Source organism: Tachypleus tridentatus, chromosome 7 (genome assembly GCF_004210375.1).
Source record: "Tachypleus tridentatus isolate NWPU-2018 chromosome 7, ASM421037v1, whole genome shotgun sequence".
Taxonomy (NCBI): domain Eukaryota; kingdom Metazoa; phylum Arthropoda; class Merostomata; order Xiphosura; family Limulidae; genus Tachypleus; species Tachypleus tridentatus.
In genome coordinates, this window is record NC_134831.1 from 77,707,622 (window position 1) to 77,833,382 (window position 125,761).

The window sequence follows — 125,761 nt, forward strand, 5'->3', positions numbered from 1 at the left end:
TATAACACATAGTATAGTACAGAGCATTTGTTTGAAATGATACTACACAAGAGAAAATAGTTTGATAACACATGGTATAGTATAGAGCATTTGTTTGAAATGGTAATACACAAGAGAAATAGTTTGATAACACATGGTATAGTATAGAGCATTTGTTTGAAATGATACTACACAAGAGGTAAGGGTTTGATAACTCATGATATAGTACAGAGCAGTTGTTTAAAATGATACTACACAAGAGGTAAGGGTTTGATAACTCATGATATAGTACAGAGCATTTATTTAAAATGATACTACACAAGAAGTAAGGGTTTGATAACACATGATATAGTACAGAGCATTTGTTTAAAATGATACTACACAAGAGGTAAGGGTTTGATAACTCATGATATAGTACAGAGCATTTGTTTAAAATGATACTACACAAGAGGTAAGGGTTTGATAACTTATGATATAGTACAGAGCATTTGTTTAAAATGATACTACACAAGAGGTAAGGGTTTGATAACACATGATATAGTACAGAAGAAAGGGATAATATTAACTTCCCATAAAAGCAAAATAACCTAAAACTAGTAGAAAAACTCAACAAAAACGACTTGCTACCCAAGTTAAGCTTAACTATTTGGGTTTCATGTTGTTAGCTTCATAAAAGTAAAAGTAACTAAATCGATTTTCCAGCTGTGATAAAAGTTTCCGATCCAACACAATACAGTAATACACGATGTAAAACGATAAGATTAAACCCAATATGAAACCATTATAGCGTAGTGATAATAAATAGAATAGTTTTCAGTAAAGGAATTTCTGGAGTAACTAAATATGTTGATAAGTAAAAAGTGTCTATTAACCAGAGTTTCTTCAGTGATAATACTTATTGTAAACCTACAATTAAGGATAAGAGTGACCAGTGAATAAGTACCTGATGAAACTTCAGTTGTCTTCTCTCATTTGTAAACATATACTTGTATAAAATATGCAAACACAAAACGTATCTACTGACATTTTAAAAATAATATAGTGTAGTGAAGAATTATGTTCTGTTCAAACTTATACACAATACGTTTTCTAATGAAAAACAGTTACAACAATTAAGAATTTTCCAATTTTTTTATGTATTGTTTTTGTTAATAATATTTTCCAAACCGTAAAGTTTCCAAGCACATTTCAGCAAAGTGGAGATAAGTATTTTCCCTTATGCGTCTCAGTCCAGTCAAAGAACCATCAATTTAATGTTGTAAGTAAACAGCTGGGCAACATTTTGCTTGACTAATGTGCACCGTTCAAAATGACAGCAAAAAATGACTTGTCCATCATGTCAAAATTATTTTCTAGATTAGTAAAAAAATAGTTCTTCTTTGTTTGTTATTAGCACAAAGGGCTATCTGTTCTCTGCCCATCACAGATATCGAAACCCGTTTGCAGCAGTATAAGTCCACAGACATGCTGCTGTGCCACTGGCTGGCAGACTAATAATAAACAAAGCGGATCCCACACACACACACCAGCTTTTAGAGAAAATATCCATAAAATAATACTACATAAGGTTTTCAAGGTTATTAAGGGTATTTCTAATATTAGCCCAACTAACACTGCCATGTTTAGCATTGAAAACAATTGGAAAAGGGTTCATAATTTCACATTTTAGGAGCATAGAAGTATTTTGTAGTTTAGACAGTATTATTTTCCAAAAGGGTGGTGGCTTTTTAGAACGAACTGCCTTCATGAAAAGATTGAATGAATACATAAGTATTAATGGGTGTTATAGTTGGAGCTGGAAAGGAAATCTCTGATGAGCTATTGAGCCCCTTATTTCTCTCTTTAGAATTTTATGAATTTTTATAAATTTAAAAAAATCGTGTATTGTAAATTACATGAAAGATGAATTATACTTGAAATTATTAATCAATGCATTTAATCTTTGATCATCGTATTGTTCAAATAGATTTTGTAAGGGTCGAGTATGGCTCAATAGTTAGCGTATTAGACTAAGGATCTGTGGATCCAATGTTCTTGTCCTGTCACAGACAAAAAGCAGAAATCAGAAAGAGTACTTTTGGGATCGTGTAACAGTAAAATTCAAATTGCACTAATCCATCAAACAAAAGTTACCTTAAAGTTGATTGTGAGGGGTTAGTGATTATTTTACTTTCCTCTAACCTATAAACCGAAATTGAGGACTGCTATTTATAAAAGTACTCCTTGGGAATCTATGCGCAAATATACAAAAACAGATAGACAATAAACAAATATTCTTATTTATATTTAAATTTCAGTGATGTCGAGAAACCCACTTGTTGAGAAATTTATATGCAAAAACGGCTCGTTTGGGTTGAGAAAATATTTTACATAGAAGAGCGAACAACGTTTCGACCTTCTTCGGTCATCGTCAGGTTCACAAAGAAAGAGGTAACTGACCGGAAGCTGACCACATGTTTGAAAGGGGTTGTGTAACTGTGTGTCGGAATGTAGAGGGCGGTGTTAGATGTTTGAATATATAATTTTATTTATTTTATCATATTAATATAGCCTTACTTATACAACAACTTAAACCCAAAATAAACCAATATAAAGGAAAGCCTTTATACCTATATTATTATAATAAAATGAACCTGACGATGACCTAAGAAGGTCGAAACGTTGTTCGCTCTTCTATGTAAAATATTTTCTCAACCCAAACGAGCCGTTTTTGCATATAAATATATTTAAATTTGTTGATCATTACATTACATAATATATTTGAAATTATCACTTTATATATATAACAAGAATTGCTCTTTTCATTTGTCTTTTCAGGATATTATTACTTATAACGTAAGATATAAACTGGCCTTATTAAATTATTTAATGAAGTTTTCTAAATATTACCATCTATTAGTAATAATGTAACATCTTCAAATGACATGTTTTTTTAATTTGTTCATTTTACTTACGGACCGACGTGGCCAGGTAGTTAGGGTGCTCGACTCATAAACTAAGGGTCGCGGGTTTGAATCCCATCACACCAAACATGCTCGCCCTTTCAGCTGTGGAGGCGTTATAATGAAACCGTCAATCCCATTGTATATTGGCAAAAGAGTAGCCTAAGAGTTGGCGGTAGGTGATGATGACTAGCTGCCTTTTCTCTAGTTTTACACTGCTAAATTACAGACGGCTAGCTCAGATGGTCCTCGTGTAGCTTTGCGCGATATTCAGAACGAACCAAAAACCATTAAATCGTTTGCGATCCTTAACTCGCTTCTTACATTGCTTTTATGAGATATAATGTCATTTCACCTCGATCTCTAAGTATCATATCAAGATTAGCATGTTAAAACACTGAACTTTAAATTAACAAGCCAACTTCTACATTGCTCATACATTTATCATCTAGAGAATAGAATTTCACTGAGAAGCTGCCATCTTGTATGTTAGTTTCATATTTAATACTGTTTGTTGTCATTTCTGAAATAAGGGGCGTTATAATGCAACGGTTATTCCCACTATTCGTTAGTAAAAGAATAGCCCAAGAGTTGGCGGTGGGTGGTGATGCCTTCCCTCTAGTCTCACACTGCTAATTTAGGGACAGCTAGCGCAGATAACTCTTGCAGCTTTGTGCCAAATTCAAAAACTTTGTTTGTTTGTTTGTGAATTTCGCACAAAGCTACTCAAGGGCTATCTGTGCTAGCCGTCCCTAATTTAGCAGTGTAAGACTAGAGAAAAGGCAGCTAGTCATCACCACCCACCGCCAACTTTTGAGCTACTCTTTTACCAACGAATAGTGGGAGTAACCGTCACATTATAACGCCCCCACGGCTGAAAGGGCGAGCATATTTGGCGCGACTGGGATGCGAACCCGCGACCCTCAGATTACGAGTCGCACGCCTTAACACGCTTGGCCATGCCGGGCCTATTCAAAAACAAACAAACAGAACAGATCGTCATCAGGAAACAAATTATTTTACTTTGACGACGCTGTCTGTAAGTTAATGTTTTACTGTTTGTTTTGTTTTCATTTGCATTACAAACCTGTATTTGCTTTGCACTAAAAAAATAAAATCAATTACTTTGTGTACAAGGTAGATTTGTTTTTTTCTGAAAAACATATCCAATCTATTTGATGGAGCAGTCTTACTATTGTTTTTATGTCTTTCAAATTTAATTTTTTTCGGTGTGCTCCGAGATAACACTGATGGTTTCTATGGGCATCAAAGTACATTTCATGTCCTTTGAACTACATACGTACACGTATAAAAGATTATGTTCTTGACAGTGTCTTTATCTTTACTTTCAGTGAAAATATTTTGTTTTTATTCTTATCTACTGGTCTTTGAGGCTTCGACGTGAGCTCGTGTAGAGCATTCTAATCCAATGTAATGGATTTGACCTGTTGTAGGGCATCTTTTAGATGTAAATCAATACTTGCCTCAGGCGAAAACATCTCTAGAAGTCCCTTGATATTATTTAATAATATTGTTCTCTGCTTTGTCCCACATTCGGTGGACTTATTATTGTTAATCCAGAAACGCAATTTTTTGTTTTTTGTAACCACTTAAACTTCGAAATTTGAATCTGTTGATATACGTTTGAAACAAGCATCAAAGCATTTACTATGTTTGTAAAAAAATTTAAAAAAACTTTCATAAGCGTTCTTGATAAAAAGTTATAGAGGAATATTATATGTTTCTAAAAGAAAAAATCCATCATAACTGGTAGTTGAGAAAGAATTAGTTTGATTTTTCTTATCGTTTCCCATTTGAGTATTATTGGAAAGAGTATTTTATTTCAAATTATTTTCAGTATTTGAAAAAGAAAGTAATTTTAAATTGACAAAGTTGAGAAACTCTGCTTAAAGTTGTCTTTCTGTACTACTTTATACAAATTGAACGTAAAAAAATTCAATAAATTTGATTTATTAGGTAGAATGAAAGACGCCCTTTTAATACGTAAGAAATAGAAACTTTCTGAGTGTAAAGTTATCGAAAATGTTACATGAGAGACGAACAAAATGTATATTTTGAGAAATGGAGTTTTGATAAATTCTTCCATGAAGTGATTGGTCTGCTGTGTAGAATAAACAGATTTGAAAAGAAAAAAATGCAAAACTTCGTAAACAGTTTATTAATAATTAAAAGCAACGCTATCTAAGCAATCCGAATTAAATAGGAAGAACTGTATTTAGCTACAAAGAGAATTAAAGTTAACCCTAATTTAGTGTTAACCTCGTTGTAAAACATCATCATGTGGAGTTAAACATGCAAAAATAAATAAATAACCGTTAGGTTTTAGAAAATGCAACAAAACGTATAATTACGTTTCACAGACTACACATTACAACAAATTCACCTGTTAATGTACAAGTCTATGTGCTGCCATACTTCCATATTTAAGCTTTCTTAAGATATTTGTGTTCTAGTCTAATTCATTTGCAAAAATAGCTGATAAATATAATAACCAGAATGTTGGTAAACAGTTTGGAATTAGAAAGCTGGTTGGAGAATAACAGGAAAATTCAATGAAATTCTTTGTTGTTAGGCTTACCGATGGGTCTGGAGTACTAGAATCATAGAAATTACCTCGTCTGGAAAAATGAATTAGCTATGTTAATAATATTTCACGATAGTACAGAGATACAAAAATAGTCGACTCTATCCTTACTATTTTCAGGATATGCTGTAAGTAATCATAATAATAATAATATGGCAGATTTATATAAACAACTATATGCTATTGAATTGCTAGTATAAAGTGTATTTTGTATATTTTTTATTGAAATTATAACTGTTTTTACTTATTCTAAGACTACGTGGAATGGACAGAACAATGTTTTATGCAGGTCAAAATGGAGAGTAGTATCTACTTCAATTTAATAAAACCAACAAATTATTTTTGCTCGGATTAGGTTTGGTTTGTTTTGAATCTCAGGCAAAATTACACGAGGGCTATCTGTGTTAGCCGTCCCTAATTTAGCAGTGTAAGACTACAGGGACGGCAGCTAGTCATCACCATCCATCGCCACCTCTTGGGCTACTCTTTTACCAACGAATAGTGAGATTGACCGTAATATTATAACACCCCCACGGCTGAAAGGGAGAGCATGTTTGGTGCTACGGGGATTTGAACCCGCGAGCCTCGGATTACGAGTCGAATGCCTAACCAAATGGCCATGCCGGGCCTCGCTCGGCTTATTTTGTAACTTATCAGTGCTTCTATGATTCTGAGATATAAATCACTTTTGTCAAGTTACGATACGTGTGCTTTTTACAGAAAAAAAAAAGATATTAGAAATATAATTAATTTCTCTTGAACACCCAAACTTGTCATGGATAATTAAAAAATTTGAACATTCAAAGATATTTCCAACTTTAAAAAAATTGACATTTTAAAAGGCTTTGCCCGTTTACTTTAGTAATTGAGTTCGGAAAAGAGAACTAACCATGTTAAATTTCTTAGTTGTGAACATACACATACTCACACAAAAGAAAAAAATTAATTCATTTTGGATGTTATAGCGAAAGAGGGCGCTTCCAAACGGACGTCAATTATTCCGTCATATAAAGCGTATGATGGTGTTGTGGAATGTTAAATAAGTCCGCATTTTGTTTAAGGGCAGAAAATACGGGTGTACACTTCCTAATGAAAACGAAATTATTCCTGCAGGGTTCTGTATACTAACAAATGAGGCGCTCCCCCTTGCGGCAAGTATGTAAATAGGAATGTACCATACTAATTAAGTTCATTAAAGTAACCTGCCTCCGAGAATTAGTTACTCGAGTATGTGATTTTTGTTAGCATGCAGATAGGCAATGTATATAAATTATTGGGTTATAAAAGAGTATAGAAGAATTTCTCATTTTAAAAAATAAAACTTTAACTGTGTTATTCTTCCAAATGAAAATTAGTTCCTATATGCTAGACTTTTGTTTGATAATCGATTTATTTACTGAGTAAATACTTTTTAAAGTAATTTAAAAAACAAAGTTATTAGGTTTATCATTGTTGTTTTGAATTTCGCGCAAAGCTACACGAGGGCTATCTTCGCTAGCCGTCCCTAACTTAGCAGTGTAAGATTAGAGGGAAGACAGCTAGTCATCAGCGCCAACTCTTGGGCTACTCTTTTATCAACGAATAGTGGGATTAATCGTCACATTATAAAGCCTCCACGGCCGAAATAACGAGCATGTTTGGTGCGACGGAGATTCGAACCCGCTACCGTCGGATTACGAGTCGAGTGCCTTATCCACCTCACCATGTCATGTTAGTGGAAAAGGAATGATTTAAAGGTGCAAAACATTAATTATTTGTGTTTTTTCCTTACTTTTCAGTCTACAAGGTATATTGACAATGCACACATGAAATGTGTCTGCGTGTGTAAATGTTGATATTTTTTTTATTATTTTGTTTTAGTACCTTTACCTTGCAGCTATTGTTTGATATCACCCACAGTTCCATTCTCAACGATATAACAAAAACTATAACACGATTATTAACACGCCTCTCAGGATGTAAGGGATGTCTTTACATTACATGTTATCTGTTGAACGTTGAAAGCTACTTGAATTCAAAAACTCCCTAAAACGAGTGGTTTTTGACGTATCTTTCGAAACAAATTCAATACAAGTTTTCATTTATTAATCGATAATTTTTAAGTGAAATACAGCATCCTCATGTTTCCTTATTAGCTAAGACTAAACTGGGAGTAAACTCAGTATATATCAACAAAGTCACGTTTTCAACATCATTACTTAAGATACTGACAACCTTTTATTATTCTGCTATCACCTAGTTTCAGCTTTCATTTGAAATAGAAACGACTTAAACTGCGATCTGATAGAAAAAGGTCGAATTATAACGAGAGTCAGCAATGGGATGAGCAGACAGTAACATTTTGAAAGCAGGTACGGGCTTAATATTGTACTAGGTTTATTGCACAATATTTACCAAGGTATTATTTGAAGATTTCCATGTTTATTGTGCTTGACCGTTAAGCTCTTCCAATACATAATTGCTGAAAAGTTTATACCAGTATAGTAAACAGTTTTCTTTGTATTTGGTAATGCATGCTGAGAACGTTCTGATCCAAGCAAAGAAATTGTATTTGTCTTCAACGAACTATTCTTTGAACGCCCGTATTTCACTTATGCGTTGTCTACATTTTAGAGAAATCGAAAAATATTAATAAAAGTGCTTGTTGGATAATTAGAATGGCGATTTTAGATGTAATTAAGAAAAATAAACATGTTTTAGAATAACATTTTGATTTAATTACAGAGTAAGATTTCAAACTTATCCGTAAATATCTATTTCTTTATTAGAAACACACATATATAAACTACTAAGCAACTATAAAATACATTGTAAAACTATTTCGTATTCATTGTATTTCAACAACGTGCCCTCTTTTTATAGCTAGTTACAAGTGATTTAGACTTCCTAAACAATAAAACTACTTTTACAGTTAACCAAATTAAGTATAGAAAATAAATAAAATGGTTTGTTCAGTACACATAACTTCAGTAAGGCAGTAAGGAATGAAAATGTATTTGTGTTAACTTCAAAATTTAAATACAAAAATTTTTGTTGAAACTGAATTTGTTACTTGAACTGCATCTTATAAAACCTAGGAGGAGATAAGATGTTCAGGTAATAAAGACGTCATCAATTTTTAATTACTGACCAGAGGAGCATTCTCGGTCACAAAGGCTCTGTCCAGCTTTCACCACTTAAAGAGATTAACTTCACTTTTCAGCATCGTACTTGCAGTTCAAAATGTGATGTATTTGCAGTAACATTACGTCTCGAAACTTGGAGCCTGTGATATACAGCTCGATACATTAATCACTAGGTTAAACTAGGAAAAATGAGGTTTTCGAAACATCTATGGGTCAATTAAAATTAATGTAATACGACGTTGTTGGTTTTATATTTTTGTATAAGGCATCATCATAATCCTTTTCTAGACCCAAGAAGTCTATAGAACAGCTATAAAGGTGCTCCACTGTGTTCGTTCTTCTTTGTTTTCCTCAACCCTTATTCTGTCCAAATCTTTATTTCTCATCTTCGAGTATTTTTGGGCTTTCTCTAATCCAGCCCACTGTTTGTCCTAGCAGTCCGTTCTCCTTCATCCTCAAAACATGCCCATTACATTTACATTTGTACAACTTGAGCTTTCCATGATTGATGTTGTCAACTTCTCTCTCCTAACGTCTCCTTATTTATACGATAAAACCATCTGATCTTGGTTTATCTTTCTTGAACAGTTTAGACTCAATTTTCTTTACACCTCTCTATGTCTCACAGCCATTTAACAAAACCCAAATAACTAAACTATTAAACAATTTAAGCTTCATCTTAACAGCAAATCTGTATTATTCCATATTCCATTCAATTTTCTGGAAACAGTTCCTGTGTTTATCAGTCTTCCTTAAATGTATCTCCAGCAACACTAACTGTGCTAGTACCTCATTCATGCTAGCTATTCTTAGTGTGTTTTAACGAAACAAACATGGATCGTTAGTAAGGGGAGATTGAATCTTCATGTCTAAATCCAGTTTAAACGTTGAACCATTCTGTATTATCTTCACCAACTCTCACACAACTTTCATATCCCTCATTCTGCATATTTATCATATTAATTAATTATGTTTTTTTTTGGGGGGAATCAATAGTATATTCCATACTGATTGTCTATATACAAAGTTGAAGCCTTTCTAAAATAAATAAAGTTAACACTAGGGGTTTTGTCTATTTTCTCATTGTTCAATGACGTTCTTCAGAACAAAGATGTGGTCCATTCTTCCTTTACTAACTGTCTCTTGCTCTCTCAAGAACGCTTCTGTTTATTTCTCATCCTTTTTATTACAAGCATACTCAAAACCTTTCCTGGAACAGATAACACTTTAACTCCCATCCAGTTACTAAACAAAGACAAATCTCGTTCTTTAGGTACTTTGACAACGATTCATTTCTCGCAGTCAGTAGGGTGGCTCTTCAATTCCCATCTTGGAAATTGAATCTTGCTAATCAGATCTCTTCTCCTGATGTTGTCAACACTTCTGTAGTTATCACATCATTTCTTGGACTTTTATTATTCTTAAGTCTATTAACTGCCCAAACGATTTTTTCTCTATCTGTAGGTAGCTCTACAAGTAATTCTTCTCGATGAAAATCGTTTAAATATATTGGATAGTTTCCGTTTAGCATGCCTCTTAATAACAAGTCTGGATGCTTGTAACATTAAAAACCAGGTTTCGATGCCCGCAGTAAGATAGCCCATTGTCTATATTTGTGGTTTGAAACTCAAACCATTCAAAATATCTTTAAAATTCTTTAGTTTGTTTTAGTCCTGTTTAATTTTACTTCCATGATTAAAACCTACCTTATTACCTCCTAGAGAGTGATCAACGAGTTAGTCAAACTTTGACCATTCTCTCGTATCCTCTCTTGGCTGTTTCTTCTTCCTCTTCTGAGTTCTGATGACAATATTTAGATTTCTCTTTTTTAACTATTTTATGGATTTTTCCGTGCAAGTCGTTAAATAATTTTCTATCTATATTAGAGTGGTCTCCAATATATGGGTATAAAACTGACAACTATAAAATTTCAGTCTAACTTTGTGAGTTTGTTTCTTTATGAAATAAAACATCTTAATTTTGTTTTACCAATTGGAGATTTAATGGAAATTTCTCAGTCATCCTGAATGATTAAAAACGAATAAAAGTAGACTGTTGCAAGAATAAAATATCTACATTCCAAATTATCATTGTAAATAATAAATAAAATTAATGTTTATGAAATACATGTTTCTATATGGAATTAGGTATAATTAAAAAAGGATGAACAAAGGAAGTTTGTCAGTTGGGGTTTATTTCCTCATAAGTGTGGATTTCCTGCACTCTGGAAACGTTTTTGTATACTTGGATTGGTAACTGTTTTTAGTCTTTCTGTTTCTCTAGGATTGGGTCATGGTTTTGTATCTATGGTACTCTATATTCAACAACATAATTCACTACTTTTATTATTTTAGCTAATTTCATTTATTTGTAGACAGCGGTATGTCTCCGGATTTACAGCGCTAAAATCAGGGGTTCGATTCCCCTCGGTGGACTGAGCAGATAGCACTTTTTGGCTTTGCTGTAAGAAAAACACACACACTTTAATTTTATTATGAGTCAATCCTAATCAAATTACAGCACAGTAAAATACATATAAGTTTTTTTAACTGAGAATGATGTTATAGATTTCAAGTGTGTGATCGTAATCAATTTTGTATCAGTAACAATTTTTTTATATCTGTTGTTTAACTAAGGTTAAATATATGTGAATTACGTTAGGTTTTTACAGCACATACCATAATTAATATAATATATAGGATTACAGAAATGAATACGCGTAATAATAACAGTAAAATAAACTTATTTAACAATATCAGTCATTAGCTAAAAGCTGTAAGACACTTTGGCTTTCACAAATTGTTTACAGAGGAGTAACCCTAAGGATTGACCAATCAAGCTAAAATTTTGCATACAGAATGTTTTGATGACACAAATGTGTTTGTTGAGGGGGAAGACAATGAAATTTTAAAACAATTGTTATAAAGGGTCCACCCTAATCTATATCTGCATAGTAGTCCATCTTGGTTTGCTTTTTTCTCGTCTGCCGATCTGGATATTTCATCAGAGATATCCCAACATTTCTTTGATAGCAGTTTCATGTTTCCTAAAATTCTGTTCACATTTCTTTAACATTCTTTCATCACTTATATGTGAAAAACAGTTTGTAAATCAAGTTGGAAGCAGCTGTTACTTCTGGAATTTTAGCCTGATCGAATCAAAAGGCATAACCACTTTTTATTTTTCACATTTTGATTTTTATCTTTACAACAAGGCCCGGCATGGCCAGGTAAGCTAAGGCGTTCGACTCGTAATATGAGGATCGCATGTTCGAATCCCGGTCACACCAAAAATGCTCGCTATTTCAGCCGTGAGGGCGTTATAATGTGTCCGTCAATCCCACTATTCATTGGTAAAAAAGTAGTCCAAGAATTGGCGGTGGGTGGTGATGACTAGCTGCCTTCTCTCTAGTCTTACACTGCTAAATTAGGGACGGCTAGAGCAGCTTTTCGAGAAATTCAAAAAACAAACAAACTATACGACAACGAAATAGTGATAAATATTTCCTATGTTTACACCTCTAAATGACCTAACACCAAGTGGGAAAAAATATTGACTTACAACTAAATTATCATGACTTCTCCAGATTCCTTTACGAGTTTTCGATGTGATGTCAGCAGTAACCAAACTATTACTTTCAGATCATTTTACAAATCCGAAGTCAATATCATTCTATCCGTCCATTCCGAACCCACCACGTGCAACCCCAGGATTAACACTCATCATACACAATTCTGTTTCCCGTTAATATTTCAATATCTTATTTGGGAATTACATTATATACACCTTTCAGTCTAAAGTAAAATTGCTCTTTTACCACTTATCACGAGTCTTCTGTTCGATCATAACAAACTATAAGCCTAAGTTTATCATATTTCAATACAAAACGTGTAGTTAGTAGTCTCTTCAATGGTGGGTCCTCTCGATGCTCCCCTGAAATAGAACAAAGCCAAATTTTGTTAATAAAATTATAGTAAATTGTTTGTTTTATATACGAAGCAGGTTTTAACATTAATCGATGTGTTCTGTTCACGATTTAACTGCAGGCACTTATATTGATTTATAAGAAAAACCGTTGGAAGCATCAAACTGTTTATACTAGCTTTTAGTTTTAAAACAGTTTAATGTATTGTCTTATTTCTTTCTTTAAGACAACGTGACACGGATAACTTCAGTTTACTAAAGTATAACACTCAAAACTGAGAAGCAGTGGAATGTTACTAAAGCCCAAACATTGTAAAGGTTTGTACGATTTTAGAGTACTTATAAAGAACAAAGCATTAACTCCATACCACAGACAGCTGCCATAATCTAGAAGATTCAATCCATAACAATTGTGCAGCTGTTTTGTTCACCACTTGTGAAAAATAAGCTTAATACAAGTTTACTTCACACCTTAATACAAGTTTACTTCACACCTTAATACAAGTTTACTTCCCACTTAATACAAGTTTACTTCACACCTTAATACAAGTTTACTTCACACCTTAATACAAGCATTCTCTACACCTTAATACAAGTTTACTTCACACCTTAATACAAGTTTACTTCACACTTAATACAAGTTTACTTCACACTTAATACAAGTTTACTTCACACCTTAATACAAGTTTACTTCCCACTTAATACAAGTTTACTTCACACCTTAATACAAGTTTACTTCACACCTTAATACAAGCATTCTCTACACCTTAATACAAGTTTACTTCACACCTTAATACAAGTTTACTTCACACTTAATACAAGTTTACTTCACACCTTAATACAAGTTTACTTCACACCTTAATACAAGCATTCTCTACACCTTAATACAAGTTTACTTCACACTTAATACAAGTTTACTTCACACCTTAACACAAGTTTACTTCACACTTAATACAAGTTTACTTCACACTTAATACAAGTTTACTTCACACCTTAATACAAGTTTACTTCACACCTTAATACAAGTTTACTTCCCACTTAATACAAGTTTACTTCACACCTTAATACAAGTTTACTTCACACCTTAATACAAGCATTCTCTACACCTTAATACAAGTTTACTTCACACCTTAATACAAGTTTACTTCCCACTTAATACAAGTTTACTTCACACCTTAATACAAGTTTACTTCACACCTTAATACAAGTTTACTTCCCACTTAATACAAGTTTACTTCACACTTAATACAAGTTTACTTCACACTTAATACAAGTTTACTTCACACTTAATACAAGTTTACTTCACACCTTAATACAAGTTTACTTCACACCTTAATACAAGTTTACTTCCCACTTAATACAAGTTTACTTCACACCTTAATACAAGTTTACTTCACACCTTAATACAAGCATTCTCTACACCTTAATACAAGTTTACTTCACACCTTAATACAAGTTTATTTCACACTTAATACAAGTTTACTTCACACTTAATACAAGTTTATTTCACACCTTAATACAAGTTTACTTCCCCACTTAATACAAGTTTATTTCACACCTTAATACAAGTTTTACTTCACACCTTAATACAAGCATTCTCTACACCTTAATACAAGTTTACTTCACACCTTAATACAAGTTTACTTCACACCTTAATACAAGCCTTCTATACACCTTAATACAAGTTTACTTCCCACCTTGATACAAGCCTTCTCTACACCTTAATACAAGTTTACTTCACACTTAATACAAGCCTTCTCTACACCTTAATACAAGTTTACTTCACACCTTAATACAAGCCTTCTCTACACCTTAATACAAGTTTACTTCACACTTAATACAAGCATTCTCTACACCTTAATACAAGTTTACTTCACACTTAATACAAGCCTTCTCTACATCTTAATACAAGTTTACTTCACACCTTAATACAAGTTTACTTCCCACTTAATACAAGTTTACTTCACACCTTAATACAAGTTTACTTCACACCTTAATACAAGTTTACTTCACACCTTAATACAAGTTTACTTCACACCTTAATACAAGTTTACTTCACACTTAATACAAGCCTTCTATACACCTTAATACAAGTTTACTTCCCACCTTGATACAAGCCTTCTCTACACCTTAATACAAGTTTACTTCACACTTAATACAAGCCTTCTCTACACCTTAATACAAGTTTACTTCACACCTTAATACAAGCCTTCTCTACACCTTAATACAAGTTTACTTCACACTTAATACAAGTATTCTCTACACCTTAATACAAGTTTACTTCACACTTAATACAAGCCTTCTCTACATCTTAATACAAGTTTACTTCACACCTTAATACAAGTTTACTTCACACCTTAATACAAGTTTACTTCACACTTAATACAAGCCTTCTCTACACCTTAATACAAGTTTATTTCCCACCTTGATACAAGCCTTCTACACCTTAATACAAGTTTATTTCACACTTAATACAAGCCTTCTCTACACCTTAATACAAGTTTATTTTCACACCTTAATACAAGCCTTCTCTACACCTTAATACAAGTTTACTTCACTTAATACAAGCATTCTCTACACCTTAATACAAGTTTACTTCACACTTAATACAAGCCTTCTCTACATCTTAATACAAGTTTACTTCACACCTTAATACAAGCCTTCTCTACACCTTAATACAAGTTTACTTCACACCTTAATACAATCCTTCTCTACACCTTATTACAAGTTTACTTCACACTTAATACAAGTTTTCTCTACACCTTAATACAAGTTTATTTCACACCTTAATATTAAGTTTACTTCACACCTTAATACAAGCCTTCTCTACACCTTAATACAAGTTTACTTCACACCTTAATACAAGCCTTCTCTACACCTTAATACAAGTTTACTTCACACCTTAATACAAGCCTTCTCTACACCTTAATACAAGTTTACTTCACACCTTAATACAAGTTTACTTCACACCTTAATACAAGCCTTCTCTACACCTTAATACAAGTTTACTTCACACCTTAATACAAGCCTTCTCTACACCTTAATACAAGTTTACTTCACACCTTAATACAAGTTTATTTCTACACCTTAATACAAGTTTATTTCACACCTTAATACAAGTTTATTTCACACCTTAATACAAGTTTATTTCTACACCTTAATGTAAGTTTACTTCACACCTTAATACAAGTTTACTTCACACTTAATACAAGCCTTCTCTACACCTTAATACAAGTTTACTTCACACCTTAATACAAGTTTACTTCACACCTTAGTACAAGTTTACTTCACACTTAATACAAGTTTACTTCACACCTTAATACAAGTTTACTTCACACCTTAATACAAGTTTACTTCACACCTTAATACAAGTTTACTTCACACCTTAATACAAGTTTACTTCACACTTAATACAAGTTTACTTCACACCTTAATACAAGTTTACTTCACACCTTAATACAAGTTTACTTCACACCTTAATACAAGTTTACTTCACACTTAATACAAGCCTTCTATACACCTTAATACAAGTTTACTTCCCACCTTGATACAAGCCTTCTCTGCACCTTAATACAAGTTTACTTCACACTTAATACAAGCCTTCTCTACACCTTAATACAAGTTTACTTCACACCTTAATACAAGCCTTCTCTACACCTTAATACAAGTTTACTTCACACTTAATACAAGCATTCTCTACACCTTATTACAAGTTTACTTCACACTTAATACAAGCATTCTCTACACCTTAATACAAGTTTACTTCACACCTTAATACAAGTTTACTTCACACCTTAATACAAGCCTTCTATACACCTTAATACAAGTTTACTTCACACCTTAATACAAGCCTTCTCTACACCTTAATACAAGTTTACTTCACACCTTAATACAAGCCTTCTCTACACCTTAATACAAGTTTACTTCACACTTAATACAAGCCTTCTCTACACCTTAATACAAGTTTACTTCACACCTTAATACAAGCCTTCTCTACACCTTAATACAAGTTTACTTCACACTTAATACAAGCATTCTCTACACCTTAATACAAGTTTACTTCACACTTAATACAAGCCTTCTCTACATCTTAATACAAGTTTACTTCACACCTTAATACAAGTTTACTTCCCACTTAATAATACAAGTTTATTTCACACCTTAATACAAGTTTACTTCACACCTTAATACAAGTTTACTTCACACCTTAATACAAGTTTACTTCACACCTTAATACAAGTTTACTTCACACTTAATACAAGCCTTCTATACACCTTAATACAAGTTTATTTCCCACCTTGATACAAGCCTTCTCTACACCTTAATACAAGCTTACTTCACACTTAATACAAGCCTTCTCTCACCTTAATACAAGTTTACTTCACACCTTAATACAAGCATTCTCTACACCTTAATACAAGTTTACTTCACACTTAATACAAGCCTTCTCTACATCTTAATACAAGTTTACTTCACACCTTAATACAAGTTTACTTCACACCTTAATACAAGTTTACTTCACACTTAATACAAGCCTTCTTCTACACCTTAATACAAGTTTATTTCCCACCTTGATACAAGCCTTCTACACCTTAATACAAAGTTTATTTCACACTTAATACAAGCCTTCTCTACACCTTAATACAAGTTTACTTCACACCTTAATACAAGCCTTCTCTACACCTTAATACAAGTTTACTTCACACTTAATACAAGCATTCTCTACACCTTAATACAAGTTTACTTCACACTTAATACAAGCCTTCTCTACATCTTAATACAAGTTTACTTCACACCTTAATACAAGCCTTCTCTACACCTTAATACAAGTTTACTTCACACCTTAATACAATCCTTCTCTACACCTTATTACAAGTTTACTTCACACTTAATACAAGCATTCTCTACACCTTAATACAAGTTTACTTCACACCTTAATACAAGTTTACTTCACACCTTAATACAAGCCTTCTCTACACCTTAATACAAGTTTACTTCACACCTTAATACAAGCCTTCTCTACACCTTAATACAAGTTTACTTCACACCTTAATACAAGCCTTCTCTACACCTTAATACAAGTTTACTTCACACCTTAATACAAGTTTACTTCACACCTTAATACAAGCCTTCTCTACACCTTAATACAAGTTTACTTTTGCTACCTTAATACAAGCCTTCTCTACACCTTAATACAAGTTTATTTCACACCTTAATACAAGTTTATTTCACACCTTAATACAAGTTTATTTCACACCTTAATACAAGTTTATTTCACACCTTAATACAAGTTTACTTCACACCTTAATACAAGTTTATTTCACACCTTAATACAAGTTTATTTCTTCACTTAATACAAGCCTTCTCTACACCTTAATACAAGTTTACTTCACACATGTCTTAATACAAGTTTACTTCACACCTTAGTACAAGTTTACTTCACACTTAATACAAGTTTATTTCACACCTTAATACAAGTTTATTTCACACCTTAATACAAGTTTACTTCACACCTTAATACAAGTTTACTTCACACTTAATACAAGTTTACTTCACACCTTAATACAAGTTTATTTCACACCTTAATACAAGTTTACTTCACACTTAATACAAGCCTCTTAATACACCTTTAATACAAGTTTATTTCCCACCTTGATACAAGCCTTCTCTGCACCTTAATACAAGTTTACTTCACACTTAATACAAGCCTTCTCTACACCTTAATACAAGTTTACTTCACACCTTAATACAAGCCTTCTCTACACCTTAATACAAGTTTACTTCACACTTAATACAAGCATTCTCTACACCTTATTACAAGTTTACTTCACACTTAATACAAGCATTCTCTACACCTTAATACAAGTTTACTTCACACCTTAATACAAGTTTACTTCACACCTTAATACAAGCCTTCTCTACACCTTAATACAAGTTTACTTCACACCTTAATACAAGCCTTCTACACCTTAATACAAGTTTACTTCACACCTTAATACAAGCCTTCTCTACACCTTAATACAAGTTTATTTCACACCTTAATACAAGTTTACTTCACACCTTAATACAAGCCTTCTACACCTTAATACAAGTTTATTTCACACCTTAATACAAGCCTTCTCTACACCTTAATACAAGTTTACTTCACACCTTAATACAAGTTTACTTCACACTTAATACAAGTTTACTTCACACCTTAATACAAGTTTATTTCACACCTTAATACAAGTTTATTTCACACCTTAATACAAGTTTATTTCACACCTTAATACAAGTTTATTTCCCACTTAATACAAGTTTACTTCACACCTTAATACAAGTTTATTTACACTTTAATACAAGTTTACTTCACACCTTAATACAAGTTTACTTCACACCTTAATACAAGTTTACTTCACACTTAATACAAGCCTTCTCTACACCTTAATACAAGTTTACTTCACACCTTAATACAAGTTTACTTCACACCTTAGTACAAGTTTACTTCACACTTAATACAAGTTTACTTCACACCTTAATACAAGTTTACTTCACACCTTAATACAAGTTTACTTCACACCTTAATACAAGTTTACTTCACACCTTAATACAAGTTTACTTCACACTTAATACAAGTTTACTTCACATCTTAATACAAGTTTACTTCCCACTTAATACAAGTTTACTTCCCACCTTAATACAAGTTTACTTCACACCTTAATACAAGTTTACTTCACACCTTAATACAAGTTTACTTCACACTTAATACAAGCCTTCTCTACACCTTAATACAAGTTTACTTCACACCTTGATACAAGCCTTCTCTACACCTTAATACAAGTTTACTTCACACTTAATACAAGCCTTCTCTACACCTTAATACAAGTTTACTTCACACTTAATACAAGCCTTCTCTAAACCTTAATACAAGTTTACTTCACACCTTAATACAAGCCTTCTCTAAACCTTAATACAAGTTTACTTCACACCTTAATACAAGCCTTCTCTAGACCTTAATACAAGTTTACTTCACACCTTAATACAAGCCTTCTCTAAACCTTAATACAAGTTTACTTCCCATTGTAATACAAGCCTTCTCTACACCTTAATACAAGTTTACTTCACACCTTATTACAAGTTTACTTCACACTTAATACAAACCTTCTCTACACCTTAATACAAGTTTACTTCCCACTTAATACAAGCCTTCTCTACACCTTAATACAAGTTTACTTCCCACTTAATACAAGCCTTCTCTACACCTTAATACAAGTTTACTTCACACCTTAATACAAGTTTACTTCCCACCTTAATACAAGTTTACTTCACACCTTAATACAAGTTTACTTCACACCTTAATACAAGCCTTCTAAACCTTAATACAAGTTTATTTCACACCTTAATACAAGCCTTCTCTAAACCTTAATACAAGTTTACTTCACACCTTAATACAAGCCTTCTCTAAACCTTAATACAAGTTTACTTCCCACCGTAATACAAGCCTTCTCTACATTTTAATACAAGTTTACTTCACACCTTATTACAAGTTTACTTCACACTTAATACAAACCTTCTCTACACCTTAATACAAGTTTACTTCCCACTTAATACAAGCCTTCTCTACACCTTAATACAAGTTTACTTCACACCTTATTACAAGTTTACTTCACACTTAATACAAACCTTCTCTACACCTTAATACAAGTTTACTTCACACCTTAATACAAGTTTACTTCCCACCTTGATACAAGCCTTCTCTACACCTTAATACAAGTTTACTTCCCACCTTGATACAAGCCTTCTCTACACCTTAATACAAGTTTACTTCACACTTAATACAAGCTTTCTCTACACCTTAATACAAGTTTACTTCCCACCGTAATACAAGCCTTCTCTACACCTTAATACAAGTTTACTTCCCACCGTAATACAAGCCTTCTCTACACCTTAATACAAGTTTACTTCACACCTTAATACAAGCCTTCTCTACACCTTAATACAAGTTTACTTCCCACCGTAATACAAGCCTTCTCTACACCTTAATACAAGTTTACTTCACACCTTATTACAAGTTTACTTCACACTTAATACAAACCTTCTCTACACCTTAATACAAGTTTACTTCCCACTTAATACAAGCCTTCTCTACACCTTAATACAAGTTTACTTCACACCTTATTACAAGTTTACTTCACACTTAATACAAACCTTCTCTACACCTTAATACAAGTTTACTTCACACCTTAATACAAGTTTACTTCCCACCTTGATACAAGCCTTCTCTACACCTTAATACAAGTTTACTTCCCACCTTGATACAAGCCTTCTCTACACCTTAATACAAGTTTACTTCACACTTAATACAAGCCTTCTCTAGACCTTAATACAAGTTTACTTCCCACCGTAATACAAGCCTTCTCTAAACCTTAATACAAGTTTACTTCACACTTAATACAAGCCTTCTCTACACCTTAATACAAGTTTACTTCACACCTTAATACAAGTTTTCTTCCCACCTTGATACAAGCCTTCTCTACACCTTAATACAAGTTTACTACACACTTAATACAAGCCTTCTCTACACCTTAATACAAGTTTACTTCACACTTAATACAAGCCTTCTCTACACCTTAATACAAGTTTACTTCCCACCGTAATACAAGCCTTCTCTAAACCTTAATACAAGCTTACTTCACACTTAATACAAGCCTTCTATACACCTTAATACAAGTTTACTTCCCACCGTAATACAAGCCTTCTCTACACCTCAATACAAGTTTACTTCACACTTAATACAAGCTTTCTCTACACCTTAATACAAGTTTACTTCCCACCTTGATACAAGCCTTCTGTAAACCTTAATACAAGTTTATTTTCCACCGTAATACAAGCCTTCTCTACACCTTAATACAAGTTTACTTCCCACCTTGATACAAGCCTTCTCTACACCTTAATACAAGTTTACTTCCCACCTTGATACAAGCCTTCTCTACACCTTAATACAAGTTAATTCACACTTAATACAAGCTCTTTCTACACCTTAATACAAGTTTACTTCCCACCTTGATACAAGCCTTCTCTACACCTTAATACAAGTTTGCTTCACACTTAATACAAGCCTTCTCTACACCTTAATACAAGTTTACTTCACACTTAATACAAGCCTTCTCTAAACCTTAATACAAGTTTACTTCACACTTAATACAAACAAGCCTTTTCTACACCTGAATACAAGGTTACTTCCCACCGTGATACAAGCCTTCTCTACACCTTAATACAAGTTTACTCCCACCTTGATACAAGCCTTCTCTAAACCTTAATACAAGTTTACTTCACACTTAATACAAACAAGCCTTCTCTACACCTGAATACAAGGTTACTTCCCACCGTAATACAAGCCTTCTCTACACCTTAATACAAGTTTACTCCCACCTTGATACAAGCCTTCTCTAAACCTTAATACAAGTTTACTTCCCACCTTGATACAAGCCTTCTCTACACCTTAATACAAGTTTACTTCCCACCTTGATACAAGCCTTCTCTACACCTTAATACAAGTTTACTTCCCACGTAATACAAGCCTTCTCTACACTTTAATATAAGTTTACTTCACACCTTGATAGAAGCCTTCTCTACACTTTAATATAAGTTTACTTCACACCTTGATACAAGTTTTCTCAACACGCATAAACGTTACCACAAATAGGACCGCTCTAAACTTGCGAGGGAAAATACTCTGAATTACTGAGTTTATGTTAGAAGGAAAATTTAGATAGTAAACTTAATTAATGAAAGTTTTATGCAGAAACTCATTAATACGCAAACACGTGCCTATGTATAATGAAGATCTTTATTAAAGATATCATAATATCATACGTCGATGTCCTCATCCTTCAATGCCTTCCTCTACCTGCCATAGTTTCCCTAATTGAGCATCAGTTATTCTTAACTGTAACAGTCTAAGTGCATTTCCTGTTTTAATACAAGACATACGGAGTAACCACTTTGGGTGGGCTGCCGGGAAAATGACAACGTTAATCCTCTCTGTAACTCAAGAGTTCGTACATTAATGAGCTGATTAATTGAAGTGAAAACGAATGTGACGTGTTGACAGCAGCCCACGCCACAGCGACGCTTTCCGTTGACTTCCTTTTAACATACACGAAAAATTATGTTGTTTTTTTTTCTTGTTTCTATTTCTCATCATTTCTTAGACAGCGCTTTCGCTTTGACTATACAGTTCGTTGTAATTAAGTCGCATATCCTTCATCTATCGCATGTTATTCATTGTTGAAAGAAAGAAATTTTAATCTCTTTGTTTTGTTTGCTTATTGGTTCCCATATATTATCAGATTTGTAAATCTCTGCCAGGTTGAAAACTGCTTTATATAAAACAATCTTGCAAGAAATGGAAATATCTGAAAAACAATGCAAAGAGATCTTACGTAAAACTTATGATCTCATGAATGTCTATAGTTTGAGACTTTGAAGCAAACGAGGTAAAAACATTTTTGCACGAAATTTAAAATATTTTGTTAAGTATTTGACTTATATTGTGTTAAATGAAAATATTTTGAAACATTGCAACCGTGTAGTTGTTTCCTGAGCAGAGGTCTACGGATTTACGACGCTAAAATCAGCGGTTCGAATCTCCTCGGTGGACACAGAAGATAGCCTGATGTGGTTTTACTATAAGAAAATAAACACATGGCCCAGCATAGCCAGGTGGTTAGAGTCGCAGGTTCAACTCCCTGTCACACAAAATATGCTCGCCATTTCAGCCTGTGAAGGCGTTTTAATGTAATGGTCAATCCCACTGTTCGTTGGTAAAAGAGTAGCCCAAGAGTTGGCGGTGGGTGGTGATGACTAGCTGCCTTCCCTCTAGACTTACACTTCTAAATTAAGGATGGCTATTTGAGATAGCCCTCGTGTAGCTTTAAGCGAAATTCAAAACAAACTGAACCACACACACACATCCTGAGCAGAGACAAAATAAATTGGTGTCAACGTTTACATTCTTGTAAATTCAAGCACAAAAACAAAACCATATGATTAGGATAGAGCTGTAACATTCATTTTAAGTAAATTTAACACGTGATCGTAGGAAAAGAAATGAAGTGAATTTCCTATCATCGAATAATTATTAATTTTTCAAATTATATTTTTAAGTTTCATATTTTAAAATGCACAAAAAACTCATTCGGTTTTTAGGCTAAAGTTATATAGTAACACAAAAACTTGGTTAATAATTAAAAATAAATGTGTACCGGCATGGAATTAAAACAGCGACACCTAGATACATGCCAAACTGTTTACAGATATCGAACAATGGACTCGATACAAAAAGAGATAATGTTTCTAAAGATCGTGTTGGCAGAAAATAGTCAGTACTTATATCAGTGTTAGCGTTCTATAAACATTAGTAGAAACAAAGATTTCGTTGTTTGAAGAACTGTTTACATAAAAAATACCAGCAGTTGACAACCAACATTGATAGAGATAATAAGAGAAAGCTCGTTGTCTGTTTTTATATTCAAGAGTTTGTGTTCATGGACGCTGGATTCGATAAGAGATATTCTCACATAGGATTATCTAATTTATAAAACTGTTATAGTACACACAAGTAAATGTTGGTATGTAATGAACTCAATATAGAATTAACATTTTCTCTAGTTATTCACGATGTGGTATTTTTCAAACATTACCACCATAAGAGTTTATCAATTTAAACAGACAAAAAAAATATGTAAATTACGTCTACAATGGCATTTCATTTATTGAACTAGTTTTGTTTTGTAGCTAAGCACAAAGCTATACAATGAGCTGTCTGTACTTTGGCCAACAAGGGTTTCGAACGATGAAAGTCTGCAGACATACAGTTGTGTTGCTGAGGGAAGTGAAATACATCACTATTTGTATGTGTTTAAACGTGAAGTGAACTATATACCCTGTACCCAAAACAGGTATACATCTAGTCGCGATTTTTAGAGTACAGATTAGTACAGTGACTTAAGCTTCACTTGGGTGCTAATAACGACTTCCTACAAATAAGAGGAAACACAAAGAAGGATGGATGCTTGAATTACATCCGGAAAATTACAGTGAGTTTTAATTTTGTAATATGAGCGTTTAACGTTGAATGGTTCAGAAAGGCACGCTATTTACAAAAGAAGGGATGCATTGGAACATTCTGGGGGATTAAACTATACTTTTTGCAATGAATTACGAAATAAGCGCATAAATATATACACTAATTATATACACTACGAAAATATTTCTCGGACATGCTTAAATGACCCATATGTTTATAACGAATTTCAAATCACCTGTTTTTTGTTGTTGTTATATTTGGCATGATATACTCAGCTTCATTACAGCACTTTAAACGTTAAAATATTCTCAAACACGATCGATTCTTCCTAACTGTAACAGAGAAACGTCCTTCTGTTTATTTAAGCTTTGAATATTTGTTACACTAAAACATCTTAAGTCTAAACTACAATGCCATTAATCGTTTTAAAAAAAATATATATATCATTCTGCCTTAAAATAATAAAGCGCTTTCGTTACAATCATACATTCACGTATTATGAAAGAGAAAATGTTTCCTTAATCTTTAATACACGTTTCGCTATTTTTCTATCCTCCAATAGATGTCCTACTGTTTTCTAAATTTAATGTAAAAGTTGCTTTCAAGTGCAATACTTTATTTGAGAAAGGGAAACTGGTTGAAGTTAGATATTAATATTTTACTTTTTCACTGACAAGTTGTATTTAAGAGAATTATGTTTTCGGTTTTTACTATTTTTAGAATTACCAATAATATCTTGTGTACAGCAGAAACCTAAAATAAAATTGGTAGAGAAAACTCGATTCTTTGTTGTTGTTGTTGTTTACACACCGACTTTCTCGATCAGTTATTATAACTTGTTAACAACACTTTTAGCACGCTCTAATATTAACCGTATGTACGAGAACAAGTCGTTGTAGTTTTTTTTATTTTCGGTTATTGTAACTTAACATCAGTTTTGTAACCTGTGACGTTAAAAAAAACACAAAACATGCGAGCTGAAACGTGAGATAGAATAAAAAAACATTTATATAAAGTTGTTTGTTATCTTCCTTTCAAGGGTTTCCATTCATCATAGACCCGGCATGACCAGGTGTTTAACCTCTTGACTGCCAAGTATTTCAGCTGCTACAATACAACTCTAATGCTTCTTTATTTTGTAATTTTTTCGTGACGCCATTTTGGATCGAAAGTGAAACAATTTGTAAGTAGGTCAAATGCATGTATGATGCTCATATCTAGCGTTGAAGTTAGGTATTATTAAGAACGAATTAACTCGTCCGTGGCACTGTGATACCGATCGGCTTGGACGAGTTATCTCGTCTACGGCACTGAACAGGTTAAGGCACTAGACTCGTAATCCGAAAGTCACGGGTTCGGATCCCCGTTACACCAAATATACTCGTCCTTTCAACCATGGGGACGTTATAATGTTACAGTCAGTTCTACTATTCGTTGGTAAAAGAGTAGCTCAAGAGTTGGCGATGGGTGATAATGAATAGTTGCCTTCTCGCTAGTCTTACGTTACTAAATTAGGGACGGCTAGCGCAGATAGTCCTCGAGTAGCTTTACGCGAAATTCAAAACAAAACCCTCGTGTAGCTTTGCACGAAATTCAAATCAATCAAACAAACAAACAAACAAACCATCCATCATTCAGGACTGAAAACGTTGAAACAAACTGAAATTGACACCCAGTGAAAAAAAAAAAGTATAGATATTCGTTACCATTGAATTAAATTCGCAACGGTACTTTATAAAATTCAAAATAACTTCACGAAATGTGTTCGAACTTTCACGTCTATAATAAATAACTAAACAGTCGACGCTTTTACACTTCTCATTAATTTTAACAAGGAGGCTATAAATAAGTTATACTTTACAATGTAAGAAGTGATCTTTCATAACGCTGTACTAGACGTTTGGAGAGTTACCAGTAAGACCAAGAAAAAATAATACTATATCTAAGTTTCAACAAACTAAAATCGGTAAAGTGGTTTATTTAAAATGTGGAAATAATCGGTAAAAAAACACGAAAACTATAGTTAAATTCCAAACTTTAACACCTTTAAGATTCCCAACCCCTTTTAATTTCAGTTGGGATTTTTCTTATAAATAAACTTTACAAGAAAATCATGTGATGATCCGACCATTAGAGTATTACTTATTTTGTTACTCAATAATAATTTTTCCTTCCAACAACAACAAATAAAAACACAGTTCAAAGTAGAGTTGTTTTTCTGATAATTTAAAATAGAATTTAATGAAGAATATTTAAGTAGATTTTTATACTAATTAGTTTCATTAATTATCCAAGTAATTCATACAGAAATTATGAATTACAGTTCTCGCGTGTCGATTTTTCCTTCTTTTGTTTTGCGCCTTTTGGAATGATATTCGATAACAAAGCTGGAAAACAGAACAAAGAATAGGTCGTTCAAGGGATGGTTCATGAGTTGTTTGCGTGCGATCTAGGCGGTCTGACCATTTCAAGTTTCTTTCGAAATATAACTAAATAAACAATGACGTGGAAACAAGATGTATCGTCAATACAGAGACTTCAGCTTTTATGATGAAACACTTAGGTGTTCTCTTTCAATTTGTTTCGCTTCCAACTAAAACAAGCGAAAAACACAAGCAAAGCAGCGTTCTAGGTGTGTACCTGGACAGTGAACAAAACACGGTTCTAAAACCTGCAAGTGCGTTAACTAGAGGAAAAGTTACAGATGAAAAGTTGAGAAGCGAAATAACGCTATAATCTATAGTTGCAGATTTATAAAATATGTGTTGGTTTGTAGGAAATACCTTTAAGTCTGTTCCAGAACTAATACACATCTCCAATATTGACTAATTATTGATGCTCTATATAAAACAAAGTAATAGGTTAATTATATAACATTTTTCAATGCTACTCAGTTCTCCCTGTTAAAATAGTAATGCATTTTCAAAAACAAATACTTTGGAAATTGTATCCATCCAGTCAAATTAATAGGTGATACATTTATTTGATAGTTGGGCTGGACATGGCCCAGTGGTTTGTATGTTGGACTGTAGATATGAGACTTCATGCTTTGCGTCCAGTTGTCATATCTTGTGGCCCTCGGTGCATTGTTATAAGGATAACAGTCAAATCCCACTATTCGGTTTGACAAGAGTAGCTCATTCGCTGGCGTTGGATGCTTTGAATGGGCGCCTTCTCTTTACACTATCAGTTCAAATTTCGGAACGTCTAACGCGGACAGCCATTGTGTAGCTTTATGTGAATATTATAAAAACAAACTGTTTGATGGTATCAACTTACAAGTTGCTTTTCAGATCTCTGTATCACAATGATATTAGTTGTGATAACTGGTATGCACGATTCTTAGTTCAATAAGATCCCCTGAAAATATTTATTACATCACAGCTTTTAAGGCATCATTGAAACTTGAGTTCTTTGATTCAAGTGGATATCTCGATCAAAATTACAAATATTTATTTATTTTTTGCCATATATATATATATAACTACCCTATATTATCCAAGCTACTGTGTCGCTACGCTAGTAACAAAACTGTGCCATAAGTCATAATGTTTCATCAGATACAATTATCTAATCTTCTAGCTGGGTGACCACAACACCAAAGTTATACCTCAGGCATCTAAATTTATAAAACGCTAATCATCTTTGAAAGCTATAAATTACATCTTTGCAATTGAAGAAAAATTTAAAGGAACCTCAGATTTTAAAATTACACACGAGTTTCGTTTGTAGATAAAGTTGTTTCCTCCGCAGTGGCTCAATAGTAAGACTGAAGACCTGTAACACTAAAAACCGGATTTCCATATCCGTGTGAACACGACACAAATAGCCACACAATGAGCGAAAATATATCCGGATATGATAATATCATACAGTAACAGTATTGTAAACACGTTAAACATTTTTTATAATGGATCTAGTAAGCTATCTTTTAATTCTGAAGTCAACATTGTTTCTATGAAGCCATTTTTAATGTTATTTCACGTCAGGCATATTGTATCGATAGAACTGAGTGACATTGAAAATACCAAAAGCTAAGAATCAACGTTTTGAGATTTTGTGTCAAAACCAACACAATAGAACTTTCAAAATGTAAAACTTGATTTTTTATAATACCTTAGAAATATATTGCCAGTTAACTGTATTAATAAACCTGGTATTTAATTGTAACTAAGTTAGACAGTTCTTTAAATATTTAAGACGTTTTTACCAAAATGTCGATGCTCAGTAGAGTCTGAGAATATACGGATTAAATGTATGATTGTGATAATCCAGTAAATAAAACATTCACTGTACGTTTCAGACATGAATATTTCACGTACTGGCTTGTAACAACAATAAATTTAATTCGTTTACTCTCATACTGTATTAAACGTGGAAATATTACCACGTAAGACAAAGACTTCCGCTACCTTACGGTTGCTTACGATAGACGGGCTTGGTCTTGATATAACCCTCAGCAATAATCTGTTACATCCATGTTTACAGTGCATCCTCAGCTATACTCACAATGACAAAGATATTAGCTTCGACTGTAATATAACAGTCGCTGATTACGTGATACGTGATGTAATACGTGTTCTTCTTGGTCTGTATTGTTCTAGTGAATAGTCACTGCATTTAACAATTCGTGTTTGGTTCTTTAAAACAATAAACTTCAACACACAAGAAGTAGCAGCAGATATTGTTTTTAACAAAGTTGATACAGAAGTTAGATTAACAAAGTACTTACTTATTCCATCACAGAGTAAAGTATCAATGTTTACAGCTGTAATAATAATGATTCTATCATTAAAATATATACGAGTTGTTGTCTTGTAGTTCATGGTTTCTAAGAAATAAGAACTAACTGTTTTACCTTACATAAAACTACACTCTCATCTAGTCAACAAAAGTAAACTAGATACTATGGCAGGCTGCATATTACCACAAATTTAAATAGTATATATATTAAAATATGTACTGTTGGCATATAATGTGTTTTATTTATGTTTAATAACTTAATCAACAAGAGCAAACATCCATTTGTTGTACGTATGTTTTTGAATTATTAGTGCAAAAACCGCCCCTACCCCCCCCAAAAAAAAAAAACACACAAGAATAAAATTATGAGACTTTGAAGTACTTGTATTTCTAGTATAACTCCCCGTGTTTCCAGTGAGAGTCATGAAGTGGGCCACATTATCTCAGCTACTATTGCTAAAAATGTAATGAAAATGATGATTTACTGGATATTAAAGATAAACAGCCTGATAGTGAATAAAATTCGGTGTACTTACTTATCAGTGAATTGTATGCTTACGGTTTAAATTCACCAAAGTGTTCAGGTTGTGACAGAATGTAGGCCCGCTTCTTCCTAATACTCCACTAACCCTCGCTCCTTTTCTCGAATCATTACTTTGGGTAATATAGTGGACAAGCACGAGGTAGACTGTTTCTTCCCTGTGAGTTTGGTATGACTGAAACGTATATTTTGACTTTAGAATATACATATGTAATAACAATTACAAACAGATTTAATTATCATAGCTATATAAAGATATCAACTACGTTTTTCAACACTCGAAAACGTAAAATAAAATCAACATAAACTCACATATGATTCCAGTAAGAACCTGACGAGCTCTTATCTAGAAAGGATAATACTACATTAGAAACGAGACAAGTTCTTATCTACGAAGGATAACCCGTATTAGAAACGAGGCGAGTTCTTATCTACAAATGGCAATGCCATATTATTTGATCAATAGTGGTTACATTTTCAATCAAATTATACTGACCAAACGGACGTAGTTTACGTTCCTGTATTTCGGTTCATTCAAAGTATTGACGTCAACCGTATCAAACAGCGACTGATATTTTGCACTTATTGTAAAAATACCTGATAATGCTAGAGACTATTGTTCGTAATTCTTGAAGAACAGAGAATTTGTGTAAATCTATGTATCGCACATAATAAAGAATTCCACTTTTATTTTATATGCATGCATATATATGATTATTATAAAGTTAGTTGGTTAAAATTAAAATTCGTGGCTCGAAAACTAATCGTTAGAATACTACAGTCTGTGACAGATAAAGTAATGAGATGAAAAGAAACACAATTCGAGTGCAAAATCGTTATAACTATGGAGCGCTGATCATGAAATTTTTGTTTGTTTTGTTTTGAATTTCGGGCAAGCTACACGAGGGCTATCTGCGTTAGCCATACCTAATTTAGCAGTGTAAGACTAGAAGGAAGGCAACTAGTTATCACCACCCACCGCCAACTCATGGGTTACTCTTTTACCAACGAATAGTGGGATTAACCATCACATTATAACGCTCCCACGGCTTAAAGGGCAAACATGTTGGGTGTGGCAATGATTCGAACCCGCGATCCTCGGATTACGAGTCGAGTGCTTTAACCACCAGGTCATGCCGGGCCTGAAATTTTCGTACTCGATGTGTAAAACTGGCATCAAATATGCTATAATTAATTATGCCATTAAAATAGTATCTAAGACATTATTTCTGGACGCCAGATATGTTATTGTTCAAAGCGTTACTAAACTACCACTAAAGCGCCATTAAAACAATTTTGACGTGAAAACTGTGAAATAAGAATTTGCATCAATGATGTTTTTGGGAAGGTGTAATAAAAAATTAACAAACTGTAGTTGGTACTGATGCAACTCATATTGGTGTCTCACACCAATCCTTGAAGCAGAAGTGATAAAAGCGAAAAACTTCAAGGAGTTAGACACACCAGATTCCTACAGTCAACAGCTAGAATGTCAGTAGTTAGTCACGAAAACAGTACCACTGCATATTAAATATCGCCTTAACCTGCTGCCATCTAACTCCTGTGATCAACAATTGAGAATGTCAGTAGCTAGACACGAAAACAGTACTGCTACACATTAAAGATCACCCTTAACGTGCAGCCAAGTCCACCCGACTCCTACAGTCCATAGTCTAGAAGTTTAACTGTAGGACACGTGTACCGCTACAGGTTTCTAACCATCCTTGAACAGAAAATGCACACGAATGGTTAAAGTTTGTCTTGAATTAGAAATCAGCATCACGTGACTGAGGAGGTTTACTTTTCGCTCTCTGATCAGGTGAACATGAGTGACTGTGTCATTTGAAGAGAGTGGTTAAGTCACATGAGTGACTGTGTCATTTCAAGAGAGTGGTTAAGTCACATGAGTGACTGTGTCATTTGAAGAGAGTGGTTAAGTCACATGAGTGACTGTGTCATTTGAAGATAGTGGTTAAGTCACATGAGTGACTGTGTCATTTGAAGAGAGTGGTTAAGTCACATGAGTGACTGTGTCATTTGAAGAGAGTGGTTAAGTCACATGAGTGACTGTGTCATTTGAAGTGAAGTCTTGAGAAGATGCAGCGTGTTTTGGATTCAGAAACAAATTCTTCATTTGCTCACGTTTCTTTTGAGGAACCAACAAATAAATAATGGGTTTATGACAGTAAACGCCACCGATCCATGTTGGACACATTACCATTCTGTCAGTTCAGGTAAGAAGGAATCCGGAATAGAAATGATGACTCACATTGTAAAAACTGTCAAGAAGTTGGTTTCAGGAACCTAGTAATCATCAGATATCTTCAATATACAAGGATAACATGGACTACAGACCCCATCCCTGCTGGGGTTTGCTAAGGAGCCACCTTAAGTCTTTGGTTTATCGTAATGTGCTTCGCAGAAATTGAAAAACCTCTGAAATATCATACGCCACCAGTGGAGATGAATGGTGGTCATATCGAACACTTGTTTTACTGGGCGAAATTTGTTCTTAGCTTTCCCTGGTTATAGCTACATTTATCACAGAAACATATCTCTCATGGCTTCATTAGTTTACCTACAAAATATGATTATATTTTATGATTGGCATACTAGATAGTGTCGAAAATAAAAGTAGGCCTAACCAACTTCATAACAATTCCTTACTGAATTTAGTGCGCCACTGATTTACATATGTCGCTTAGAAAGGCAAATATCACATGAGAAAAAGACTTCAGTTTAATATTGAAGATCAAGTGTACGAAAGACACTACACGTGTTCTCATTACAACCATTTGCACCGGTGAAGCTGTATCCATTGCGGTATCTTGAACTGTTTGTTCGTACTAAGATTTGTGATCGACGGCGGACTGAGAATACACAGGCAAGTTTGTAGATTTACACTAAAATATCAAATTCAAATCTGACTTTCCTTTGATTTGTTAGAAGAAGTAAATTTTACGAGGTTCTTTTTTTATCATGCAGCAATCTAGTATTACACAAGTAGGTATATAAATATATATACGTTTATTTTACTGCAAAAAAAAGCCACCACGGGAAATCGATCCCCAGACGCCCACATAGTGTACGAGTAAAGTCTGCGTTAACAAACTAAACCAATCACTAAGCATCATAAAATTTAGGGGTAACTAGATTATATTTGATTTTATTTGTTGCTAAGTTTCAAAGTCATATATCTGTGGTCTGCCTTCCGCCGGTAATTAGATTTTATATTTTTACCATTGCTGACAAATAACATGTGAAACATGTGAGCTTCTCATGTTGCAATAATAGCCAACCTCAAAGACAACATCACAGCCAATAACTTAAAGTATTTAAAACATGAAGAATTGATGTTAAACTGGAGTTGCACTCGACAGCATCGTGCTCATTTCCAATGGGCTTAAAGATTTATATAGATACATATAAAGTGACCTAGTCTTTCAAAGGGATAGGCGTAGGGATCAGTTTTAAAAATATTACAACTAGTGCTAGAGATTAAGAATCACACGCAATCAGAAATACAAAGTTATAAAACAACACCGTAATGTAACAGGATCTGATTAGCTGATAGCACTAAATAAAGAACCATATGAACAGCTACAATTTGTTGCTACACAACTGAATAAAAACAGTATTGAAAAATATGTACTATACTACTAGTCGTTTATATATGTATTAATTTGTATAGAATTCACAACTGTTTCTAAAGCAATGAAATGGACGAATAGTTTTTTTATTAATTAATAATTACGAACTTTCTGATTAATTTTTAGGGTGATGAGTTGAATAATGAACAGTTTCTTATCTTAATTACTGGACACATTTATATTTAAAAACGAGCTTGTAACACCAACAACAACTACTGATGTTGATGTTACAAGGTGGTTTTTAAAAACAAGAGAAAGCTTTGAAAATACGTGTATTTAAAAGTTTAAATCAATCCAGTAACGGTTTGGAGAAACGTGAAGTTACTAAAACTCCATATTAACAAATAGCACTAAAATAAGGCAAAAGGCTCTGACCGTTTGAAAGTTTTTGATCGTATCTGTCTGTATTTAGACGAGAGTTTCTCTTTTTGGATCGTGAATTTATCAACCAGCTTACAGGAGAGATGATGGATGATGGTTATATTAATACATCACCTAGTGACACCTTGATCAATATACCTGCCTACTGAACCACGCAGCAAGTTGGACTTGCATGTCTTCATTGACAACTGGTGCCAAAGTTTTGGTTATATATTACTACTGAGGAGAAAGGTTACTTCCTAAATAACTTTTAGAGTAGTTAATATCATAAAAAAACTTCTATTACATTTTTTGCTTCTATTTAACAGTTCAGTCATTGTTTTCATAACTTAACTAAAACCAGCAAAATGAGAAACAAAACGTTGAAAGATTCGATTTTCCAATCACCTTAAAGTTTCTAAGGTTTTACATTGTTGTATTTTACAGAAATTACAGCCACACATAAATCATTATACAATTTTTTGTTTCGTCACCACTTCTTAAACCAGTGATTTTTGCTTGTTTTATTGCTTCCAAGTGTTTAATGTTGTGAAAAAGTTACTAGTAGTTGAAAGATTTAATTATAAGTAAAACTTGAATTCCTTTTCATTGTTCTTTGTAGAATAACTAATGTTTTAATCTTTTCAGGTTAAAGATATAGATACAATCTTCTCATCCGTGCTATGAATGAAAAGCTTGCCACCACATTGAAAGTGTGTATTTAGAAACTCATCGGGCTTGACGTGGCAAAGTAGTTATCATTCTGGGCAGAGAATCAGAAGGTCCATGGTTCGAACCTACGATATGCTGGTGAACCCATCTGTGGACGTGTTATAAAGGTGACAATCACGCCATCTATTTAGGTACGTGTGCCCACGTGGGCGTTAGAGGATCTTGATTGGTAGGCCCCGCTCTATGGTCATTAGCATTTGGGTGTCGTTGACCTCGTTGTTTAGCTCATGTGTCACATGAAGTGCCACTCAGGCTGAAAATATCAATCGCCAGAAACAAAGGATCTGAAGGTACTAATAGCTTGAAAGTAAGTGTTACTCTCTTCCACAAAACGGTAAAAACCTACAACTTAAAATACTGTTCATGTCAATAATATTATTAAAGTAAATTTGAAATAGCTTAAGTTGACAATTTTTCAAGGTGGATACTACAAGAAGGTGTATTTTGTGTTACATGAAACATCTGTCCATTTAATAACAATACACACATTTGTTGAACTTAATTTATTGGCACATTTAAAGCAGACTGAAAATATAAGCATTATAACTGATGTTAAGCTGTAATATTTTGGTTGCTCAGCAAGACAGTAGGTAAGAGCAACAGTACCTCTGACGTTTTTAAATAACTTGGTTATTTGTTTTTATCCAACGAGGCTGGGGTTCTCAAATCCGTTTTTTTTATCCGATATTTAGAACCACCCGTTATCAGAATTTAACAACAGAGGAACTCGAAATGTAATATGTATATGTATCAGTAGAAAAAAACCACGTCCATAAATGAATGATAACTGCCTGAGTTGTCTCGTTTTACCAGTTTCTTCCACAGTGATCAGATTTCTTCTATCTATAGGAGGATCACCCAAAGAATATAGGGAAATGTGCCATATACCACTTTCAGTGTCAACAGTAGGGAGCGCACTCGAGTGTGCTTAGAGCCCAAACTGTAAACAATAAATAACTGAAAGAGTGTGATGCGGTCTAGTGATCCACATCTGATCCCCTGGTATGGAGTCAGATCAGTAGCGAAATATACGAGGCACTGCATTGGATTCCTTTAGAAATACACAACGTCTAGAATGTTCTTGAGTGTGGCTGCTGATCGTATACATCCCAAACACTATATGTTCGTCATAATTAGCAAGGTCTTACCTGAAACGACAACACAACAAGTTACTGCTATTTCGGGCCCGACATGGCCAGGTGGTTAAGGCACTCGACGCGTAATCCGAGGGTCGCGGGTTGAAGAGGATTTCATCAGACTTGAAACCGTTGGTGTGTCTTTGGGACAAATCTGAATATCCCATCGAAAACTCTGAGCTATTTGTAAATCTGCCTGTTTAATGCTTTATCTAAATTTAGTATCATAGTATCCTAGAGATATATAGAGATGGCTTAGGTAATCTAGTTTGCCCCTGAAGAAGAAAGGTCCAACTTTCGAAAGTGTTCGGGTTATAGAGCTCTTATTCATTTCTAGATATGGCTAAGGTACTCGATAGGCATAATATAAATACGCCTACCAAATATTAAAAAACTACAGAGAGTTTTGCTTTGAAAGATGGGTGTCACTGGCGTTCATTTGTTTCGTTACTTGAAAAGCCCAAAACAAGGCAAGAAACCATCTCTAGGATACGAAACCAGAAAGTGACCAACCCACCAAACTGTGTATCCCTCGACTTCCTGTTGTAAATATAAATTAATTCTTCTATTCACAGAAAATGTTTTGTAAGTTTTATATTAATATATGGTTTGATCTCCTTAAATTTATATTACCTTCAAATAAGTGTAATAAATTTGTAGAAAAATAGGCTTAGGCTTCAGTAGAAAGGGATACGTTTCTTTAATTAATAGTTTAGTTTTTAAGCGCAAGCATAATAATAATGAGTATTAAGAAACATCACTGATAGCTGTGTTATTAGATTTTTGCAAGTTAAAAATTACGTAATGCCAATGATAAAGTAACTCCTTGCGTTACAATAGTTTTATGTTTCAATCTGGGTACCTAATAATATCTGGTTCGTCCGTATACAGAAAATACGCTCTTCACTGTTTGGAGCTTTGGGTGTAGTACAGGAGGGATGGTCAAATTCTTTTGTTCGGTCAGATGATAATAGTTCAAAGATGGCGGTGGGTGTTGTTGATTAGCATTGTATCTTGTCTTCCAGTTCAGAGTTAGGGATAGTTAAGCGCAGTTTTTTTTTTGTTTGTATGTGACTTTGCACGAAAATCCTGAAACAAACAAATCGTGTTCTACAGGATGAGAGTAATCAATGGTATTTTGCTCTCTGTATCCATGCAGTAAGTATAAACAGAAGTATAACAGACAGATCTTGGGAAACAAAAATAGCAAACCGATAAAGAAGGTGTTGTTATTTGATAAAACAACGCCTTTGTATTATTTTTTTCTAATAGTATTCTTTCGTTCAATAAAAGTATATTTAACAGTGTATTCTTTATTCCTGTGGTTTTCTTCCCTTCATGGTTCGAATCCCCCGTCGCACCAAAACATGCTCGCCCTTTTAGCTGTGGGGGTATTATTACGTTACGGTCAATCCCACTATTCGTTGGTAAAAGAGTAGCCCAAGAGTTGGCGGTGGGTGATAATGACTAACTGCCTTCCCTCTAGTTTTACACTGCTAAATTAGGGACGTCTAGCGCAGATAGCCCTCGTGTAGCTTTGCGCGAAATTTAAAAACAAACAAACAAACCTTTCATAGTTTTCCGTAAAATATTCTTCCCCTTTGTAAATACAATACTCTTCTGACAACTGTGTTCTCTCCCCGGATATATTTTTTTTCTAAGAATTTCTGGTCAAATTCTTCTTCTTTTCTCACTGAGTTTTTTTTTTTTTCATGACTGCTTTCATTTCACCAGTGGCGCCCCATTCCTACTACGTTTTCTTATTCACAAGTACACCAGTGACTTCAACGACAAATCTTATAACGCTAAAATTCGGGTTTCGATACCGTCGGTTGTCAAAGCACACATAGCAAATTGTGTAGCTTTGCGCTTAACAACAACAAAACAGAAAAACAAATTATTATTTTGGAAACTGTTTCCTAACTCCGACATTATTCATCTTTCTTCGGTATTGAATTTTCTCCAAATAACATTCCTTTTTTCCAAAATAGTTTCCTTTTCCTTAACTGTATTTTTAGACGACATTTCGTCTCGTGAAACTTTGCGAAATTGAAACGCTTACGTACAAGTAATGCTTATTTAATCATCGCTTCCTGAATGATCAGTTTCCTAGCTTACCATCTCACTCAAATTTAAATTACTTATTAAGTGAACTTTTTGATGTTTAATATCACTGGGTGTCGCCAGCAGGACCATAGGATCGTGTTTCTTCATGGCTAATCCAGCTTAATGGATTTGGAACACCGTCGCCGTGGGTTTCAATCAATAACTTTCCAGTTTCTTAGCCACTCAATATTATTAAGCAAGACAACCGAAAGTCTCCCCGCTGATATAGCCCTGTAAGGAACTTTTGTCTATAAATGGTTCTTGTTAACGTCTTAAGAGTATTATGTGAACCGAAACAAAATATCTTTTACATAAAAGAGCTGAGCCCCAGTTGAATTGCTAGCAGTAAAAGTCAGCCTGCTAAGCACAAGAAAAGGTTGAAACGTATATATATTTTAGAACTACAACTCTAATAACCTGGAAATTAAATTAACAGCATTGTTTCTCTATTAAAATTATTAATTTCAACAGAACGCTTACCAACCATTTTATACCATGCCGCCACCTATTAATAAAATACTAAAGGTTGCAAAGAGAGCTTTCCGGGAATCTTAACACACATCAGTTTATCTAATAATCACAGTAGGTTGGGAAGTCGAACTTACTAGAATGTCTAGTACGTGGACTAACGTTTCTTGTTTTCTACTGTTCGTGACCCGGCATGGCCAGGTGGTTAAGGAACTCGACTCGTATTTCGACGGTCGCGGGTTCGAATCCCCGTCGTACCAAACATGCTTGTCCTTTCAATCGTGGAGGCGTTATAATGTGACGGTCAATCCCATTATTCGTTGGTAAAAATGTAGTCCAAGAGTTGACGGTGGGCGGTGATAACTAGCTGCCTTCCCTCTAATCTTAAACTGCTAAATTAAGGATGGCTAGCGCAGATAGCCCTCGTGTAGCTTTGCGCGAAATTCAAAAACAAGCAAATATATTGTACCTGCTCTGAATAGACTATTGTCTCTTTCACCGACACCAGAGATAAACAAACGTTACTTTCGTATACAGTCATCAAAAGTAACTAATAAAAATAAGAGTATCATAAGAGAAATGCTACTGAAATATATTAACGTAATTACATAAAAAAAAAGTAAGTCAGACAAATTAGTGCTTAGTTTTGTGAGAACAAAAACAGATGTAGCGTAATTCTGTTTATTAGAAATACGAATCACGGTCAATGATAATTAGATTTCAAATTAAATACTTTTAATTTCTATCATTGACAACTTTGATGGCCCACGTATTCTGATGGCCAGTTTCGTTATCATTCAACTGATTGTTTGTTTTTGAATTTCGTACAAAGCTACATGAGGGCTATTTGTACGAGCTGTCCCTTATTTAACGGTGTAAGACTAGAGGGAATGCAGCTAGTCATCACCATCCACCGCCAACTCGTGAGTTACACTTTTATCAACGAATAGTGGGATTGATCATCACATTATAACGCCCCCACGGCTGAAAGGGCGAGCATGTTTGGTGTGATGGGGATTCGAACCCGCGATTCTCAGATTACTAATCGAGTGCTTTAACCACCTGGCCATGCTGGTCCTTATTTAGCTAAAAATTCCCAGGTGCGTCAGCGTTAAGTTTACAGATCTGCAACTTAAAAACACAAGGCTTATATTAACCTAGGCGGACATACTGTAGATAGTTAAATACGTAGCTATGCACTAAGAAAATAAACCCAACCATAAGAACAACGTTTAGCCCTCAAACTGAGGTTTTCTTCAATATGTGTGCAGATGTGCAGACAAATACACTTAGGTGTTACTGATATTTGTAAACACCAATATGGCTGTAAGGTAGTTTTTGGAAACAGCATCAGTAGTTTTATTTTAATGAGAACATTAATTTGAAGACCAATTTTTCAGTTGTTATAATGATCACAATGCACAACAAAGGTTTTGCTTCTTGAACACTGTTGGGTGTTCCTTATAGATTTTTGGCTGCTGATCACGAAACTCACATCCAAATTTGCCCATCACGTACCGTTTCATGGAAATCTTCAGTTTTTTCAGGACATTGCTACAATGGAAAAATGACATCAGGGCAACTGTAATCTGTCAATGCTTGCTGACTTCTTTTAAACACTGCAATGTGATGCACCAAACATTGAATACAAACGAAAATCAGGAGCAAAACACTTTTAATTATGTTGAACTTAATAGCGTATTAGAAATATAAACGCTATTAAATACGTTATTCCCGGTAAACAGTTAACTGTCTATTTCTCAAAGTTCCTACGTGATGAAGGAAAACCAAAACTATATTTGTGCATACCCACCAGGTACCTGTCACAATCAGCAAAAACCTTTCAGGAAGCAAAACTTTTCAAAAAACATTGTTGTGCAGAGTAATCATGGTGAGTTTTTATTTATTTGACTTTTAACTTTTTTTAATAACTGACGTCGTCTTATGATTTGGATGAACTTCTGCTTTCTTTGTGACAGTGACGTCGAATAAGTGGAACTCTCGATTGAAGATATCACAAAGTATGGGACGTAATAAAATGTAACCAATACATTTATATTTAGTTGCCTTTTACATGACTGGATAACATTCAAAATAATTATTAAATTGGGGCCGAGCGCTTCTCGTTGGTTAGCGAGTCGATTTGTGAATTCGAGGGTCCATGGTTTGAGTTATCGCTACTGCAAAAGTTTATTCCTCACTTTTGGGGGGCCCCTAGAAATGTAATAAGAGTAACAGTCAATTCCCACTATTCTATGAGAGTAGCTCAAGAATTAGCGGTGGATGTTGTTGACTAACTGCTCTCTTACCAGTCTATCAGTACAAACATAAGGACGACTAGTGTTAATAGCTATCTCTTGCTTTATTCGATTATTCGTAACAAACAAATAAATGCTAGTGAGCTTACGTTGAAATTCTAAATTTTAAGATTATTGAGGATGCGATTATTTTAAACTTTTTATTCATTAACTTTAAGCGAAACAAATCTGAAAATCGTCATTTACTAGATAAAGACTAAAACACAAAAATAACATTAAGGACCTAAAGAAATAAAGAAGACATTATTATGTTTACAATCTAAGAAGAAAAGTGGTGAATTACATCTAGAAAATTGTTTGAAAAACATTCTTGTGAACTGATATAGTCAACGTCAAGAGCGAGCTGATGATGAAAAAGGCAAAACGGTTACGTCAGAGTTCACCAGACTTCAGGAACATTCGTCCCCAATTTTGAGCTACCATTGAGAGGAACGCTACAATAATGATTATATCTGCTTTGGAAATGAATACTAGGAACGACTGTCATTTTTATAAAGCACCTACAGCTGAAAGTTCGGAGTGCATTGCAACGCCAAACGTGGACTTTTAGACTCGCATCCCGGCACATTCACCACTGCCCTGCTCTATAATTGTATAATTGTGATGTTGAATTGCTTGTGCGAAGAAAAGTACACAGTAAGCTAATATAAAAGTGTAATTTGTAAACTCTCCAATAACAATGGATGTATCCAAAATATATTTGTTTGTTTTTTGTTTGGAATTTTACATCAAAGCTTTTTTGTTTTGTTTGTTTTTGAATTTCGCACAAAACTACTCGAGGGCTATCTGTGCTAGCCGTCCCTAATTTAGCAGTGTAAGACTAGAGGGAAGGCAGCTAGTCATCACCACCCACCGCAAACTCTTGGGCTACTCTTTTACCAAACGAATAGTGGGATTGACCGTCACTTATAACGCCCCCACGGCTGAAAGGGCGAGCATGTTTGGCACGACAGGGATGCGAACCCGCGACCCTCAGATTACGAGTCGCACGCCTTAACACGCTTGGTCATGTCGGGCCCACATCAAAACTACTTGAAGGCATATTTTGAAGCAATATGGAAGGAAACAAATTAATACCACATATTGCCAACTCATGTTGTTTTTTTTTAATTTCGCTCAAAGCTACACGAGGGCTATCTGCGCTAGCCGTTCCTGTTTGTTTGTTTTTTGAATTTCGCGCAAAGCTACACGAGACCTATCTGCGCTAGCTGTCCCTAATTTAGCATTGTAAGACTAGATGGATAGCAGCTAGTCATCACCACCCACCGCCAACTCTTGGGCTACTCTTTTACCAACGAATAGTGGGGTTAACCGTCACATTATAACGCTCCCACGGCTTAAAAGGCTAGCATGTTTGGCGTGACGGGAATTCGAACCCGCCACACTCAGATTAAGAATAATGTGCCTTAACCAGCTGGCCATGCTGGACCGCCAACTCATAGGATACTCGTTATCAACGAATAATGGAATTGGCCATAACTTATAACGCCCTCATGTTCGGTGATAGGATTGGAAACATATTCTAACTGGTGAAAGAAATAAAGTAATTCTATATATATTTGATAAACCAGATAACGAATTATATTTATCCAAAGAAATGTCGTCTACATTGATTTTCAAATAATTATGATTTAAATAATTTTAAAATTAAATTAAAACATAAAGTGTAAATAGTTAAGATAATATGCTTATTAAAAAGAGCGAAATCAAAATGCACACAAATTGAAGTTTCGTTCTTTTTTTTTCACTTGCATTTATTGGCCAATTCTGTTCAATTCGCATTTCCTCTCACGTTCATGCCCAGTGAATTGTATACAATGTATTTGACCAATCAATTGACTCTTATTGTCTCTTTCTTGCCGCTGTCCCTGTTTTGTGGCGATGGAATACGAAACTTTGAACGACCTTAATTAAGTTTTCTGGGCGGCTGCTGCTATTGGTTTAGCTGTGTGTTCTTTACGAGACAAGCGTGTTTAAAACTGCTGGAATCACCCAGTTGTAGAATTCTCTCACGTTTTACGATGCTGATCGGGCGAGAAAAAGGTCGTTTTTGGATCACGCGAGGCATTTATCAAAATAAACAAGTGACATTGTGGAAACTAAGACAGTTTGATTGAAAACAAAAAAGACCACTATGACCTATCCTATACATTATTGTATATCACGACATTGATCTTAAAATCAAATACAAAGTTATCATTTTCAAGTATATGGTTTAATAATCTTCGTTTATCCAACAACTTTTCAACATTTTAACGTTGAGTTAAGTGGTTACGAGAAGTTTAATTTCGCGTTTTCTATATTGGGAAAAGATTGCAAAACACAGCCTTGCTAATGAGGAGAAAGATTATTCAGTAATTTCCAAAATATATTTCACTAAAAGAATGAAACGTTTTCAGGATGTTCACCACAAAGTAAGGGGTTTGATTCTCCGCTTTCGACACTCCAGATGGTTTTGCTCTGAAACAAATACTCATAATAACTTACTTCAATCTTACTGCCATAATAGAAATGTCAAGTCTCTCTTGACAAGACAGAGCCAGGACATTTTGTACCCTAGTTAATCTTTATAAACTGAGTTTCGATACCAGTGGCGAGCAGAGCAGATAACCCATTATGTAGCTGCATACTTAACTCCAAACCAACACGCAAGCTTCTTTATCTCCAGTTAATGTTGAAAGACATGTTTGAGTGAGAGATGTGTTTTATATTTGTATGAGACGCTTGTTTTTTATTTTTCCAAAGTTCTCAATGATGTTGTGATTTAACCATCTTAATAGGCAACATATATAGGACAGTACAACAATTATCATTTGCGTATTTTGGTATTGTTTTCCTCATAATGTTTTCGTCGTAAATAGATTGCTGTATTAATATTTTGTTTTTGTGTATTTAGTTGGATCCATTTTTTTTGCAAACGCCTGCCAGTGGTTCAACGCTAAATCTGCAGATTCACTACGCTCAGATTCGGGGTTTGATGCCTCTAATTGATAGAGCACAGATAGTCCAGTGTGTATCTTTGTATTTAACAACAGCCACACCAAAACAAAATCGTTACAAGTATTTGCAAAGATTCCTTTTAGGTGGTCACTGTCTTCAGCTCCTGTTGTTACAAACGACTTCTTTCTTTGTCCACATGTACATTTCCAGTCCTTCATCAGCATTATCATAACTTTACTTGTGCTAGTAATTAGCAATTTCTGGCTTATAAATTAAAAGGTTCATAGCCAGCTTCTCTTTGCCACAATAATGTTCTCTGTACTTTTGTTTTTTGAATGTATTATAAAAATTAAAATTAAATTCCACTATTTGGTCAGAGCATAATAGCCTAAATGTTGGCAATGGACACTGATGACTAGTGCCTTCTTTAAGTTCAAAATTAGGGACGGCTTTGTGCAGATATTTCTTGTAGTGTTTTGCACGAAGGTTCCAGAATACAAACTTTTCAAGCTGTTGATATGAGTAAACCATTTGGTTGGTAAGTTTATTAAGACCACATCCATTCACAGTTGCAGGGCATAGAGTTTATTTATATGTGAGAAAAAAAAGATTGATCATACGATGTATCAGATGTTCAGTTGATCTCTTTGTGCCAAGTCGTGATGTGGTTACTTTGTGGGTTACTGGTTAGGTACAGGAATATGTTCAGGAGGACTTTTGTTTCCAGATGTCGTTATCAGATATCGTTTTTCTTTTTTTGAAAAGTTATTCAAAAACGTTTATCATCGGAGATACCCACCATTAATAGTCAAAGAATAATGCATTTTAGAAGAAATGTTACGCTTTGTCCAAGTTGACAAGGAAACAAGATAGCATGGATAATAAATGTCTAAAAACACGTGACAAAGCCAATGGATCGTATTTCACATCTTGCTGAACTGATGGTGGAAGAGGGAGGCAGTGACTCAAGGTAGAGAAATAGCTAAACATTGTATGGAGACAGTGACACAAGGAAGAGAAATAGCTATACAAGGTACGGAGACAGTGACACAAGGAAGAGAAATAGCTATACAAGGTACGGAGACAGTGACACAAGGAAGAGAAATAGCTATACAAGGTACGGAGACAGTGACACAAGGAAGAGAAATAGCTATACAAGGTACGGAGACAGTGACACAAGGTAGAGAAATAGCTATACAAGGTACGGAGACAGTGACACAAGGAAGAGAAATAGCTACACAAGGTACGGAGACAGTGACACAAGGTAGAGAAATAGCTATACAAGGTACGGAGACAGTGACACAAGGAAGAGAAATAGCTATACAAGGTACGGAGACAGTGACACAAGGTAGAGAAATAGCTATACAAGGTACGGAGACAGTGACACAAGGTAGAGAAATAGCTATACAAGGTACGGAAACAGTGACACAAGGAAGAGAAATAGCTACACAAGGCACTTTTTGATCTTACTGTTTGCAAACATGGAAAGTTTTTGAGCAACTGTATAGGTAAGGTTTGTTGTTGGTATTTTTGGCACCTTTTTATATCACTGTACGCTTGTTTGTTTGTTTTGAATTTCGTGCAAAGCTACGCGAAGGCTATCTGAGCTGGCCGTTCTAATTTAGCAGTGTAAGAATAGAGGGAAGGTAGCTAATCAACACTACCCACCTCCAACTCTTAGGCTATTCTCTTACGAACGAATAGTGGGATTGACCGTTACATTATAACACCTCACTATGTGCGAACAAAGAAAGCTTTTGAGTAACTGTGTGAGTAAGATTTATTGTTCTTTTGGTAAGGGTTCTGTACCTATTTTTAGATGCGACGAATAATATTTATATTAAACTGAGAATTGTTGCCGATCTCGTTCATATACGACTCTGCATTTTCATCCTGATGAAAGGGGTTCTGATAATGCAACAACCTACAGTGCTCTATAGTTGACTTCAGCCATTACCAAAACGTAATGCTGTAGCGAAATGTCTGAGTCAATGACAAATCATACTTCTCTACGAATGAACGACATTCAAACACCTTCAGGCCCTGTATAGCCAGGTAGTTAAAGTACTCGACTCCTAACCTGAGGGTTGTGAGTTCGAGTCCCACTCACATTAAACATGCTCGCCCTTTCAGTCGTGGGGGCGTTATAATGTGTCAGTAAATACCACTGTTCGTTGGTAGAAGGAGTAGCCAAAGAGCGGGCGGTGGGTGGTGATGACTAACTGCCTTCCCTCTAGTCTCTCACTGCTAAGTTAGAGACGGCTAAGGCAGATAGCTTTGCGCGAAATTCATTAGGAAACCAAAACACAAACAAACAAATAAACACCTTGAAGCATCGTGTCGAGTCAATCACACGCTGAGTTCAAGCTAGTGCCGTGACGAAAGAAGTTGTGATCGTCACTTAGTGACAACTCACTAGCTCCTTGCTCAATCCCCTCAACAAGTAAAGATTCTGTTTCACAGCTGGTGGTGGCGACCTCATGGGCTAATCCGACTCGCCCACCGGGTATCACGTTTTCTTCCAAAGGATTTCATTATAAAACATATTATTTATTGTTTTAACTAAGGCCACAACCAAGCGTTTGATGTAGATGGACAGCTACTAATATGTGTTAATAATGTAACTACGACGTGTATATTTCTAGAGCTCTGTAAGCGAGTTATGGGGAAAAAAAAGATTTCAATAACACACACTTAAGCTAAAAATTCACAAACACGCAGGTATTTATTTCATACATGATTTCGTGTATTTTATCTTGTTGTTGTTTTTGACATACTGGTAATACGAACAGAGCGATTTAACTAAGTTATTGTATATTTCTCAGTTAAAACCCTGTATTATGTTTTTCTGTGTAAATTCTGCCTCACTGACGCTATATGGACTTCAACTATAGCTTCTAATATGACTAAAATCGGTCCGCCATGGCCAGGTGGGTTAAGGCGTTCGACTTATAATCTGAGGGTCGCGGATTCGAATCCGCGTCGCACCAAACACGCTCGCCCTTTCAGCAGTGGGGGCTTTATAATGTGACAGTCAATCCCACTATTCTTTAGTAAAAGAGTAGCCCAAGAGTTGGCGGTGGATGGTGATGACTAGCTGCCTTCCCTCTAGTCTTACACTGCTAAAATAGGGACGGCTAGCGCAGATAACCGTTGTGTAGCTTTGTGCGAAATTCAAAACAAACCAAACGACTTATATACATACAGGGTGTCACAAAAAATGTATACACACTTTGAATAATTATAACTCATTCAAACTTTCTTTTTTTACAGGTGCAACTGAAGTAATGGCAGAAGCAAGACTGAGCTTTGAGAAAAGAAAATTTATCTTAAAGTGTTACTGGAAGTGTGAGAACGTAACTGAAGTGCAAAGACGATTTAAAAGGAAGTTTCAAACAGATTCACCAACGCGACTCACCATTACTCACATCAGAGATAAGTTTGAAACATATAGAACTATTCAAGACGTCCATAAAGGGTGTTCTGGAAGACCGCGGTCGTCCACCAGTCCCACACGATAAATAGAGCTGTTGGAAAGTCTCCACCAATCTTCAAAAAAATCTGTTCGGTAAACAGTCCGTGAGACAGGAATCCCAAAATCGAGCGTCCATCGCATGTTGAAGTGCGTTCATTTGAAAAGTTTTATTCCGACATTAGTCCACGCCCTCAATGAAGATAATCCAAACCGGAGAGTTGAATTTTGTGAGTGGTACCTGACAAAACCTGCAGAGGATGCACAGTTTCCAAACAAGATTGTCTGGAGCGATGAGGCCACATTTAAGTTAAATGGCTCAGTTAATCATCACAATTGCGCCTATTGATCATTTCAGAACCCGCATATTACGGTTGAAAACCACGCAAACTTACCAGGAGTTACAGTGTGGTGTGGATTATCAGCGTTGAGCGTAATTGGACCGTTCTTTTTCGAAAACACAGTCACTGGTCTCGTTTATCTGAATTTGCTGCAAGAATCTGTCGTTCCATGCATTCGAAAGCAATTTGGAGATGAGGAATTTTATTTCCAACAAGATGGAGCACCTCCCCACTACCATCATAATGTGAGGGCTACTCTTGACAAAAATTTACTGAACAGATGGATTGGGGAAGAGATAGCACTGAATTTACCACATGTTCACCAAACCTCACACCTTTGGACCTTTATTTTTATGATACGTCAAAGATAAGGTTTACAGTACAAAACCTGCAACAATCAATGAACTGAAAGCAGGAATTAAAATAAAATACACCCAAATACCAAACAAAATGATTCGTGAAGTTTGCAATTCCATCTGTCCGCGTTATCAGCAGTGCCTGGATCAGAACTGTCATCAGTTCAAACACCTGCGATAACTCAAAACATTCTACACTTGTCTTCTTAAACTTGGATTATAAAACCTAGATATATCTTTATAAACATTGTATTTATAATAATTCAAAGTGTGTATACATTTTTTGGAACACCCTGTATGGGCCTGGCATGGCCAAGCGCGTAAGGCGTGCGACTCGTAATCCGAGGGTCGCGGGTTCGCGCCTGAGTCGCACTAAACATATTCGCCCTCTCAGCCGTGGGGGTGTATAATGTGACGGTCAATCCCACTATTCGTTGGTAAAAGAGTAGCCCAAGAGTTGGCGGTGGGTGGTGATGACTAGCTGCCTTCCCTCTAGTCTTACACTGCTAAATTAGGGACGGCTAGCACAGATAGCCCTCGAGTAGCTTTGTGCGAAATTCCAAAACAAACAAACAAACAGACACCCTGTATATAAAGAAAAACATACAGTTAATTATACTAGAACCTGTTGAATTTATATATCATGCGACATAATTTAGATATTAACAGAGACATAATGATTACGAGTATTCATACTTATGTATTAGTTAAAACCTGAGTCATTTATTTTTAATTAGATTTCATAACATTTCTCTAATTAAGTTTGTTTGTTTGTTAGTTTTGAGTTTCGCGCAAAACTACATGAAGGCTATCTGCGCTAATCGTCCCTAATTTAGCAGTGTAAGTCTAAAGGGAAGACAGCTGGTCATCACCATCCACCGCCTGCTCTTGGGCTATATTTTTACCAACGAATAGTGGGATTGATCGTAACATTATAATTTCCCCACAGCTGAAAAGGCGAGCATGTTTAGTGGACGGGGATTCAAGCCTGCAACCCTCGGATTACAAGTCAAATGCCTTAACCCATCTGGCCATGCTGGGCCTTTCTAATCAAGAGAATAATTACACAAGTTGACCAAACCCAACCCCATTTTATATTATATGACGAACAAATAAAGTTCATAGGCGTTTTTAAATAGGTTTGTCCTTCCTACTGGAGAACAACCATTCACAATGGTTTTGTTTTTTTGGTTTTTTTACCAATTTCGCGATGTTTTAATTTCCATATCGTATATGTAATCTTTGAAGCGAAGTGTAGTAAGAAAGAAACACCTAGGACGGCACGTGCAAGCTCTTAAAAAAGTGTAATTTCTTTATGAATTTTTGATATAAATAAAATTATATATCGTTAATTTATTCTAATGAAAATTGTCGTCATTTCCTATACACAAACACGCCGTCGGCGACTTCACGCGTCATTACCCTATCTCTTATAAAACCTAGACGAATGGACTCTTACGCATCGTCACTCGTGAGATGCAAAACGTAATAAAAGAAACTGTTTGATAATTAAGGCAGAAATGTTACAACTTTGAAAGTAAATTAGCATTAAACCCTCTGTTCACTATCGCAACAAATGGCTATGTGCGAAGTCCTACACTTTGTGCATGCGTGTTTAAAGTGAGAATTTATCTGTGAACGAACTTGCCTAGTTTCAGAAAATCTTGAAATTTAATTACACTTTAATGTATTAAGGCCTTTATTATGTGAGAGATACATAGTCGCTTATTTCTAAATACTGCAAAAAACTACATTAAATTAATAATGCACTAAAACTGTGGATTAAGTTTGGACTCCACATTGAAGGTAAAGATAAAACAATAAGTCCTGAAAGAGTAAAAAAATCTTTCCAAAAAAAAGGAAGAAACGAATGGATAACATAAATCTTTCAGAAAATAGTGCAAAGTAAGGTAGTAAGGATAGCATCAATCTTTCAGAACACAGTGCAAAGTAAGGTAGTAAGGATAGCATCAATCTTTCAGAAAACAGTGCAAAGTAAGGTAGTAAGGATAGCATCAATCTTTCAGAACACAGTGCAAAGTAAGGTAGTAAGAATAGCATCAATCTTTCAGAACACAGTGCAAAGTAAGGTAGTAAGGATAGCATCAATCTTTCAGAAAACAGTGCAAAGTAAGGTAGTAAGGATAGCATCAATCTTTCAGAAAACAGTGCAAAGTAAGGTAGTAAGGATAGCATTTAAGTCATGGTAGTACGGACACACAGCAGTGTTACAGAAAGTTAGCAGACAAAAGTAACATAAATTAAACCCTGTAACCAAGTTCTCAGTACAGTAAGTTTCCAACTGTAATATTTAATTTTTATCGATTATAAGCTGTTAGTTCCTTTTTCACCCTGTACTTAAGCTTTTTAAAGAAACACCAAATTGCTGTAAGAAAGCTAACTTTAAGGGGTAATGATACCATTGTTTACACTGGAATTATGATTTTTTATTTGCTACTAGTTATTAATGACACTTATAAAATTAGGGATTCCGTTTGAAATTATGTCACCTTGATGTGTTTAGTTGACAACGTTGTTACGGTTTTTAATTATCAGAAAATAAAGGAGAACAAGAAATTCGAACATTTTGTTACGATATTTTAGTCATTACTAAAGCTTGTGACTGAGTCATCACATAAATATCGTTATAAAAGGTAACACTGTATAGTATTGAAAAGTTCTCATGAATTATTATACAGATATTTAAAATACCAAATCTGTGAAAAGTCTGAGCCATCTCTACATTAGCAGTGCACTGCCTGCCAGATAACATATATATGTTTGTTAGTTTATTTTGAAAATTGCGAAAATCGAGGATTATCTGTGCTAGCCGTCTCTAATTTATAAGTGTAGTACTATGGCGAAGGCAGCTAGTCATCACCACCTACCGCCAAATCTTGGGCTACTCATTTTATTAACCAACACTGAGATTGATCGTGACATCATAACGTCTCCACAGCTTTAAGGGCGAGCATGTTTGGTGTGACGGAAATTCAAACCCGCAACCCTCAGTTTACGAGCCGAGCGCCCTAACCACCTGGCGATGCCGGGCCGGTATATATACATTTATATATATATGCATATATATGGGGAGATATTAATATACAACTTCATCTTCAGGTAGCTCAGTGGTAAGTCTACGTGCGTACGACGCTAAAAATAGGGATTCAATACCGGTGGTGGGAGATCACAAGTAATCCTTGTGTGGTTTTTCGCTTGACAACAACCAACAAGCTATATACATAGAAACACAACCTTAATAGAATTCTCATAAAATAGAGTCTAAACTCACCTCATAGTAGCCAATTAAATACTTTTGGATTTTCCGTGAGATCTTTCTCACTGATGAATAACACTTACTTTTTTGTGAAACAACTTTTTTATTCTCAAAAAAACAGAAAAGTAAAAAAGTGCCAATGGTAAGCTGCACTAAACATTTCTCGTCTGATATGTAATTATTTGGTTTATTGGTCTAATTCAAAAGATATCATTGGGTTTCATACTTCTTATTATTCTTTAAAGAATGTGTTATACGTATTCTACGTTTTCCATTTGAATTTATTAGTTTTCAGCTAAATTAAACCCTCAAACATATTGAACCTTTTATATTTCCGTATTTCAATGATTTGCCAGAAAGTTAAAAAGATACTAAAATTATAGATGGAAGCGATAATCAATGTAACTTGAGGGTCGCGTGTTCGAATCCCTGTTGCACAAAACATGTACCCCTTTCAGCCGTGGGGAGTTATAACGTGACGGTCAATCCCACTATTCATTTGTAAAAGAGCAGCCCAAGAGTTGGCGGTGAGTGGCGATGACTAGCTGCATTCCCTCTAGTCTTACACTGCCAAATTAAGAACGGTTAGTGCAGATAGCCCTCATGTAGCTCCACGAGAAATTGGAAACCAAATAAAGAAAACAATTTAATTTAATATATTTTTCTAACTCGGATTACGTAATATCTTCAAATAAAATCTTAAACTGCTTACTAGACGTGGATTCATCAGGATAGAAGTGACTTTAGGTGCCACAAGGTTTCTAACTGTATAAATAAAGAAATAAATACACACGTACATATGTGGAGTGAGAGAGAGACACAAGTGTTGAACTAATCAAAGAAGAAAGAATTTAAATCTTCTGTAATAAACAATAATGAATATCGAATTGTTGGTATAAAACTAACAGGCAAGAATGAAGAGTGGAATATATGTAATCAAAGTTAGGGTGAAAACTACAATAAAATAATTTTTAACAAATCATTAATCCCTTAGAGATTAAAAATCAGGATTTCCGTATAAAGATTTTACAGCAGCTGTAAGACGTCGAGCCAACATATAGTAACGTCATCTGTAGGACAAGATACTAAACTAGAAATCGCATTCAAGAATTTTTTTAGGGTGTGTGAAGTGTATTTGCAAAGTTTGTTTGTTTGTTGTTGTTGTTTTTCAAATTAAGGACAATGGGCTATTTGCGCTTTGCCTACCACGGGTATCGAAACCCGGTTTTTAGCGTTGTAAGTCCGCAGACATATCGCTGAGCCACTGGGGTCTTTTTTTTTTTTTAATTTCGCGCAAAGCTACTCGAGAGCTATCTGCGCTAGCCGTCCCTAATTTAGCAGTGTAAGACTAGAGGGAAGGCAGATAATTATCACCACCCACCGCCAACTCTTGGGCTACTGTTTTACCAAAGAATAGTGGGATTTACCGTCACTTGTAACGCCCCCACGACTGAAAGGGCGAGCATATTTGATGCGACGGGGAATTTACAAAGCAAAGAAAATTAAAGAACTGAAATTCCTTTACTTGTAACTTGGTAGACAAATGGATGTAAAAATAAAACTTGAAAACCGCATTACACCTTGAATATACTTAGAACGTGTAATACGAGTCTAATCGCATATGCCTACTTAGATTTCGAATTTGTAATTATCACAGGAAGAATGCCCACCACTTGCTCAGCGGTAAGTATTAAAGATTATGACAATAAAAATTTGGTTTCGATACATGTAGTAAGCACAGAACGAATCGCGTGTTGAGAAACACAAACGTTGAAAAAGAGCATGTTTGTACTGTACATACATATAAAATAGTCCAAATACATGTTAATGTAATATTTCCTTGCTCACACAGATACATATAAAATAGTCCAAATACATGAAAATGTTCTACCAAAACTGGAAAGTACTTGCCCCTGTAAAAAGTATGCATATGTATATACTGAATATTTTCTTATCAAAGTTTAATGACTTTACAGGTAAGAATGTATCTTATAAGGATAGTTGTTCTCTTTTAAAATAGACTATTTTACTCTCTGAAAAGTTGGCCATCATGTAGAGCTGCTATAATAATATACAAACGTGTTTCCATTTTTGGTTATGTTGCTAGCTAATTATAAAAGTTAGTGCTTCCCACTGGTTTAACAATAAGTCTGACAGCTTATAACGTTAGAATCCGGGTTTTGGTATTTGTGGTCGGCGCAATGATAAACAAATAATGACATTTAGTAATAGTCATGAAGATTCATGATATATATAGTGTTATATTATAGAGCTTTTATTTATTTTAAACAATACTATTAGTAAGGAAAATTAAAATTTTACTTAGTTGTTTGGCCTGGCATGGCCAGTTGGTTAGCGCGCTCGAATCCCCGTAACACCTAACATGCTTGCTCTTTCAGCTGTGAGGGTGTCATAAAGTTACGGGCAATCCTACTATTCGTTGGTAAAAGAGTTGTCTAAGAGGAGGCGGTGGATGGTGATGACTAGCTGTCTTCCCTCTAGTCTTACGCTGCTAAATTAGGGACGACTCGTGAAGCTTTAAAAAAATAATAAAAAAAAAACAAATAAATAAACAGCTGTTTTTAGTGTTCGTTAATATTTTTACAGATTAGTAAAACTTTCAGTTGACACATCACTTTTTTTCACAACGCAGATCGATGAACTATTTTTCAAATTACTTTCCAGTAATCTGTTTTTAATTATTACCAAAATGAATTAATGTAAAGTTTCTGTTCTCAGACGAAATATACATATATGTATATATATATATACATACACACAATTGGATATAGTTGGATCAACCTCTCTCAAAGAGTTTGACATTTGGAAGAATAAATTATTGGTTACGGATATTGACTTTTATAGCACTGATTAAACATGTACATTCGTCATCTTTACTTTTAATCTTATGAATTATTTCATATTCTTTAGAAAATGCAATTCCAAGTTGTCAAGCATTGGTAAAAATGTTGAGATATAAGGCATACAATGAGGTTCCAAATTATTACAAAGGATTTCTTTTGGATCAGTCCATAACCTCTATGATTTCATGTTGAAAATAACTGTTCAGGATTGTGAACAAATATAATTATTCTGCAGCAAAATACATTCTCGTCTGAGTGCACCCTAAAAGAAAATACAACTCAACATGTCGTCCACTAGAAATACATCTTCTCAGAAGCAATATCTTATCTTACTACTAAACACTACCTTTCCTAGTTCAAGATTCTCATCTCTAATCTATTTTATACCATCGAGACAAACGAGCGAATCTCTGTCTATATCTTATTCTTTTTTCATTCGATCTTACCTGTCAGAATCTCTAAACACTTTCCTTCAGACCTAATTAAATGCTCACAGTAGCCTATTTCTCGTTTTACACATATTTTTATCAGCTAATTTTTATCTTTACGTTTACCAATACTTCCTCATTAACTTGCCTTCATGATTTTTATTTCTGTTTAATAAACACATTTTTCTATCATTCTGTTGTAGTTTTTCGTTACTTCTTTATAGTGACACACATAAATTTTTTTACTTTTAAAAAACATGTAAATTTGATAAGTTTTTGAATTTTACAGAAAACACCGCGCACACTGTTAAGTGTTATCATGAACAAGGCTATCAATTATGTAACGAATTATATTCTTCACTGTGTATTGGGCAAGTCCCGCCTGTTCTCGAAAGTTGTAGAAGATTCTCGAGCGTTAGAATCGACAATGTACTAGATATGTATACTCTTGCTTAAAAAGGTTGTTACCTGTAATATTTTGAACTTGTTTGTCCCTTTTTTGTTATTTTTCTTGTGTTTTTAATGTGTGCAATGTCTTTTCTTTGGTAATTATTCGTAATTATGTTTATAACATGAACAGTTGTGTAATATTTCATGATTATGTCTTTTTTTTATGGAAATTTCTGTAGAACTTAAGATCTGTACCACCAAAATGGACATTTTTCTCCACTTCTACATCAAAACAAATAAGATCGTCATTCTGTGAAAATATTTAGTATCAATTGGAAACTTTCAGTAAATGTGCAACAGTTACCTTCACATCAGAATATTTAACTCAATAACGTGTGTGGCCCCCACGTGTTGCAATAATGTCCATAGGCGGCGTGGTATACTCTCAACTAACGTTACGAGTCTTTGATTTGGAATTCTGTTCCACTCTACAGTCAGTGCCCGGCGTAACTGCCGTAGGGTTGTAGGGGGATCGTTCCTATTTCTGACTGCACGGCCAAGTTTATCCCAGAGATGCTCTATCGGGATGATTTCTAGGCTTACAGGTGGTTGCTCAAGGACCAACCACGTTGATGCAAGAAGTCTCGCATAATGCGAGCATTATGAGCCAGGGCATTGTCCTGCTGCAGCTGAAAATTGTCCTGGAAAATACCCTGGGCAAATGACAGTAGGTGACGATCCAGGATATCCTGATACACAACACCAGTGACGTTTTGATCCAGAATGACCAACTGGCTGACAGCTGCAGAACAAAATGTACCCCAGAGGTGCACTGAATCTCCGCCTACTGCGATGTAGGGTTGAACATTTTCATCATTCAGTTATTCTCCAAGAAGCCTGCGCATTCGTATCCGTCCATTAGCGGGGTATAGCTGAAATCAGGATTCGTCAGCAAAAACTACATGACTCCAGTTGCGATTGTCAGATTACGGTATCACCGAGTCCACTGCAGCCTGTTGTTGCGATGTCTAAGCTATCAGTTTAGGTTTCTTGACCATCCATTTTGCTCTGTATCCAACTTGCACCAACCGTCGATTAACCGTCTGGCGTGAAATCCGGATCAGTTGTTACGCATGTAACTCAGACGTAATCGATCTGGAGGAGCAATGGTGAGGATCCGGCTATCATCGCGTGCTGTAGTGGCACGTGGACGGCACGTAGATCTGGTGGGACTCACACTTCAGGTTGCAGCTTTTCTATTGCCTTGTTTCAACCCAGCGTTGTTGTAGACAACCATCTGATTTCTCAAACCTACCTTAGTAAGACCTGACATGATGTATAAAATATTTACAGAGTTAAAAACGCGTCGCCAACAGGTAGGATACAAAAATAACACAAAAGTTTCTGGCTTTTATACCTCACCCCAGACACTGTGTTTAGGACAAGTCTCAGAACACTTCCATGTTCAAGGGATTAAACCGACTCAAAATGAAACTCAGGTAATGCAGAGTAGTAGAGAAATAAAACTTGAAAGTTTAAGGACAATACACGAAGTGAATTTAGTTTTAAAATGATATAAATGACCAAAAGTCACATTTTTCGAACATGTAACAAGCAAAAGTGTATGAAATACTGGTGATTGACAGTATTGTTGCCAAGGGAACTTTGGTTAACATTCTATAGTCTTGCGTGATTCTATAAAAGCAACGCGCCAAGAGAGTAGAAGATTATTATTAATATTGGACAGCTACAATCAGTGTGCTATATGCCTTGGAAGCTATAATTGTGATTAACATCTGTTAATTGGAAAAGTACAAAATTGGATAAGGTACGTTTATATCAGGTCATCCCTTAAGTAATATCCGATTTAAGGTTCAGAAAAAAAAGATTTGAAACGCTTTTAATGTTATTTAATCAATAATGTATGTTTCATCATTATTAATTACTTCCTTCCAATGATTCACAAGCTTCTAAATGTCACATCTAAAAAAATTATTGGGGTTTGGAGGAAAAGAATGTAGAGAGGATAGTTTTGACATCTTCATGTGTTCCAAGCTCTTTTCCATGAAGATAGTTCTGCAAACTTCGGAATAGATGATAATCAGATGGTGAATGAGGAGGATATGGAAGTTTTTCCCAGTCTAGCTCTTCGATATTTTCAGATGTGATCCTTGCTGTATGGGGATAATGCTGTGCATTATCCTGGTGTAACACAACACCTTTACGACTGATCAAAACAGGCCTCTTTTCTTTCAGTGCACCATTTAAGCCCTCTAACTGTTGACAATATAAATCTGATGTAACCGTTACATTGAGTGGCAGCAACTCAAAATAGATCACACCAACAATATCCCATCAAACGCTTAACAAGACTTTCCTAGGATAGAGGTCCATTTTGGACTGTACTTCAGCCAGTTTACCTGCACTGAGCCATTGTCTGCGGCGCTTAACATTTTTATAAATTATTCATTTTTCATATCCAGTAACTAACCTGTCCAAAAAAGGTGAATTACGTTCACGATAGTGCAGAGAAGTGCAGATGTCCACTCTTGCTCTAAGGCTGGCTTCTGTCAAGCCATGGGTGACCCATTTTATAAGACCTTTACGTTATAAGCAAAACATGAGGAGTTAAACTCAATTGATTTTTTTCATTTACTATTTCTTATTGGATTTTATCTCTCAAGGAATGTAACATTCAATAAATAAATTTTGATACAAGTTTAAATTATCCACAAAACATTCCTATGTAATGTTGTTGTTTATAATATATGCATGGTTTATTTAAAAGTGTTTTAATCTTACCATATCCTTTTACGTATATTGAACATTTAATGATATACATAGAAGATCATACTCATTGATTACTTTGTATTATAAAGCAAGATAAACTGTTTAACTTCTCAATAAATGAACACGTAGCCCCCTCTATCGTCCAGTTTACTCTTTCTCATAAATTTTTGATGTTTGTTTCAGCATTCAACAGTACTCGCTATCAATCTCAGATAATATAAAGTATTTATATTTATATGCTGAACAATATTACAAAATAGACATACTGTTATATCCCTTTCAATTACATTTTCTGCTGCGATGCACTTTTTGAAGTCCAGGGGTAAGTCTACGGATTCACAACGCTAAAATCAGGAGTTCTATTTCTCCCGGTGGACTCAGCAGATAGACCGATGTGGCTTTGCTATAACAAAATACACACTCACTATCGTATAGGACGTACATATTATCATTATATGAAAAAAAATGCTCTTTTCGAGATAAGCATTTATAAAGCTGAATATGAAATATTATTCGAATACGTTAATCGAAAATATTTTTCAAACACTTTGTATCTTTAGTTTGTTACATAATAGAACATTCCTCTTTTAAATAGATATTTATAGTATATCATTTTTTCTGCTAATATTCTAGAAATACGCATGTTTTTAAGAGCTCAGACAAAGTTGAATGCCTTCTGCTCTCAGTTAAGACTACTTATATAAATTATGTTTCGGCCCGGCATGGCCAGGTGGGTTAAGGCGAGCGACTCGTAATCCGAGGGTTGCGGGTTCGGATCCCCATCGCGCCAAACATGCTCGCCCTTTCAGCCGTGAGGACGATATAACGTGATGGTCAATCCCACTACTCGTTGGTAAAAGAGTAGCCCAAGAGTTGGCGGTGGATGGTAATGGTGATGGTGATGGTAAATCCGTAAAAATTAAACAAACAGAGTAACTATTGGTCATAGGAATAAACACTACAAATGACAAAAGAAAAAAACAGGTACCTTTAACATCAAATAAGTAATCTTCTTTGTTTGTTAAAATCTTACTACTAAAAATCACCCAAAGCAGTTTTTTTTAAGTGATATACATATTTTATGAATTATCTCTTTGGAAATTAAAAATTTAAAGTGGTGCAAAATTTACCAAAAGGTTATGTATAAAGGAATTTTGAATTTCCAGTATAATAAGTACAGCTTAATCTGCCATTTTAAAATAACCCAGTGAGAATTTCGTGAATAACGGGATTTATTATATTATCCATTTTAATTTTTAATGAAATGAGAAATAAATTTACTTCACTCATTAGTTATGCATCGTAATTTATGTAAATGCATAAAAATTAAATACATTCAACACTTACAAAACCGTATATTGTTTTTCTTTCTATATATATGTTATATGTTCGTCATTAATTATTGAAAGCTGACATAATTTATTTTTAATTTTTTTTTAGCACTTCAACCTTCTCTTTACTTATCTTTATCTTGGTTAGCTGTTAATGATTAGGGGAAAAGTCATTGGGAGTTTCCTAACAGTCATAACAACGTTACTGTTTATCTTTACTGACTAAGTCGTTTATTGACATGGGAAACAAAATGCCAGTTTTTGTACATTCTGATTAGCTTATTTTCGCAAGCTGTTTTTTTTCTCATAATATTTTCCATTTGAACGTAATGTTTAAGACACATATATATTCAAGGACAAAGTCAAAGACCCCAAGGATCTGACATAACTGTCCCTAATTTTCACTTTGTTATCAAAAAGAGAGACCAACTGGTTAGTAGAACCGATCACCTATATAACCACTTTGAAGTGAATGACAACTCTGACTGCCACTTTTATGTAGAAGATATATAGCGTATGGCGAGATTGAACTTTGGACTCTCCGATTTAAGTCTGGCATGCTGTCCACTAGTTACGTCAGTCTTCGTACTTTTCTTATTTACTAAACAAATTTATTCTTGTTTCAATAGGTTTTGATATATTCGACTGTAGGCGACAATTAGTATCAGAGATTTGAAACAGCAAAACATAATTTTTGTTTGTTTGTTTTTGCTCAAAGCTACTCGAGGGCTAGCTGCGTTAGCCGTCACTAATTTAGCAGTGTAAGACTAGATGGAAGACAGCTAAAAGGGCTAAAGGGCGAACATGTTTGGTGCGACCGCGATTCAAACCTGCGACCCTCGGATTACGAGTATTATTTGTTAGTAAAAGAGTACCCCAAGAGTTGGCGGTGGTAGTGATGACGAGCCGCCTTTCCTCTAGTCTTACACAGCTAAATTAGGGACGGCTAGCGGAGATAGTTCTCGTGTAGCTTTGCACGAAATTCAAAAAAACAAACTTTCCCCTTTTGCTAAAAAAATAAAACAAAAAACATAAAATATTCACATCTTTTGCCTTCCACTGGCTCATAGAGCTCATAACACTAAACATTCTGATTCGATGCACGATGCGTATCGTGCATTATGTTGATTTGTTTTAACAAAAAAATATATTTTAAATTTATTTTTCTTGTCGTGTAACAAATTATTGTGCTTCAAGTTGTAGTTATTTATTTTAAATATTATTTCAACTTAATTTTTGTTAAGTAAAATAAATATTTTTTGGTGTTACTTGGAACATTGTTTGGAACGAAAACATTGTTTAACAATTTTAAATCGCCGATTTAAAAACGGTAACAATTTACAGAATTTGTTTTTAAATTATTTTCCTTGATCTTCAATCCTTGTTTAAAATTTTCAAAATGTTTCCTACACAAATTCTCCAACAATCTTCAGCTGGGTTAAACAAAATGTTATTATACCTTAAAATTTCTTAGAAAACTCCCTACAATTCGAGGCCATAGTTTATAATTTCCAAGTATGATTTGTTAGAAACTGTTTTAATTTTTTAAACATTTCAATATCAATACAGTTACTATTGTTCTCTTCATTACCTTATTGTTACTCAGTCTAAAAGATGAACAATTAAAGATTACACCATGTAACACAAATTTTGTTCCTGGATTGTATGTGTTATTTCTTAAGTGTTTATGTTGTAAAAGTACAGAAAATGGTCATTATTCCCTTCAAACTTGCTTTTGTGACCCGGATAATGAGATTTGGAAATTAACATATTTTCTGTGTAAAAAGGGGCAAATTTACATATTTTCATTTGCACAAGGATAAAACAACATATGAATCAAGATTTACATGTATTTATACTAAAGTTACACAAAAATGAACAAAAAATGTTTAGAAGTGAGTAGTTTCTCGAGCTTTGCGACTGTAATGTAAATAACTTTCACGTATCAGCCCCCAAACACAGTCTCCCATCATGTTTTCATTATACGCTCCTTGGTAGTGACGTTCAAAGTCCGGTATATCTTAGTGAAAGCGCTCTCCTTGCTCCTATGAGTATGCTCCCAAGTTCTCCTTGAATTTGTCAAGATGAGCTTCAAGGATATGGACTTTCAAAGGCATCCTGCCGTAGTTCTACATTAGAGCCTCACCATTTCCACATAATTTTCGGCTTTGTGATTGTCCAAGAAGTCCCGAACTGTGACAAAGTTGCCCCAAGCTTTTTTCCTTCCTACTGAGCTTCTTGGGAAATTCTGTACACTCCAGGATTTTCTTTATTTGTGTTCCAACAAAGACACCAGCTTTGACCTTTGCCTCAGACAGCTTAGTGTAGACGTCTCGAAGGTACGTGAAGACTGCAAACTCTTTATCAAGAACTGTGATAAATTGTTTCATAAGACCCAATTTTATGTACAATGGTGGGAATAACACCATAATTCTCTTGATAATTCTCGTAAGTTCTACAACATTCTAGAAATTTCTTGTAAGTTCGAGAAAATTCTGTATCAGCTACTAAACAACGAATCTAGCTGGAATATTCTGGAAAATGGGTGAATTTGAAAATTTCATTACCCAGGTTACAAAATCAAAGTTTACAGAGAAAAATAGGTCTTACTTTACTTTAGGCATAAGCAATTGGGCAATAACACTTTCTGCCCAGGAACAAGAAAAAGTAAAAATTTGTTACATAGTGTTATAGATATTTCTTGGTACATTTACGGACTTATAATGTTGGACAGAATGCAAAGTTATAAAATTGACTATCTGCACTAAGAAAACAACTAGTTGTTATAGATATTTTTAAAACTTAATACTCATGTACATTCAATGCGCAATACCGCCAATATTTTACAACATAGGGACTTAAACAGCTGTGACTTTTTGTTATTTAGTTATATATATTAGTTAAGTTTGATAGTTTAATGTACTGAAGCCCATATATATATTTTTTCCAAAGTTTCAACTATATAAATTTGATTGTAAGTAGGTTTACAACTCTCACATTTCTGTATTTTAAATCACATTTTTGTATTTTCTCGTCAGTTTATAAAAGAATATTACTCTACCGAAATGTATGTTTTATTATTAGTATTGCTTCTCAAATTTATCAATCTCCCACTGAGACATCGGTAAGTCTTCGGATTTACAACCCTAAAATCAGGGGTTCGATTCCAATGTGTTTTCTTTGCTATAAGAAAACACACAAATGTATTATAAATTATAGGTTTTTTTATTTAATTATCACATTTTTAATCTTATATCCAAAAACTATAATGCATGTTTAATAGGTCAATGGTAATATTAAAAACTTGCAGCATTAAAATACGTGGTTCGATTCTGGTGTACAGATCCCAGATGGCCTACTGTACATCTTTGCGCAAGAAATAGCTACGTCCTCTCCCTACCACGTTCAAGTATTAATCATTGCAAATCTGTACTTAATTCAAATAGTCTTATAAACACAATTGTCAGATATCAACGACAGTTAGGGCAGGGCGTGGTCTACTAGTTATCATTACGGACTGAAAATTTGGGGGGGGGTCTATGATTCAAGCCCAGTTATCTTATAAAAATTCACCCTGGAGATTTGGATGGTTTATAAGAATGAGGATCAAATCAAACTGCGCAATTACAGTAGACAAGAACTGGTGATGAATGAGTAACGACCTGACCTTCATCTAGTCTGTCAGTATGACATTAGAAACACCATATGCAAGGAATGACAAAGGAGTTAACTTCGGTCTACAAGCTACAGATATATACTTACTTGAAACTAAATGTTAATATATTGCACATCTTAGTATAGTTTTGTACATTACTGGTGCTTGAAGATATACGGATGTCACAGACGACTTACCAGAGGAACAAAAGAGAGATCAGGCCTCTCTACTATGAATGTTGGCCTGGCATGGCCAGATGGTTAAGGCACTCAACACTTCATCTAAAGGTCGCGGGTTCGAATCCCCGTCACACCAAACATGCTCGCCCTTTCAGCCGTGGGGGCGTTGTAACATGACGGTCAATCTTACTATTCGTTGGTAAAAAGAGTAGCCCAAGAGTTGGCGGTGGGTGGTGATGACTACCTGCCTTCCCTCTGGTCTTACACTGTTAAATTATGAACGGCTAGCGCAGATAGTCTTCGTGTAGCTTTACGCGAAATTCAAAACAAACAAACTATGAAAGTTATCTTGCTAAAAAGAAAAAAATTGCATTAGTTCGTCTTTAGACATGCTCCCACCCCTTTAAACAAAGTTAAACGTCCCATGACTGATAATACGAGGTCTGTTCAAAAAATACGCGGACTGTTTGAATTGCGCGGCTCCAGTTGGTTCCAGGGGAATCCGCTTGGTGTCGCTAGGTTCGCACAGATCAGCTGATTACGACGCCATTTCCCGATTGCAGATATCTTCATTTGTGTATTAGCTACGCGGTTTTAAGTGAAGTGCGATTTTTTCGTTTGACGGATTTCAGAATGAATGACCTGAAGGAGCAACGACTTGCTGTGAAATTTTGTGTTAAACTTGGAAAATCTGCGATTGAAACTTTTGCTATGCTTAACACGGCTTACGGTGATATTGCTATGAAGCGTACGGCATGTTTGAAGTGGCATGAACGTTTTAAGGATGGTCGACAGTCTATAGAAGATGATGAGCGTCCTGGACGTCCTTCCACGTCAACTGACGACCCACACGTCGACAAAATCAACACCCTGGTGCGGGCAAATCGACGTCTGACTGTCAGGGAGCTTGCTGAAGAGTGTGGGATATCAGTTGGATCTTGTTACGAGATTTTGACCGAAAAATTGAAGATGCACCGCGTTGCTGCGAAATTTGTGCCTCAGAACTGGTGAGTGTTTGGCCAAACACTCGATCACTGTTCTTCCCCACACCCCCCTACTCACCTGACCTTGCTCCTTGCGATTTTTTCTTGTTCCCCAAACTCAAAAGACCCTTGAAAGGAAGATGATTTGAGACGATTCCCGAGATTAAAGCAAATGCGACGAAGGAGCTGGAGGACATTACAAAAGAAGCGTACCAGGACTGTTTCAACAAGTGGAAACACCGTTGGGATAAGTGTGTGCGTTGGGGAGGAGAGTACTTTGAAGGGGTCCCAGACCTGTAACTTCTAAATAAAGTACATTTTGTTTTATGACGTCAGTCCGCGTATTTTTTGAACAGCCCTCGTATTGTTTTACCGAATTGTGAAGGTTTACTTAATACAACCACAAACACAAACACGCGTATATTTATCCACATAACTGACTCTAAAACAATAACTTTTACTAATAACAAATCACACTACCTTTACTGAGATATATAAGCATTGTTAATCAAACCAAACATCCAAGTTCAAAATGTTCAATAAAACGAATATTTCAAACTGTTTTAAGTTATAAATTTTCTATTTGCGAATATAAATTTCTCGTGTAAGTTGTATAACAACGTTTAATGCTCTCATCTTATTTATTACAATTCAAATTGTTCGACATTAAAATATTTCGTGATCAGAGATTGCTCACTTTCAGTTTTTTCACGAAAAACTTTGAAGTTTGAAGGCCAGAGTGATTCAGTTAATTTTGCAGGAAATTCAAGTCTTCTTGTTACCAACTGTGGAATTCGTACATTAACAACATATCACAAACTTTTCAAAACTTTCACCTCTACGCTGACCCGGCATGACCAGGTGACTATGGCTTTTGATTCGCAATCTGAGGTCCGCGGATTCGATCTCCTGTCCCACCAAACAGATTCATCTTTTCAACTGTAGAGGATATATAATGTGACGGTCAATCCCACAATTCTTTGGTAAAAGAGTAATCCAAGAATTGGCAGTGGGTGGGTATGAGTAGCTGTCTTTCATCAGGTCTTACACTGCTAAATTAAGGATGACTGCATCTTACAGAGTGCATAATTCTTCTCGTGATTCATGGCATTCGCACGTTTTACTGACGTCTCGACAATAAAAATTGCAACGTTAAGCGTCCCTTTATGTGACATCGTTTTAGTGCCTTTAGAATGAATGACAAACAACACAATACTGTAAAGTGTTGCGAGTGGTTAAAACAGGTGAATCTTCCAAGGGGCGTTCAGTCCTCTTTCGAGGAAATTATTTTTGTTTTGACTCTGCCTAAGGTGATTTTATTTTAATCAGAGCATGTTAATAATTTAATTATACGATTCTGTTTTTAATTTGTTTTTCTTCGCGCATATAAGATAGTTTTTGCTGTACTGTTTATAATATCCTCGTTTCTTTTAGCGCAAAGATGCACAATAAACTATCTATAGCCTGTTCAACACAAAGAACCTAAGTACGTCTACATATGCTCCACTTGTTGAGGCGTTCTAATGTTTCACTGTTGGAACGTTTTAATGAGATTCTAGGTCTTAAAATGTTGTTAAGGGTATAATATTATCTTTAACACATACTGATTTCAATTTTTTTTCAAGAATCATGAAATCTACGATAGCACATGAAACAAAACATTACTATTTGCGTGTCGTATAAGTCACTATAAAGTGTTCTGTCTTAAATGTTATTTTTTATTAATTGCAATAGTTACAATATTCTAATATATCTAATCTTAATGTTTTATCTTTTTATTATAAATAAATTTATGCATTGTTAGCTTCTTATGGGTATATTTTCCTAAGATAGACAAACCTGTTGAGACATCATTATAATTACGGCCAGTAATATCACTAACACAAGGGTAGCAAACTAACGAGGCTTGGTAAAGCCAGGTGGTTAGGGATCTTGACTTGTAACCTGAGAATCACGGGCTCAAATCTCCGTCCCTTTCAGCCGTGGGGGTGCTATGATGTGAAGGTCAATCCCACTATTTGTTGGTAAAAGGAGTAGCCCAAGAGTTGGCAGTGGGTGGTGATGACTAGCTGCCTTCCCTCTAGTCTTTCACTGCTAAATAGGAGACGGCTAGCACAGATAGCCCTTGTGTAGCTTTGTGCCTATAAACATAATAAGAGCTTGTATCTGAAACTAATTAACGAACGTGCTTGTCTGGTGAAAACCAAAAACAAAGAATTTGAGTATTAGTAAAATCTGATCATGAGTAAACGTGAATAATGTCGATCCAGTTAGATATTTTAGTTTCTCGAATAAACAGGATAGAAAATACTCATGACTAAGCAAGTGTTTTGAATCATGTTTTTTTTCTATTCACTAATTTTTAATGTGTGTATAGATTTTTAATTCTTTTCAGAGAATAAACGTAAAACGCTTGAACCGGATTCACTGGATTAATATGAAGAATAAGTTGATTGTGACGTATTTAGAGTTCAGTCTAAATTATCTGATTAAAATATAATTAATACATCTATCTCACTCAGTGGCAGAACTGTATTTAGGGGCAAGTGTCTCAGACTAAATCAACGGATATAATTAGTTTTCTAAAGATAAGTATGTCAACCTCAGCAGTCCCCTGTTGGTACAGCGGTAAGTCTACGGATTTACAATACTAAAATCAAGGGGTCGATTACAGTGTGGCTTTACTATAAGAAAAAGAGAGACTCAGTAAATCAACGAACAGAATTAGTTTTCCAATGGTAAGTATCTTCCAGTGAGTAAATCAACAAATAGGATTAGTTTTCAAAGGCTAAACCTATTGGACGAATTAAAATTATTTGTACAAAGTTACCTTTATAGGAGTATATATTTCAGATTGAATAACAAATCACGAAAAATGTAATTTTATACACAAAGAAGTGAAACTAATTATATTTAACGAACTGGAATACTTCCTCTGGGGTGAAAACTACGAAATCAAGAATACAAATTATTTGTAAGTGACACACAGTTAACAGCTAATTGTTTTTATGTACCCTCAGAATGAGACAAATCAAAACCTGTTGCTCATGAGTAATTAATAAGAGACCAGTTAATATGTGTATGCGTGTGTAGAAAGACATGCATTTCACATATTAAGTGTGTTTGTGGGAAGAGTTATTGTTATGCGTAAATTACTGTGACTTTGTAAACAATTCGTACTTTATAGTAAAGTAAACACTGGTAGATTCTACACTTGCTAGTCTAGGAAGTTCTTTCGTTTTTTCCAGATCAACCCACACATTTTTGATAATTATATCAATTCCGACGTGGGTTTCCCATGAGTAACCCAAAGGCTATAAGATAACAAGTAAATCCAAGTCGTAGAGCAATATTAAATATAAAAGATGCTTTCTTTGTATTATAATACATTTTCTCTGGATTGCCATTCGTAGTGTCAAAGTATAGTAGTGACTTTTAAAGTTTGATATAATTCTTTTAATGCACACAGATAAGCTGACAGGAGAGAAATAGGCAGCTGCTTTACTCTTATCAACACAGTTTGATAGTCATATCTTTGTTTGAATAATGTTTAAAAATAAAAATAAATCCTGCTCTAAAAAGCGTAAGATGTTTGTACCCTGGCTACTTGACTTACTGTCCACAATGGTCATCTACGGACTGGAATGGATAGACAAGGATAAAAGAATATTTAAAGTCCCTTGGAAACATGCCTCTCGGAAAGACTGGAATCAACAAATAGATCCGGAATTGTACCGGCTATGGGTAGAAAACACAGGTAAGATTTAAACATACAGTTAGTGTTTTTGGGAGAATTGTTTAAACTTATAAACAAAACTTTGTGAGAGTAAATACGTTTAAAAGAAACAGTTTTTGTGCAGAAACTTTGAATAAAATTAATCAAACGAGACATCAACGTTTTATACTTCAACAATAATTTATATGTAAAATTAGAAAAAATATCAGTTAAAAACTATAAAAACTCTTCATGATTCGATAGAAATAATCCCACTACCTCCAGGAAATTAAACTACTATGTTTCGTATAAACCTTTGTACGTGTAGAACCAACACTTTTTCATTGTGGTGTCATCTACAACAACAGTTTCCAAAAATTTACCTCCATGACTGCTGGGCCTAAATCTCTATTTATATTAATTTTGTTCTTAACAGTTTCTAAGGATTTTCTTATGTTTAGTTAATCTTAGAAATTGTTAAAAACAAAATTAATATAAATAGAGATTTAGGCCCAAGAGCTATGGAAGTAAATGGCGCCACTTCAAAAGCATTCTAACTATACACGTAGATAAGTTTCTTCCTCTATACTTTGTAGTTTATTCTCCTGAAAATGGTGAAAATATTTTCACCGAAACATGCATAGATTTTAAAGTTTTTAACCTACAATATTTTAACTTTATAAATAAATTATTGTGCGAGTAAAAAATGCTTATTTCACGTTTGATTAATTTTATTACAAATTTATAGGAATAATTGATATCTCTACATAGATAATAACGAAAAGGTCTTCCGTTTATAGGGTCCCCAAGTCGCACATTGGTAAGTTGTAAGGCTCATAATATTAAAACTCTGGTTTCGATATCCATGGTGAGCACAGCATAGATAACCAATCGTGTACAGTTATGCTTAACCACAAACAAACTGTACACAAGTTATTAAAGTACATTATATTTTATTGGACACTTACGTTTTTTCAAACGTTAGCTAAAAAAATTTTTTTTTTCAAAGCGTTCGAACGTTTTTACTTTTATTTTTGATTGCTTTTCATTATTTCAGGAAAACCAATCGTTCCTGGATTTGATTTCAAACGATGGAAAACAAATTTTCGATGTGCTTTGAGGAGTCGTCCTGATATAGAAGAGATTAGAGAACAGAGAACCAAAGAGTATCGAGTGTTTCAATTTACAGGTAAAGTACCAAATAATCCTGTACAGACGTAATAACAAAACACTTGTTTACCACTGGACTTCTAACTAAGGGGACGACTCAGAAATTACACAGTTTTTAACTTCTAACAACCGGCTTTTTTTTTAACCATGACAGTAATGTTGAAATATGCAACTCCTCTAAGATATAACATGAACACAACAAACACTCTTCCATATTTGTGATGACCTGGTAAAGTGCTTTACCACTCGTGCGTTTCACTACCAATATACAAATAAAATATTTTATTTCTTCTATGTTCTACTACCAATACGTAACGTACTAATAAATGTATTTTCATGTTCGTTTGTTTTCTTTGTTTTTGAATTTCATGCAAAGTTACACGAGGGCTATCTGCACTAGCCGTCTCTAATCTAGCAGTGTAAGACAAAAGAGAAGGCAGCTAGTCATCACCACCCACCGCCAACTCTTGGGCTATTTTTTTACCAACGAATAGTGGGATTGACCGTCACATTATAACGCCTCCACGATTGAAAGGGCGAGCATGTTTAGTACGACAGGGATTCGAACCCGCGACCCTCGAATTACGAGTCGAGTTCCTTAACCACCTGGCCATGCCGGGCCACGAACAGTAGAAAAACAACAAGAAACGTTAGTCCACGTACTAGACATTCTAGTAAGTTCGACTTCCCAACATCAGGCAAAGTAAAGAGAAATAAAGTACTTTTAACAAATTAACTCAAAAATAAACACAAGAAGGACTGTATTAAATGCAGTAAAATACAATAAAATAAAATACACTACAGTAAATACAGTAAAATACAACAAAATAAAATACACTACAGTAAATACAATAAAATAAAATACACTACAGTAAATACAAGAAAATAAAATACACTACAGTAAATACAGTAAAATACAATAAAATAAAATACACTACAGTAAATACAATAAAATAAAATACACTACAGTAAATACAGTAAAATACAATAAAATAAAATACACTACAGTAAATACAGTAAAATAAAATACACTGCAGTAAATACAGTAAAATACAATAAAATAAAATACACTACAGTAAATACAGTAAAATACAAGTTACATTCTCATCATGATCAGACCTGATAATGTTTTTATCTTTCGATTGTTCCAAGCATTATAAAGTAGCTAAACTTTTGACAGCTTTGTTGATTAACGCAAAATTATGCTTGTAAACCTACGAGGAAGATACATGCGTGATCTAGTTGTTGGCAAATTGGATTTCTGATCAGAAAGTACAAGGTTCGAGCATCGCTTTTTCACTTAATACAATGTGTACTTTGAGCTGAGAGAATGTTATGATTTTAATATAAGGGTCGTTCAGCCAATGTATCGCATAACGAGTTATTTACGTTGAAAATATTACATGCGCATGCATACATACAAAAAACAAACAAACTCGTAGACGTTTCTAACAGTAATTTTCGTGCTACAAAACTATCATGAATATTGAGGCCCGGCATAGCCAGGTGATTAAAGCATTTTAATCGTAATCTGAGGGTCTCCTGTTCGAATTCCCATTGCACGAAGCAAGCTTGTTCTTTCAGCTGTGGAGGCGTTTTAATGTTACAGTCAATCCCATTATTCGTTGGTAAAAGAGTAGTGCAACAGTTGGCAGTGGATGGCGGTGACTAGCTTGCCTTCCCTTTAGCCTTACACTGCTAAATTAGGGTTGGCTAGCACAGATAACCCTCATGTAGCTTTGCGCAAAATTAAATAACAAACAAACAGTCATGAATATTAACAAAACAATTTAGATCGATTTACAAGAATTACCAAGTGAAGTAAAGGCTGTTGTTGTTGTCCCCCGCTAGTACAGCGGTAAGTCTACAGATTTACAACGCTAAAATTAGGGGTTCGATTCCCCTCGGTGGGCTCAGCAGATAGCTCGTTGTGACTTTGCTAAAAAAAACACAAACACACTGTTGTTGTTTTTTAAGTTAAGAAGAAAAACATTTAAAGGTTTTGCCGTTTGAATGATTCATTTCAGTTAAATAAATTATAACCCTACAAATGAAAAAATGAATCAAGCAAACGTTATTTGTCAAAACTGAATAGGATGACTCGTTGTACCTCACAGCAGTATTTAATATTACTTACAAGACAATAAGATTTAAGTCCAACCGTAGGACAGCTGTTAGATTATGGACTTAAGCACTAAAACCCTAGAGCCGAATTCCCATGGATTCAAATCAGTATGAATCAGTTTCTGATAAGAACAAGTATAGCCTTTAATAAAGTTAAAAGAAAAGCGAACATGACTATAACAAAGTGGTGTCGGAAGCAAACGATCTACAGCATGGTGCACCAGATGAATGTTGGCGATCAAACTCCATTATTCAACTAACGTAGCGCTAGAACTGGTGGTTGTTCGTGTTAAATAGCCACCTTCCATCTAATCTATCACTACCAAAATTGGAGACGGTTAGAACAGATAACTCTCGTGTAGCTATGCGCGAAATTCAGCAACATCTTTCTAGTGTCTTGATTAAGCTAAAACATTTTATGCGCAGATACTCCTTTCAATAAAATAAGCAAACAACTTATACTTAGCACAAAATATAGCACGTGTAATGAACTTTTTGTGATGTATTATATTTTATCTCTGAGAAGCGTCCGATTTATTATGTTACGTATAATTATCTTGGACGAACCTTCAATTTATCATGCTACGTATAACGATTTCAAATAGTTTGAAGCCAAGTTAAATTGTAATTTAAATTTATAAGTTAATTAAATGTAGAGATATATCGAATTTATGACGTTCGCCAAGAAGATTTATGTACTATTTTTTCTTATTAAAAATATATGTTAGTATACAAACGATAGCACAATTTATAATAAGGCTTGTTTCAAATAGCTATTACATATAATGATTTATATACAAAAGTTTTACAAAGTTACAAACGATACTGAATCTTCTATTCGATCCAAAACTTCCTTAATATCCTATCGATGGTTCACGATGAGCGAATTAATTCAGAGTTGATATAGGCACAATTCACTTAATGGGGTGCTAGCTAGCTCTTCGCTGATCACACGTATGTTTTTTTACCGCTGAAGTTATATAACGCCTTCATAAAAATACTAGCGTCCGATGCTAATCTGCTGAATATAAGTAGTTTCTAACGTCCGAAATCTATAGACGTTCCTGGTTAGATATTTGTAGCTTTTCGATTAATAAGCATAAATCACAGTTGTAGCTTCCGACGTTTACAGTATACCAACTGTAGTAAACCAACAATATACGCTGTCTCTCAGCGCGTTATGTTGATTAATTTTATAAGCTTGAGAGGAGAGTTTCTAGAAGTTTCAGTTGACAACAATACTGACAATCACTAATATTTACATACACACTTGATACGTTGTTAATTCTTACACTCAAGAATTTTCTACAGCTTTAGTGAATAGGCGAGAATTTCGCAATACTCATTTAACTGTATAAGTTATATGCATTTCTAAAGATATATTTAACTGAAACAAACATTAATATTACAATAAATGTATAACATCGTACACATCATTTCATATTTAATGAATATCACAAACAATGTTGTGATAATCAAAGAAGTTCCTGTTAGAGAAATGTTACGCTATTCACATGCATATTCATAGACATTTGAATTGCAATCATATATTCATATAATAATTTGGTAAATACATATTGAGCTGATATAATTTTACAATAAATTTCTGTTAAGTAAAATAATGATATTATCGTGATGTCCAAGAACATTTTTCTCTTTGCATTACAGGAAATTTCAACGATTCTTCAAATTGTGACACCAGCGGAAGAGAAACAAACAAAACCTACTTCATATTTGATGAAATAGACCTCACTTCCACCGTAGGACTGTGTGCCACTAGTAATCTTCAACAAGGTAATGTGATGAGATTTGATCGAGTTGTGGAGTTCATAATGGACATAGTAACTTTGAAAATAGAAGCCCGAATGATGAAACGTGCTGAATGTTATACGGGCTAGAGTAAATACTCCAACATTTTCACAAAAAGACAACAGCATACGGTACTGCTATTGGACTCACTTCTGTTTATATAAAATGATATATCTATGCACGTGTGTGTATGTGTATATATGTATATGGGATTTACTGCCTTACATATTAGTTATGCACATTTTCATACAAAATTAATTAGCACAGATTTCCATAACTCACGCACGTATAAATAGACCATCACTACTTCACATATTCTTACACAAGTCGTAATTGATACATATAGGGAGAATCGTTAGTTCGGTATTAAACCTCATAGCACGAGCACGTGGGAGAAACGTATTCAGATTTAATAGGTTTTATCTAATGAGAAACGCTATATTTTGTTTTATTTTACACTGTATATTTTGGCGTTATTCAGATTTCTTCAAAATACGCTAGGTGGCGTTTGTTAGCCACTTCGACCCAAGGTTGCCGAATTTGGTAAATTTTGCTAATTTACCTGTTGCATGACCAATAAAAGATTTTCAAATTTATTGCCTCTTTTACGTGAAATTTGACCTTGTAATAACGTTTAAAAAGGACAAGTTTTATGTCTAAATGTTTGAATATGCTTTATAATGGCTCACTGCTCAGGCGCAAGATAGTCTCAAAGAATGATGATTCAACGGTGGCTCTTTCAGTCTTGTTTTCATATACTGTAACTATTGTTATAATTTCGTGAGTTGTGACTCTTGTCAGTATTCGTTTACAGTGTAATGCATTGTTTAATTTTAAATTTGTTTTGCTTAACTTTTATAATTTTATTTAATTTACATTTAACTTAACCCTCAGATCATAATGGCTGGGAGTAATAAGGATAGTGATTTAGTAGAAAGTCCATACAAGAAAGTAAACCTGCATAGGCCTAGTTACCAGCAGCCACAAAAATGGCTTAATGATCCTAAGTTTAGTTGTTTTAGTCGAAGTTCGAAAAACTTAAACAAACCATTTTGTAAAATATGAGGTTGTGAGTTATCTGGAAATGTTACCATGCTTGAGAAACACTTTGACAGTGAAAAACATTTAACAATATTAAAGCAAGTGCCTAGACTTCTAAAGGAACTGATTTGTTACGGCCTTCCACTTCTTCACGTACCATGTCTCAAGTGACTTCCACTGAACTGAAAATGTGTGTCTGTGACAGAACACAATCTCCCCATTTCAATACTAGATCATCCTGCAGGCTTTCTATCCTATACATACCCTGATTATAAAATTACTAAGGGAATTAAGTGTATAAGAACAATAGGAACAGTTGTTTATCGTAATGTCATTGGTGAAGAATACTTGGAAATTCTTATAGCACAATTAACGAATATTAAATTTTCATTAATTATTGATGAAAGTGCAGATGTATCTACAAAAACCATCTTGTTCTAATAGTTAGATATTATGATAGCCATATCAAAAAACATTTAACAAGTTTTAAAGCTTTTTGGAAATCAATTGCTGTACTATACTACTCAAGGCATTTACAATTCTGTAGGAAATTTTTTGAAAAACCTGGAATCCTATTTTAAAATCTGATAGGCTATGCAAGTGTAATGATGGTGTCAAAAAGTGGTGTTCAAAGTTTACTGAAGCAAAAAGTGTCATATCTCTTTGTACAAGGTTGAGTATGTCATTCAATGCATTTATGTGCATCCTATGCATGTTCTGAACTTCCAACTTCCTTAGAGGAGCTGAAGAGAAATATTTATTCACATTCGTTGGCCTGGCATGGCCTAGCGCGTAAGGCGTGCGACTCGTAATCCGAGGGTCGCGGGTTCGCGCCCGCGTCGCTTTAAACATGCTCGCCCTCCCAGCCGTGGGGGTGTATAATGTGACGGTCAATCCCACTATTCGTTGGTAAAAGAGTAGCCCAAGAGTTGGCGGTGAGTGGTGATGACTAGCTACCTTCCCTCTAGTCTTACACTGCTAAATTAGGGACGGCTAGCACAGATAGCCCTCGAGTAGCTTTGTGCGAAATTCCAAAACAAACAAACAATTCACATTCGTCAAACAGCCCAAAGAGATTATCTGAATATGCAGCATTTCAGGAATTTATCCAGACTGATCCTAAAAAGATTTTAGATCATAGCTGCATGGTTGTCACTTCAGCAAGTGGTAGAAAGACTACTGAATCAATGGCCAGCACTTATCTTATTTTTTTACTTCATCGGCATCAGAAGATGGGATGACTTTAGCATCTACAATACTAGAAGGTTTACCGAATCCAATTGTAAAAATGTACTTTGCTTTTCTAACTTTTCTTTTGCTATATGTAAATAAAATAAATTTAGAGTTTCAAGCCAAGAGTTTCAGAGTTCATAGGGTACGTGTCTTCATCAACAGTAGTATGAAAGGTATCCTTGGTAATTTTATTAAAATAGAAGTACTAAAAGATGCAGATATATCGAAGGTTAACATCAATGGTCCTTCAGTTTACCTTCCCTTAAGTGAAATATATCGTGAAGGAAGAACTGAAAGTATCGTTCTAGAATGTTCTTCCAAATTCCAAACCAAAGAACTCGAAGAATTTCAGCTTAAGACATTGAATTATGTCAAACTAAGCAAGGAAGTATACAAACAGTTTGTATAATCTGGTTTTTCACGTATTTACAGCTATTTGAAACTTTAGATCCAGAAAATGTGCCTCAAGGACAGCCACATTCAATTATCCCATTGGCCATGAAATATCCTACTATTATTGAGGAAAAGTCAGTATGAAGATATCAATAGAGAATGTCAAGAGTTAACTTTACAAATGACATCTCAGAACCAGAGAAACACTGGTACTATATTTATCAAGAAAAATGTGGAGATAAATTTCGTTTCCCAATTATCTCCAAATTAATGATAAACTTACTATTCTTTCTCCATTCTTCAGCTGCAGTAGATAGACTGTTCTCTTTGGTAAACAATATAAAGGCAAAAAATCGTTCCCGGCTAAGTATGGAAACACTAAATGCCTTATTACATGACAAAAATCTTTTAGAAAACACGACATGTAAAGAATGACAACCGTCTGAAAAATTGTGCAAAAGAATGAAAGAAACTAAATTGTATACCAATGAAAAAAAAAACACCAAGTTTTTAATAAGATAAGGTTACTTATGTGTTTCTTTATTTAACTTGGTAACATCCAAGAATTTTCGGTAAATTTTAGAAAATTATTTGATAAAACCCAAGAAAAACATCTGGCAACCCTGGTAAGGCAACAATACAAATGTCTAGATTGAAAACGTCACTTACAAAACATCAGTGTTCTCTTCATGGAGTGTGAATTTCTTTAAACAATCTTATTACACAAAGAAAACAATATTACATTATACTTAACCTTATGTAGCTCACAATAAAGCAACTTTTGACAATTAACAATATTAATATTCATAGATTAAGATATTTACCACATGTAGTCTATTGTGTAGCTTTGTATTGAACAAAAGTCAGTCATGTTTCTTAGATATTCTTGTCCTTTTGTATATTTCTTATTTTTTGTCAACCTGTTTTGACCCGCTCACAGTTAGATCTTTGGTAATTACGTGTTGTCATTTCAGTCTCACTGAATTTTAAAATGTTATTTAACTGACTTCTGGTTGTTGCATTTAGAGTGCAGAAAGATCTAAAGAAGACGTGTTTGTTTAGATATCTTACTAATGACAATGCCAAGAAATATTAACAAAATCAACAGATCAGAACCCAAGCTGGTGACAACTTCGTCGTTTTTTACTTCGGATTTAGGCGCCATATCTCAGAATTATAGGTTCTTTCAAACATAAACCGATGAGAATCCAAACTCTCACCAAATCTCAAAAATTATCGGGTTTTTCCAAAAATAACTTTAAATAAACTTAACGTTGAGTATTTTATTAAAGATACTATTAATTAATAGTTAATATTCCTAAAATACTTATTACTCTTTCTTACTATTCATACACACCTTATGAACGTGCTCCTTCTATGGAGTATCCACAAAATTATTTTAAAATAATCTAGCATGGTCAAGTGGTTAGATTATGCCCTTTATCATTGTCAATTGTTTAAATTACCTTTGGCTTACGTGTAATTCTCAGGCTAGCATAGGTGTTATTTTATTAAAATTATAATTTACGTTAGTTGTTTAAAAGAAACGTTTTGTTTTCTATTTTATTTTTGGAAACGGGCTAAATACAAATAGCATATATTTATTTCTTTGGATTTCTAACTTCCTTTCTTATTTGATATTCCATTACCCACTGTCTCAACTGATATTGTATAGCTTGTTCTAACTTTTATATATATATGTTACCACAGATTACGACCCGCTAATGCAACAACCTTCGTTTGATGTCCAACATAAACATTTTTCGCCATTAGAGGATACCAATAATCTGGATTTTATGTTCAATGAAAATATTCTGTTTGCTGAAAACAATGTAAGTTTTTTTTATAAAACCTTCATTAATTATTATCTGTAAGATAATTTAGATAATTAATCTGTAATTTAGCCCACTTACTGCCAAAAATGCTGACTTTTGCCTAAAGCTAATCTAATAGCTGGAACATACGATTGTAGGGGATTTGGCATGATCAGACGGTTAGGGCCGGTCGACTCGTAATCTTAGAGTCGTGGGTTCGAATTCTTGTCACACCAAACATGTTCACACTTTCAGCCATGGGGTCGTCATAATGTAACGATCAATCTCGCAATTCATTGGTAAAAGAGCAGCCGAAGAGTTGGCGGTGCGTGGTAATGACTAGCTGCCTTCCCCCTTGTCTTACACTGCAAAATTAGGAACGGAACAGATAGTGCATTATTACTCGCTACTAAATGTCTTGTGGACACCATTACCCAGTGATCGATATAATAACATCTTTATTATTGAACCATTGCTCTAGAGCTTTCGAATACCTGACTATTTTTCTTCAGAAGTTTTGGGTCTCGTTTTAGAAAATATTAAAACTTTAGTTTTGTGTGTAGCAAAAAACAAACAACCAAAATCAACAAACGATCATTTGGCATTCATAAAATCAATCTTCATAGAATAATATTTTTTTTTCTATCTTTAATAATTAATGAATAACATTTTTATTAAATACAAAAGAAGTCCTTTCTACTTTATAACTTTGTTTAAATAAATAAACAACCAAATAGAAAGTTTCAAATTTGTTTCTCACGTAAATAAGCGACTAGCATAAACACGTCAAAAAGTCGTACTAATACGTGTTTAGCAAAAAACTCCTGGTCATGAAGCCATGCGAACAAACGCGTAACAAATAACTCCTGGTGATGAAGCTATGTGAGCACATGCATAACAAAATTTAAACTACTTGTTCAGAAACCATATTAAGATAAACATGATTTCATTATAAAATGTTTCGATGTTGGTTCTGAGTGAAAAAACCTTAATAAGTAGAGATGATAATTTGATAGCATGGCTGCTAAAACTCGCATGTCAGTCAGTCAACAACGTTTGTAAATAAAAAAAAAAAGTTCTTTAGGTTTTTAGCTCTCAGTTTAAAAAGAACTTTAGTAAGTGAGGATTCGGCAACATAAGTATATCCTTGTTATAAAACGATATAGGAGTGGAAGGTGATGGTAGTAACCCCTTACTGTCTTTCATGTGTAATGTTACTGAGTGGTTACAATTCAAAGTGTTTCCAAATCGAATCTTTAATTTTAGGATTCACTTTTATATTATTGCTAGCGTGTATCTCATCAAAAAGTACTATCATACACACCCCGCCTCATAGTATGCCCTAGCCTCATATTTCTTAGTTTACAAAAATAAATTTGCTTTGCAAAATCAAGCTTGAACAACAAAGAGACTGAACAGTCAAACGTCGGTAAGTTTCTTTATGAGCCAATCAAAATTACAATTTTTCAAGAACGGAATTTGTAACGTAATCATAGAATAATTATTGGTAAAAATCGGTTAGATTCACAACTTCTAATATGCAGTAAAGCAAATACGTTTTTGTAACACTGCGTTTTAACAACGGCTTTCGGGTCACGTTGCTTAGCAACAAAAGTATAACATAATATTGTTTTCTACGTATTGAAAGTATAAAATGAAATGTATGGACAACAAAACTGGAAAATATTTGTTGATTACCTAATTTAGTCTCCATTGATTAAAGACGATTATTTTTTTATTAAAATCTTCGGCGATAAACAGAAAATTGTTTAATTCAGAAGCGAATTCAGTAATAACATAGAAACTGTTGTAAGAGGAAACACTGTATGGTACTGCAAAGTTCTGGTGAACTATTGAAGAGATATTTAATATTCTTGTTCGATGAACAAACCGAGCCATCTCTACATAGACAGAAAATACAGTTTTCTGAAGGTTAATCCTTATTTTCAGTAGTCATAAAACTTGTTCTTAATATTTTTCTGCAAAATCTAAATAAGCGTTTGTGCTTTTTGCAATCTATTATAAATTATAAATGATTTTTGCTGTATTTAAATATATTTAAACGTTGTTGCCAGTTTACAAAAGAGATTCTTAAAACTATTTTATGAAGAACATTAGGTTTTGAACTTAAAATTTTAATGGATGTTTTTGAAACTTGATTTCGAGATTTAAAACAATTATAGTGCGGGTGGTTTTGAATTTCGTGCAAAGCTACACGAGGGCTATCTGCGCTAGTCGTCCCTAATTTAGCAGTGTAAGACTAGAGGAAAGATAGCTAGTCATCACCATCCACCGCCAACTCTTGGGCTACTCTTTTACCCACGAATACCACATTATAACTTCCCCACCGCTGAGAGAGCGAGCATGTTTGGTGTGACAGAAATTCGAACTCGCGACCCTCGGATTATGAGTCGAGTGCCTTAACCACCTGGCCAAGCCGGGCCTAGTACGAGTGATTTTTAGTATTATTTTTGAAAATTTGAAACTTTCGCAAGTTTGTATTCGAAATCTTAAAAAGTGCATATTATTTTCATTTAAAAACTGAATTATGAAGGGACGTTCTTTTTCCTCGTGTTATTTCAGCTGCAAGAGGTTTATAAGGCAGAAGAATTCCATTATTCACATTTGATTTTTAACTGAAGATCAGAGCTCCACCACAATGTCAAGGTGATGTTTCATTCTGATAGCTTGTGTGTTTTCTTATAGCAAAGCCACATCGGGATATCTGCTGAGTCCACCGAGGGGATCAAACAATTTATTTTGGTGTTTTAAATCCGTAGGCTTACAGCTGTATCAGTGGAGAACTTCTCTTAGCTATTAAAGATATTGTGCTGATCAAACCTTTTAACTTCATTAGCTTCTCTTTTTCTTCCTTAACAGTATGATTTTAAATACTGTTTAGATATTATTAGATAAAATAACATTAGTTGTGCAAACATACTATACAACACAGTTATGTAAGCTTTTTCTCCATTTTTAGGCTTAAATCATAATTTTTAGTTATTTCTAGAAATATTTTCTTGATACGAGTTATTTTGGTACAAGTATTGTTCTTGTAAGGTTGAAATTAAAATTTTGATTTTTGTAAACGATATATTTACGGTTGAAGGGCTCAATTTATTAATATTATTTGAAATTTTTATCGATTTTTTTAAATATTATTTTATAGCTAAGGATTTTCAAACTTAAACATCTGTCATTTCCAAAGTTTTTCACTTATTTCATGTAACACAGGATAAACATAACCACAATAAAATAACTTTAACCTAAACACGTTCTCGGTCGTCAAGTGTTTCACTTTACACAAACAACCAGATTATGTAAAGTTTAACCGGAATATTCCATCGATTGTTGGATGAAATTCAAGAATCAAAAACATCGTAATTTGTTTATTACTCATCGTTTCACAACTGTAAAATCTGCAAACACAGACTAAAGATTTCTTCCGTTGTAATTTTATAAAGGATAGGTTTTTGGTCTAACAATCAAAAATAGTTATCCGCCGATAAAGGAAACTAAAGTTACATACAATTTAAAATTAGCTTTAATTCTAATTAACTGAATTCCTTTTCCTTTTCAGGAATTTGAAGAAATAAATTGAAACTATGGTAACCTGTGAAATAATGATAATAAATTAAAACTATGGTAACCTGTGAAATAATGATAATAAATTAAAACTGTGGTAATCTGTAAAATAATGATAATATATTAAAACTGTGGTAACCTGTGAAATAATGATAATAAATTAAAACTGTGGTAACCTGTGAAATAATGATAATAAATTAAAACTATGGTAACCTGTCAAATAATGATAATAAATTAAAACTGTGGAAATCTGTGAAATAATGATAACAAATTAAAACTGTGGAAATCTGTGAAATAATGATAATAAATTAAAACTATGGTAACCTGTCAAATAATGAAAACAAATTAAAACTGTGGAAATCTGTGAAATAATGATAATAAATTAAAACTATGGTAACCTGTCAAATAATGATAATAAATTAAAACTGTGGTAACCTGTCAAATAATCGTAATAATTTAAAACTATGGTAACCTGTCAAATAATGGTAATAATTTGCTACATTTCTTTTTTTATATTTTATTTAATTAAGTTTTTGATAACTTACAACATTAATACCATTATATTAATAAAAAAAAGAAATAAACATTTTTAGACAAATCTCATAAATGAAATTTATACTTAAAAACTTAATTATGGTTTTCATATCTTAATCCCTTAAGTATTAATATTCTTCGAAACTCTAAAATATTTAAAATTCGGTACAATTACTTCATATTGTTAAAAAAAGAACAATAATATTGCAAAATTGTACAGACCAGAATTTATAACATTTCATATATCTATAAATTTTAATACGAAATTCATAGGTTACCCACACCTTAAGTAAATGATTTGAATGTACTGATGCAGTGGCTTCTCACCACATGGTAGATATCGGAGGCCAGGGGCGACATATTCAGCGCATGCAGGCTAGGTTTGAAAGTAAGTAACCTTTGTTTGTTTTGCTTAGAATTTCGCGCTAGCCGTCTCTGATTTAGCAATGTAAGACTGGAGGGAAGGCAGCTAGTCATCATCACCTACCGCCAACTCTTGGGCTACTCGTTTACCAACGAATAGGGGATTCACCATTACATTGTAATGCCCCCACGGCTGAAAGAGCGAGCATGTTTGGTGCGACTGCGATTCGAACCCATGATCTTCGGATTACGAGTCGAGTGCCTTAATCACCTAGTTATGCCGGGCTGTTGGAAGTAACCATCTAGCTATTTGGATATAGTTGAAGAGTTAAAAAGAAAATAAACGAATAGAAATACTCATCTACCAAGATTTGTGTAGTTAAAGTTGACGTTTCACAGAATGTTTTATTCAATGTTTTCGTGAAACCAGGTTTCACATAAAACAGCTGCAGATTTCGAAACCATAACAATTCGGAGCATCGCCAACAACTGCAAAGTAAATGACTATTGTTACGAAATAAAAAATTATCTAAAAAAATGTATTGAGACGAAACTGAGAAAACACCCATTAACGATGCTTTAACAAGAGCTCACAGGTTTTCCCAAAACAGCTAGGCCCGACATGGCCAGGTGGGTAGAGGCGTTCGACTCGTAATCGGAGAGTCACGGGTTTCAATCCCCGTCACGCCAAATATGCTAGCCTTTTCAGCCGTGGGGGCGTTATAATGTGACGGTCAATCCCACTATTCGTTGGTAAAAGAGTAACTCAAGAGTTGGCGGTGGGTAGTGATGACTAGCTGCCTTTCCTCTAGTCTTACACTGCTAAATTAGGGACGGCTAGCGCAGATAGCCTTCGTGAAGCTTTGCTCGAAATTCAAAAGCAGACAAACCATTCAAAAAATATATCACGTTTTGCTGGCATTACTATGCTTATGAAACACCAAACAATGACAAAATATAATTCTTTTATGTTCCGTTTCACAGCGATATTTTGGATATGATTGTGATGAGACGTTGGATTACTGTATAAATGTTATTAACCCGAACATATTTAAAATATTATAAGCAAAATGAATGTTTTCAAGGTATGCATAACATATACAATAAAGATCGAGGTAATAATATACATTTAACCTTCATTTTATCACAACACCAACAGTGAAACAGAAATACTGATAACTTGTGTTATCAACGGCTAAAAGAACTACCAGTATATCTTCCCTCTTAATCTCGTCACTACTATAAATAAAATATATTATTTTTTACAAAAGCAATCAGAAATATTTCTCCATCTATCTCTCATACGTGCATGCAGTAGTGACTATAGTGACGCCCTCTGTGATAGATAAGTTCATGATATGTGATAAGTATCTTAATGCGAATAACGAGAACATTACATATACCTAGAAATCAAAAGTATTTCCACTCGGGACAGTAACAGTATAAGTTGTATAAGTATAAGTTAATGACCTCAAAAGGACACTACTGACTTTTATCGTTCTTGTTCGTTTTCACGGAATCATATTTCCTGGGCTCGACATGGCCAAGCGTGTTAAGGCGTGCGACTCGTAATCTGAGGGTCACGGGTTCGCATCCCCGTCGCGCCAAACATGCTTGCCCTTTCAGCCCTGAAGGTGTTATAATATTACGGTCAATCTCACTATTCGTTGGTAAAAGAATAGTCCAAGAGTTGTCGGTGGGTGGTGATGACTAGCTGCCTTCCCTCTAGTCTTACACTGCTAAATTAGGGACGGCTAGCACAGATAGCCCTCGTGTAGCTTTGTGCGAAATTCAAAAAACAAACAATCATATTTCCTGTTAACAATAATACGAGCTCTAGTTCTCTCGTCTCAGATATCAGAATTCTTGAAGAAACAATTTCAGTATCATATCACATATTCGATATAAGAAGTGTTCCAATTGCTTGGGCTCATACGAATATGCGATAATGTTTATAATTAGACATAGAAATAAAACCTACATTCTGAGGAACATAGAATAAAAAATGTCGTTTTTTCTGTAGTTCATTATGTCTTTGTATTATGCAAACCCGTTCAACACGTGGCTGTAGTTCATTATGTCATTATGTAAACCCGTTCAACACCTGGCTGTAGTTCATTATGTCATTATGTAAACCCGTTCAACACGTGGCTGTAGTTCATTATGTCATTATGTAAACCCGTTCAACACGTGGCTGTAGTTCATTATGTCATTATGTAAACCCGTTCAACACGTGGCTGTAGTTCATTATGTCATTATGTAAACCCGTTCAACACGTGGCTGTAGTTCATTATGTCATTATGTAAGCCCGTTCAACACGTGGCTGTAGTTCATTATGTCATTATGTAAACCCGTTCAACACTTGGCTGTAGTTCATTATGTAAACCCGTTCAACACGTGGCTGTAGTTCATTATGTCATTATGTAAACCCGTTCAACACGTGGCTGTAGTTCATTATGTAAACCCGTTCAACACGTGGCTGTAGTTCATCATGTAAACCCGTTCAACACGTGGCTGTAGTTCATTATGTAAACCCGTTCAACACGTGGCTCTTCATGCTGCATATCTTCCTCTAAATTCTGATGTCCCAACATTTCAAGGCCATCCCAGATAAAACAACTGTAATACTGAGAACACAGCCAACGAGAAAAATTCTAATTTCTCAAAATCATTGTAAAAAATATTCATTAACAAAAAGAAAACAAGTCTAGAAGTTCCAAGATTTCCATTTTATTTCCATATTATTTTGAATTCACGGTTCTTGCCCGGCATGGTCAGATGGTTATGTCCTCGATTCGTAATCCGAGGGTCGCGAGTTCAAATCCCCGTCACACCAAACATACGCGTCCTTTCAGCTGTGGGTGTTGTATAATGTTCGATCAATCCCACTATTCGTTGGTAAAGGAGTAGCCCAAGAGTTTGCAGTGGTGGTAATAACTAGCTGCCTTCCCTCTAGTCTTATACTGCTAAGTTAGGGACGGTTAGTGCAGGTAACCCTCGTGTAGCTTTGCGCGAAATTCAAAAACAAACAAACACAAACACGGTTCAAGATTAGTTCTAAGCATCAACATTCAAGGTGCACTTGCTTCCAAGAAACACGAGATCGAAGACATAATGAAAGATACTAATCCTAATATTTTAATTCTAAGTGAAACCCTAATTTATCCCAAAAATAATTCAAAATATGTAATTACACATCAATAAGAAAAGGCAGAACAAATAATCAAGACACCAACAGAGGAATGATGCTACTATACAAAAACAACCTTTCCGTTACTGAACTTAAAATGAATAGTAATAACGAAAATATAATGGTTGATATCCTCTTAGAAAACCACTCAGTGATAACAGCAGCAGAAATTTATTGTTCTCCAACTAAATGCATTGACATAAATCTAATCCACAACATCTTTTCCCACAACCAGAATACAATTGTAATAGATGATCTGAATAGCAAACATAAGAACTTTGGATGTAAATCCACTAACTCAAATGGCAGACACCTATTACAATTCATAAATGATAATACCCTTACGCATATTACCCATGCGACAAATTCAAATGATATGTCAGACATCTGTCTCAGCTCTTTTAATGTTAAACAAAAACTAATAAATTTTAATGTGGGAAAAGATGTTAACAGCAATCATCTTCCAATATGGTGTGTCTTCGATCTCACCCTCCATAAAGATAAAATCTACAGACAAGAGAAATTTGATGACAAAAAGGCTAATTGGCAGGAATTTTAAAAAGTATTAAACAGCATACTTCCAGACAAAATTAAACATACAGCGAACAACGAATCTGAAATTGATAGTTATAGTCAAATAATCATGGAGTGCCTACTGAAAGCAGCTACGGACACGGTATCAAAACAAAAACATACAACCACAAACAACGCATGGAAACCAACCAAACAACTATTAAGAATGATAAAACAACGAAGACAATTAAGAAGACTATTCATGGCAACAAGAGAACAAGAAATAAAAACACAAATTAACAACATTAAAAATAAAATTAGAGCAGAATTTAAACAGCTAAAACAAGAAAAATGGGATAACTTCTGCTCCCAACTAACTGAATAAACCGACCCTAGAAAGTTCTGGTTACACAACATGCTACCAGATAAAATTAAGCATATAGTTAACAACGAATCTAAAAAGAGTCACAAATGAACCCACTAGAAGAAAATACTCAAACCTAGAACATAACAACACCTCAGCGCAAACCAAAAAAGAAAAAGCAGAAGCCTTCAGACATCAACTACAAAACACATAATGACCCAGACATGAACAACTATTTCTACAACGTAGTAAACAACCATGTAACAAATAACATAGAATTATACAAACCTTATTTTCCAATCAACATTATTAAGAGCAACACTAATAACACATATGACTATAATACTCTACTACTCACCAAAAAAAATCACACTAACTGAACTCAAACAAGCAATAAAAGGTTCAAAAAACAAATCGCCAGGATATGATGGCATACGAACAATTCTCCTCGTATCACTTCTCGCTTATAAGTAAGACTACTTTTTTTTTTCTATAATGCCTGTTGGAAAATTTTCACGTGAATCTCCGTCAGGTTAGTTTGCATGGAACATTATTAAATGATATATTTTTGCCCAAGTTGTATAACGTCTATCAAATACAGCCTAATAAACAAAAGTCTTCTTTTTCTTCGATTATACTGCACCTAGAATCCAACAGACACGATTTGTTATAAGATTACGAAATGTTTATATACACTATGTCCTGTTCCATAACTAGCGTAACTTGGAATAGTGTTGTTACGTGAAAAGAATGTGAAAACGAAATATTATTAGTATTTCTTAATATACATCAACATAAGGATCCATGCACTAAGGCCAGTGTAATAATTATGTGTTTTTCTAGTGAACTTCACTTCTTATGAAATCGATTAAAACTTCTGGCCATTTTTATTCTTTGGCCTAACTGTCGTTAAGCTGATATGAAATTAGGGATGAAAACTTTTGATTACTTGTGTTTTTGGTCTAACTATCATTATGTAAAGATAATATGAAATTAGAGATGAAAGCTTCTGATCATTTGTGTTCTTTTGCTTATCATGCTTATGTTTTTTTTACCTAACTATCATTTTGTAAAGCTAATATGTAATCACAGATGAAAGCTTTTGGTTACTTGTGTTTTGTGACCTAACTATCATCCTGTCAATTGATACAAAATCGTCGATGAAAGCTTCTGATCACCGTAAACCTTGTTTCGATTAACAGGCACCAGTTCCTAGTAATAAAAAACCTTAATCGGACTGTTTTAATGTCATTTGATAGCTCTGATATAAAAGGTGGACCATGAATTTATCCTCGTATGGAAATGGCACTTTTCTAATGCATTTTTATTACACCCTATATATGTATGTTATCAGTTAAAATTATAACGTAGATATCTAGAATATTGTGAAATAAAAAAAATGAATTACAAAAATGTGTAAACACATCTCCTATCCCAATGAATTTTATTTTCATTCTATAACGAAGAAGGTCGAAACGTTGTTCGCTCTCCAATGTAAAATATTTTCTCAATCCAAACGAGCCGTTTTTGCATATATAAAGTCGTATATCACTAAAAGAAACACCAGCAACAGCAATTTTATAACTATTGATGTAAATAATCAAAACAATAAATAAATAAACAGGGTAAAATGAAATACAAATACAAAGCTGTTATTCATTTGCACAAAACTTCGAGATAATGTTTTTATTGGTGTGTTTTATGTTATTGTGTCCACTTGCAAATACATATCTTTTTTAATTCGGTTTTAAAAACTACCTCAAAAAAAAGTCCAGTGGTACAACAGTATGTCTGAGGGTTTAGAATGTCAGAAAGAGGGTTTCTATACCCATGGTGGGCAGAGCACAAATATCCCACCGTGTAACCCCCGCTAGTACAGCGGTATGTCTTTGGATTTTCAACGCTAAAATCAGGGGTTCGATTCCCCTCGGTGGGCTCAGCAGATAGCCCGATGTGGCTTCCCTATACGAAAATACACATTAGTTAAATTTAAAAACATAATTTAGGACCGGTATGTCCAAGCATGTAAAGGCGTGCGACTCGTAATCCGAGGGTCGCGGGTTCGCGCCCGCGTCGCGCTAAACATGCTCGCCCTTCCAGCCGTGAGAGTGTATATAATGTGACGGTCAATCCCACTATTCGTTGGTAAAAGAGTAGCCCAAGAGTTGGCAGTGGGTGGTGATGACTAGCTGCCTTCCCTCTAGTCTTACACTACTAAATTAGGGACGGCTAGCACAGATAGCCCTCGAGTAGCTTTGTGCGAAATTTAAAAACAACAACCCACCGTGTAGCAATGTATTTTTTTGAAAACAAAGTCTTTTCCAAAATATCAATTCCATACATACTGTTATAAACTAGAGTTAGATACAGTGATAAATGGTTTAATAAAATTTTATAAATGCATCGGATTAATTTAACTTGAAAGTTACCAAAGGAAATAAAACATTTACAAATGTAATAAGTATGCATAGGTTTTCAACATTTTGACTGGCAGCCTTTCCTATTTACAGCTCTTTACTCATTAGTATATACATAGAAAACTGTGAAATCATAGTTTACAGAGCTCTTTACTCATTAGTATATACATAGAGTGTGTTTGTGTTTTTCGTATAGCAAAGCCACAAAGGGCTATCTGCTCAACCCACCGAGGGGAATCGAACCCTGATTTTAGCGTTGTAAATCCGGAGACATACCGCTGTACTAGCGGGGGCATATACATAGAAAACTGTAAAATCATAGTTTACAGAGCTCTTTACTCATTAGTGTATACATAGAAAACTGTAAAATCATAGTTTACAGAGCTCTTTACTCATTAGTGTATACATAGAAAACTGTAAAATCATAGTTTACAGAGCTCTTTACTCATTAGTGTATACATGGAAAACTGTAAAATCATAGTTTACAGAGCTCTTTACTCATTAGTATATACATAGAAAACTGTAAAATCATAGTTTACAGAGCTCTTTACTCATTAGTAAACATTAAATAACCTTAGATTGCAATGCTCTTTCCTCATTGATAGATATAGAAAACTCAAAATCCTAGTTTACAAAGCTATTTTCCCATTTGTAAATACAGCATTACATTGTTTCGACCCATGGTAACTTTATACTATTGGTTGAAATAATGTAATTATCAAAACTAAACTCATGTACTGTAAAAGTCGTTATTAAAATACACCGAAATAAGAATAACATACACTCATAATTTACTCTGAAAAGTACACCAACTACAACAAACATGCCCAAAAGGTCCTTCGTTTCTCCATATAACACCACATATTCTATATAATGTCGTAAAATAAGTTATGATACCATAACTATGTGCTGCTGTGGTAACCAAAGAGCGTTGAACTGTGTTGAATAATGCAAGTTGCATTTTATATTTTCTTTTTGTAAATTATATCACAAAATATCACAGCTTAACGTTGAAGAAAGGAATTTTTCTAGTGGAATATTATTTTACAAGAAAAACACTTGGTAGAAAGAATAAACCAAGTGTAAATTCGATATTTGAGCAGAAATGTCTGGAAACGTGTATTGAGAGTAATGGAAGTCGTGTTAAACACATCTTACAATGTGATATTCTATAAAACACTGTTATACAGTTGAACAAGTCATAGACAAGAACATTTCAAGGATGCCATTATTCTTCACACTAAATCAAATTTCAAAAACGAATGTATATTTACTCATCTCTGTATGCTCGGTTTTGAACCACCCTGTATTTTAGGTTTAATTATTTAATTCAAAAGGATCCTCACTAATCAATACATTGAAAATAAACTTGAAAAACAATTTTTTTTTCTATAACACTGTATATCTTATTATTTTTTGGTTAACTTTAAGAAATTTATATTGTTACATTATTTTGGTATATAATATTTTCAATCCGGATGTCCCCCGCTGATACAGAGGTAAGTATACGGATTTATAACACTTTAATTAGGGGTACGATTCACCTCGGTAGACACAGCAGCGAGCCCGATGTGGCTTTGTTATAAGAAGAACACACAAACTCAATCGAAAGACACTTAATACGAAATATTAACCTAGCAACCAGGTCATAAACCACCAAAGTCAGCTACAACCATCTTTAACCTTGAATTGTTGACTAAGTTATAATGCCATTACAGTACCTTGGAATTTCCCATCTTCAGTGCAAAACGATAATTTTAGGGCACGCCTGTCTCTTACTCCTACATCAACAGATTAGATTTATGTTGATGGAAGATTCGTCAAATTTCTGTGCAAGACAATACAGAGAAAACACAAAATAACAAAGAATAATATCCTTTACAGTACTGGTTTAAATATTTAAACGTGGAGCGTAATGAATATATTTGTACACTCGTAAAATTATTCAACGATTGAATTGTATCACGAAATGAAATGCTTTGAGGTTAAAGAACTAAATGGGTGTATACAAAATGATTTTTATCTATAAACATGTATCTTGCTGTTTGTTTGCTCTTTGTAATGATCTAAACTCTAAGATAAAGTTTGTTTATTGTGATAAATCTGATCAGAGTGCATTTGATTGTTAATATTATCTGTGAGTTTTCCATACAACAACATTAAAACTTCGCGATATATTTATGTACCTTAGCTGGCATGTAGAGACTGTAATTAGTTGGTTGATTAAAGCTTGACTTTAAACAATGAATGTGTTAAGTTTCTCTCACTGAACTAATGCTTAAAAATTCCGACATGGGGAATTCCATGTCGTAGGTGATTCGTAAATATCTATAGGTGGTTAGACAACGTTTTTGTTGGTTTTGTTCGCACAAGTAAATATAATAAATTCGAAAGTAATTTGTTGCGAACGTTATTATACATCTTGTTTATTTGTTTCCTTCGAATAATCGTGATAAACGTCAAACACTTTGGTACGACGCTATAAATCGGCTTTCGATACCCGCGGTATGTACAGCAAAGATGGTCCATTGTGTAGTTTTTGTGCTGAACAGGGAATAAACACATAGTACTACTCTTGGGAATCTCTAGTCTTATAGACGAAGTTCATCGTCACAATTATAACACATTTAGGGCCCCAAATCGCAGAGCTCGATTTTGTAACGACAGAACATGGACGCGTAATTTTGCGATAAGAAGACACTATAGACTCTTGAACCCACACGCACACCACTAGGCTTGGTTTGGTTTGTTTTGAAGTTCGCGCAAAGTTACACCAGGGCTATCTTTGCTAAACGTCCCTAATTTAGCAGTATAAGACTAGAGGGAAAGCAGCTAGTCATCACCACCCATCGCCAACTCTTGGGCTACTCTTTTTACCAACAAATAGTAGATTGACCGTCATATTATAACACCCCCACAGCTGAAAGGGCGAGCATATTTGGTGTGAAGGGGATTTGAATCCCTCGACCCTCGTATTACGAGTCGAATGATTTAATTATGTAGCCATACGAGGCCCACACCACTATGTCACACTCCACTTTCCTGATCTAGGTCTCACGTTTCAGCAGTTGATTAATTTGTACTTAATGAAACAAATAAATAATTTAATTATTAAGAATTTTAATTAATTAACTTCAATTAAACGTGTATGCGTACAAATACGTATTTTTTTAATTTTTAAGGCAAACAATGCATATAGCAATAGTTGCACTGAAATCTATAGGTTTGAATAAGAGAAACTATAAAATCTTTTGGCTTTAAACAAAAAGCAATGAGACGTAAGTTATGGCCAATCAAACTAAATAATAATCAACTTGTAGAAAGTTTTGAAACTGAGTTTCATAGTCGAACTTTCACCAACCGTTCTAAGACAAAGGTGTACCAATGAAATCACGAAGCAATTTACATTACAAAACTGATGTAAAATTACTATAAAAGTTATAATAATTAAATCAGGGTCTGTCTCGGCCATAAATCATCCCTGATCATTACGTTAGATCTAAGTAATAAACACTACAAAACACGTTATGTTTTTCAGAATACACGGTTGTTTTTTGTTGTATTCTCAAAATGCAAATAGTTTAACAAAATGTTTATTGAAAATCTGCTCGTCAATCTATCAAAAATTAAAATGCATCATTATTTTTTTTTAGAAATTTAGTTTTTACTCAAAATAATTATAACGTATTTCGGTAATTTATAGTTCCTATAAAATAAATTATCCATTACAAGTTGGCCAGGTTGTTAAGGCACTCGAATCGTAATCCGGGAGTCGCGGGTTAGAATCCCCATTACACCAAACATACCCTTTCATCCGTGGAGGTGTTATAATGTACGATCAATCCCACTATTCGTTGTTAAAAGAGTAGCCCAAGAGTTGGCGGGTGGTGGTGATGACTAGCTGCCTTCCTTCTAGTCTTACACTGCTAAATTAGGGATGGCTAACGCAGATAGCCCTCGAGTAGCTTTATGCGAAATTCAAAACAAATCAAACTTTGCGCGAAGGCTCGGCATGGCCAGGTGGTTGAGGCACTCGACTCGTAATCCGAGGGTCGCGGCTTCGAATCCCCGTCGCAGCAAAATATGCTCGCCCTTTCAGCTGTGGGAGCGTTGTAATGTGACGGTCAACTCGTTGGTAAAAGAGTAGCCCAAGAGTTGGCGGTGGGTGGTGATGACTAGCTGTCTTCCCTCTAGTTTCACACTGCTAAACTATGTCAGCTAGCGCAGATAGCCCTAGTGTAGCTTTGCGCGAAATTCAAACCAAACCGTTACGTCACGGAAAGTTAAAATACGTTTAAGTTTTGACTAAATCAAATAAACTCCAAAGAGAACGTTGAAGTCTATTTTATGGATATTAACTGAGATTTTGCATGTTAATAATAGTGAAATATCTAAAGCTGATCCAATATTTCAAAAACATTTTTGTTCTTTCTTGAAGCTATTCGTCATCGTCCCAGCGTGGGGTAAGTATTCTGTGTTGTCTCCTCACACGTCACCTGTGACGTGAAATGTACGTGGGCATACAAGATAAATAAATCAAGTTTTCTCAAATGTCATATTTCTTGCTTTCTAGAAGTTAATAATCTTCAGAACTTTTGTCTGCAAAGCTGTGATTCAACTTCGAAAGAAAACGTAAGACTTTTTTACATAACTTTTCGCGGTTTTAGGGTTAGTCCTTGTGTTACTTTCTCAGACAGCATATTTACGTGTGAGCTGTAGCAACAAAATGTTATTCTGAACCTTCCTAGATGTGCAAGCGATGTTCTCGACTAAACTTTACCGTTCTTTTATCTATCTTACCAATTTTTACCTATTGCACATTTATTTTCGTTTACTGGGAACCTAATTTAAACAAGGAATTTTAAACACGTAAGAAAGTTTCATATTTATAAAGGAAATTATATATTATTAGTCAGAAGTGGTTGAATTTAATTTGTAAATTAGAAAGAACGAATGGAGAATATGTACATTAAATATGTACATTTCTTCCCTAGACTTTAGAAAATTGATGTGATTTTCCCAATCACGTATGTAATGATTTGATAAGATCGCTACCTGGAAGTTAGCTGTTTATTTCTATTCATAACGAAGTTTTTACACATTTGCTTTTCAAGGGTTTCACATTTTCATTTATATTTGTTATACAAATAATACTGAGTGATACGCTTTCGGTTCGTTTCAGAATTTTTGCGCAAAGCTATATAACAGTTATCTGCGCAGAGCCGTCTAATTTTCATTTGCTTCACTTTCCAGTGAAAATGCAACGTGCCATCAGTGTCCATCGCTAATTCTTAAATTATTCTTGTCGAACTAAAAAACTTGATTTGACTGTCACCCTTATAATGCACCACCAGTTTCAAAATGCTGAGTACGATTTTTGTCAACGGGACGCAAAAAAAAAAAAAGATCTTCGGGCTCATTTTTTCTGCACGCTAACCACTCGGCCACACCTGACTCTCCGAAATAGTTTCTGACATCCAATCCAGAAAAAAGGGTTAACAAAAAAAAACGGTTGAAGTTTTAAAGTATTTTTTCTGTTTTTAGTTGCAATGTTAGTTGCTCATTTTTACTGGTTGCACAATGTTAGCATCATTTTACAGGTTGCACAATGTTAGCATCATTTTTACTGGTTGCACAATGTTAGCATCATTTTTACTGGTTGCACAATGTTAGCATCATTTTACTGGTTGCACAATGTTAGCATCATTTTTACTGGTTGCACACTGTTAGCATCATTTTTACAGGTTGCACACTGTTAGCATCATTTTTACAGGTTGCACACTGTTAGCATCATTTTTACAGGTTGCACACTGTTAGCATCATTTTTACTGGTTGTACACTGTTAGCATCATTTTTACAGGTTGCACACTGTTAGCATCATTTTTACAGGTTGCACACTGTTAGCATCATTTTTACTGGTTGCACACTGTTAGCATCATTTTTCGTTATTGAAGTCTCTGTATTTGATGAAAGCATAGTAATCTACATTTTCCACATCATTCTCGTCAAGGAGTGACATCGGTTATACGACGTTTACTGTTTCAAATTTATGTATATTTTTGTCCTCTCAAAACATTTAGTAGGGTAAAATAAAGTAAAAGCCATCTACGTATAAGTAATTAAAACATGAATAGCGAAGCTAAACATCTTCCTTACTAGATAAAGCACGTTTTATCTTCTCACTTTCTCTTTAAATACCATTTACCTCAACAGCACCAAAAATGACCTTTAGCCTATATGAAAAGTTCACGCTTATTTTATTGTTAGTTGTTGTTTCATGTGTCACTTGACCTCTTAAAGTAATAATAAAATAGTTACTAAAACTACATTAAATAAACTATTTACTTACGAACTTTGAACGTCATAGGTCCAACTAGTGCAAATAATAATTATAAATAGCATGGTATCGTAATAATAATTGTTAATAGCATGGTTTCGTTACAATAATTGTAAATAGCATGGTATCATGATAATAATTGTAAATAGCATGGTATCGTAATAATAATTGTAAATAGCATGGTTTCGTATAAATACAAAGAATAAGTTCAAATGGTTCATGAGTTCATGTAGTAACCAGAATCTGTTGATAATCAGTATTTTTTAATTATTTCAAAGGACCCTTAACAACAACTAATAAATAGCTGGTGTCTACAATATTTCATAATATATATTTTTAATTCAGATAGTTTAAACCATTTGAAATATCCATTTGAAATATGGCTGTAACGTTCAATATATTATATTGATATTTCTTACAAATTGGGCGCAGGTTTGGTTTTTGGTTGGTTTTTGGAATTTCGCACAAAGCTACTCGAGGGCTATCTGTGCTAGCCGTCCCTAATTTAGCAGTGTAAGACTAGAGGGAAGGCAGCTAGTCATCACCACCCACCACCAACTCTTGGGCTGCTCTTTTACCAACGAATAGTGGGATTGACCGTCACATTATAACGCCCCCACGGTTGGGAGGGCGAGCATGTTTGGCGCGACTCGGGCGCGAACCTGCTGGGCGCAGGTAGCCAAGCTGCTTTATACCATAAAACACCAAATCAACCAACCAATTCTTGCAAACGAAGTCCCGTAGATCAGCAATACTCTGCAGTATCTAAGTCCTGCGTTGGATTCCCCAAGTTAGGCAGAGCGCAAATGCCCTCTTTTTATAGCTTTGCACTACAGCCCACACATACACACACACACTATCTCACTTAAAGTTGTCTCTGGGGTTGTTATTACCACTAAAAACGATTTTTTCAGTCATATTCCTTAGGATACAAATTTTGCAATAGTTATAACCACTTTTCCGTGTCAACTAAAAACAATGAGAGCTGTATTAATTTGTAGTTGCATTGTTGCTGTTCATTGATCGTTTGTTTGTTGAATTTCGCGCAAAACTACACGAGGGCTATCTGCGTTAGTCGTCCTAATTTAGCAGTGTAAGACTAGAGGGAAGACAGCTAGTCATCACCACCCACCGCCAACTCTTGGGCTACTATTTTACCAACAAATAATAGGATTAACCGTAAAATTATAACACTTTCAGGGCTGAAAGGGCAAGCAAGTTTGATACGAATTCTTTAATAAATATATATCTTTATCGGAAGTTGTGTGATTTCCAACTTTACATCTGCTCCAATATAAGAAATTATTTAACACAATCTAAAAAAACATTTAACATTATTTTTTAAATTTTCAAGTCAGTTTGTTATATACTCATTTTAGGGTAATGACACAATAAAAAAAATTGAATCTTATGTCAGTTTATTAAAGCTGAAATAAAATGGTCGTCTGATAAGACGACAACAAGGAAGGTTGTTGTAAAATAAACATCTCACCTGCCAGCAAATGAGCGATGTAGTTACTATCTGTAGTTCTATGCACGCTATGAGATCTTTTGTAACTTTATCACACATGAATCAAAAGCAATGTAAATATGTTTACTCATCATTGTGAAATAGCAATACACATGTTGATGTTTCAAGTAGTTATTTAATCTCTTGTTATCAACTTTGCAACCATGAAGTTTTTAAACTTAAGTTAAGGCCACTGAAGTAAAATCGATATTACCAGTTCAATCATCGGTGATAGCTTTTAGTCAACCAGGCCTGGCATGGCCACATGCTTATGGGGTTCTTGACTTCCAATCTGTGGGTAGTGGGCTCGATTATCCTAACGAACATGCTAGTCCTTTTAGCCGTAAGAGCGTTCTAACATGATGGTCAATCTCACTATTTGCTAGTGAAAGAGTAGCCCAAAAGTTGGCGGTAGTTGATGGGGATTAGCTGCTTTTCTTACAGTCTATCATTTCTAAATTAGGGGCGGCTAGCGTAGATAGCCCTCAAATAACTTTGTTCATTAGTTATGTATATATGCGACAAAACAGAAAGATAATGTTCCTGTTCATTAGTTATGTTTATAAGCGACAAAACAGAAAGATAATGTCACTGTTCATTAGTTATGTTTATAAGCGATAAAACAAAGATAATGTCATTGTTCCTTAGTTATTAGTATAAGCAATTAAGCAAAAATATATCATTGTTCATAGTTATGTTTATAAGCAAGAAAGCAACATATAATGTCATTAGTTATGCTTTTAAGCAACAAAGCAAAAATAATGTCACTGTTCATTACTTACAAATTCTTTATTTAGGGCTCCATAACTTATTCATAACCACACAAACTTAAGCTATAATTCTTAATTCATAACCATACAAACTTAAGCTATAGTTATTAATTCATAACCATGCAAACGTAAGCTATAATTATTAATTCATAACCATGCAAACTTAAGCTATAATTCTTAATTCATAACCATGCAAACTTAAGCTATAATTATCAATTCATAACCATGCAAACTTAAGCTATAATTCTTAATTCATAACCATACAAACTTAAGCTATAATTGTTAATTCATAACCATGCAAACTTAAGCTATAATTGTTAATTTATAACCATTCAAACTTAAGTTATAATTCTTAATTCATAATCATACAAACTTAAGCTATAATTATTATTAATTCATAACCATACAAACTTAAGCTATAATTCTTAATTCATAACCATACAAACTTAAGCTATAATTGTTAATTCATAACCATGCAAACTTAAGCTATAATTGTTAATTCATAACCATGCAAACTTAAGCTATAATTCTTAATTCATAACCATACAAACTTAAGCTATAATTGTTAATTCATAACCATACAAACTTAAGCTATAATTCTTAATTCATAACCATACAAACTTAAGCTATAATTGTTAATTCATAACCATGCAAACTTAAGTTATAATTATTAATTCATAACCATGCAAACTTAACCTATAATTGTTAATTTATAACCATTCAAACTTAAGTTATAATTCTTAATTCATAATCATACAAAGTTAAGCTATAATTATTATTAATTCATAACCATGCAAACTTAAGCTATAATTCTTAATTCATAACCATACAAACTTAAGCTATAATTGTTAATTCATAACCATGCAAACGTAAGCTATAATTGTTAATTCATAACCATGCAAACTTAAGCTATAATTGTTAATTCATAACCATACAAACTTAAGCTATAATTGTTAATTCATAACCATGCAAACTTAAGCTATAATGCTTAATTCATAACTATACAAACTTAAGCTATAATTCTTAATTCATAACCATACAAACTTAAGCTATAATTCTTAATTCATAACTATACAAACTTAAGCTATAATTCTTAATTCATAACCATGCAAACTTAAGCTATAATTCTTAGGCACTCTGCTCCTACAAACAGTATACTATACAAAAACCATAGGATAATAAGACCAAGCAGGTCTTTTCCTGACTACTTTAGACTTAATACATAAAATTATAGACAAATATGTTTGAAACGACTTTGTTTATAAATTCGGCACACTGACAAAGAAACGCCTAGTTAGATAACATGGAATAAGCACGTTATTGTTACTAACCAGGTTCGTCTGTGACAATGGGACGCAAACTGCTTGTGCCCTGGCTACGAGAATTACTATCCACTAACACAATATCTAAAGTAGAATGGATAGACGAAAAAAACGAGATCTTTAAAATCCCCTGGAGACACGCTTCCAGTAAAGCTTGGGACGAAGAAACAGATACAAGACTCTATAGGCTATGGGTCGAGAACACAGGTTAGTTCATGAAAATACAATTTATTTTCCTCAGTGTTCCACCAACTAGTTCTTTCTTAACATGATTTAGTTACTAAGTATACAGCCCCTCTCAAAATACGTAGCTCCTATTAAACACTTTTAAGTTATTATTTATGGGATAAATTACATAGGTAAATTTTTATATGTAGGCACGAGTAAAGTAGTAAATCTATATAATCAATTTTTAAGAATTGTTACATTAATAGAGTACATATTCATTAATCTGAATAAACACAATGCTACGTCACGTTATTTGGGGGGTCGGGGTACTTCTTAGTAAATCATCGTAAGTGAAAGTGTATTATTAAACGACAGTGCGTTAGTATAAGATACTTAAAGGGTTTGAAAGAAAATAATGTTTAATGCAAGGATTCAAATGGCAAGATATATATAAACTCTTCAAAATGTCTGTTTTAAAATAGTTTAGAACCAAAATCATTTTAATTACCGATGACTAGCTTTTAGACTTTGTTTATTTGTCGTAATTTCTGCTGATATAATTCAAACACATGTTGTAATTTTATACAATAACGAAAATTCTATATATGTAAAACCACGGACTACTTGTAGTATGTTTACATTGTAAAATATAACTCTTTCACTCTGTAAAACAGGCTACTTCTAGTAAATTTACATTGTAAAATATATCTCCTTCACTCTATAAAACCACAGGCTACTTGTAGTAAATTTACATTGTAAAATATATCTCCTTCACTCTATAAAACCACAGGCTACTTGTAGTAAATTTACATTGTAAAATATATCTCCTTCACTCTATAAAACCACAGGCTACTTCTAGTAAATTTACATTGTAAAATATATCTCCTTCACTCTATAAAACCACAGGCTACTTGTAGTAAATTTACATTGTAAGATATATCTCCTTCATTCTATAAAACCACAGTCTACTTGTAGTAAATTTACATTGTGAAATATAACTCTTTCACTCTGTAAAACCACAGGCTACTTGTTGTCAGTTTACATTGTAAAATATAACTTTCACTCTGTAAACCCACAGGCTACTTGTTGTCAGTTTACATTGTAAAATATAACTCCTTCACTGTGTAATACCACAGGCTACTTACAGTACGTTTATGCAGTAAATACATCTTTCACACTGTAAGGCCACAGTAAATTATATTTTTTCATAAAGAAAATTCTCTATAAATTGTTTATTGATGAAACAAAACATGATTTGAAGAAACATTTAGTAAACCGCTATCACTAACATTTTAACTTTGTGAACTGCGGCTTTTCTAAAATATTATGATGCTTTAAAACGAAATGTTTTATATGGTTAACTTGCTTATTGTTTTTTATAAAGTTCTAGTCTGAAATACTCTTTCTGTATTGTGATAGGGAAGACAGTTCCACCGGATATAAAATGTAGGAAACTAAAAGCAAACTTTCGCTGTGCTCTGAGGAGCCGTCCTGACATCGAGGAAGTGAAAGGACTCAGAACAAAGGAATACAGGGTCTTTCGTTTCACAGGTAACGTGTTTTAAAACCAGATAATGTTAAACAAGCATGCTCTTGTACTACCAAGTAATGTTAAACAAACATGCTCTTGTACAACCAAGTAATGTTAAACAAACGTGCTTTTGTATAGCCAAGTAATGTTAAACAAACATGCTTTTGTACAACCAAGTAATGTTAAACAAACATGCTCTTGTACAACCAAGTAATGTTAAACAAACATGCTCTTGTACAACCAAGTAATGTTAAACAAACATGCTCTTGTACAACCAAGTAATGTTAAACAAACATGCTTTTGTACAACCAAGTAATGTTAAACAAACGTGCTTTTGTATAGCCAAGTAATGTTAAACAAACATGCTTTTGTACAACCAAGTAATGTTAAACAAACATGCTCTTGTACAACGAAGTAATGTTAAACAAACATGCTCTTGTACAACCAAGTAATGTTAAACAAACATGCTCTTGTACAACGAAGTAATGTTAAACAAACATGCTCTTGTACAACCAAGTAATGTTAAACAAACATGCTCTTGTACAACCAAGTTATATTAAACACGCAGGCTCTTCTAGAACTAAGTAATGTTAAACAAACACGCTTTTCTATAATCAAGTAATGTAAAACAAACATGTTCTTCTACAACAAAGTAATATTAAACAAATGTTCTTCTACAACCCAGTAATATTAAAAAAACATGCTCTTCTATAACCCAGTAATGTTAAACAAGCATGCTCTTCTGTAACAACAGAATATTGTTGTGGTAAATTGTACAAGTAGAATATTTTATTGTGAGAGAATGTTTGTTTTTGAATTTCGCGCAAAGCTACTCGAGGGCTATCTGCGCTAGCCGTCCCTAATTTAGCAGTGTAAGACTAGAGGGAAGGCAGCTAGTCATCACCACTCACCGCCAACTCTTGGGCTACTCTTTTACCAACGAATAGTGGGATTGACCGTAACATTGTAACGCCCCCACGACTGAAAGGGCGAGCATGTTGGTGTGACAGGGATGCAAACCCGTGACCCTCAGATTACAGTCGCACAACTTAACCCACCTGACCATCCAGGGGCCGTGAGAGAAAGTAATATAGACATTCATTTTGAATTTTTACTAATAAAATGGTTTACCATCGGAATTATTGTATAAATAATTGATAGAAAATACTGTATGTGTCAATTGTTTTATTACAATCGATATATAAAGTTTTTCTTCACCAAAAAGTAACGGACTTAATAACAAGTGTAGGAAACATCCTAACGATCTTATTAAAAGGTAGCACAAAATAAATAAACATAATCAAGTGCTGGTCAAATGGGATAAGTACCGATACCTCTCCTTCATTGTGAATATTTATTACTGTTCTTGGTCTGCCAACATGGCGTCAATGGTATATGAGTCTATAGTACGCAACCGCTGGCACACACTTCTTGTTCTCAGATATGAAGAATAACAATCATCAAGCAGCGACTCCTAACATGGTCTGGTGGTTAAGGTGCTCGACTCGCAATCTGGAAATTATGGACTCGAATCGTCATCACTTAGCAGGCACGCTATTTGAGCTTTGTTGGCGTTATAATGTGATTTTCTGTTCGATTTTACCATTCGTTGGAAGAAAAGTAGTCCAACACTTGATGATGGTAATGTTAACAGTTGTCTTCCCTCTAGTCTATCATTGCTAAATTAGGGACGGCTAACGCAAATAGCCCTCTTCTAGCTTTTCTCAAAACTCAAAACAAACAAAATCGTCCGACAACCGATTGACAAAGAAAATAGTATATTATTTTAGATGAATTGAGGACATATCTAGCACAATGCTTCTGTGCTGCCGTACGTAGTGGTTTTTATTTTACACATTATTTAAACTTTTTAGAACACTCACAGGTTTGTTAAACAACATTCTCCATGATGAGATTTTCTTACAGGAATCCATATGAATTAATGTCTATAACTTTTATCTTTGAGGAAAAATATTAGTCATTTTTTTACTTGAAATGTTTGATTTCTTACTTTCTGTACTTTTGTTGTTAACATTTCGGGTATATGATGCACATTAATAACACTTATAACGAACACTACTTTTAATAATCCCATTACTGTCACATGGTAGGCCCAGAACATCTCATCCAGTGCCATTAATAATTAGTTTCTGATACCTTTTCTCCCTTTATCAATCATTTGTCCGTGATCGGCTTTCAGGCCCAGCATGGCCAAGCGCGTTAAGGCGTGCGACTCGTAATCTGAGGGTAGCGGATTCGCATCCCCGTCGCGCCAAACATGCTCGCCCTCCCAGCCGTGGGGGCGTTATAAAGTGACGGTCAATCCCACTATTCGTTGGTAAAAGAATAGCCAAGAGGTGGCGGTGGTTGATGATGATTAGCTCCTTCCCTCTAGTCTTACACTGCTAAATTAAGGATGGCTAGCGCAGATAGCCCTCGTGTAACTTTGCACGAAATTCAAAAAACAAACAAACAATCACTGGATTTTAAAAACATTCTATTTATTTATAGAATAGACATTAATGAACTTTGTTTTAAAACAAAAATAGAAAGGAATGATACCAATAATTACTGATAAGGTAAAATAAATTATGAAGTGACGTTTCGACTATAAGACACCTCAAGATCGATTTGCTGAAAGCTAGCCATATATCCTCCCCCATACAATAATTTCATTATTACCTTTGCATTTTCAGATTTGAATACCATGTAGGCCCGGCATGGCCAGGTAGATAGGGCGCTCGACTCGTAATCCGAGAGTCCCTGGATTGAATCCCCGTCACACCAAACAAACTCGCACTTTCATCCGGAGGAGCGTTATAATGTTACAATCAATCCCTTTATTCGTTAGTAAAAGAGTAGCCCAAGAGTTGGCGGTGGGTGGTGGTGACTAGCTAGCTGCCTTTTCTCTAGTCTTACACTGCTAAATTACAGACGGCTAGCGCAGATAGTCCTCAAGTAGATTTATGCGAAATTCAAACCAAACCAAAGAATACAATGTAACTACATTAAAGTTGTATATGTCAAATAATTATGTATTCTGTTTGATTTTATAATAATGAAATCATATACTTACGTGAATATGTGTCATTTTTGAAGTGGTAAGATATTTTATTATCCTTCTGTTAATGTTTTAAACTGTATCGAGAAATATGTGGAGCCAAACTTACATTACTAATTGCACATTCTTGTCAAATGCAATATTTTTGTACTTCTTGTTTATTAACTTACTAACCTTACTTTGTATGTGTGTTTTTGTTGTGTTTTCCAGAAAAAAGAAAGCACAAAACAACTCATGAAAATCAGGTAAACAATAGAGAAGCGTCGTTGAACGTGTTTAGTAGCAATGTAAGTACAATTGTAAAACTGCACATAATTGACTTTACGAAACGTAAAACTTTTCTGATGAATTGAAAGCAATGTTCAGGCCATAGTAAGATTTTGTTTTTGTATTTTTCATTGTTTATAAAAGAAAAATGTATGAGGGAAATGTATGTTTGCAAAAAATATGTGTTTATTGACATTATGAGAAGTGGTTTAGTTTGTTTTGAATTTCGAGCAAAGCTATACGAGCACTATCTGTGCTAGCCGTCCCTAATTTAGCAGTGTAAGACCAGAGGGAAGGCAGTTAGTCGTCACCACCCACCTCTAACTCTTGAGCTACTCTTTTACCAACGAATAGTGGGATTGACCGTCACATTATAACGCTTCCATGGCTGAAAGGGCGAGCATGTTTGGTGTGACGAGGATTCGAACCCGCGACTCTCGGATTACGAGTCAAGTGCCTTAACCACCTGGCCATGCCGGGCCTTATGATAAGTGTTTATTTTTGTGCGCGTGACAAAAATCATGTAACATTTATATTACAAGAGTTTAAAACTGTCTAAGTGAGTAAAAAAAGATAATAAAACGAATTGTCACCTTTCTTAATTCAAATACACAAGTTAGTAATTTATTTTTGGTAATACAGTGGAGATTAACTTTAGGATATGCGATATGTTATCATTGTGAGATGTTACACCTTATATTTTAAAGAATTGTAGCAATTTAACTTTGTAAAAACATGTCCTCATTAACCAGTGAATATATATGTTGAATGCTTTGGTGAAAAAGGTGTGAAAATATCACTGACCGAGACGCTTTGGATTCCGGAATCATTATATTTATTTATATAATCGATTAATTCTGGTTAAACAAAAAAATGAAAAGAACTGTGCGATTGATTAATGTAAGGAAAATTGGAAATTAGAGTGGACTGATTAAACTTATATTGTTATTATTATTGTTACCTAATTAATTAATATGCTTGTTTAAATAAATCGTACAGCAAATGGTAAAGATTCATGGTTCTCGACTTATTAGCGCATAAAATCTCTAAAACAATAACAATTAAATCACAGTATTCGATTATTCATAACTAGCCCAGAAGTTAGTGGTGGGCAGATGCTCTTGACTAACTACTTTCTCTCTAACCTGAGAATTCAAAAATACAAACAGTTATGTGCAACTGGCTTTTCAAAAGTTTGGCCCGAAATTCAAAGACGAACAAACAAAAATTCTAAAGAACTGAAGTAAAAATCCTATACCTCGAGCGTTTTCGAAAGATGGACCTTTCTTCTTCAATGGCAAACTAGGGGTTCTAAAGAACAATAGCTTTTTATAGATGTTTGTTTTGAACCAGTTCCATGGTGGTTTATCTGTTGTAGCAATCACATGGAATGGAACCACAAATTTTATCGTTGTAAGCGCGTAATTTACCGCTGTTCCAGGGGGAGAGGGGACTCGTCTCATAGATCAGTCGTAAATATTCCAAAGTTTTACTGCATGTATGCAATAACAACACTAAAATAGTTTGCTTTGATTTGTTTCGAAATTCTATTCTGAATTTTTAGAAATGATAAATGTATCTAATATCAAATATATGTTAAAGTTGACAAAGGGTGGACGAAAGAAATGGAATTACAATCCCTTAAAATTATTATAGTATTTAAGATAGGTAAGGTCACTAAAATTAATTCTGTTTTTTTATTGATTTAAGTGAAAGACACAAAAATTCCAAATCTCAGAACATAATTAGCAATTGCAGTAGGAGTCTAATATGAAGTAAGACTAATATTTTATTTTATAACTAGCTGCACAAAAGTTATTTAAATTTATGATTAATAAAAGGTTATTTTAGAATATTAAAAGTTGTTTCTCTTACATGCAGTTGTAAAGAAAAAACACGAAAAAATCCATAAAAATTTCCCCATGGACCTAATGAATCTTCATATCGAATTTGGTAAAGGTCCATCCAAAAAAGGTGAGATTATGGTAAAAAAAAAGTGATCATAAAGACTGTAAAATGAATATTGCAGAACTGAAAAGTTCTATGTATGTACCCCCCACATGGACTTAAGGAATCCTAAACCAATTTGGGTGAAGATCCATCCACACCCTGTGAAATTGTTACATGGACATATAACAAACAATACTATTGTATTTGTAAAGATAACAAACATTATATTCAGTAACTAATACAAACTAAAGATAAATATTTTTATATTTGTTTCTGGCTATCACAAATGAAAAACTCTGCAGCGCTTATTAAAATGTTTCGAATCTTTTCTTTGGTCAGAATAACACGACAGTTCGAGAAAATTCCTATCATATTCCTGTCTCCCATCAAGACGACTTTATCTTTAATGACTCAGAAATTCCCTCTTTCATGACAGTTAAAAACCCTACATATGCTGAAATCTTCGCATCTGATTTATCCTCTTTACTGCAAACGAATGAATCAGAGAATGGACTTAGTTTTGCAAAAGACATAAACTTCCATGATGATTATTCTAGTTTGTCCTTTATGGCATATTTCGAAGAAGATTTTGGAGATTCATACAATGGAATACCGTACAGTTTTTTTGGAAACAAAGGAGGTAAGACCTTATATATTCATTTTGTTGAAGATTGATTCACTAATGTGTTAGTACATGCTCGTTTGTTTTGGAATTTCACGCAAAGCTACACGAGAGCTATCCGCTCTAGCCGTCCCTAATTTAGCAGTATAAGACTAGAGGTAAGGCAGCTACACCCACAGCTAACTCTTGGGCTACTCTTTTACCGACGAATAATCAGATTGGCCATCAAATTATAAAACCCCTCACTGCTGAAAGGGCAAGCATGTTTGGTACGACGGGGATTCGAACCCGCGACCCTCAGATTACGAGTCGAATACCTTAACCCACCTGGCCATGCCGGGCTAATACATATTAAGATTTTTTTTTTAAATGGAATAATGTGTGTAAACTGAATTTTAAATGTTGGATAGATAAAAGTTTTAACTACAAGTTTGTTTTGTTTTAGAATTTCGCACAAAGCTACTCGAGGGCTATCTGTGCTAGCCGTTCCTAATTTAGCAGTGTAAGACTAGAGGGAAGGCAGCTAGTCATTACCACCCACCGCCAACTCTTGGGCTACTCTTTTACCAACGAAAAGTGGGATTGACCGTCACATTATAACACTCCCACGGTTGGGAGAGCGAGCATGTTTGGCGCGACTCGGGCGCGAACCCGCGACCCTCGGATTACGAGTCGCGCGCCTTACGCGCTTGGCCATGCCGGGCCGGTTTTAACTAACAAAACGCTCTTGAGATGAGGGTGGCCATTAGTTAGCGTGTCGGTCTGTAGAGCTGATGTTTCGTAATTTGCGTCCCGTTGGTTTAAAAAAATAACAATAATAAAACGCACCACGCCCTATATAACCGTGGATACATTATAATAGTGGCAGTCAGATTCCAGCATTCAGTCGAACACGAGCAGATCACGAGTCATTAGTGGCTCGTGATGATTAGCTACCTTCCCCTCCAGTCTATCACTTCACAATCAGTGAAAGCTGTCGCACATATCTCTCGCGAACTTCAATAAGCCAAACAAACAGACATTCTCATCAGAAAACCAAAATACGAGTCGAGAAGCATTAATGTTAGCAAATAAGACTTTATCATTTTGACGTCGATCAGCTACCCGGAAACATAATAATGTATCTCAGTATTTAAAACTGGTATCACGTCAACTTTGGACATAGACACTGTTAGCGTTATATTAAAATACTGGATCCAAGAAGTTCCGTAATGTTGCAGACGGCACAGTTTAAACACTGTTGCTTCAAACGTAGATGACGTCACTTTGGAAACGAAACTTTAATTTCTGAAATAACAAATTGCGTTGTTGTTTAAGCACAAAGCACACAGCTGGTTTACTGTGCTCTGCCTGTCGAGGAAATTTGAACCCTGGATTTTAGCGTTATACATCCGTAACTTTACCCCTGAACCATCAGGGGACAGAGATACCTTAAAGAATTATATTAACACACTCTCTATCTTTGTTTGTGTTTGGTTTAAATTATTATGTAAATTCATAATAATTTTGTTTGTTCCCCACTGGTAAAACAGTGTGTTGACGGACTTAGACCGCTAGTAGAAACGGGATTTCGATACCCGTGGTGGACAGAGCATAAATAGCTCATTTCGTAGCATTGTGCCTAATTCCAAACAAACAAAACATGTTCTGTTTATGATAGCTACTAATACTTGATTCATTTGTTGTACTAGTATTTAATATGTTAAACATTATTGTTTTTTATATTATATTTGAAAATGTTTGTATAATTCTTTGCGGAACAAAGTTTTCGTAGATTCTCCCATAATTTGTTTATTACATGTCCTATAATATATAAACATTTCTTATGTTCAAGGTTTCTCTGATGAATTTTTATCATGAACTTCCAACAGATTTAGAACCAATTATTCCATTAGCTCGTGAACAGAAGAACGTGGGCACTAAAGACAAAACGAGTGGTTTAGAGCTGGACTTGACTTTTTTAAAACAATTAGAATTTTGATACAGCTAATAAGTTCAAGGTGAAGTATCGCTTACATTTAGTATTTTTAAACAGACAAGCGTAATAATGAGTGAATATATCATCCACTTGTTGACTGGAAAATACCAGATTGTGAAGTTAATTAAATAACAGACTATAAACTATAATTATAACGACAATTCAATAACGGATTATAAAATATAATTGTAGAGTTAATCAAATAACATATCATAAATCATAACTGTGGCGCTAGTTAAATAATGGATTGTAGAACATACTGTAGAGTTAATTTAACTAAAAACAGAAGAAATTCTGTACGTTCTGAATGGTTGAGAGGATTTTTTGTTGTTGTTTCGATATTTTTATATTTTTTTACTTGCAGTGGCATGTAGTATATTGCACTTAGGATCTTATCCAGTCATAAATATTCGATTTTTGGTAAACGTATAACATGTGTAATTGAAGGTACAACCTGTTCATCAATTTATTCACATCTTTTCCGTATTTGCGTTATCTTTAGGGTGTATTTTATCTATCAAAGCGTAAACGTAGTTCGAATGTATTCGTCAGTATCATTTATGTTTACCACCTGTAGAACACTTCAACCTCACTATCAAACAAATTGTTCTAAACCTTTTCATAACAAAGATAAAGCCTTGTGGGGTTTAACACAAAAACTTCTCTTAACGTTTGTTCAAAATATTAAAATTTTTGATAACACACTTTGTGTTGTTTGGTATTAGAACAAAAAAATAAAAGGTTGATAGGTCTTAATGGCAGAACAAGAGACAAAAATCCAAATTTCGTTCTAATTTATCGCTACATTATATAATAAGCGTGACAAATTTTGTACAGATTTGCATGTAGTATGAATGCGTACAGTTACAAATAGCAGATGTTTATGACATTTCAAGTTTATTAAAAGACTGAAATACGTTTGTTTAAAACATTATATGTATTACATTATCTACTACATAATTTCAAAATGAGTCAATGTGAACTTAGTTAATTTCAACGTTTCTAGAAATATTAATACGTTAAAAGTTTAAATTTAACTAATGTTTTATTAGTAAATTATGCATTAAAAAATTAAAATGGTTGGTCTTTAAACTCGAAATTTATTGAGGTTCCCATCGAATTTTACAATTTTTGAAAACAATTTAAGAACCATATTGGTCATGATTCTATGACTTTGTTGGCTATATAATTGCTAATAGCAAATTAGTTACACAAACGAAAATTAAAACATAAACAGAAATACCATATTTTTTTGTGTCTGATCCCTCTAATTATTTATGGGATCTGTCATATATTTTATATAGAGAATGAATAATTTTATTTCATTTTTTGATCAGTTATTAACACTGAATGTTATATAGGGGAAAACATAATATCACTCAATATCATACAATAACAGCTAGAGTACCCTACCCTGGACAAAAGTTATGTTAATTCAAATATAAGTGAAATGTTAACTTAAGACATGAAACGTTGTTTCCCTTATGTGTAATTGTAAAACAAAATCGTCCATAAAAAGCAAAATGCAAAACTGAAAAGTTTTATATACCCATGCATGGACATAATGAACCTCCAAACCAATTTTGGTGAAGATCCATACACACCCTACGAAGTACTTACATGGGCATACAACACAAAGTATTGTAATATTTATACACCGCCCGAAGTAGTTACATTGATAAGCAACAGACAGAACTATTAAATTTATATGTTTGTTCATGTAACTGACCCGGCATGGCCAGGTGGTTAAAGTACTCTTTCGTAATCTGAGGATCGCGAGTTTGAATCCCCGTCACACCAAACATGCTCGCCCTTTCAGCTGTGGGTGTTATATAATGTTACGATCAATCTCACTATTCGTTGTTAAAAGATTAGTCCAAGAGTTGGCGGTGGATGGTGATGACTAGCTGCCTTCCCGCTACTCTTACACTGCTAACTTAGAGACGGCTAACACAGATAGCTCCAGTGTAGTTTTGTGCGAAATTCAAAAGCAAGCAAACCATGTGACTACTTCGGACGGTTTATAAATATACTAGTACTGTTACATTTATATAGGTGTAGGGACACTGATAGTAAAAAGTACACGAACAAGTTTGTATCTGTGTGTTAATATTTCTTGTAACATAAACTATCATCAGTTGTAATAAACAATATTGTGTTTGTCCCACCAGGGACTTACCCCTGAACTTAAGAAATCAAAACGATAAAATTCGAGTCTCATTTCATTCCTGCTGTGCACCTATGTTCTAAATTTAAATTTTTTTTCTATTTTTTTCGCGTGAAAATGGTGCATTTTAAACGCATATAGTATAATATAACAAGTTTGTTTGTTTTTTATTTCGCGCAAAGATACACGAGGGCTATCTGCGCTAGCCGTCCCTAATTTAGCAGTGTAAGACAAGAGGGAAGACAGCTAGTCACCACTACCCACCGCCAACTCTTGGGCTACTCTTTTAGCAGCGATTGACCATCACATTATAAAGCCCCCATGGCTAAAAGGGCGAGCGTATTTGGTGCGACGGGGATTCGAACCCGCGACCCTCAGATTACGAGTCGAACGTTTTAACCCATCTGGCCATGCCGGTCCTACATTTAAGTAAGGAACAAGCATAGAATAACATATTTCTCAATTCTACCGAGAGAAGATATTCATATACAAGTTGGCCCGGCATGGTCAGGTGGTGAGGGCACTCGAGTCATAATCTGGAGGTCACGGGTTCGAATCTCCGTCACACCACACACGCTCGCCGTTTCACTCGTGAAGGCGTTGTTATGCGACGATCAATCGTACTATTCGTTGGTAAAATATTAATCCAATAGTTGGCGATGGGTGGTGAAGAATAGCCGCCTTCCCTCTAGTTTTACACTGCTAAATTAGGGACGGCTAGCGCGGATAGCCCTCGTGTATCTTTGCGCAAAAAACAAATAAACAAAAGAAAGATATACAAATTTTAAATATATTCTAATAAAACCTTTCTAATGTACTGAATGTGTTATTGAGTTGGTATTTACTGTGTTTTTTTTAATAAAATCCCTTCATTTTGTTGTAAAACCATGTTTTCATTCAGAGTTTGTTTATATATATGAAAGATTTTGTAACTTTTAAAGTGGTGGTTAAACAAGTAAATAAAGAAGCTTTCCCAGCTATTTTATTTGAAACTGTAATGCCTAGATGTATATAGTTAGTGTTATCAACTTTCCTTACACACAGATCAGAATTTAAGGTCCGTGATATAGAAACGTAAAACTTGTTCGGAATGAAGAGAGTTCTGAAGAACATGTATAGACTGAATGTTGCTAATGGTAGGCTGGCCTCACGTCAACTAAGGCGAGGTTTTCTCAAATGTTTAATTTTTTATCCTCAGCTCTAACTACGAAAAATGTTGAACTTTAAGTTGAACGTCATGGTATCAAACCAATGAGAGCGTATGTAGCTAATGTTCTTCCTGTTTTATTTAAATTATGCTGTTTCATTTTACTGCTTTAATCACTTAGTGGTTGATTTCAAAACAGACCGTAGCCAAGTGGTTAGCCTCTCTGGACTGTTAATTTGCGGATTCAAGGTTCGTTTCCCGTTAGAACAAGGATTTTGCGAGCGATGTAAATTATTCAGATCTTACTGTTAGAGCAGGCAAGAGTAGCCCAAGCGCTGGTGACAGATGCTAGTGACTAGTTGCCTTCCACAATGTCTATTTTCTCATAATTATCTCAATATCTGCACTAACACGTTTTTTTTAATTGAACTGTTCTTTAACGTTATAAAGTTTTTATAATATCAGCAATTGTTTTAACAATAAAGTGTGAGTTTTTGTGAGACACATCGGGCTATCTGTTGAATCCACTGAGAGGAATTGAACCCTCTGGTTTAGCGTTGTAAATCCATAGACTTACCGCTGTACTGGCGGGGGAACAGAAAGAAAGGTTTCGAAACACATCCTACTCATATTTGTATATCAGCTTTCGTTGCCAAAGTTCAAGTCAATTGGCCAAGAAATGAAGGAATTCATTGAAAAGCAGAAAAAGAAAGAAGAGCCGCCCGCTAGTACAGCGGTATGTCTTCGAATTTACAACGCAAAATCAGGGGTTCGATTCCCCTCGGTAGGCTCAGTAGATAGCCCGACGTGGCTTTGTTATAAGAAAACACACAAGAAAGAAGAAGAAACAGTTTGTCTTTCTGAGGAGACAAAATTAGCTTTTTCATCAACCTAAAAATATACAAATGTAAAATATCATTCAACATAACACTTTTCTACACTGTTATGTCAATAAGACATAACACAGTAATAAATGCACTTGAAGGACTAACCATATAAAAAATACACCAGAGGTAAAAATGAAATATAAAAGAGGCGAAGGCTTTTTTATTATTTATAGTTAAGCACAAAGCTACACATTAGGTTATCTGTTCTCTATCCACCACAGGGATCGAAACCAGATTTCTAGCGTTGTGAGCCCGCGGGCATGCTACCGTCCCACTGGGAGCAACGAAAGCTTCGCAGACTCTATATTAAGCCCAAAAATTCTGCTATTTTTGTATGCCCATCAAGAAAAACTCAATGTCCAAGTTTGTTTTTTCGTTCGAAATAAGAAACAAACTGGTCTTAAAATTAAAGCCAAAAAACACTTTTACCCCCAGCAATGAGCATTGTACAAAAAAAACTACTGATAAGAACAAACCTGGCGTCATGAAAATCTTCTAACTTGAGTCTGCCATTCCTCGATAAGAACTGGAGAAGCCATGTGAATATCTGCATCAGATTACATCTACATTTTATCCAACCAACTATTCGCCACACGTTCAACTCAGGCCATTATGACTGAAACAGCCTTAGAAGCAATATTATATCGACTAAAATCAGTGTTGTCTTGATAAGACTACACCACCAAAGGAATAACACTAAAGAAGAGTTCAACTTCTCCGTCAGCTCTAAGTGCTGTTTTATGTCTGCCAAGATACATTTACATTTCTTGGAAACTTGCCACTGTTTTAAAGTTTCAAAATGAATGGAAACCTGCAGCGAAACCGTGAAGTCGTAGGTCAATTAACCTCTAAGGCAAAGTCTTTACTAGAAACAAATGATCTCCTCTCAAACATAGAGAAAAGCTCTATAAAGTACAGATAAATGGCTAATACCTTTGTCAGATGAACAGAATCCGTAATAAAAAGGCTCAGCTACAACTCAGTTACGGTAGCAATTTTTCTTGATGTTGAAAAACGTTTTAATACGTTCTGCCATCTGGGGTAATGGACGAAGTTACTTATCAAACTCGTTCCCCCTCCCTCCTACATTCTCCGGGTCTCTGATCTCTAGATAATAGTTCTGTTAAGATAAAAATGAATAAGTTTACTTTAGGCCCATTCTCTTCTACAATCGTAGTGGCCCAAAGGACGCCTTAAATTATATTCTTGACGTAATTATGTGTTTCCTTTGTATCCATGTCAGTACTAAATAACCACTGTTTACAGACAATAGGCATTTGGAATATTTCTGAAAGTTATACCTCAGTGACAAAGTCGAGATACTTAAATGATTTACACGCCTTGCCTAAACAAAATTCTGTGAAATTATCGCCCTGCAAAACTCAATGTATGATGTTTAGTCCAAGTTAAGGAAATATGTCAAAGGAAGCTCATAACATTAAACTTACCTCAAGAGTTACTACACGATAATCGACTTTAACATTTTGTACGAAACTAAATCTCGCAGCGTTCGCGATATCTCCGAAAAAGAGAAGGAAACAACAAAGATTATTTTATCAGCCTAACGTATAGCGTCTAAATAAGGCCTAAATAGGGTATCGTTAACCCTACTATAAAAAAAGTGCAAGTTTCTGGTTGTTTTAGAAGGCTAAGACTCACCTGAAAATCGTGAAGTTTGTAGTTTCAAAGAAAAGTGGAACTCGGAGCAAATCTAGGAAACAGATCTGAGTTTTGTAGTCCTCTTGTAGTGAAAACGAAAACAATATTGTCATTAAAATAGTGGAGATATATATATACATATATCTGGTAAGCTCATTAATTTGACCTCTACTGACAAAGTATTATCGTTGGTGTAAATAGGAAGGAAGAACACCACCTATAACTGACATGACTCTCACACAGGTACATAAAGTTATAGGTTGAAGTATGCGTAAATGATGTAGTTTGTTTGGAATTTCGCGAAAAGCTACACGAGGGCTATCTGCGCTAGCCATCCCTAATTTGGCAGTGTAAAACTAGAGGGAAGGCAGCTAGTCCTCACCACCGACCGCCAATTCTTGAGATACTCTTTTACCAACAAATGGTGGGATTGACTGAAATATTATAACGCCCCCCCCCGGCTGAAAGGACAAGCATGTTTGGTGTGACGGGGATTCAAACTTGCGACCCTCGGATTACGAGTCGAGTACCATGATCAACTGGCCATGCCGAGCCCGAAAGAAAAGAAGACACATACTTATAGAACGTTTACCAATAATCCACATTGGAACAAACAATCTGCATTATAACGAAAGTATCGACACCTGGTTTTTAGCGTTATAAACATTGAGTATTACCACTGAGCCGTCTTTGCAAATATAATTTGAAAGGGTTTGTTAATTTACAAAAAACAAACAAACTTCTAAATCGTTTAGGTTAACTAAATTTCATAAATTTTGTTAATAAAGAAATGTCAGTTACGTTTAAATAAAATAAATGAATAAATTATATCTTCTAACAAAAGGTCACATACTTTTATTATTCATCCTGAAATTGTCGCTTCATCTTTCAGATCATGTTTTGAATTGAATAGAAAAGGAAACGTTATAAAAGAGTTCAAACGCCCCCTCTAGTGGCACAGATGTATGTCTGCGGATTCATCTCGCTAAAAACCAGGTTTAGATACCTCTGATGGACAGAACACAGATAGCCCATTGTGTAGCTTTGTGCTTAATTCTAAACAAACAAACAGTTCAAAGTTTTTAATCCCTCTTTAAAAACTGAAGTTTGGAGATTATTCCATGCCTTTTGAATAATTAATACCTCAAGTTTCTGGCAATTTGTTTTGTTTTTTTGAATTTCGCACAAAGCTACTCGTGGGCTATCTGCTCTAGCCGTCCCCAATTTTGCAGTGTAAGACTAGAGAAAAGGTAGCTAGTCAACACCACCCACCGTCAACTCTTGAGCTACTTTTTCACCAACGAATAGTGGGATTGACCGTACATTATACCCCCACGGCTGATAGAACGAGCATGTTTGGTGTGACGGGTCGAACCAAACCCCCGACCCTCAGATTACGAGTCGAGTACCTTAATTACCTGACGATACCGACCCATTTCAATATAGTAATAGAATTTTTTTAAATGATAAATAGGTTTTTTTTTTTGTTTTTTTTTTATTTCGCGCAAAGCTACACAAGGGCTATCTGCCCTAGCCGTCCCTAATTTAGTAGTATAAGATTACAGGGAAGGCAGCTAGTTATCACCACCCACTGCCAACTCTTGGGCTACTTTTTCGCCAACGAATAGTGGGATTGACCGTAACATTATAATGCCTTCACGGCTGAAATGACGGGCATGTTTGGAGCGACGGGGATTCAAACCCGCGACCTACGGATAAGTTTTTGTTATCATCCTGATAAGAAAAGAATTATATGAAAGCTGAAGAAGCAGCAAATGCTAATTTTGTTTAAAACAAAAATACTCATCTTTTCGATGATTTGTAAGAATTATTTAAGTTTACATCATAAATTTTCTTTTAGTAATGGCATCCAAGATTTATCTTTTTGTTTTGCCTTTCTATAAGCTATTAAAAAAACACATGAAGTTTATGTTAGAGTAACTTTATTTCTGTTCACGCCATTATTAGGCCTGGCATGGCCAGATGGTTAGAGCGCTCGACTCGCAAGTTAAGGGTTTGAATCCCCGTCATATCAAACATGCTCATTCTTTCAGCCGTGGGGCGAATTAATGGATCAGTCAATCTCACTATTTGTTAGTAAAAAGAGTAGCCCAAGAGTTGGTAGTGGGTGGTGATGACCAGCAGCCTTCACTCTAGTCTTACAGTGCTGTATTAGAGACAGTTGGTGCAGATAGCCCTTTTGAAGTTTTACGCGAAATTCCAAATAACCAAAGAAGCCAATATAAAAAAAAAATACTTGACGGCATAAGTACGATAACTGACCAGTTGATTTTATTTTGTTGTTTTTGAATTAAACACAAAACTACACAATGGGCTATCTGTGCTCTGCCCACCACGGGTATCGAAATCCGGTTTTTAGCGTTGTAAGTCCGCAGATATACCGCTGAGCCACTGGGGGGCCGGTTGATTTTAGTTTGTGATGTATTTAAACATACGAGTTCATTAAAATAAAATAAACACCTATTAAACATACATATATTTCAGAAATATTGCTTCAAAGAAGAAGGGCAAAGTGGAACTAAACAGTGAGACAATGTAAAGTGTATTTAGTCTCAACGCAGTTTAATATTTGTAACAAGAATAGGTTAAGTTTTAAATAGAATAAAAGCATCTGACAACTTACAATGTGCTGGTAAAATAGTCCAATCCTTACAAGTGTAAAATAAATTTAAAAAGATTTCGAAGAAACGTCACGTACTTTCTTTCGAAACAGAAAGATTTTCTTGCGTTAATCTCACTGGAAATAAACCGATTTTTTTATGTGGCATATCTAACAAACCTGAATATTTACCATGAAATATAATCAACGAAATCCTGATAGAACACTAAAATTGCAAACAACAGGAAATATATAAAAATATATATATTCCCAAGAAAAAAGTTTAAGAGTGCTTAAACACAAACTATTTGAATCTCATTTTAGCCTGATATGAAACCGCATCAATTTAAATACAACACAACGTTGAACACAAAAACCACGTCAGAATCACATTGCTTGTAAATTGTAGTTTTTTAACATGAGAATATTTGCATATTTCTAATTTTAGAGCAAGATTCTTCAAATGTAAAATGTGACATACACTGCTGGCCAAAATCTCAAGGCCAATGAATATAAAGAACAAAATATGTATTTTGCGTTGTTAGACTCAGCCACTTATTTGGGTAGAGCTTCGAAAGATGAAAATAAGAAAAGGGAAAAAAAAAAAACATTTTAGCATTTATTAGGGAAAATGTGAACACTATGAAATTAGCCTAAATACTAACTGGTCAAAGGTTTAAGATCATAAGACCCAAGCGTTTATCAGTAAACACGAAACGAAATTTAGTCATTTGTGTTCAAGCATAAGCGTTGTCGACATCTCCCACTGACATTTCCTATGTTACTTTGGGTAAAAACATGACAAAGGCTAAAAAGTTGACAGAGTTTGAACGTGGCAGAATTGTCGAGCTGCAACAGCAAGATCTATCTCAACGTGTCATCGCTGGTGAGATTGGGCGTAGTAAAACTGCTGTTGCAAATTTTTTAAAAGACCTTGAGGGATACGAAAGGAGAATTTCAGGTGGTCGGCCCAAGAAAATTTCGCCAGCGTTGAACAAGAGGATTCGACGGGTTGTCCGGCAAGACACCAGCCGATCGTCAAACCAGATTTAGGTTCTCACGGACGCAGAATGCACTCAAGAACAATAAGATGGCATCTACGAGAGAAAGGCTTTAAAAACTGAAAACATCTTCAAAGGCCACGCCTCCTTCCACACCATGAAACAGCTCGGTTAAACTTTGCTGAGAAGCACCAAACATGGGACGTAGAAAAGTGAAAGAAGGTTTTGTTCTCTGATGAGAAAAAATTAACTTGTATGGTCCAGATGGCTTCCAACGTTACTGGCACGATAAGGATATCTCACCGGAGACATTTTCTACACGACACAGTGGTGGAGGCTCCATCATGATCTGAGGTGCTTTCTCCTTCCATGGAACAATGGAGCTTCAGGTTATACAGGGGCGTCAAACAGCAGCTGGTTACATTGGCATGTTGGAGAGAGCATCCTTATTGGCTGAAGGTCCTCGCTTGTGTGGAAATGACCAGATCTTTCAGCAGGACAACACTGCAATCCACAATGCCCGCAGGATAAAGGACTTTTTAATGGCGAATAACGTGATTCTTTTGGACCATCCAGCGTGTTCGCCCGAACTGAACCCAACTGTAAATGTTTGAGAGTGGATGGCAAGGGAGGTCTATACAAATGGACGTCAATTGCATGATATTCGAAAAGCCATCTTCACCACTTGGAATAACATTCCAGCCAGCCTTCTGCAAACGCTTAAATCGACCATGCCAAAGCGAATGTTTGCAGTTATTCGCAATGACGCCGTGCAACTCTCTACTGAGACCTCTTGTTGGGCATTTCTTAGGATTAGGACTTCTTTTTGGTATGGTCTTAAACTTTTGACGAGCTAGTATTTAGGCTACTTTCATAGTGTTCACATTTCCCTATTAAATGCTAAAAGTTTTTTTTTATTTTCCATTTTCTTATTTTCATCTTTCAAAGCTTTACTCAAATAAGTGATTGAGTCTAACAACGCAAAATGCATATTTTTTCTTTATGTTCATTGGCCTTAAGATTTTGGCCAGCTGTGTATGAGTTAATGTTTAAATCAAATTATAACGAAAATATAGGCTAAACTTTAGTTTAACTACTCTCAAAAAGTATTAACTGTAATACAATAAGTAGATTAAATTCAATAAGACGAGAAAACAAATAAATAAGTTGATCTGTTATACTTTTCAAGAACTTTGTGTATTTTGTTTGTTTGTTTTTTCAATTTCGTGCATAGCTACAAGAGGGCTATCTGCGCTAGCCGTCACTAATTTAACAGTGTAAAACTAGAGGAAAGGCAGCTAGTCACCACCACTCACCGCCAACTCTTGGGCTACTCTTTTACCAATGAACAGTGGGATTGATCGTCACATTATAACGCCCACACGACTGAAAGGGCTAGCATCTTTGGTGTGACGGGGATGCGAACCCGCAACCCTCGAATTACGAGTCAAACGCCTTAATCCATCTGGCCATGCCGGGCCATAACTTTGTGTAACAAGTGCTACTTGGTGAACCGAGGATGTAGTAATATTTATCTCGTTCTGCGTCTCTAGTGTAAAAAGATATGACATAGCCCAGTGGTGCTTGACTCACAATCTAAAGGTTGCGGGTTCGAATTTTAGTCGCAGAATACTCTCGTTCTTTCAGCTGCGAGACGTAAGGATGTAACGCCCAATCCAATTTGTCGTTGATAAAATAATTGCCCAAGAATTAACGGTGAGTGGAGTTCCATGTGGTATATTAGTTCTGAATGTAGCTTTGCGCGAAATTACAAACATACTACTATAGTAAAATGTATCTCGTTAAACTTTTGAAGATATTAAAGTCATAATATTTTTTTGTTATTTAATACTTTCGATACACGATTACATCGCCATAAAGCTAGTTTCAGTATGCATTTCGTTAGAATAGCTTTTGTTTGTCCCGTCGCGCCAAACATGCTCGCCCTCCCAGCCGTGGGGGCGTTATAATGTGACGATCAATCCCACTATTCGTTAGTAAAAGAGTAGCCCAAGAGTTGGCGGTGGGTGGTGATGACTAGTTGCCTTCCCTCTTGTCTTACACTGCTAAATTAGGGACGGCTAGCACAGATAGTCCTCGAGTAGCTTTGTGCGAAATTTAAAACAAAACAAACAAACTTTTGTTTGTTTCTTTATATTTTGTTGATTGAAAGAACCGAAACTTAAAAGAATATTGCACGGCTTTTCAACGAAAATAATTAATTAGAATACAATGTTCTTAATATATTATTGGCTCAGTGTAGCTTTGCCGTCAGCAACAAACAAATTCTTAATAATCTAATTTAAATATAATATCCATTATAGCACTTACGTGACGTAAGTCTAAGTTGTCAAATTAGACGTGTTTAATAAAAGGTAACAAGAAAAATAATGTTTTGTTTTAGTTGTTTTAATCCCTTTGGTTACCGAAGTCTTTGAATAATTAACACCTCAAGTTTCTGAGAAAGAAAATACGATCTGATAAGTGAAATAGTTTTATAATTTGTCCTCCGAATTTAGATCAGAAAAAAAAAATCAATTCTCTGTAGTTGAGAGAGCAGATGGTCCTTTGTCGTTGTTTTGTGTGTTTTCTTATAGCAAAGCCACATCGAGCCATCTTCTAAGCTCACCGAGTGTAATTAAACCTATGATTTTAGCGTTATAAATCTGTAGACTTACCGATGTACTAGCGCATCGTTGTTTTCTTTACGTATTTTACATGAATGAGTTAATTAGAAATTTGTGTGTGTGTTTTTTATAGCAAAGTCACATTAGGCTATTTGCTGTATCCACAGAGGGGAATCGAACCCCTGCTTTTAGCGTTGTAAATCCATAGACTAGTGTCACATGTTCTCTAGTCAATTTAAATCACCCATTGCATATTGTTTGGTGCAGAAATCTCAATGGTTCGTTGAGGAGAATAAAATCTTCAACCAGTTGATCAACAATATTTAAAACCATCTATTGCCTAACACCAAGCAGCAAAATTATTGCTAAATCATTAAATACAGAAATGTCTGAAAATATTACCCAAAAATATTTCCTTATAACTTTGTAACTAAAGCTACCAAAACGTGTAAATTTTATTTTGCAATATTATGTATATGAAGTGGATTTAGGTTATCACAGAGTGTGTCAGCATTCTGAAAAAAAACTAGCGATTTTAATTTAAACACACACAAAAAAAAAACACATTTTATTTACATGTTACTATTTAACCCAGAAGATGGCAGCAGGCATCACTTGAATTCAGAGAACATAACTTTGGCTATGATAAATGATGAGTAGGTAACAAAGGATATATTAGGTTTTTAACATGAAGGTCACAGATTTTCAAAAATAATATTTAACCGTTTCTCACATACTTTAAAAACGTTGACTATTTAAATAAACTTAAATGCAGTGGTACTGTGTGAAAAAACAACAACATATTCCAACATTATCTTTTAATATAAACTTTTGGTAAACTGACCATTAGCTACATGTTGTAAGCTTATGGATAGGTCCTGTAGTGTAAAGATGTGCAGGTGATGACGAAGAACAAATCACTGTTCGTGCACTTCTACTCTGTACAGTGGTATGTCATTCGATTTTTTTCTTTCTGCTTGTTTTGAATTTCCCGCATAGCTACTCGAGGGCTATCTGCGCTAGCCGTCCCTAATTTAGCAGTGTAAGACTAGAGGGAAGGCAGCTAATCATCACCACCCACCGCCAACTCTTGGGCTACTCTTTTACCAACGAATAGTGGCATTGACCGTAACATTACAACGCCCCCACGGCTGAAAGGGCGAGCATGTTTGGTGCAACGGGGATTCGAACCCGCGACCCTCAGATTACGAGTCGAACGCCTTAACCCACCTAGAAAAAACGCACTTCATTCCACCACGAGTGGTATCTATATAACATTTTACCCTGGAAAATTACCTTAAGGTTTATGACAACTTTAATAACTAGATGTGTGTCTAAAGATACTATAATTCGGATAGTGGTTTCAAATTTTAGTCATTACAATATACTCTATAGAGGTAATTATATCTGTATTGTTAGAAAAATGCGAGTTTTAATTATCTTTGTCCTTCAAAAAAATTAAAAATTTAATTCTTAAGAACTAAACAATTAGAAACTTCCAAAAGTATTTTCGTTACATCTTTAGCGCTTTTTTATTGTATTTTGTGGGTAGGGACTTTCATTTTTTATATATATTTCACTCTCGTCCATTTTGTGCTTTTATTCATTATTTGGATTTATAGACTTTAATATAAAGAAACCTATTTATAAACATTAAAAGTAATGTGGTGCACTTAAGGTAACTAAAACAGTTAAGTGATCTGCCTGGACCACTTACATATGATGTTTAAGTACATAGAAGTTTATACCAATATGATGGTCGTACGGGGCATCTCAGTGACTACGAGGTTAAGCCTATTCCATGACATGTGATACTCACCAAACACATTTGTTACAAAAGACTCTTTGAGCTGAATTGTGTGACAATAAAATGACAAATTAATCGGCTTATTTTATTGTCACACCATTCAGCTCAAAGTGTCTTGTACTAAAGGTGTGACAGTAAAATGACAAACTAATTGGCTTATTTAATGAGAAACAAGGTGACCTTACAGGTACTCAAGCGTCTACAAACAAGTGAAGAAACTCACGCATATACATTTAACACATAAACATTACTTTCTAAATGCATAACCGATAGGATAACGAATACATTCTCCAAATACCTTTCTCTTTGCAATTCATAATGTTGTCTACACCCCCCTTCCTTACGCACATAGTGACGTCATCCCTACTTTCCTACTCCTAATTTTATTTTTGCCTAATTTAACGAAGTTTAAAAGCTTCCCACGCATGCACATATGGTATTGTTTTATTTATCTATACAGTAAAATATTTTAAGTTGGGTGACGTACTTGTACGAACAACGGATGTTCCATCATTTTCTTATCAAACAATTCAATGTGAAGATAACAGAACAGTAAGAGTGGTTTAACATTAACTCGAACAAGGGACTTGAATCATTGCTCAATTTCAAACAATTCTTCCATGAACATACCGTATGTTTCACGTGGGTCTCAAATGAATTACAAACAGATTGTTTGTTTGTTTTGAATTTTCGTGCATAGCTACAAGAGGGCTACCTGCGCTAGCCGTCCCTAATTTAGTAGTGTAAGACTAAATGGAAAGCAGCAAGTCATCATCACCCACCATCAACTCTTGGGCTACTCATTTACCAACGAACAGAAGGATTGACCATAACGTTATAACGCCTCACGAATGAAAGAGCGAGTATGCTTGTTATGATAGGAATTCGAACCTGCGACCCTCAGATTACGAATTGAGCGCCTTATGCACCTGGCCATGCTAGGCTAGGTAAGAACAAAACAATACCACTAACATTTATTTTATGTGTGGTATTTGAGATGTTTTTATTTTTTCACTTTTTCAATACACCTGTCAGTTTCAGTCATTTATTGTGAGAATTTTCTGGTTTATTCAAGCTTATGAATATCACGTTAATATACTTGTTGCTTAACAAACAACATTGTTGCACCGTTATTGCACATCTCACTCTTCAAGCAAATAAAATCAAAATGACTTATTTCCTCTAGAATTTTCATTTTCTGTAGTTATTTCTTCTGTAACATTGATAGCTATTCCCCCCTCCAAATATGAATAAACCAATTTGTTTTGCTATGTCTATTCTTCCATCGAGAAATATGGTTTTCATGTGGTCTATTATTGTGTAAGTTTATTAAGATTATATGTTAAAAATAATGCTAAATCCAATCCATGTAATGATGACAAATGTTTATTGAAGAAATAATTAATTCATTCGTAGGCCTAACTTCATGAACATTTGGAAAGAAACCATTGTAATTCCTGAAGGCCTAGCTTAAAATATTGGGTTGAGGAATAATTCGTGAGCGTTTTTTCAAGTTAACAAAATATATTCATAAATGAAACGCTTTTGCAAAATATTTCATGTCATTTGGTAGATACTTTTTTGCTCTAATAGATGGTGTGTTTGATGTTCATATGTCTTTAATTTTTGCTTTCATTTTCAGCTCATTAAATGGAATGTCAAGTGGACAAAATCGAGCATTTTCGACACCATCTGCTTTTTGCATTTAATTTCTTGCAATTTCGTTTAAAACAATGCATGCTATATACCTAGGTATTACATGAAATAAAGTATCATAATAAATGTTTTGGGTGTAATGTGTTCATGCATTGAAGTATTGTATAGTCTTGCATGTAATGCTTGAATGAAATTATTTAAAAACGATCACGAATTATTCCTCAACCTAATACAATATTTCAGTGTAAACTGTGAGGTATACATCTAACGTAAGTAGCACTGATAGATAAACTATCATATAAGTAACCAAGTAATTGGATAACAGAATGGATACGACAGCTTTCACTACTAATACTGAACTCTCTGACTTGCACTAAAATTCACTCAATCATTAACTCCTTGTACTAATACTGAATTAGTTACTTCTACCAAGATTCTAGAACTGTTTTATGAACTTTCTAAATGCTTAAGTCACGTAAAGTCTTGCAAAAAAATCAAACTTTATCATTGAAAATACAACATTGCGACGCTCCTGGATTGCGAAGTCACCTGAACAGTTATAATACATAAAGAAAACTATATATTGCGGTATCCATTCATTAAATCTTTTGATGGTTCCTTTTTCCAAGTATTATTATATGTAGATAAGATAACCTCTTGTCCCTTATTACCTCACTAAAGGAATACTCCCTGAGTAGGTAGTCGAGTATATCCACTGGAGGCTCATTCGTTGATGAACCTCTGGAAGTGATTTTTACAAGAGCCTTTAGCTATTCAGAAGGTTGTTTTACACAGGCAAATACTGCTCTTACATATCTAGTTGGCAACCCTCTCACCAACATACTTTCAAAGACGATTACAGAGGATAACCTTTGGCTTGGATCACCCAAGTTCTTTCTAAGTTCTGTACACCATATCATTGATCATTTCAGTAATTCATATGGCCATTCGCAATAACTACTTAATCTTGAAGTTCGTCCTCTCTTCTGATGAGATTGTTAAAATATTCTATATCACCTTAATAACATCCAGTCTTATAAGCATTAACATTGTAGTAAGTTTTCATTTCATCACAAGATGATTTAAGTTTCTCCTGGGTAAAGTTAGGTATAACATATTCCTTTTTACAGATCAACAAGAGCTCTTTCAACAGTTAATCTTTCAGGGTATGCTGGAACGTTTAGTTCAACAATGCCCAAATTACTAAATACAGATTTATTCCTAAGCACTTCTGATATATTTCACTTCTTGTTGGCAAAATGACCATCCCTCCTATTGTCACTAAAGCTCAAAGTGAGGCAAAATAACTACAGTAATACATAGAGGTTTATTGCATTATCCAATTAGGACGCACAGTTGTAGTTGTATATCAAAGTATTGGAAAGTTTTATATCAACAAATCCATGGCCTCATGGAAGGAGGTTTCATTTCGTAGAGGCTTTAGTATATTTTTCCTTGCAATAAATCATTTCTAAACACGCTTTAAACACCTTTTTTCTTATAGATCATTTCTTCTATTCCGTGTAACTAACTGTTTGATTAATTTTCAGTCTTTCTAGACTGTCGTGGATGGTGATGGTGGTGGGGTAGTTGTTGTTTCAATACTATAAACTTTTAGATGGTGTGTTGTCTTGAGTAGTTTATCTGCAAACTTTAACAGATTCACATTCCATCATCATCTGAGATCTTTCTTTAAAAATGTTAAATTATTTTACTTAAACATAATTCTCATATCATCATCTGTTGTGGCATATGTATGTATATTGGTCACATAACAATGAATCGATCATTTAACGTGCAGCATCCAGTTAAGATAATTGGATAAGCCATTCCTAATATTCTAAAATTCAGCTAAAGCCCCTTTTTTCTCTTATACTCTCTTCCAGAAATTTCTTTGATGTTTTACTCTAAACCTGTTAGATAAGGCACTTACCAATGCTTGATAGTTGTTATGGAAAGTAAGGTAATGCTATTAAAGTTTGGTCCTTTTAAATGTGCAGTAACATAAATAACTTATTTATTCATTATTCCACCCATTCACTCCAGAAATTGTTTTAAACTGAGCACGATATGTCTACCGTGACACCTTTCCATCATAAACCATTGGCTTCTCAGTAAAATTAAGTTGTTAAATTCACCAGATAAATTCTGGACTAGTATTTAGTGGTGACATGGCTTAGTTGTGGAGAAAGATTCCACAGTAACAAATAGTAGAGAATTGCTGGTAACAAATGTAAACCAATAAGTTGTTTTTACTATATTTTGCAGTAGATGTTGTATTAGATTGGAATTATTAGGCCAATGAAGAAAATGTGTAGTTCATTTAATATTTTATTTACTAATACATTTTGTATATGTTTCATTCTGTCACCAACGTTCTTTTCTACTTCAATTATCTTTGTTGTGTTTCATCAATTTTGCCATTACATCCTTCCTGTGCTCTGATATATTTCTGTACTTTACCAAACTTTTTGTGATCTCTCTGTATGTCTACAATAACATCATAAATATTGTCTTTAATCATATTTGCTTTTGTTCATAATTCTTTAAATGTTACATTTCTTTCTTTTATCTCCACTTTTAACCTGTTCAGTGCCGTGGACGAGATAACTCGTCCAAGCCGATCGGTAACACAGTGCCACGGACGAATTAATTCGTTCTCAATAATACCTAACTTCAACACTATATGTCAGCACCATACATA

At 34.6% G+C, this 125,761-nt stretch overlaps 2 protein-coding genes and 1 long non-coding RNA gene across 7 annotated transcripts; 2 read left to right on the top strand and 1 right to left on the bottom strand.

Moving 5' to 3' along the window:
- Nucleotides 1–8,293: 8,293 nt before the first annotated feature.
- LOC143256030 (uncharacterized) lies at nucleotides 8,294–89,955 on the bottom strand. Of its 2 annotated transcripts, XR_013030966.1 has the most exons (4): nucleotides 89,692–89,955; nucleotides 57,824–57,960; nucleotides 53,408–53,621; nucleotides 50,920–51,850 (listed from the first exon to the last, which is right to left on the bottom strand). It is a non-coding gene; the product is annotated as an uncharacterized LOC143256030 (long non-coding RNA). The 2 variants fall into 2 exon arrangements; XR_013030965.1 differs by lacking the exons at nucleotides 50,920–51,850; nucleotides 53,408–53,621; nucleotides 57,824–57,960 and adding exons at nucleotides 8,294–12,584; nucleotides 29,925–30,104.
- Nucleotides 66,349–80,275, top strand: LOC143256029 (interferon regulatory factor 3-like). The gene is made up of 6 exons (XM_076512606.1): nucleotides 66,349–66,443; nucleotides 67,175–67,462; nucleotides 68,478–68,609; nucleotides 72,383–72,508; nucleotides 76,901–77,022; nucleotides 79,588–80,275. The coding sequence occupies exons 2-6, from the start codon at nucleotides 67,252–67,254 to the stop codon at nucleotides 79,642–79,644; spliced, it is 648 nt and encodes a 215-aa protein (XP_076368721.1). The 5' UTR covers nucleotides 66,349–66,443; nucleotides 67,175–67,251; the 3' UTR covers nucleotides 79,645–80,275.
- Nucleotides 89,956–92,454: 2,499 nt separating the features above from the next.
- On the top strand, nucleotides 92,455–110,625 carry LOC143256031 (uncharacterized). 4 transcript variants are annotated; one of them, XM_076512610.1, is made up of 6 exons: nucleotides 92,455–92,602; nucleotides 97,922–98,116; nucleotides 99,497–99,628; nucleotides 102,880–102,914; nucleotides 105,226–105,526; nucleotides 107,380–110,625. In XM_076512610.1, the coding sequence occupies exons 2-6, from the start codon at nucleotides 97,936–97,938 to the stop codon at nucleotides 107,487–107,489; spliced, it is 759 nt and encodes a 252-aa protein (XP_076368725.1). In that variant the 5' UTR covers nucleotides 92,455–92,602; nucleotides 97,922–97,935; the 3' UTR covers nucleotides 107,490–110,625. The 4 variants fall into 4 exon arrangements, with proteins under 4 accessions (XP_076368725.1, XP_076368726.1, XP_076368723.1 ...); XM_076512611.1 differs by having other exon boundaries at nucleotides 102,880–102,956; nucleotides 107,343–107,509; XM_076512608.1 differs by having other exon boundaries at nucleotides 92,457–92,602; nucleotides 102,880–102,956.
- The last annotated feature ends 15,136 nt before the right edge of the window (nucleotides 110,626–125,761 follow it).

What these genes read in the sequence shown, in the direction of transcription:
- LOC143256029 (XM_076512606.1), top strand. Translation starts at nt 67,252, where the DNA reads ATGTTTAAAAATAAAAATAAATCCTGCTCTAAAAAGCGTAAGATGTTT. An exon ending in TCGAGTGTTTCAATTTACAG is followed by an intron (nt 68,610 to 72,382) that starts GTAAAGTACCAA and finishes TTTGCATTACAG; the next exon opens with GAAATTTCAACGATTCTTCA. An exon ending in CACTAGTAATCTTCAACAAG is followed by an intron (nt 72,509 to 76,900) that starts GTAATGTGATGA and finishes ATGTTACCACAG; the next exon opens with ATTACGACCCGCTAATGCAA.
- LOC143256031 (XM_076512608.1), top strand. Translation starts at nt 97,936, where the DNA reads ATGGGACGCAAACTGCTTGTGCCCTGGCTACGAGAATTACTATCCACT. An exon ending in GCTATGGGTCGAGAACACAG is followed by an intron (nt 98,117 to 99,496) that starts GTTAGTTCATGA and finishes GTATTGTGATAG; the next exon opens with GGAAGACAGTTCCACCGGAT. An exon ending in CAGGGTCTTTCGTTTCACAG is followed by an intron (nt 99,629 to 102,879) that starts GTAACGTGTTTT and finishes TGTGTTTTCCAG; the next exon opens with AAAAAAGAAAGCACAAAACA.